The sequence below is a fragment of the Eubalaena glacialis genome, chromosome 2, assembly GCF_028564815.1.
Source record: "Eubalaena glacialis isolate mEubGla1 chromosome 2, mEubGla1.1.hap2.+ XY, whole genome shotgun sequence".
Taxonomy (NCBI): Eukaryota; Metazoa; Chordata; class Mammalia; order Artiodactyla; family Balaenidae; genus Eubalaena; species Eubalaena glacialis.
The window spans coordinates 194,911,733-195,019,951 of record NC_083717.1 but is presented as its reverse complement, the minus strand read 5'-3'; the positions used below and the strand labels follow the sequence as shown (position 1 = coordinate 195,019,951).

Sequence of the window (108,219 nt, the reverse complement as noted above, 5' to 3'; positions counted from 1 at the left end):
ACATGGAAGCAACCTAAGTGTCCATCAACAGATGAATGGATAAAGAAGACGTGGCACATATAGACAATGGAATATTACTCAGCCATAAAAAGAAACGAAATTGAGTTATTTGTAGTGAGGTGGATGGACCTAGAGTCTGTCATACAGAGTGAAGTAAGTCAGAAAGAGAAAAACAAATACCATATGCTAACACATATGTATGGAATCTAAAAAAAAAAAAACAAAGGTTCTGAAGAACCTAGGGGCAGGACAGGAATAAAGATGCAGACGTAGAGAATGGACTTAAGGAGACGGGGAGGAGGAAGGGTAAGCTGGGACGAAGTGAGAGAGTGGCATGGACATATATACACTACCAAATGTAAAATAGATAGCTAGTGGGAAGCAGCCGCATAGCACAGGGAGATCAGCTCGGTGCTTTGTGACCACCTAGAGGGAGGGTGGGAGGGAGATGCAAGAGGGAGGGGATATGGGGATATATGTATATGTATAGCTGATTCACTTTGTTATAAAGCAGAAACTAACACACCGTTGTAAAGCAATTATACTCCAACAAAGATGTTAAAAAAAAAAAAAAGAAATGAATATGCTCAAACTACAATAAAAGATTTAAAATTTTTTTTAAAAAAAAGCAGGCATTCTACCTGAGTTATTTATTTATTTATTAATATTTGTTTATTTATTTATTTAGGCTGCTCTGGGTCTTAGTTGTGGCACGTGGGATCTTTTTTAGTTGCGGCATGCATGTGAGATCTAGTTCCCGGATGACCAGGGATCAAACCCGGGCCCCCTGCTTTGGGAGCCCAGAGTCCTACCCACTGGACCAGCATGAAAGTCCCCTACCTGGGTTTGTTGGTCAGACAAGACAAGTTCATGTTATCTTTGTTAAATAATTTGTCAGCAAGAAAAATAACTGGGTATGATAAAATTTTTCATGAGTGATCTAAATACGACTGTTGAAAACAAATGAATTGAATGGATGTGGATGAGATACAAGTTTGTAGGTAAACCTTTTAAATAGGTTCCTCAGACCTTTTTGGTAACCTGAAACCTTACAGTTTTGCTAAGTTAAATTAAATGATGGGTAGTCATTAAATATCTAGATTATTCCCAAATAAGATAAAATACTGAAACATAACTAAAAATAGTTTCATTCACTTTTGGCTTCCTTTACAAAGGAAATAAAGATATTTGGGTCTATTGGTAAACATGCCACATTGGAAAATTTACTACAAGGATAATATGCTTTTAAGAATTATGAATTGTATTGACAAATTTCTAGTAACAGACCATAATTGTTTAAAACTAGTAGAAATAATAAAAGAAAACAATTCTATACAAGGAAAGTAGGATGTGTGTTTTTGGTAAGAAAAGGTATGAGGAATGGAAATGCACTTTGTTGAGGGAAAGAAAGTACTTTTGTTCTAAAGTGAATCTGATTGTTTCAGAATAGGAAAAAGGAAAGAGGACAGAAGCTGGATGGTAATACTAAGTTGTAGGTTTGTGGAAAAGGAATCTTAAAAAAAGGAAATTTATGTGTGGTCAAGATGGCTAAAATTGTATTGCTATTACAAGGGTTTTAAAAATAAGCTTTAAAAAATAAATAAATAAAATTAAAAAATAAAAAATAGAAATAAGCTTTAAAATCAGTAGTGTACTTATGTAAAACTAAAACCTAAGTTTCATATGCTAACAGGACGAAGTTTTCTTGAATTGTTGCCTGCTTCTGATAAGAGATTGTGAAAGGTTTTTCCTTACCTTTTAGTAATCTGCTTAGAAAACCAAAATTGTGTTTTACCCAGATTATTTCCTGTGTTTCAGGTTGTCTTAATCAGGTATTTGATTACTTAAGAAAACTGAATCTTCTCAATATTAAAAGAGCTACATTTTGCTTACAACTATGTAACTTTTTTATTTATCTTTGAAATCTTTTATCATTACTTTGGTCAAATAGATAATTAAGCATCATTTCTTAATGGTCCATTGTCCTGTTTGAGCAAATGTCCAAAATCTTTTGATATTTTTGACAAACTTTCCAAAAGTTGGGTTCTAAGTGAAGTCTTTCTGACCTTGAAGTAACTCTGGGCTCTTCCAGCAGGCCTTTGGAAAAGCTCAAAGGATTTGTCTCTCACCCGGTAAAATGTTAAACTAATCAGGCTTATTTGATGTTAAATTACATGGGACACTTGTTAAAGAAGAAGGAATACTAAACCTTTTAACTTTACATTTGTATACGTATGTATTAATATAACTATTCCAAAATTGTATGAAATTCCCAAAATTCTGAGATGTCCTGATATAATGTCATCAGTCATAATTTAAAAGTAGATGACATAAATAAGATCTTCGTTGAGCTTGGGGATTTCCCTTGTTGTGTAGTAGAGAAAGGAAAGTTGCCCAAGGAGAGGTGTGGTCTTTGCCCTCGGGTCCTGGGAGGGGATGTCCTGCCAGCTAGTAGTGTTTTGCTGCGGGCCTGGGGCCACACCACATAGTCTAAGATGAGATTTAGGGTGGGGGTGTGGAAGCCCCGCGTGAGCACGGATCCTCCTGCCTCCAGCCCCACACACGGAAGATGTAATCTTTATCTCTGCATCCTTTCGCAGTAATAAACCATGACAATAACAGTTTTCATCTAGTTTTGTGAGTCCTTCTGTGTATCCTATTTAGGACCGCTCCACTAAGAAGTTATTTTTTAAAGAAACCTCCTCTCCTTTCCATTTCTTTTTAATTAATTTATTTATTTTTGTCTGCGTTGGGTCTTCGTTGCTGCGTGCAGGCTTTCTCTAGTTGCGGCGATCGGGGGCTGCTCTTCGTTGTGGTGCGCGGGCTCTCGAGCGTAGGCTCAATAGTTGTGGCGCACGGGCTTAGCTGCTCCGTGGCCGTGGGATCTTCCCGGACCAGGGCACGAACCCGTGTCCCCTGCATTGGCAGGCGGATTCTTAACCACTGAGACACCAGGGAAGTCCCTCGTTTCGACTTTTGTGATTTCATTTCTTACAGGTAAACCTGAAGCCCCTGGAGGGACGAGCAGTCCAGGGAGCACAGGCGCCGGGCTTCCCTCCCCCACCCCGTCCTCTCCCCCTCCCCCACCCCGTCCTCTCCCCCTCCCCCACCCCGTCCTCTCCCCCTCCCCCACCCCGTCCTCTCCCTCTCCCCCACCCCGTCCTCTCCCTCTCCCCCACCCCCACCCCGTCCTCTCCCCCTCCCCCACCCCGTCCTCTCCCCCTCCCCCACCCCGTCCTCTCCCCCTCCCCCACCCCGTCCTCTCCCCCTCCCCCACCCCGTCCTCTCCCCCTCCCCCACCCCGTCCTCTCCGGCCCTACCAGCCCCGCCCTCCGGAGGCCAGCGCAGGCGCACTGGGGCCGCGCGCGGAGACCTGGGAGCCCCGGGGGCGGGGCGGCCGAGGGCGCGGGCCCAACGGCCAACGCGGCCGCGCGGGAACTCGGGCGCCAGGCCCCGCCCGTGGTTTGAACCAGAGGCTCCGCCCCCGCGCCCGGCGAATCAGCGGGCGGGGCGGCCGGCGCCTCGGCGACCCATTGTGGGCGCTGCGCGGCACCGCCCCCGGCGGCCCCTCCCCGGCGGCTCCGCCCCTCCCGGCGGCCCCTCCCTCGGCGGTGGCGCGGGCGGCGCGGACGCGGGCTGCCAGGTGAGCTTCTCGGCGGGGCTCGGGCCTTTGTGCGGCGGCGGGGTTCCCGGGAGGGCTCGGGCGTGGGCGGGGGCCCGGGGAGCCTGTGGGGTCCTTGGGGGGCGGCCTGGGGCGGGGGACCCGGAAGGCTGAGGACAGCCTGGGGAGTTGGGGGTGGCTGGGGGTAGTCCGGGGGAGGGGGCGGCCTGGGGGTCCGGGGGCGCGTCGGAGGAGGGGGCGCAGTCGCAATGACCGGCGCCCCCCGCCAGCTCGACGAGTGACCGGCCTCCTGGGATTCCCCTTCTGCTGCCGCAGACTAAACTTTGGCTGTTCCGCACCATTTCAAGTCAAAAGTAATATATAGCCTTGCCTTTAACCTAATTGGGGGCTCTTTTTAAGAGGAGAAACAGTTACGATGGGTCTGTTCGGCTCCTCCGCAGGGAAGTCCCTACATTGTCTTCTTACCTTTGACTTGGAAGGGGTCAGTGCAGGCCCTCCTGCTCCTCCTGGTTCCCACGAAGACCCTCCTGGGAGACCTGTAGGGACCCTGGGGAGCCACTTGTCTGGCCGACTTGGATTTACAGCTCTGACCACAGTGCCACCAAGTTGCCGCTCCTCTGTCACTCATCCATCCCTCATTCTACGCCTCCTTCCACCCACCGGTCGATCCTTCCATCCATCATCCACCCATCTACCCACCCGTCCACCAATCCATCATCCATTCGTCCATCCTTTTATCCACCCATCTGTCCATGTTTCTAGGTTTCCTTCCTAATCTGCATTCCTTGTAGAGCGAGGAGTGGGTGGTGAGTGTTAGCGATGGAACACTTGAATTTCATTCTAGGTCCTTTTAGCAGAACTGGGATTTGCAATACTATACTGCCTTCCAGAAATGGCCCGGCCAGGGGCACCTTTCTCTGGAACCCCGGAGGGCAGGGCTGCCTCCCTGTAGTAGGCTGCATGCCTGTGAGTGTTCAGTTTGGGTTCTTTTCCTTTGTGTCTCAGTTTTAATTGCTTTGAAAAGGAATGTTAAGGATATTTTGCAATAGCTTCCCTCCCCCATACTGTAGGAGACCCAGCTTCTCTCTAAGCTGGTCAAGGGGGTATCAGGGAGCAAGGAATGCCAGCCTTGGGTGGCCTGAAGCTGGCGTTCTGTCTGCTTCCCCTGCAGGCTGGCCTAAGCTGCCCAGTCCAGTGGAGACAGACATCAGGGAGGGGAGCAGGATGTGGGGGGAGGAGGACTCCCAGACCCTGGCTGCTAAGGGAGCTGTCTTCAGTGGGCTCCTTGTTCCGCCACATCCTGCTGCAGTCAGAGGACTAGGAAAAGTACCAGGCACTCACTTCCACAAGTCAGAGGCAAGCGCAGCTCTACATTTTCAAAAGCTTATTGTCCCCAAAGCAGGATTCCCAGGAAAAGCATCCACCAGGTAACTGTTTGCTGGGAGAAGCTGTGGTCCAAGTAGAGGGTTTCCCTCTGCTGGAAATCGCCGTGTTTCCTCTTGTGGGGCCCTGTGTTGCTTACACAGAACAGCCAGACTGAGTTTACTGTTATGTTAAAATGAGCCAAAGAAGATACTGTCCGCTTACAAAATTAAGTTAAGTATTGTATGAACTTCCTACATACAATTGCTCTTTATTTTCAAGTTTCACCATGTTTTATAATTAAAGTAGAAATTCAGAATAAAAAAACCAGTTACGACCTTTTTTTTTTTTCTTTTTTTTTGGAGAGAGAGAATGACAGGTTTTATCTTGGAAGGAGGGCTGGAAGTTTTCCTCAACTTGCTAGGAGAACATATTCCCAGGCAGAGAAGGTTTGTGTATTTTATTCCAAGTAACAAAAGTACTTGAGGGAATTCCCTGGAGGTCCAGTGGTTAGGACTCTGCGCTTTCACTGCTGTGCGCTCGGGTTCAGTCCCTGGTCGGGGAACTAAGATCCCACAAGCTGCACGGCACAGCCAAAAAAAAAAAGTACTTGAAAGCAACTTTTTAGTGCTAGCTTATGAAAGCTGCAGACAGGCGATAGTGGAGGGGTGACCGCCACACAACTCAGAGGCAGCCTTCTCAAAATTTTGCTTTGCCTGCTCTGCCTTCAGTTTTCTTTGATGAGTATTTCAAAGCCAATCTGATAGTGAGACAGAAACTGAGAGTGTTCATGTTGATTTGCCTTAAAAACCTGAAACTCGCGAGAGTGCTTGGCCGTGGCTGAAGGTCATGGTGACTGAGTCTATCCCCAGCGCCCCCAGCCCTGCTGCTCTGGATCTGGGGATCTGCATTTTCCACCGGCTCTTGGGATGGTGGCCACGTGGCGTGAGAGCTGCTCAGGAACGGGGACCTGGCTGTGACTGGGGTCCCCTCTGCTGGGAGTGCTCGGGGTGGGCGGGTGCAGTGCCCCCCCTGGCTTCACTGCCACGTGGAACTCCTGACCTGTCTGTCCGTCTTCGTGTTCCTCTGTCCGGCCTGCGCCTGGTCTGGAGGAGGCCTGAGGGCGGTGCTGTGCGGCCACGGGGGTCAACCCTGGCGGGCCGGCTGTCCGGGGATGTTGGAGGGTTTTGTGTGGCACATGCTAACTGTGAGGACTCGGTGGGCCTTGGGTGTTTAACCAGCTACGTGGCGAGACGACTGTGGAGGTGATGGAGGTGGGTAATGCCTAACATTTTTTTGTTCAGCACTCAGCGGTGAGTCAGGCTCTGCGGTTAGGACAGCCTCGGAGGCGTAGGGCCTTGTGTCACCCCGTGTTGGAAGGGTTCAGTGCCCTCCGGCCACAGTCACTGCTGGGCAGGGAGCTGTGCTCCACCAGGCCAGCCTAGGGGTTCTGGGTCCCCACCTCTGCCCTGAGCATCTCTCAGGGTCCCTTCGGAACCATGCCCTGTTCTGACTTTGTCCCAGACACAGATGTCTGAGGAGGGGGAACCCTCGCAGGCCACCTTCTGGGATCATCGTGACCCCACCCACTCACGCAGCCTCTGGGTGGTGGGCACTGTCCACGGGCTGCCCCCTTCCGTAGATGTAAGTCGGCCAGCATCTTCTTTGTGGAGTGTGGCACAAATTAACAGTCGCTTGGGCTTTGGAACGTTTGTGGGGAGTAGTTTGGGCTGACTTGGAGCCTGCATGTGTTCTGGCCTGCCCATCGGGGCTCCGGGGTGGGGGGGCAGTATCTAAAGTGTTTAGATTTAATGTGGTAGCCACCCCCATCACATTGGTTATTGATGCATTTTTGTTTATTATGAAGGTATAATTTGATGCAATGAAACGAACAGATGTTAGTTGTGCAGTTCAGTGAATTCTGACAAATGCATCCTCTCGTGTGACCCAGGCGCCCATCTGGAGGGGCTGTATTCCCACCGTCCCAGGGAGTTCCCGCCAGTCGTGACTCATCAGTGGCAACAACTTGGGTTAGCTTTGCCTGTTCAGTGAGTTCATATACATAGCAGTACGGTCCCTGTGTTCCTGTTCTTGCTTTGTTACTCATATTCACGTGGTGTTTTGAGATCCATCGTGGCGTGTCCTTGCGTCTCATGGTGGGTGTTGTTTGCCAAGTGATGTCCCGTTGTCAGATACACCACACTTCACCCATTCAACTGGCTGATTTTCAGTCTTAAGTAATGTTACGTCGGGTGGTGAAACCGGCTGGTGGAGGGGCCCGAGCAGGCAGAAGTGCTGTGTGGGGTGGGAAGGGTAGGGATGTGGTAGGGGAGGGTCTAGCTGGGGCTGGGACCGTCGGTGAAGCGCAGGGGGAGCTCACCAGCAGCTGTGACACATCAGTGCAGGAGAAATGGCGGAGGGAGCATTGGTTCTTCCTTCCTTGAAGGCAGCTTGGTAAAGTCGCGCTGCCCCTCGCCCTGCAGATGCACTGAGGAGTCAGTGCTGGAGCTGTGAGGGCCGCCTCCACCCGCCTGGAAGGCTGGGAGGGCAGAGCCCTGGGTAAGCCATCAGTATGATCAGGGCGTTGTATGTGGGGACAGACTCGCGGCTGTCAGAAGTGGTGGTAAAGTTCTGAGTAACAGGGAAGGTGTGGTGAGCAAGGAAAGCAGGACTTGCCGAGACTCAAACACGCAGAGGAGAACGTGCTCGGGAAGCGCCGGGAGCCGGCGTGATGACTGCTTCCCGAGTGTCTTTGTCTTGTGCTTTCTGCTTCTTTCCCGATTATCTGCAGTGACTGTGGAGGTGAACGAAGGCTGCCTCGCGAGGAGAGCAGAGGCTGTTTATTCCAAGCTGCTGCGGCCAGGGAGCCGCCGCCACCACTACCACCACCGGGCTGAGCAGGGACTCGGGCAGCAGGGGAGAGGGGGCTCGGGGGTCCTGATGGGGGCTGCGGGGCTGGGGAAGCTGGATGGCCAGCGAGACCCGGGCGCCACTGTGATGGCTGGGGCACGTCCGGTTTTCTCTGGTTGGTCCTCAGTCGGAAGCGAGGACAAAGACCGTGGAAGCCGTGGGTTATTGATCAAGCCAGGCCATTGGGGGGGATGTCACAGAGCAATTGTAGGGCTTCCTGGGCTGTCGCTAGAGATGGAGGTCTGACTTCTTGCAGGTCTGGCACGGAGGGAGCAGGCTGCTTCCTGGGCTGGTTCCTGTGATGGTGGCTGGGTGTCCCAGGCGGATCGGGTGTCATCGCTGTGTCCGTTCCGTCTCTCAGAGCAAATAGCCGTAAGCCTGCCCTCTGCCCTTCTTTCCTGGCAGTGCTGCCCCAGGTGTTGACAACACCGAGCTGCAGCCGGCCCTGAGCTCAGCCCCCGGGGCTCCCCCTGGGCTGACCACTCGTGAATTCGTGGGCTGGGCGTTCTGAGGACCCCTCGAGGAAAGGGAGGTGGGGTCCCAGGGTTTCCTGGCTGTGGGTCAGCTGTGGTCTCCGGCCCGACCCCGCCAGCCTGAGTGGCCGCTGACCTGAGCTGCATGGGGCCCGTGGAGGGTGGCTCGACTTCCTCTGTCGGTAAACTCAGGCTTAATTGTGTTATTCGAGGGAGTTTGGTTTGGGCCTTAAATAATCTTTTTTTTTTTTTTTTTTGGCCACGCTGCAGGGCTTATGGGATCTTAGTTCCCTGACCAGGGATGGAACCTGGGCCCTCGGCGGTGAAAGCGCGGAGTCTTAACCACTGGACCACCAGGGAAGTCCCTGGGCCCTAAATTAAATTGGTCGCTGTGCAGAGTCAGGATTTTAGGTTTGGTCGAAAAGATGCTAAAAGCCAGAGGTGATTAACTTGCCACAGAGGAACCCTTGAAACTTAATTTTTTTCACCCCAACCCAGGGTGTCTCTTTATAGACATAATTCATATGAATTATAAATTAATTATAGTTAATTATAAATTAATTTATATTATAAATAAATTATGTCTTTATTGACATAATTTATAGTAATTCTCAATATGCTTAGAAAATTTAAGCCAGTGACTTTTACACAAGTAACTGGGGGGAAAAAGACTGTAAAATTTGAATTTGTAGCCAAGACAAAAAACTTGAATCCCTTATTACTAGAAGTCACTGAAATATTTTTCCTGTATTTTGGTGGTAAGCTGCTGCTTTTGTAAACGCAGGTTCGTGTGCCGGATGCACAGTGAGGCCAAGCAAACTGAAAGACCAGAGTCTGGAGCAAAGTAAGGTTTATTGCAGGCCCTGCACGGAGTCGAGGTGGCTCCTGCCCTGAAAAGCCTCGAGCTCCCCGAAGGGTTTCGGCAAAGCATTTTTAAAGGCCGGGCGAGGGAAGTTGGGAGCGGGGTGTCGCAGGGTACGCGATCAGGTCGTGCACAATTTTCTGATTGGCTGATGCTAAGGGAACAGGGCGGTGTCACAGGGGTTCGCAAGACCAGTCCTTAGGCTCCGGGAGGCCGGGAGGCCTGGGGCTACTCGCTCGCTCATGGTCATCAAGTAGTTAACATCTTCCATTTGGTGGGGGAGGTTTTCACATCTGCAAAACAACTTCAGGAAATGTGCATCAATTACTATCATCTGGGTACTTCAGAGAGGAGCTAAAGCAGAGGCTGTGGGGGAAGGCCTGTACGGGGAAGGCCCCCATGGTGTCCTGCCCGGTTACACTGTCATTCACTTAAAGACAGTTAATAAGCGGGTGTGTGCAAGTGTTATGATTGGCTGTGGCCTCGGGGTTATGTTGATAAGTTAGACCTGTTTGCTGTCCTGGGGAAATTAGTCTTGAGGGGAATGAGCTATAGTCACTTAGTTTTTAAACTTTTTGTTTTGAAATATCAATAGCTATGGGTCCAGGGGCAGTTGTAAAGAGGCGTCCTGGAGGTACATCCTTGCCCTGCCGCCCAGTGTGCGCGTCTGCGTGAGATGCCCAGACACGCATCCCCACCAGGAAACTGGCTTCCGAGCAGCCACGGAGCTGATTCGTGTGTGTGTGCGCGCGTGCGCGCTTGTGTGCGGTTCTGTGCAGTCGGAGCTCACGTAGCACTTCCTGGACCCCCCACCGTGGTCCCCACACGGAGCCATGTCCTCACCCCAGAGAGCCCCTTGGGCTCACTCTTGGCCGCGCACCCATCTGTCGTGTTAGGGTCCTTACAGAGGTGGAGACTGCCCTGGGCAGCCTTCTGAGATTGGCTTTCTCGCTCTGCATGACCCCCTTGAGACCCATCCGAGTCCCCCAGCCACTGGTCACTCCTCCGTGCTGTGTGCTGGCACCTGAGTGGCAGCCTCTCCCCGCTTGAAGGGCTTGGTTTCCAGTATGGGGCTCTTACGAGTGGAGCTGCTGTGAACATTCTTGTACATATTTTTGTACAAACATTGGTTTTCATTTGGATAAATGCCCAAGAAGTCACTTTTAAAAAGTTTTTTAAATGTTAAATACACAGGAGGTGAGAGCTACGACCTTGAAAGGAGATTCAGACGACAGGGGACCTTTTTCTGTCTGTTTAAGGCTGCGGCTGGCGGGGCTGGGGGCAGGTGGGGGCAGGGCCGCTTCTTCCTTCACCACAGAGCTTCCCATCAGCCGGTCAGCACAGGCGCTGCCACCCGGTCCCAGAGCCCCTGGCCACAGCGCAGTCATAGGCCAGCAGCAGCCACAGGGGGCCACGGGATTGTTTTGTTTTTTTTTTTAAAGAAGGAAATCCAAAAATTAGCATATTTAAAAGATTCTAACCCTCTTGGGACTTCCCTGGTGGCACAGTGGTTAGGAATCCGCCTGCCAACGCAGGGGACACGGGTTCAAGCCCTGGTCCGGGAAGATCCCACATGCCACGGAGCAACTAAGCCCATGCGCCACAACTACTGAGCCTGCGCTCTAGAGCCCGCGAGCCACAACTACTAAGCCTGCGTGCCACATCTACTGAAGCCCGCGCGCCTAGAGCCCGTGCTCCGCAGCAAGAGAAGCCACCGCGATGAGAAGCCCGCGCACTGCAATAAAGAGTAGCCCCCGCTCGCCGCAACTAGAGAAAAGCCCGTACCCAGCAACGAAGACCCAATGCAGCCATAAATAAATAAATTTATTAAAAAAAAAAAATTCTAACCCTCTTGATGAATAACTCAAATGGATTATCTGAAATAAAAATGTTTATCTACTTTATGAACTTGAAAAGAGAGACAGTTCATGTGTTATAGCTTAACTTTGTGCTTGGAAGGACAGACCTCGCCAGGGTGCTTGTGGGGGGAATGCTGGGGCCCTTTCTTGCTCCGCTTTTTAATTCCCCAAAGGTCTCCCAACTTAGAGTCTGTTCAGAGGGACAGCTTCCTTGTATTTTTGTCTCTGGGAGCAGAGGTGCAGCGAGCCGGCTGCGTCCGGTTGGCATCGGTCCGGGTGAGGCCCAGGAACCAGCCAGCATCTTCACGCCGTGGTGCTGGTACGGAGTCCACTCTGAGTGATGCCGCCTGGGTGGCCGTAGGCTGCCCGAAGCCCTGGTGAGGACCCCGCCCCTGGGCCTGGGCCTTCCAGACACGGAGGGAGGGGGGGAGTTGGAAGGGGGGCGGGTGGCCTAGCCGAGCAGGCAGAGCCCAGCCTGGCGGAGCCTGCCCTTGGCAGGAGAGCGCTCGTACCGGCTTGCTCTGCCGGTGCCCCGGGGGCTCCCTGCAGGTCCGGAATCTCCCCTGAAACTTCTGGGGCACAGCTTTTCAGGGGGGCTGTGTGGCATGCGTGGGGGCCCCCTGCTGGTGAAAGGACTGAGGAGCCTGCGCCTGCGTGCAGGAACGGCTGTTGGTGGCCAGGACCCCTCAGTCAGCCGGCTGCGCGTCACTCAGCCCGCCAGCGACCAGCGAGCGCGAGGCCCCCGTCCTGCCCGCGGCCCCTGTGCTGTGCCCAAACTCCTCCCTCCCAGGCGCCAACACTCGGAAAGTCGGTGTTCCCGTTCAGCCGAGCTCTTTAAAATGCATTTATCCTATTTTTGGTCCATTTATTATTTTTTTAAATTTATTTTATTTATTTTTGGTTGCGTTGCGTCTTTGTTGCTGAGCGCGGGTTTTCTCTAGTTGCGGTGAGCAGGGCCTACTCTTCATTGCGGTGCGCAGGCTTCATTGCGGTGGCTTCTCTTGTTGCGGAGCACGGGCTCTAGGGCCCGCGGGCTTTAGTAGCTGTGGCTCGCAGGCTCTAGAGCGCAGGCTCAGTAGTTGTGGCGCACGGGCTTAGTTGCTCCGTGGCATGTGGGATCTTCCCGGACCAGGGCTCGAACCCTTGTCTCCTGCACTGGCAGGCAGATTCTTAACCGCTGCGCCACAAGGGAAGCCCCATTTATCTTTTCTGATGGAGACGGTTGCGCTGCGGTTTAGAGGTGGCGTCTAGAACAACCTTCACAGGGTCTCTGTGGCTGGGCTTGAGCTAGAGGCACGCAGGGGCTGCAGCCGCCTGGAGTTGCCCCTCAGCCCTGTCCCGCGCCCCTGTCTGCGTGGGTCACCCCTGACGTTGAGACTGAACCTGGGGCAGAGTCTGCGGGGACCTTGAAGTGGGCTCAACGGCATCTTTCTCGGTTTCCGCAGGGCACGATGTTTGCGCGAGGGCTGAAGAGGAAGTGCGTGGAGGACGAGGAGGCTGCGCCCGCGTACAGTCTGCAGCGCCAGTCGCTCCTGGACATGTCGCTGGTCAAGCTCCAGCTGTGCCACATGCTGGTGGAGCCCAACCTGTGCCGTTCGGTCCTCATCGCCAACACGGTCCGGCAGATCCAAGAGGAGATGACCCAGGACGGGAGCTGGTGCGTGCCGGTGCCCCAGACCGCGGGGCGGGCGTCACGCGACCGCCTGGTGTCCACGGAGATCCTGTGCCGCTCGGCGCGGGAGGGGGCGCGCCCGGCCCCTGACCCCGGAGACCCGGCCTCTGAGCTCCAAGTGGTCCCAGCAGCACAGGCTCCCGGGGCCCCTCCCGGTGGCGTTTGGGACGGGGACGGTCCTCGAGAAAACAGAGGAAGCTTTCACAAGTCGCTCGATCAGATATTTGAGACACTGGAGAGTCAAAGCCCCGGTGCGGTGCAGGAGCTGTTTTCCGACGTGGACGGCTCCTACTACGACCTGGACGCCGTGCTGACCGGCATGGTGGGCGGTGCCAAGTCGGGCCAGGACGGGCTGGAGGCCTTCGCCGCCACGGCCGCCCCGCCTCCCAGCGCCGGCTGCAAGTCGGACCTGGGCGAGCTGGACCACGTGGTGGAGATCCTGGTGGAGACCTGAGCCGCGGCCGCGGCACACAGCAGATGTGTTTGCGAGGCCCACGAAAGCAGCCGGCGCGCTGGGGGTGTGGGTGCCCGCTGCCCTGCAGCCGGGGCTGGCCTCTGGTTTGTCTGCGATTAGGAGACCGACCCAGAACAGCATCCGGTCCGCCCGCTCCCCCCCTCTCTCCCTCCCTCCCAGGGCTGGGCTGCTTTCCTGCAGGCCGGTCATCGCGGCTGCCCTGGGCCCTCGTCTGTGTCCTGCTACAGCCCCGCTGGAGGATGCCAGCCCCCTTCCGCATCCAGCCTCATCCAACTTTAGTTAGGTGAATTTTCTAAAATTAAGTTTTATATGTTTTGGGCAATATTTTGTCTTAAGATATATTTTTAAACTTTTAATACTTTTATCACTTTAGATTTTTTTAGCTATTTTCTTAAAAATATATTTTTTCTATAAACATCCTCTGCTGCTACATTAGAAACTTTTATAACCTAAACAGTTGCAGTTGGTGTATTTCATTTTTTTTAAGGTTTAACACACACTGTTCTTTTTCCAACAAGCGTCACTGCCGTGAGTCTGCAGTGTCCACACATGGTGATCTCCACTTTAGACTCGGGTGTGCGCCTTGCCCATACCCACTGCTGCGGTCAGAGCGAGGTCAGAGTTGAAGGCCTTGCACGGTGGTGCCTTTACCAGATCTGCTGTGCGAGCCACGTCTCTGTTAGACTTCAGTGTAGATTTTGGAGGGTTTTATTTATGCCTATTTATGTATAAGTGTCTTCAGAGCCGACGGTCAGGTACGGTCTACCTGGAGATCATGCGCGCCCTGAGGTGTCTTGGGCGGTGCTTCCAGAGGGTCTGTGACTCGGGGCCCCTCCTGCGCGGGTTCCCAGCACAGCTGACCTTCCTCCCGAAGATGCTGCCCTCCGCGTGCCCCTGCCTGGCCGGGCTGCTGGACCCGCGTCAGCAGGGCCAGTGTGCCAGTGTGTTTGGGGAAGGCGTGTGTCCGTGCGCCACTGGATTGGAGAATGGTGGCATAAATTTAAGTCTAGGGTTAAAGAAGTCTGTACACATGTCATCTGTGGGCCCTCGATCTTGAGGGTCGTTGACGGTCGGGTTGGCTGGGTGGTGTGTGTGCCCTGTGACCCTGCCCCAGGCACCGAGACCGCGCGCGACTTTTAGATCTTTTTCACTTGTTTGCAAGTGAGACTGTACTCTCTCTGCACACCCACCCCACGTTTCCCGTTTCTCGTGCCTTTTCTTCCTTCTCCAGCCCTTAGCCAAAAAGGGTTGTTTTCTTTTGCGCATATGCCATTCTTAGTGTCAGTGGTGTGCACCTCATTTTATTAAAAAATTATCCAACAAAGTGGAAATGTGTTGTCAATTATCTACCATGTCGTAGTCCTCAAGTGGGTCTTTTTACCCTAGTTGAGCTCAGCCAGATTATCTAAGGGAGACTGTGGGGCTGCGAAGGGATTCCACGTAGGTTGTTGACAGGCAGGCTGTGGGACGACTTCATCACCTGACCTCGCAGGGCTCTGAGGCAACTCTCCCTCTCCCCACCCCAGCTCTTGTGGCAGAAGACAGGTGAGGGACAGCGCCCTTGGATTTGGGCCGATGGTGGGAGCCTAGCCCGGTCAGGAAGCTGTGGGTGAGAGGCAGGCTGTGGCTCTCAACATCCAAGGGTTGCTTCCTTCAGAGTTTGAAAGTATTTCCTTGTGGAAAGTAGCTTAAGTGTATGTTTTATAAGCAACAAACCTAAAGCGGTATTTTGTGTCTTTATGGCATTTCTATCTTTTTAAAACATTTGCTCAGTTTCAGGGTAGCTACAGTGTCTTATCTGGCAGCCTTCCGTAGTATGACACAGGCAGGGCTCAAGGTGGGGAGCGGGCAGCGCCTATAGCCAGGCTTCGGCTTTAGGGTTCCCATCCCCTGAGAGGCTGAGACCCCAGCCTCCTTTCTGCCCCTGCTAGTGACCCCTCCTTCCTCCCTTTGCTCTTCGGGTTCTTTCCAGCCACCCACTCATTTCGGCAGCTCCCTTGAGGTGCTGATGGCCTAGACGTCCCGGGCAGGGCGAGGTGGGGCCCTGCTGGACACCGATTCCTCTGGAAGCATCAGAGTTTCTCCAGAGAGGGGCAGAGGCAGGTGGCCAGTTGCTGACGATGGATTTGAATTGAATATGGAAGTGCGGGGCGGGGTGGGGCTTTGAACTCCCGTGTGCGTGTGGTCACGTGTTTGTAAACTTTGGAAAAGGAAGGCTGCTGCCTTCACCCCACCACCTCTCCTGGGCTGGTCCTGGGCTCCGGGTAAGGAAGCTGGGTTTGTGGGGAGCGAGTCATGGTGTGTGTTTGCAGTTGCTTCTGAGCACAGCTGAGCTCCGGCCAGCTCCTCCCCCGGAAGGACTTGGAATTCGCTTGCTGCTGTCCGCAGCGCCCGATGTCCCGGGAGCACGTGGAGGGAGGGGAAGTGGGGTTTCGTGGATGGAGGCAGCAGCCAGCCCTCGAAAGGAAAGACTCCGGAGGGGTTCCCAGCCCTGAGGACAGTTCAAGGTACAAGCCTTGGCCAGTGGCAGGTCCTCACACTGAAACTTCTGAACCGTCGCTAATAAACATACATTGAGTTATCTTTATGGACAGTAAGTGATATGAGACTATCATCACACGAGGAGGTGATTAAAAAGCTCGTAGGCAATGCAGGTTGAAGTACTGAGATGTGTCAGGCAGTGATTAATCCCAGTTCTGTTACTTTTCTGGAGTTTGTGAATTCCACTCTAAGCACTGCTTGCGTTGCTTCCCTCCATATTTTGATGTTGTATTTTCCTCGTCATTCATTTTTAGAATAAACGTTGTCACGTGTCCTCCTGGCTGTCTGTTGCTCCCATGTGGCTGGTTCCTGGGCTGGCAGACTCCAACACTGGGTCCCTGGGCATCTCTCGGCTTCCGTCTGTGTGGTCACTCAGGACTCCTTCTCTAGCGTGGAGGCATCCAGGAAGCCAGGCTCCTTTTTACACAATGGCCAAGGTCTCTCCAGGCCTGTGTCTCTGAGCCCAGCTCTGTGACGCTGATTGAGACTTGGTGGCAGAAACCCCAGAGTGCCCGCCAGAGGGGCTTTCTCTCGGCGCTCCGACCCCTACTTCTGAGAGAGCTGCCTCCTGCTCTGGGGGGGGGGGATTTCTTGCAGCTCTCGCCCTCACGCCCGGGCTGGAGGATGGGTCCAGACCTGCCCGCCGCTGGGACTGCTCAGGACTGGACTCTGCCGGCCCCGCGTGGAGCTGAAAGTCTCCTCGCTCGCCGCTGGGGTGATGAGAGCGGCTGTGGGCCTCTTCTGTTGCCTAATTTCAGTAGGTACTTTAGACTTCTTTGCCGTCTTAACCGTGTTTATTTTAAACCACGGTTTGGTAGCTGGTTGATGGGGCTTGTTCTGCTCGGGCTGGGGGTGACCGCCTCGCGCACCCCGTACATCGGAGTCAGGTGACCAGTCAGCACTTGACCGTGTGCCAGCCTGTCTCTCCCAATTCAAGAAGCCCCCTCCTCAAGCAGATGGGCTGGACATGAGGACACAGAATCAGAGGCAGACTTGACGTCTGATTAGTCGGGGAGTGAGGGGGAGGGGAGCAGTGGTTTCTGGCTTGAGGAGCTGGGTGGGTGGCGGAAGAGCAGAGCGGGGTGGGGGAAGAGTTCGGACTTGGGGCCTGTGGAGTCTGGGACTCCTGTGAGGAGCAGCTGGACGCTGGGCCAGTGAGGGGAGGGGAGAGCTCGGCTTACAGCCAGGGGGCAGGGAGGGCAGCTGTGAGGACAGTAAAATGACAGCATCTGAGTTTGAATCTCGGGGGGGGGGGGGGGAGGCAGAATGGCATATTTTGGCTTGTCACGTCTAACTTTAACCAAAGGCTGGGAAATGATGGCACGGCCCAGGTGATCTCTGCTGGTGGGGTCCTGGGAGACCCCAGAGTGGATGCTCCCCTTTGACGGAAGCAGCATGGCAGAAAGCAGTTTCCAAATTCCCACCTCTTTCTGGCTGAAAATGGAAATTAGGCAGATTTCCCGAACATACAGCCCCCCAAAATCTGTTACCTCTTAACAAAGGCTCAGATCCACAGGTGGTCTGTGGAGTGGCCGAGGGTGCTGGGGTGCAGGTGACAGCCAGCCGCCTCCTTCTCCCATGTGACAGGTGACATCTGCTAGTCACTGTGACCCCACTTGGCCTCTGTCTGGGTCTGACACCTCCATCGATGGAGCTGGCGTCTGAGGCTGCCCCCAGCTGTGGTCTCCCAGACTCGACAGTGGCCTTGGAGGGACAGTGACGCCGCGGTCCTGCTGTGCGTGTGCCGGGCGGGCCCCGCCAGCCTTCAATCCCCAGGCCTCCCTGAGGCACTGGAAGGGCTGCCTGCCAGGGTTTCCAGCACCAGTCCCCACAGAGCTGGTGATTCAGCAAGAACACAGCTTGTCCAGGCTGTTGTTATTTAATAAAATTTTACAAAAGTCAGTGCCAACTGCTGGGCTCTGCGGTCATAAGAGGTTCCCTCAGCTGAATCCTGCCGGCAGGCAGACATCACCACTGGGTAGGCATCCAGGCACCGGGCAGGCGAGCACACTTGCTTTGCGGAAACAGCACCTACCCCTGTGAGTGCCCTGCCACGTGGACACCCAGGCCAGGGGCCAGTGTGGCAGCAACGCACGCAGGGCCTACCGGGTCCCTGAATGGCTGCTCCCAGTGACAGACAGTTCCAGCCACATGCGAAGCCACCCTGGGGTCCCAGGCAGCATGGCTCAGGCAGCCAGGCCTGGGGTCCCTCACAGGTGCCCCCAGCGGCTGGCAACACCTTCCCAGGGGAGGGTCCCTGGAGCCAGGCTGGGGTGGGGCTCCTGGGGACCCGGGTGCCCCCTTCCTGGTGACTGGCTCTGCCGAGGGACACACCCCCCATCAAAGCGTCAGCCCTGATATGGACCACCCCTCCACGAAATAGCTCTGGTTTCCAGTACCAAACCAAACCAGTAAGAAACCGTAAAATCCCTCATCAAGACACAAAGTCCTCCCGCTTTAGCAAACGTCACTGTTAAACAATGTCATTTTTAGGTTACGAGGAGTGAAAATCTTCTTTTTCCTTGGAATTGTGATGTATTGCCCATTTCCGTGTATGGGGGTCTTGAGGAAGAGGCTGTATGTGATCAGGCTGCCCTGTCTGCCGCCCGGCGTCCCTGAGAGCTGGCAAGAGAGGAGGGACAGGTCGGGGAGAGCACGCGCGCCCCCAGAGACGCCCGCGCCTGCCCTGGGCCCCCGGCCGGTCTCTGGCGGCGTCTCCTTCCCCTCATCTTGCGGCCCTCCCCACGCGCTGCCACCACAGAGGCGCGCGGGGACAGAAGCCACAGCTTCTCCCGGAGCAAACGGGACTGCGCCGTGAGCAGGGCCCGCTCTGCCCCGGGGCCGTGTCGGCCTCCTGTCCTCCTCCCACCCGGCCGGTGGCCCCAGGGACATTCCCAACGAACGGCTGCCGTGGCCGCGGTCCCCGCAGGGGCTTCCCCGGGGTGGGGTGGGGGGCTTGCTGGGGACGTTTCTGTCTTGCTGCTCTAAGACAGCCCCAGCCACGTGCCTCTAGAAGGTTCCACCTCCTGCCCCGCGGTTTCGCAGAGCAGAGGGGTGGCCCCTGTGCCCGTCTCCAGCCAGCCGGGCGGCGCCAACTCACACCGGAGCCCGCTCCCGCCGAGAGCCCCGCCTCCGCGCGTCCGCCCCCTCCACGCCCTCCTGCCGCCCCAGCTCCTGATCAGGCCCTTGGCCTCAGCGCCCCCTGCGTGGCACCCCGCACTCCACGCTGTGCCGTCCCGCCTTCTCCCTGGGGGAGGGGGGCGCGCAGAGCCAGCTCCACATCCGGGCAGCACGGGGTCCTGGGGTGCGGGGGTGGGGACGCGCCCCGCGGGAGCTGGGCTGCTTACGGCGCACCCCTCCCAACACGTGGTCCCAGGGTGGGCGGGAGACCCCGTTCCCGGAAGAGGCTTTTCCTCCAGAGGGGCTGCAGGACGGAGGCCGCCTGCCTTCCTCCCGCCTGCCGCCCCTCTGACTCTCACGAGCCCATGAGAGTTAAAGGATCGAAGCGACTGGAACCCGAGACCCAGGCCCCAGGCGTCCCGGGCGCTCACCTTGGTCTGGATCAGGGCTGTGCAGTGGTGCAGGCGGAAGCCGAGCTCTTCGGGCTCGTGGAGGCCAGGGTCTCTCAGAGTGCGGCCCGGGCCCTCCGAAAGGCTCTGAGGAAGTAAACCAGTGTCAGCAGAGGGAAGGAAGATTAAAAGGTCGTTTTCTCCCGTTTTCCCTTTTTCACCTGGGCCCTCCGGCACGTCTCCCTGTAAAATGGCAACGTGGCCCCGACTCGGGCTCCGCTGGGGGCTGCCAGCCGCCCACCCCGGCTCACGCGGCCCTCTGGCCAAGGACCGCGGTGCCCTTCTCAACCGAGGTCCTCGCCGCCTCTCCTCCCCCGTCCCCCCACCGCTTCCCTCCCGCAGAGACTCACCAGCCGGGTCGCTGTCCAGCCCCGCAGGCCCCCTCCAGGCCAGTGTGGCCACGGCCACCATTCCTGTGCCCCCGTGTTCACCGGGGCCTGCCTGCCAGCCCCTTCTGTGTTTTCCACTTTTGAAAATTTCCATAATACTTAAAAAATGGAAAAAGATCTTTGCCAACTTGGTGCCTGAAAGACGACCATCCTTACAATTTGCGTTTCTTTGATGACTCATGAGCCCTATGGCGTGTAAGTGGCTGTGAGTTGGGTCTCAGTGAGACATGTGGCCTCTGGCCGTGGCCTTCCCGAGCGCGTCCCCGGCCACCGCTCTGCTCCGGCTTGGCTGGCGGCGGACCCCACACCTCCCCTGCACCCCCCGCCCGCGGCCCTCACAGTGAGCCGGCCCCGCCGGCCCCCCGGCCCCCAAGCCCACCGCCTCCAGTAGCACCTGTGGCGTGGCTGCGCCCTGCGGCCCCCAGCGGAGTGCGCCGCTACATCACCGTGCTGCCAGGGCACCTCCTTCACCAGGCGCCGAGGGCAGGGCTGCGCCTGACAGCCCGTCGAGGAGCTGCCGGAGCCAGACGAGGGCGCCCTGGCTCGCCCTTCCCGCCTTCTGAGACGGCAGCGTCCCATCTGCAGGTGCGCGCCCGACCCCCGCCCCGTCCAGGAGCGGCGCACAGCGTGGCTGGCAGAGATGCTCAAGGTCCAGCCGGCCCCCAGGAGCCCACCTCCACCCAGGTCATTTCACCTTCTGAGCAGCATCTATTCCGAGAACAAGAAGGAAGTTTTCCCGGCAACGGGACTCGCTCCAGAGGCATCGGGAAGTCATCACAGTCCTGGTGTTCTGAAGAGCTCTCCAGAGTTTTCTGGATTCAGAACTGGAAAAGAGCGGCATTAATTACAAACTAACCCAGAAGGCCTTCAGAAGGGAGGCAAAGAGGGCACCTGACCCTTCAGAACTCTGACAACAGAGCCCCGGCTTCTCACCACTTTGCTCGTTTACTCAAGCATCTACTGTCCTGCAAGTGCCCAGCACTGCCCCCTCCTCCCGGCTTTATTTCTCTCCACAGAGCACAGCCCTGGCCTGAATGACCAATTTCACCATCACGTGTCTCCTCCGAGGGCAGAAGCTCTGGGAGGCCAGATATTCCGCAGTCTTGTTCCCTGATGATCTCAGGTGCCTAGAACCACGCCAGGTACCACAGAGATGTCCAGAAACTGAGAGGAGCAGATGCCCAGAGGGATAAACACGAGTGTGAGCCGCAGCCCCGCCTTGCTGCTCAGCCTGGCCTCCAGGAGAGGAGGCGTGGCAGGTGCGCAAATGGCTACAGGGGGACAGACTCGCCAAGTGCCGAGTCGCTTCCAGACCACCCCAGAGTAACCCTGACCCTCTGTGTCACCACAGCGTCCAGCCCGGCCCGGTCCCGACACTCAGGACCACCTGTGCCTGCGGGTGCCCCAGGATCACACGGCCCGCCTTCTGCCCTGGACCACGACCTGGGGAAGCAGCCTGCCCAGAGGGCACACCAGCCACCTGGGCTGTCCTGGTCATCCAGGCTCTGGCTTCTGTCCTCAGGCCTCTACTGGGGTGGGGGGAGAGTGCTCTGGGCAGGCGCTGGCTGGGACCCCAGCTCGGACCTCCGCCAGAGCCTAGGAGAGCCCACCTGCAGAGCTGTCTGACAAAGTCTCCGCCTGCCCGCCTGCCTGGCAGCGCACAGGGACCAGGGAAGTCAGGCCCCCCACACCTCCACCTCCTCCCTCTGGGGCCTGGGTCCAGCAGGTCCCAGGCTGCTCAGCCGCTATTTTATCCATTCAAGCTAAACTGGTTTTTCGCTCAGTGCTCAGTGAAAGGGTGTCTTAGAAAATGGCCATCCACAAACAAGTGCCTTTGTGATCTCCCTTAGGGACCTTGCCCTGGGAGTGTCAGCCTTGCTGGCAGCCCCAGGAGCAGCGGTGGGCTGACCCTGTGGTGGGCCTAGAATGTCTCCAGGGCGCTGGGGTGTCTCCAGGGTACTAGGGGGTCACTCGGTCCAGTCCCCCAGGAGCCCCTGTGCCTGCCACCCAAGCCCACTGGTCCCTCCCTCACCCCCAGCACTCTCACCAAGACCCGAGGAGCTGGCACTCCCTGGCCCACTTTGCTCCGGGTGAGCTGGTGGGGGGCGAGGGGGGGGCTGGACATGGCTCCAAAAGGAGGAGCCACTGCACCTGTGCCACCCGGTCCTTCAACCCTTGGACCACAGGTGGCGGAACCTCGGGAGGGACAAAGCTCTCTATAGAGGTAAAAACGGAAGACCCCATGCGTCCACCATATCAACCAAAGGTATAAATGCGGAGCTGCCAGAAGAAATGTGAGTACCAATTCAAGTTCATTACCGCAGTTTATGCACAGATTCAAGGCCAAGTTTTTCTTCATTGCTTGTTTCTAAGAAATGGTCTAAGGTGGAAACAACTTCAGTTGCCTGTGGGACTGGTACTTCTTGAAAAGCGAAGCTAAAAATCTTCTCATAGCTGACAATAGGCTGAAAAAGAAGAAAAACATACCAAAATTAGGAGAAATACACACATCATGTCACCTTATTCCAAATTTATAATTTTGGTACAAATGAAATTTGTAAATGATTATATACCGTTCTGCTACTAAAACATGACATGTTTGTTCTTAAAAATCACTGCACTGTGCATCGTGCAGTGGAAACCAGTGTGTGTGGAAAAGTGTGATTAGGGGACAATAGTCATAAACTTCATCAGTGGCACATGGAAAAAAGATATGCACACAATAAAAATGTGAGCACTGTTTCCCACGTGTTAACTGGTTGAGAAATCCATTCCTATTACAATAAACATGGCCCTTCCCGGAAAAGAGGTTTGCAGGTTGTGAATTAGTGTGAAGTGCTGGAAGGTGGGTTGTCTGATGTCAGGGTGGGTGTTGGTAGACCGAGGTGGCTGGGAGAGGTGGGCGTGTGCGTGGTGTATATTCACATGGGCCTCAGTTCAGCAGGTGTGGTTTTCTGCATTCACCTGGGGTTTCCTGCAAAGTTCACATTATGCTTCAATTGTTCCCGATACAATAATCACACTGGAAGACAGTCCTGTCTTCAAAACAAGCATTAAAGCAGAGCTAACTGTACGAAGACTGGATCTTGTCAGAGGTCCTGGATTAGAAAACAAACGGTCCATCCTTAGAACCAGCAAATCGTTTCCTCCCTTCTCTGTTTCACTTTTGGTGTTTGGGGTAAACCATTTGGGAAGAGAAGGCAGAGAAAGAGGAGGATGAGAGGCAGCCACACTAAAGGGAAACCCTGGAGGTCAGGGCAGGAAGGGTGGACGGAGCAAGGGGGCGAGTCCTGGGCTCTCCAGGCCACCTCCAGTGCCCGGTCAGTGCATGCACACTGAAATGTGACTCTTGGTGAGGTTTTCTAAATAAGTAGATTGACAACTCAGACGAAATGCTCTTTCACCACGTGCCCTAAACTGGGGCCAGGAAAACACAGCCTGGTTGATGGAGAGTGGGCAGACGCTCCCCTCAGGAAGGTGGAGGGAAAGGAAGGCGGGGGTGGGATGAAGGCCCGGAGAGAAGCAGACCCCCTCCCTGGCCAGCCCACCAAAACATAGGAAACACTTCCTGTGCAACATGGCAAAGACAAGTACTTTAGAAGTACCTCAGAAGGTGTGATGGCGCTGGTTCCTGTCACCCCAGGTCCACCCTGGTGAGATTGGCGAGAACCACGCTCCTCCTGGGCAGAAATGGTTCTCGGCGGCTGAGGTTCTGTGGGCCTCTCCGGGAGCTCAAAGGACTGAGAGAATTGTTCAGACCTGGCTGAGGATTCCCGAAAGCCTTCAAACTCCCCCCAGGCACCGCTGTGTTCCCCTAGGTCTGGACCACTGGCGGAGGCAGACAAGCCCTCTCCGCTGCGCCCAGAGATCCTGGCTTCCCCATCCCCATCCGGCGGGGGAAGGAGGGAGCGGGGACTTGCCCACTCCACAGCGTCACCGCTCTGTCTCCCAGGTGCCGAGCCTGCACCGCTGTCTTTAGAAAGCCGGCAGAAGGAAACCCCGCCTGCTTGCTCTGCGAGGTCACTCAGAAACGCGCAGAGAGGGGGCATGTGGCCAGGTGCTTCCCCCAGCTCCCGCTGGCCTTGCATGTTGGTGCCGCCAAGCCCGCATAGACGCGATGGGAAGATGCTCAGGAGACATCCACACTGCTGTGCGGGAGCTGCCCGGGGCTGGACAGGGCCCGAGGGGGTTGCCTGCTCGCCCACTGCCCAGCAGCTGCCGGCGGCTCCCTCGGGAGTACGGATGGCCTGGTGTGGGTCCACTGTCGCTGTGGAACGGACACAGACCGCATACACAGCCTGGTCACCCAGGGAAAAGTGACCGGAGCCGCTGCCCGGCTTCTTCCTCCACGCGTCTGGGCGAACGGTCCAGCACAGGGGCGTGTCCTAGAGACCAACCAGGTGCTGGGGGTCAGCACTGCCTGGGAGGGTGGACGAACTGCGGGGTCCTGCCTCGGCCGCGGTGGGCAGGGGTCTGCGAGGCCCAGTCTGGCAGAGCCGGGGAGAGTCCGGGCGCCCGCGGGAGGGCGGCGCCCGGGGGTCCCCGAGAGTTGGGTCGGGGGCGCGGGTAGTCCCCTCGCGGAGCGGGCGGGGGTCCGAGGCGGCCGCTGAGGACCACGATCGGGCCTGGCCTACGGCTCCCGAGGGGCTGACTTGGGGCGCGCTGGGGCCCCGGCGTCCGGCTCGGGCCCGCACCCACCTCGGCCACGTCTCCGCCTCCGCCCGCGGGCGCAGCAGGCTGCCGGGGGTCTCCTCGGCCTGCGCCGGACAGTTGCCCGGCAACGACGCGCGACTGTCCAGCTTCCGTCGTCTGCCGCCCTGGCGTCAATGCGCCGGCGCCGCGCGGGGCGTGGCAGCGCCAGGCCCCGCCCCCGCGCCGGCGAAGCTCTGTGCGCAGAGGGAACGGACTAGCCTGCTGGGACCCGTCACCACCGCGCCTCTCAGCCGCCGCGCGAAGAGGCTCTGGTTAATTAGACGACTCCTCGTGCTGCCACCCAACGTGGAGCGGGCGCCCTACACTCCCCGCGGCCGGGAGTGAGCAGGCGCGTGCTGCCGCCAACGTCCTTCCCCCCTCACCCCGGCGGCCAGCTGCAGCCCTCCGACCCGGGCCGCCCTGGATGCCCTCTCGTGCCCCTGCCCCGCCGCAGTGGGGATGTCTGTAGCTGTGCCATCTGTCTTGCCAAATCCTGAATCCCCAGAAGCTAGTACTTCCAAGCGTGGGCCTCCTGGCAGGCAGGAGCGGGGGCGCGACCCCCTCCCTCTCGGGTCCCATGTAGTGCCCTGATTCTCGGCCTGGTCACCAGCCAGCCCCAAGGCAGAGCAGGGCCAGTCTGGGCCATGGACCACCAGCCCCTCCTGCTGCCACCTGCCCCAGGGCAAGGGGCACCTGCCCCAGGGCAAGGGGCACTCATGGGCTAGCCCTGCCCTCCTGCTAGCTCCCTTCCCAGGCACTCCAGGCCTTTCCCCATCTGCCTAAATCAGCCCTCCACAGATGCGGCCATCAGGCCCCAGCTGAAGCCCTGATCCATACGCGGTCTCCCAGTCTACCTCCATGCTCAGATTTCTCCACCCTGGGACCTCCTGGGGATCTCCCTGGGCCCTGTCCGGTTTGCATGAATCACCTGCTCTCTTAATGGTCCTTCACAGCTAAGCTACCGAAAATTTCAATTTTAAAAATTACCAGATGAGATCGTTCTCTGAACCCCGGACCTTAGCCATCTGCCCCGTCCCCTGCTTCCCGAGGGGCACAACGGCCAGCAATGCAGGGTTGGAGCAATGCAGTCAGACTGCCCAGTGCTGGGCAGACACCGGGGTGACCCTGCAGGAAGGTGACCAGACACCGGCTCTCACCTGCCTCGACGTCACCCAGGGAGAGCGGTCCCGTGCTGTCCACCCACTGCTCGGACCCCCTCATCCACTGTCCTTGCCATCCTTACAGTCCAGGGGCTGGAAAGGGGTAGGAGGGGTGTTGTCCTCGTGTCCTGGTGAGGAAACTGACGCCCAGGCACGAAGGCCTGAGTAAGAAGTGTTGCTGGGGCTGGTGCCGGCTATCCAGACCCTCGGCAACTCCCCACGCGCTGTCTGGACCTCAGTGAAGAGTGAGGATGGCACTGTGACCCTCAGGGGACAGAGTGAGGTGACCCAACAAGACACAGGCCTGCGGGTGGGTTGCTCTGCGTTATGTGGTGTGGTAGCTGAATAAAGCCTCCTGCAGGAGCCCCTACTGATCCCCAGAACCTGTGAATTTGACGTCTTACAAGGCAGAAGGGACTCTACAGACATGATCAAGTTACGCCTCTCACGATGGGAAGAGGGTCCCGGGTTACGCCGTTGAATTCGATGTAATCCCAAGGGTCCTTACAAGAGGGAGGAGGGAGGGTCAGAGTCTGAGAGAGAAGATGGCGGGACGGAAGCAGAGGTCAGAGTGATGCAGGGCCACCAACCAAGGAGCGCAGGTGGCCTCGGAAGCTGAAGAAGGCCAGGACATGGATCTGCCCTGAAACAGATCCCCAGGAGGAATGCAGCCCTGCCGACACCTGGAACTGTAAGGGAATAAATGAGAGTTGGTTTAAGCCACTGCCTCTGTGTGTGTGTGTGTGTGTGTGTGTGAGTGTGGTTACCCCTGGCTACCCCTCTAAGGAGGTGCTGCCTTGGGGGAGCCAAGACTCAGAGGAGGCAGCAGAGATGACCCCGACATTGGGTGCCGTGCCCTGGACGCAGGAGTGGGTGGGGGAAGCCCAAGGAGCTGACAGGTGGCCCCTGGCTCCTCAGGCCGGCATCTGGGGGCTCTGGGCATGATGTAGGCAGAAGCTGAGGGCCAGGCCTCCAGGCGGGTGGGCAGGGCAGGCAGCTGTTGAAGTTTAAAAGGCTTCACGTGCTGGGGGAGACTGGCCAGAGGGGGCAGGTCCCCATTAAAGTGGGGGCGCAGGGGACACAAGCCACGACTCCCCGAGGTGCTGTGCAGGGTGGGCACAGTGTGGTCAGGAGAAAGAGCCCATGTGGCCCTCCCAGGCTGCTCCTCTCTTGACACCTCGGTCCAGCCCTGAGCCCCAGCCCTGCTGAACGGCGGTGGGGGCAGCTTCTCCTCTGCCGTTGCCCAGCCAAGCCTCCCCTGACACAGCCTCAGGAAGAAGGGGCCGGCTGCCACTCCGCCTGGAGCCCCGCAGTATCCTAGCAACTGTGCACATCGCCTGGTGAGCCATGGGGAGGGGTCACCCACTCCAGGACGCACCTAGCTTTCCGCTCCTCAGCCCCGAGTCCTTGGGGTGAGTCCCCAGGCCTGGAGTGGGCACTCAGCTTGGGGGAGAGTGAGGCAGTTAGAGGCCGGGGGCCAGCAGACGTGGAGCCCTTCCCCCTGCCTCTGTGCAGAGGACTGGGTGCGAGGGCAGATGGCAGTGGAGGACGTCCCAGGTGCCCCCACCACCCTGGTGTGCCCCTCCAGCTGGGCTGGGCTGGGCTAGGGCAGGGACAGTGGCAGAGCTATTTTTGCTTATGCTGCCGTGGCTGCTGCAAGGAGGCATCAATCATTGATGCTCTGGGCATCCCTGCCTGCCCGGAGTGGCACGGAGAGCAGCCAGCCAGGCGGGTGGGGCAGGCCTGGGGCTCTGCTGAGGAGCTGGGGCCTAAGGAGCTACGGCCGGCCGGCAGCCCTGGCTCCTCACCCTGTCCCCACCAGTGCACTGCACCGCCAGCCCCAGCACCTGGGTACCCAGTCTGAGACCCGCGACCAGCGGGCCGGGCCAGGGCTGGGGTGTGGCGCCAGCCTCCCTGGCACGGTGGTCCTAGGGAGGAGGTTGAGCAAGTGCGGGCCAGCAGGAGAGAGCGCGGGCCGCTCACAGCCCCTACAGGCCGCCCCCTGCAGGGGTGACCCTCAGAAATGGTGCGGGGCCTTGTGTGTGCCAAGGGTGGCTGTGAGTCAGCCCGCGTCTCCATGCTTCTTGAGGGGCAGCTATTCCTGAGCCATGCCAGCTGCTGTGGCCTCCGCCAGCGGGGCGTCTGTCCCCAGAGGGGGACCTCAGGACGGGGCTGGAGCGGAGTGTGACGGCAGGAGCTCCTGGCTGAGCAGGGCTCTGCGGCAGGCGCCTGGCCAGGCTTCGGCTGGGTGGTAGGGAGGGCAGGGGTCAGGCACAGATGGGCCTCACAGGTCCTACCCGGGCAGCCTTCTCCCCATCAGGCGCTGTGACCCCGGGGCCGGGCTGGGGTTCCAAGGCCCCCACGGGTGGGAGGAGGGATTGGTAGGAGGAGGCAGGGCCCAGCGTGGCTGGCCTGGGGGCGGACTCATGGGCAGCCTCCCTCTACACAGCTGCAGTCCGCCGTCTGTGGCTATACTGCCTGAGGGACCACACCCTTCCAGAGACGCAATGGGCCTACAGGGCCCCAGGTGGTACATGGGGGTGCGCACCGTGGGTGAGGCCAGCCCTCTGCCTCAGGGGAGACAGGAGAGGGGAAGGGGCAACCCCTTGGCTGGGGGTGGGGGGCGGTCCCTGCCTACCCTCATCCTGAATCTGGGGCCCTGAGCCAGTGCTGAGTCAACTCCCTGGCTGCAGAGCGAGCTCGGCCCCAGCAGGAAAACGGAAGCCCACCCAACCCTCACCAAGCCCAAAGGCAGCAGTGGCCCCAGGGAGGGTCCCTGCCTCAGCCTCCCCCAGGCCCTGGCTGGCCAGGATTCCCAGGGAGCCCCCAATTGCCCAGGGACTGTCCCCAGAGGGGCCAGCGGTGCCCGTCGCCACTCTCCCTCAGTGGCCACGTGAGACCCCCTCCTCCTGGCCTCTGTTTAGGTGGTGCAGCCCCCTGGCCTCCCCACCCAAGGCTCCATCCTCCCCCTCCCCACAGAGCTGACAGGAGCCACCACAGCCCTGTGTGCACCATGCTGGACAATCAGGATATGTCACAGAGGGTGAGGCCACTTCAGCTGAACGGGGGCCCAGGATCCACACGACTTATCCAAGTTCCCATGCCTAATAGGGCAGGGGGACAGAGAGCTTGTGCTGACTGCACAGCCTGCCCCTTGTTCCCAGGCCCGCAAGGCCAGAGTCACACACACAGAGGACAGGCAGGCTGAGCCCCCCGACAGGCCCGAGCAGATGCCAGACACACCCAGGGACACATACAGCTGTCTCCCTGTGCCCACAAGTAACTGATTCCCATCCGAACAGAGCAGGCCAGGGTCTCGGGCCCCAGGGCAATGCTGCCTGGCCCGAGAGAAGACACCAGGGCAGGAGGGGTGAGACCCAAGCCCCAGTGTCCCCACCTAAAGGACAGGGCTGTGCCCCGTCATGCCATGGGCTCGAGAGACGGGAGGCTGCCAGGGCCTCTTCCCGGCAGTGATGTGTGTGTCCGTCTGACCGTCTGCTGGAAGGCCGCCCGGCTGCAGCCCAGCTAACGGGAACTGCCGGGCATGAGTCGTCCCGCTGGGCAGGCTCACCTGGGCCCTGCTGGCTGTGCGTATCCCTGAGTGAGCCCAGGAATAAGTGGTGTGCTCTGTGTGTGCACCTGTGTGTGTCTGCATCCTGTTGTGCACATCCTGGCACGTGGGCCTGAGTGGGTGCATGTGTATGAGCGTGTTCCCAAGCATTTGTGTGTGTGTGTGCGCACGTGTGTGTGCCTGTCTCTGAGTGCATGCGGACATATCCAAGTAGACCTGTGTCTGTGTATTGGTGTCAGTGTGTGACATCTCATCTACAAGCGTTTGTGTGTCTGTGTCATGTGTGTGTCTATGTGTGTTTCTGTGTCTGTGTCAAGTCTGTGTGTCTGTGTGGTCCTCCTGTTTCAGCCTGGCCCCTTTCTGCCCCAGGAAAAGTTGTTTGTGTGTGTTTCATCTGTCCCAGCACCACCGGCACCATTCCAGGGCAGCCCCCAGGAATGTTCTGGCCCCGGCTCCTCACCCCCAACCCCAGCAGGACCCACACTCCCCAAGGGGCCCTTCCTCAGGTCTACACCAGGCTGGGCCTCAGGTAACCCCCTACTTTCTCAGAAACAGAACTCTACCAGGCACCCCCACTCCCTGCCCACACCCCCAGACGTGCCACCCGCTGAACGACACCCAAGCTGCAGCCCAGGGTGGCCCCTAAACCTCCCCAGTGGTCTTCCAAGTTCCCTCTGCCAGCTTCCAGAACATCCAGGACCCTTCTCCCTCATCACAACCCCGCCCTGGTCCAGCCCCCACCCTCTTGCGGGGCTCCTGACCTCCAGCACTGCGCCCCTAGGGACATCCCCCAGCCACCTGGTAGTCAGTCCTGCTGCCCCCTGCCCCCAACCCCACTGAGCCTAACTTTCAGCGGCGTGAACCAGCTTCGGCTCTCTTACTCCGTCAGTCCTCTGCACACACACTACTGCGTTGCTTCGGTCCAGAAGGCTGTTCCCTACTCCTGAAGTCCGAGCTTAGACTGTCCGCCCGGAGCCTTCCAGGACCCCTCCCCACCCACCCCCACCGTGGCACCATGCTACCCCGCTGCGCACACCTCCAGACCAGGAGCCCCCAGGGCCGGGCTAGTGGGGGTCAGATCACATGCCGTGGCCTCCCTGGGCTCCCGCTGCCCCTACGCCCTCGCCCAGGGTGCCCCGCTCCCCAGCTTGTGATTGAAATGTCCTGTCTCCGGACTGGGAGGCAAGACCGCGGCGCGCAGGTCAAGTCCGGGAGTCTTGGGGCGGCGTCCGGGGGCCCCTCCCTGGCAGGCGTCCAAAGTCAATCCTCCGGACTCCGTTGGGGCGCGGGGCGGGGCCAATCTAGCGGCGGGGCGGGCCTGCCGCGGAGCCTGTGCCGGGGATCGGACTGGAGGTGGGACGTTGGCTGGGTCGGGACTGAGAGGCGGGGCCTTAGGGGGCAGGGCCTGGGTCACGCCGGTTCCCGGCTGGACAGGGGCGTGGCGTGGCCACTAAGGGCGGGGCCTGGCGGGCAGCAGCCAATGGGCTGAATGAGGCCGGCGGCGCCGCCCGCGCTCGCTCCGCAGTGGCTGGGTTCGGGCTGGGCTGGCCGGGGCGGGGTCCTGGCGGCGGCGGGGTTGGGGGCGCGGGCTCCGCCCGCAGTCCGCGGCCTGCAGCCAGCGGCATCGCAGGGCTGCGGAGGCAGAACGCTGCGCTCGCCAGCCCCCCTGGCCGCCCGCGCGGCTGAGCCGGGATCTGCGACTGTACGCGACGGGCCGCCGCCGGCCAGCACCGCCCGGCCGCCAAGATGTGCGACTGCTTCCACATGGTGCTGCCCACCTGGCCCGGAGCCCCCGGCAGCGGTGCGCCTCCTCCCCGCCTGCAGCCCGCTCCCCTCGGGGCGGGTGGGCTCCGCGCGGGGCGCGCGCCGGGCGGTCCTGGGGCGCGCAGTGCGGGTGGGCTGCGGCGCCGGCCGGGGTGGGGGTGCCTCCGGGACCGGCCCGCGGTCTCGAGCGCGTTTCTGCGCCTCGGGGGCTGCTCGGGTCTGTGCCTCCCTCCTCCTGCGTCTCGCCTCTTACCTGTCCCTGTCGCTCGGCCTCCCACCCCTCTCCATCCCTGCCGCCCACTTTGTTTCTCTGGGTCGCTGACTCGTCTCTACCACTCTGTCACTCCTCGCCTCTCTCTCTGTCACTCACTGTCCTATCTCTCCCTCTCTGTCAACTGTACCCCTGCTGTAGCCCTCTGGGACGTGTGCTGTCCCTAGAGGCAGCCGCCTTGGGAGAGCCGCACGTGTAAGTGGGGCATGACTGCCGTGGGTCACCAGGCGGTGGGAACCTGCCGCCAGGACTGCCCTCTGATCTGCTTTTGGGGAGAGCAGCCTGGCTGGACCAGGAGTTAGGGTTGTTGGCTTTGGTCCAGGACTGCTAGGCTGGGCTGGGCTGGGTCCAGCGTGTGGCTGCTGTGTGCTGGCTCCCTGGCTAGGTGGTGGCTGAGGTCTGGGGTTTGGTGAGGGGCCTGAGTGGGGTCAGAGCTCAGGCCACAGGGTCCCCCAGTTCTGAGCAAGGGTAGGTGGGGGTTGCCCATGGGGCAGGGCCCCCTCCCTCTGCACCTCTGGCCGCAGAATGAGAACCAGGTGCTCTGTCTGTCTGTCATCTGTCTGTCCCTGCACTGGGCCTGGCTCCAGGGCCTGGGTGTCTCAGCATCGTGGAGGGCAGGGACAGTCTTTCCAGCCCAGGGTCAGTAATGCCGCAGCCTGGCCACACCCAGGACACCTGGCCAGCTGCCAGCAAGGGGGGCTGGGGCCACATTGCATTAGCACAGGCGGAACCCCACTCCCTGGGGAAAGCAGAGATCGATGATGATGGCACTGCTGATGCAGAGGGGGTGGGGCTCCCCTTCAGCTGCAGCAGGAGCCCCCATGGTCCCTCCTGTTGCCCATTCATCTGGTTAGCACTGAATCCCAGCTGACGTCCTGTTTCGGCCTCCCTTGCCCAGGTGGGAACCCAAGGCACCCCGATTCTCCCTGGACAGCCAACGGGAGAATAATGGGTCCCCAGCCCCCTCCTCCTGACTGTGGCGGGCCTGGCCCACATCCCTGGGAATCTGCCGCGTCACAGGGAGAGGAGCGGGGCCCAAAGGACTTGGGGCCGTTGCTCTGCCTCGCATCCCACAATGGCCTTCTCCTCACTCAGCGGCCGCCTGGAGACTCCCAAGCTGCAGGGTCTCGGGCCATCTTATCCACCCTCCTGCCTTGCAGAGGCCTGTGCTGGGAGCACCTCCCCAGCTGAGGCCCTCATTCTTACTCTGACGTGTGGTTCTCTGGCCTCTGGGGCAGTTCCTCCTTGTGTCCAGCCTGCAAAACCATCCCCTCTTAGGGAACAAGATCAGTGGCTTTCACGGGGCGTTGGCAGGAGACCTGGCCCTGGGGGTTGTGTCCAACATGCAGATTCCCAGGCCCTCCCCATCCTTCTGAGGAGGCCAGGGAACATGCATTCCTAATAAAGAGCCATGGGGATTCAGTCCAGGCATTTTCCAGCTGCAATTCCCTCCTAGCAGGCCAGAGGTGGGCAGGCCCTCCCCGTCCCTCGTGTTTCTGCCCAGCCCACACCTGCCCTCCTGGACCAGCCCCTCCAGGTCCTCTGAAGACCCCTCCCACATCCTGTCGGTGCCCCAGACAGGGGCCCGGGGGAGGGAGCCAGGTCTGGTCCAACCTGCACTCGGAGGCTGCCCCCTGGTGGCTGTGCTGGGAACACACCAGCACAGGACCCGCCTAGCCTCCCTGTGCCTGGCCAGTCTGAGTGGCACCCGCTCACCCCCACCCCACTACTGCCTTCCCAGGCGACCTCCCCCCGTTCCCGCAGGGGAAGGGAGCTCCGTCTGGGTGCACCGCCCTCATGCAGGCACCAACCACTCCACCTGGAATGGGCCCCCCTCTTCCTATCCCAGGGGCAGCTGGTTCCTTCCCGAGGCAGAGCTGGGTCCTAGGCAGCTAGACTACTGATAGGGAGCCCCCAACTCCCCGGCTGGGCCTCTGCCCTGCACCTTCAAGCCCCTGGCTTGGCCTGAGGCCCCTCCCACACCCACCCTGAGAAGCCCCCACAAGGGTCAGAGAGCCCCAGGTGCAGATGACACCACGAGGGGTATCTGGGTGGTCTCTCCCTGGCAGGGGGCCGCGGCAACACTGGGGCCTTTCCCGAAAGCAATGCAATGTCGGGCATCCCCTGTGGTGGCCTCACCCTTCTGAACAGGGCCGGTGGCCTCTGCACAGGCCTGGACTCTGGGCTATGGGCTGGATCTCGAATCTATGAACAGGAGTGACCATGGCTGCTCACGGCCCAGGCGGGGCAGAGAGGTAGAGCTGTGTAGCCAGGGAGGCCAAGGGGTGGCTCCAGTGAGCTGTCCAAACTGGTGGCTTTGCCTGGGTTGTCCACACTGGTGGAGGGCTGTGTCCCCATTTTGCAGACAGGGACACTGAGTTTCAGAGCAGTGAGGCAGAGCCCCGAACCAAAGTGGAGCCTCTCTGGCCTCCACAGGGGCCAGAGCAGCCATGCCACATGCTCTGATGCTGCCCTGCCCCACCAGGCAGGGGGCCCACAGGGGCGGGCACGGAGAAGGAGGCCTCAGAGGCCATCCTGGGCAGGAGTACCGACCCTCCTGACACTTTAATGAGGACGATTCTGAAAGCCACCGCTGGTGATAGCTTATGTGTTCCTGACAACACCCCCACTTCTTCTCTTTGTGGAGAAACACTGGATAGCCTAGCTCCAGCCTCAGGAAGCAGGGTGGAGCCCAGGAGTGGATAGGAGGGTCCAGTGCCCCAAACCACCTGCCTCCCCCTGTGTGCCCACTCCACCTGGGGCTCATCAAGGCCTTGCCCTTGTGAAGGCCACGGCCTTCTCTCCCTCTGGCCAATCTCTTCCATCCTGGGTCCAGCCAGGAGCTGCCTCTTCCTGGAAGCCCCCTGGATTGTTCTCCTTCAGACTCCGACCCTCTCTGTATCTTCTCTTGTGACTGCCTTTGCTGAAAGGCTGTGTTTCGGGTTCAGCCTGGGGCTGCTTTGCCTGGGGTTGGGGAAGGGGAGGTGCCAGCGAGGAGAACCCCAGGGAGGTTGGGTGGGGCATGGGCCATCTGGGGGCCCCCGCCACCCATTTCAGGGGTGAAAAGCCCAGATTTCCCCAGCTTGGCCCTCTGCCTGGACAGGGGCAGGAGGAGGCAGACCCTACGCTTAGGGCTGATGCGAAGCGGGGTTGCCTGTCCACCCACCCATCCATCTGTGCATCCCAGGGGCCCTGGACCTTAGATGTTCACAAATTGGGGAGCAGGGATTCACCAGTGTTCATTCATCAAAGGTGAGACAGGTAGGGCTTCTGCCATCAGTGCCACCTTGGTGCACAGGGAAGTCAGGGAGTGCTTCCAGGAGGAAGGGCTGCCTGATGCGGCATCGTGTGCAAGAGGCCTGGAGAGAATGTTGACTGGGGAGCAGCAAGTAGCTTAACAGGGAGGGTCTGGGGCTGGAGGTGGGGGTTAAGGGTGGAGAGGGGTGGGGACCATGCTGTTAGGAGGGAGGGCTGTGTTCCAAGGGCACCGGGGAGCCTCAGAGGGCTTCAGGGCAGGTCCCATGGGAAGGGATAAGGCCCAGTCGGGCGGAGGAGGGGGAACCAGAGGAGCTGAGGCTGAGAGCCGGGAGGGCGGACGGGGAGCCTCACGAGAGCTGGGCACACACGAGAGCTGGCCACGCTTCCCTGAGCCCCCTCCCCATTCTAAGGGCAGCTGCCCCTTTTGACCGGGGTCTGGTCACACTGGGTGCCTTCAGGGGCATCTCTAGACCCTGCCTGCCCGCCCTGCCTCTTCCTCCAGGTTTCCCTTTGTTCTTCTTTTTTTGGAGGCACAGGCGGCTGGGAGCTAAAGGTCCACCTCGCTGGGATAAATATTTAATAGTCAGAAGCACTTTCTAAAATGGAAAGATGGAGCTGGGCCCCGGAGGCCTGAGGGGCTGGGGCGGGGCGGGAGATGGCGTCCCACTGTGCCCACTGCTTGCCTGGCTCCTGCCCTGCGGGGAGCCGGAGGACCCAGTGTGTGTACCTGAGGGCGAGGGGCGGCGACGTTGGGCCCTCCCCAGAGAGCTTGGTGGCAGAGACTCGCCCGCGCGTCGCGCCCAGGGCTGCTGGTGGAGCGGTGGGCAGAGCTGTGGCTCCCAGCCGCCAGCAGAGGCGGGCTTTCCACCTTCTTAGCTGGTTGAACGCCAGGAGTCCCGGGAAGGTCCAAGAAGGGCTCCTGCCTGGACACAGCACCGGATGTGGGTGTCCATTGCCGAGAGGATGGCCGAGGCTCAGAAAGGAGCGGCCCAGGATACCTGGGGGGGGTTCTTATTTGGGCCTCCCTGTCACAACAGTGGGGTGACAGGCTCGCTCAGCCCCGTTGTCCACTGGAGGGTCCACCCAGGTGCCAGTGTCTGCGTGGGCTGGAGGCCCCGGAGGTGAGGCCCCGCTGGGCCAGGTCAAGGCTACTTTGTTTGGGGCTCAAGCCTCTGGCTGGCTGCCCACCCCAGGGTGGGGGTCAGACCGTGGGCGGCCCACATTGGGCTGTGGGTGCCCCGCCCCTCCTACACCTCCCCCGACCCTGGCTGATGCCCTTGTTTCCCAAGAGCTGCCAGCGCTACCAGACCCTTCCAGGCTGGAAGAGGATGGCCCCCCGCCAGGCACCTGACTGCGGGACCCCTCCAGGCGGCTCCCCCCGCACCCCCGCCCCGGCAGGCCTTGCTCCTGGGTGGCAGAAGCACCTGCGGGCTCCTCGTGACACATCCCCTGAGAATGCCACGCTTGCCCCACCTCCTCGCCAGCTGATTCACTATCAGCTGCCCCTGGCCCCGCCCCGCCCTTTCCCACAGTGACTCCAAGGAAGGGCCCGGAGTCCAGGCGGCTCTGAGCTACGGCTGCCTGTGCAGCGGGGTTCGGCGGACACGTGCCGGGCAGCCTGCATCCAGGCCTGGAGGCGTGGCAGCTCAGCAGCTGCCCTGCCCACCGTCCCTTCAGCTGGCCCAGCACCTGCCTGGAGCCAGGGGACCGGCCGGTGTGGTCCCCGGGAGCCAAGGTGGGCGGACAGGGCCTCCTCACCCAGAGCCCTTATCTGCTGGGGAGCCAGGTACCCCCCTGCGGGACTGACGCCAGCCCAGGGGTGGGGTGGGGAGTGGCCCCCTGACTCTCGCCGCTACCGGATCACAGTGGTCCCGACCCAGAGCCCCGTGCCAGCAGCTGACTCCTTCCCTTCCCAGCCACTTCCCATCGCCCTGGAGCTGCCCGCGCACAGCACTGCAAGGGCTGCTGGCGCTGGGCTCCTGAGGGAGCAAGTCCAGGGTCTCAGCCGGGGCGGGGGGGTGTTGGAGTCTGGAGAGGGCTTGTGGGGGGCGGGGTCAGAGCACAGGGTGTCGGGGAGAGTGTGGCTGAGGCCTCCTCCAGCCAGTGGGCGGGGGGTGTCTGGCCGCAGGAGGTGGGAGCCCGGCGGAGGCTGTCACAATGGTCCAGGGCCCGGTGGGTGGCCGCAGGGGAGGTCGTAGGGTTCAGGAGGATGGGGGGCGGCTTGATTGGGATGGAGCGTCCAGGCTCAGGAGGGGATGAGGCGGGTGACCCTGCTCCGTGCCAGCATCTACCCCGCGCCTCACAGCTGAGTCAGCCGCCCAGCCCTGCCCGGGGGCGGGGGATTTGGGGGTGTCGGTAATAGTCTGGTGGGGAGTCAGGCAGTAAACAAAGAATTCCCAGGTGAGAACTGTGTGGGCCGGTGGAGTAGGTGAGGTCACTGGCCAGCAGGCCTCGCCGGTTTTCCTGTCTCAGTGTGACTAGAGTCTTTTATGACCGTTAGGTTTTCAGGGGGGACAGGCCGGGAGGGCCCTGGGTGCTTTTCCTCCTTCAGGCCTCTCACCCAGTTTTCCCAGCAGTGCCGGCTGCCTCGAGCTGGTGGAGCCCTCTGAGCGGCCAGGGGCCTTCCCCTGCTGTCACCCCACCTCAGGCCGCTCCGGGCTTCCCCTGTCCCGGTGGGGGCCCAGCCTCCCGGCAGCTGCTTTCGGTGCCTGTTGCCCTCAGTTACGCAAGGAGCCCTCAGCTCTGCGGCCACCGTTGCAGGCCTGGTGTGTCTGGTGGGGGTGTAGGTGTAGGTTCGGGCTGACCCGCCGCCGCCCTTGAACCCCAGCCTGGGCCCCTCAGCTGTGCCGGCCTGTTCCGACCTGCTCGGGGGATGCAGGTGCCCGCAGCCAGCTGGGCCCCACCCCGCGGGGCTGTGAGGTGCAGGGCGGGGCAGCCCCGGGACCAGCAGCAGATCTGCAGATAGGCCAGCCCGTGGTCCTGCCTGGGCCTGCCGGGCCTGCCGGGCCTGCCCGGGCTCCTGGAGCTGGGAGGGGCCTTGGAGCCAGAATCTGCGTTCTCCTGCCCCGCTCAGGGGTCCCCCAGGGCAGGGGCTGGGAGTCCTGGGGGGCAGAAGGGTGAGCTGACAGGAGGGGGCAGGCTAGGCAGGTGGCGTCTGGGGAGCGGGGGAGTTGGGGGGTCTTCGGCACGTGTTCCTCAGCTGCCACTTACATCCAACAGCTGGGGAGGGGGTGGTTAAAGCTGCTGGTTCCGGGGACCCACCGCACTCAGCTCATCAGATGCCCTGGAACTTTGAGGGGTGAGTTTTGGCTGAGAGGGCTAGAGCGTGGCCGGGGTCAGGCTGCCCTCGAGGGGCATGGGCAGGGGGGCAGTGGCCAAGGCCACCTTCCCCAAGGTCACTGGCCCAGGCCATGGGTGGGCTTGGTCTGGCCCTGCTCTGGCCTTTGTGGCCTTGGCTGTGGAAGGGGCTGGCTGTGCCCTGGGCAGTGGTCTCAGCAGAGCCTGAGGGGCCGTGCAGCCCTGAGGTTCCAGAGGGAGCAGTAGCCTGTGCCCATCCTGGGTCCCTCCTGGAAGGGCCTCCGTCCCTGCCTTGGGCTATGCCTCCACATCCCTCCCCTGCACCCCCAGCCCGACAGCCCTCAGCCTCTGTCCCAGGCTCGTGCACAGCTTGCCAGGACGGTCCTGTGTGACATCTGAGTCTGTCCACACAGCAGGACTGGACTGGACCGGGCCGGGCGGGGCGGTGGCAGTGACTCACACATCCCCGAGCTGGGCGGTGTTTCCTCCCCCAGTCAGCTGCTCGGCCTGGCGGGGGCACTCTGGGGGAGCGGCGGGGGCCTGGCCCCCCTGTGGAGGCCTGTAAGGGGACCCGCCCAGTCCCTCTGGTAGGGCGAAGGGGGCTTGGCGGGCTCTGGGCCCCGCGGAGAAGGGGGCCTGTGGGCGGGGCAGTGGAGGGAGGGGCCGTGGAGGGGAGGAGTGGGGAGGACGGCCAGAGGGAGCTGCAAACCTGGGATCTTCACTTCGGGGCAAGTTGGGAGGACGTCGGGTTCGGTAAGCGGCTGCGCTGTCTTCTGTACCCACCCTCTGCCCCCTGTCCCCTGCCTTCTTCCTGGGTTTAGCCCTGGGGCACCTGATCACCTCACCACCCAGCAGGTGGAGGGTGGGGGCACAGGGGTGGGGGGTGGCAGAGCTGGGCCGGGCATCTCCCTGACTCTGCCCTGCTTCAGCTCCAGCCGATGTTGGAGGGTGCCCAAGGGCACCAGCATGGCCATTTCAGTCCCAGGACAGGCAGATCCCCAAGGCTGGACCGTGTGGCCTGCAGGGGGTCCTCAGAAGATGGCCGTTTGGCGCACTGGGAACCCTGGGGGTTGGCGGGAGGGCGCTTGAGACACGCTTACGGGCAGGTGCCAGGTGGGCGGTGGGGGCCCGTGGTGGTGGGCCGCCCTGTCACAGGGTCACACCGTGCTGGGCATCTAGGTGCTGGCCTTTGAGCCCAGAGAGAAAGAGACTCGGGCCCGCTGGTCCTGTTGGGGTGGGCAGGAGGTGGGGACGCCCCTTTCGGCTGCCGGGCCCATGGAGGTGGGGGACTGGTGTGCCTGCTTCAGGTCTCGGTGTCTCCAGGTGCAGGAGGAGAAGCGCCGGGCCCACCTGCTGGCCCTCCCAGCCCTCGAGACCCTGCTGCACCCTCAGGCTGGGCGGGACTCACCTTCCCTTCCTCTGCCCACCTATGCCCAGCACTAGCATGCACCGACTGGGTGCCGGGCTCTGAGCGTTTGTGAGAATGTTCTAGGGACCAGGGACCAGGCAGTGGCCAGAGATGATGACAGGGTGGCCAAGCTGGACCGTGAGATGGTGGAGGAAATTGCATGTGGAAAGGGCAGAGGTCGGGGGAGAGCCTGCTCTGCAGCTCAGCTCCGAAGGTCTGGGGCCCAGGCAGCAGCGGTGCAGACTGGGGAGGCTGCCGATGATGGCGGGCCAGGCAGACCGACAGGCCGGAGAGGGCGATGGGAAAACCTCCTGGCTGCAGCTGTGGCTGCAGTGGCAGCGGCTGCAGGGTGGGTGAGGAGTCCTGGTCCCCAGGCCCGGGCGGGCCGAGGCTGCTTCCTGGGCCTTCCCGAAGCCTTGGAGGCAGAGCAGGAGCCTGGGATGCCTCCCTGGGCAGCAGGCTTATCTTGAGAAATGCTGGGGAGGCGGGGCGGGCCCTCGGCTGCCTGTGGGTGTTGCTTCAGAAAGTCTGCCGGTCTCGTGACTAGTCAGCGGAGCTCGGCACTTTCCTCGTGGGGTTCCAGGATGGGGTGAGGCCAAGCGTCCCGTGTGCTGTGGGCACCGGGCTCCAAGCCCGAGGGCAGCATCCCCCGAGGAGGGAGCCTACATCCGGGGCTCCCACCCCCTCGGCTCCCTGGGCCGGCCGGGGGCCTCGGCTGAGGCTGTGCACATTCACACACACACACGGCACAAGCACGAACACCCCGTGAGCAGAGGCCCTCGTGCTCGTAAACACACACACGCATGCGCGGGCGCGCACGCAAGGCTGGACACTCAGGCCGCTACCTAGGGCCCTCCTTCGTTCGCAGCTCTCCTCCCCACCGCTCTCACAGCCCCCCAGTCCCACCGCGGCCCTCGTGACACACCAACTTGCGCCCACACCCGGCCCCACTTGGAGGCTGGAGCTGGGCCCCGGCAGCGACTAGTTTGGATGCAAACTTGGGTTCTGTTTAAGCAAAACTGCCACACCCACGAGTGGCCCTGCTCTGGGCCCCCTAAGAAGCCGCACTTGGCTGTGGGCTGGCGGGAGAGGCCCCAACTCAGTCCGGGGCCCAAAGGGCAAGGTAAGTATGGGGAAGTCATCCAGGCAAATGCCCCCTTTCTGCATCCCCCTCCACCTGGTGCCCCTCAGCCAGCATCGCACATCTCGGCTCTGCCCCCTCCGTAGACTCACTTCCTGGAGGTCCCACCCCGGAATATTACAATTCCCGGGAGTGAAGCTTTTCAGCTGACGTGGTGCCAACTCCCCTCCCCCAAGTGCCCCGGTAGGTAGTGTTTGAGGCCATGAAAGAGTTAGGGTGAGGTGCTGGGGCCACAGCAGGGCCTTGAGCCTCGAGGAGGAGGGGGAAGGGCATTTGGCAAAGTACCAGGTGCCAGCAGCGGGACCTGCTGGGCCTGGCTCAGCATGTCACCTCCACATCCTTCTCTGTAAAGTGGGGCTTTGGTGACCTTATTTTATTAGTCATTATTCGAGGTGACTGCTGGGTCTGGGCTATCTGCAGGGCCAAGGCCAGGCCAGGCAGGCTGTTGGGACACCTCCCATGCACTCGGGGTGGGGCCCCAGGACATGGGGACTCGCAGGCCAGTGCTCTGGGGGGTATTTGAGTGCCTCCTTTTCCCTCCCCAGGGGCATGTCTGAGGCTGGCAGGGCTGCTGGCGGCCTTGCCCCGTGGCAGGCAGGATTTCCTCCTTCCTGTTTGTGCATCTCTGGGCCAGGCTCCAGCGAGCCTGGGGTTCTGCCCTAAGGGCGCAGAGGGCCCCTCAGCTTAAAACCACAGCCGGGTTTGAACTTGGTCTTCCCAGCGGTCTGAACTTGGAAGAGGCCTATCCCCGCCTCCCTGAGCCCCGCTTTTTGTTCCTACCTTGGGTGTAGGGCTCTTGCACACAAGGGGGTGGCTGGGAGGGCAGGACTGGGCCGGGTGGGGGCCCAGAGACAGGGGCAGTGGTCCAGCTGGAGCAGGGCTGGCTGAGGCTCCCTCGCCCCCAGGTTCCCGGCTGTTAACACCTTTCCTCACCCCTGCCCTGGAGCAGATCTGGGGGTACGGCTTCTCAGGGCCCGGGGGTCCTCGCCCGAATTCGGGGCCTTCCACCGCATCCCCCCTGGCACACAGCGCCCGGCCCAAGGCCCCGCTGGCTGGCCCGACCGCACACCCGCTCGGGGTCCCCTCCTCCAGCAGCCGCGGTCCAGAGCCTTCCCAGGTGTGGGCGGACCGCCGCGCTCGCCCCCAGGGACACGCCTGCCTGCCCCGCGCGGAGGGCGGTCCGGGCCTTGTTTTGCTGTGACTCAGAGAAGGCTGCGGGGCTCAGGGGGGGCCGGGCTGCCTTTCTGGGCGCGTCCGCGCAGCTCCGCAGACCTCCCCGCCCCTCTGCTGCTGCCCCAGCCCCGAGCCCAGGCCGGTGGGGACCCTCCGACGCCCCCAGCCGGGCACAGGGCGGGAGAGGCAGCCCCGCCATGACCGGTCCCGGGCTGGCCGGGGTGGGAGCGCGGCCACCCTGGACTCCGCCCGCCGCGTCTAGCCCCCGCGCCGCCCCGCGGGCTGAGCCACCTCGGGCCAGTGGCTTCCCCTCCCCCAGCCTCAGATTCCTCGTTGCTCACCCACAGCGCGCCCACTTTGGGGATGGGGGTGAGGGTCTCGGCAGAACTGGAAGGGTAACTGCGGCCGGAGAGAGCGGGGTCAGCTGCCCTTGCCCTTGGCTTCCGCGCAGGGCAGCGGGCTCGGTGGGGAACAGGCTCTGATCTCCACCGCTCCCGCGGGCGGGGCCTGAATCAGCCTGGGACTCGCTCCCCCCTCCCCGCCGCGCTCCCCCCCCCCCACCCCGCCTCCTCCACAACCTCCTCTCCGCGCCGCCCCCCCACTCCCCGCGGTCCCTCTGGGCTTCCGGGTGGGCAGAGTAGCCCTCTGACATCCATGGGGAAATCAAGGCTCAGAGAAGGGACAGGCTTGCTCAGGGTCACACAGCAAATTGGCCAGAGAGTAGCAGCCAAACCTGCACTCCCGCCAGGACTGGGCTTCCCCCGTGTGCTGCACGGGGACAGGGACATGCCTGGTGCCCATGCCGGCTGCCCGGCCTGTGGGACAGGGATTCCCTCCCGGCTCTGAGCCCTGCTGGCTGCGGTGGGTTGGGAGTGGGCACCCGTGTCCCCTCCTCACCAGCAATGCAGTCGCAGCCACAGAGGGTGTGGCTGAGCCCAGGGCCAGACCTAGTGTGAGATCCTGGGCTGCTTCTCCTGGAATACTGAGTACAATTCTGGGGGCGCTGGGCCCGGAGTTGCTGGTGGACCGGTTTTAAGGAAGGGCTTTGGTTGTTGAACCGTCACAGGACTGTTTACGTAGCCTGTTTCTCCTTGTGCGGTGCTCGCAGCGTTGTTTCTCTAGGAATATGTCCAATTCCTCTACATTTTCAGATTTTTTGGCATAAAGTTTATAATTTCCTCATTTCAATTTTATGTAGAATTTAAACATTTTGGGGGAAAGGTACAAATCATATGTGTGTAGCTGGATGCATTTTCCCAAAGTGGACACACTGGTGGAACCAGTACCCCTTACCCCCACCAGAGGCCTCTCCCCTGCTGGTCTGCCCCCTCCCAAAGGGCTTCCAACACCAGTGCACCTGTGAACTGCGTTTGAGCTCTTTATGTCTAGCTTTATTGCAGCACTAAGTTTGTGAAATTCACCCACACTGTCTGTGGATGCAGTTCACACTGTCTGTGGACGCAGTTCATCGGACAGAGACTCCCAAGTTTTTTTCATTCTACTGGTTTTTTTGGCCGTGCTGCACATCATGCGGGATCTTACTTCCCGACCAGGGGTTGAACCTGTGTCCCCTGCATAGGCAGACGGATTCTTAACCACTGCGCCACCAGGGAAGTCCCTAATTTAATAATTTTAACAAATAATCAGTTGTTTCCTTTAGGGCTAGTGCTGTCTGTGTCCTGGTTAAGAATTGTTTCCCTATCCCCAGTGTCATTTCTGTTTATCTTCTGGAAACTGTATCGTTAAACTTTGGATCTGCAATCCACATGAAATTAATACTTCCTGGGGCTGACCTAGGGGTCCAGATCAATATTATTCCTTGTGTATTTCCAGTGGACCCCACACTGCTCACTGAAAAGATCATTACTTTCCCACAGCGCTATATCTGTATGAGTCTGGTTCCGGGATCTTTGTTTTGTGCCATTGGTTTTATTAATAATTTGCATTTCCCTGACGACTAAAGAAGTTGACTATCTTTTCCGTGCTTACTGGAACATCTTCTTTTGTGAAGTGTCTGTTTAAATCTTTTGCCCACTTTTAATTGAGGTTTTTTTAATTTTTTGTCTTTTTCTATTGATTTGCAGAAATTTTTCTGGATGCAAGTTCTTTGTCAGATATACTGAATTGCCTTTTCATTTTCTAAAGAATGTCTTTCAAGACTAGAAGTATTTAATTATGATGAAATATGATTGATCAGATTTTCTTTTATGATTCACACCTTTTGTATCCTGCCTAAGAAAACACTGCCTCCCCCAAGGTGGTGAAGAATTTCTCCTCTGTTTCCTTCTAGAAGTTTTATAGTTTTAAGTTTTACATTTAGCTCTATGATTCATTTTGAGTTAATTTTTACATGTGCTATGTTGTAAGGGTCTAGGGTTTTTTTCCCCAAATAAATATCCACTTGTCCCAGCACCATTGTTGAAAAGACTATTATTTTTCTATTGAAATAATTTGGCTGCTTTGTCAAAAATTAATTGATCTTACAAAGTGTGGGACTATTCTGGACTTTCTATTCGTTTTCACTGATATTTGTGGTTATACCGTACTGTCTTGATTCCGTTGAGAGTCAGAGAAAATACATAGTTGATTTGAAACGGTCTTAATTATTTTAAATTTACTGAGACATTTAAATGAGCCAGCATATGATCTATCTTGGTGAATGTCCCATGTGCACTTAAGACGAATGTGTACTCTGCTCTTGTCAGGAGGAGTGATCTGCGCTGTGGTCTCATTGGTTGATGGGTGGATCACTGTTCTTACCTATTCTGTTTTGTAAGGTTATCGATTACTGAGAGGAATGTTACAATCTCTATTGTAATTATGGATTTGCCTTATTTGTCCTTTCATTTTTGCCAGCTTTCACCTCAGTGCTTTTAGCCTCTGTTATTAGGTATATACAGACTTAGGTTTGTTATTTTTTTTAATGAATTGTGCCCTTTATTATTATGAAATGATTAGTTTTTGCACTGTATGTATTTTTTCTTTCCTTTTCTTTTAAATTCTTTATATTTATAGTCCATTTCTCCTAGATAGCATGTAGTCAGGGTTTGCTTTTTAAATTTAATCTGATAATCTCTACCTTTTTGATTGGAATTTTAAGTCCTTTTATATTTAATGTATTGTCAAAATGGCTGGTTTAAATCCTACCATCTTGCTAATTGCTTTCTATTTTATTCCATCCATCCTTTGCTCCTCTTTCCCTGGTTCCTTATCTTGTTTTAGAATTAATTAAATATATACACAGGTATATAATTACTTAATAACATACATTACATATATAAATATAAATTTTGTATTTATAAACTAATATAGATGTATACATTATAATTAATTATATATTAAATTTATATATTAATGTAAATTATTTATATACATTATATATATGTATAAAAACAATGTGTATTTTTAGTATTGCATTTTATTTCCACTATTGGCTTATTAGCTACACATCTTTTTCATCTTTTTTTAAAAATAAATTTATTTATTTTATTTATTTATTTTTGGCCACGTAGGGTCTTCATTGCTGCTCAGGGGCTTTCTCTAGTTGCAGCGAGTGGGGGCTACTCTCTTCATTGTCGTGCGTGGGCTTCTCATTGCAGTGGCTTCTCTTGTCATGGAGCACGGGGTCTAGGCACGCGGGCTTCAGTAGTTGTGGCACGTGAGCTCTAGAGTGCAGGCTCAGTAGTTGTAGCACATGGGCTTAGTTGCTCTGTGGCATGTGGGATCTTCCTGGGCCAGGGCTTGAACCTGTGTCCCCTGCATTGGCAGGCAGATTCTTAACCACTGTGCCACCAGGGAAGTCCCTATTTTGCCTTTATTTTTGAAGGACAGTTCGCTAGATATAGAATTCATGGTTAACAAAGTTTTTCTTTCAGCAATTTGAATATATTGTTCCACTTTTTTCTAGCTTCCGTGGTGTCGACTAGTAATTGTATTGCTGTACTATTAAATGTGATGGGCCACTTCTCTCTTGTTGCTTTCAAAATTTTCTCTTTCCCTTGAACATTTTGATGTGATTGTCTAAGTCTGGATCCCTTTGTGTTTATCCTACTGGGGTTTGTTGAGCTTCTGAGATCCGTAGATTGTTTTTAGCCATTATTCTTTCAAACATTTTTTCTGCCTCCCTCTCTCTCTCTCTCTCTCTCTCTTTTCCTTCTGAGACTTCAACTACACATATATTGGTGTTCTTAATGTCATCTCACAGATCTCTGAGGCTTTATTCATTTTCCTTCAATCCTTTTCCCCTTGTTCTTCAAATTGGTCAATTTCTATCAATCTACAAGTTTTTTGTTTTGTTGGGTCTTTTTTTTTTTTTTTTTCTGGCGCACTGTGTGTCTTGAGGGATCTTAGTTCCCCAACCAGGGATTGAACCTGCACCCTGGCAGTGAAAGTGCCGAGTCCTAACCACTGGACCACCAGGGAATTCCCCTAATCTACAAGTTTTTTGCTTCCTTCCACTGGCATCTCAGCCCTGCTATTGAGTCCCTCTAGTAAACTTTCAACTTCAGAGTTTCCATTTGGCTTTTTTTTTTTTCTTAATATAATTTCTGTTTCTTTATGACATTCTTTCTTCATTGGGCCCTTGTCATCATATTTTTCATTAATTCTTTAAACATGGTCTCCTTCACTTTTTTGAATAAATTTATGAATGTTGCTTTGGAGTCTGTGCCAAATCCAACAGCTGTGGACATTCAAATATTGTTTCCATTAACTGCTCTGTTCCTCAGTGTGGATCATACTTTCTTGTTTCTTTGCATGTCATGTAGTTTTCTGTTGAATGCTGGACATTATACTTTATATATTATAGTAACTCTGGATTCTGACTCCCCGTCAGGGTTGTAGTTATTGTTTTATTTGTGTGTTTGTTTAGTAACTTTCTTTGACTAAATCTGTGAAGTCATCTACTTTGTTTGAGCCCGCCCCCCCCCCGCCCCCCGATCCTGACTCACTGCCATCACACCTGATCTCACAACCTCCCCGGCTCAGTGGCTGTGGGTCCTCCCCCGACCCCTGCATGTGCTCCCAGACCCAGTGTCCAGGGTTACACCACCTCTGTGGTATACAGCCTCTCCTGGGCCCCTACCCCCAGCTCCACCCTCTGCTCTGCCCACCTGCAAGGCTCCACTGACTCATCCTTTCCCTTTGCAGTGTCTAGCCGACAGTTGCAGCCTGAGGAGCCAGATGCAGAAACCAAGGAGGACCACTCTGTAAGTGAGGTCCAGGGAGGATGTGTGCCCCACTCGTAGCCCCCACCCCCCTCCTTTCCTGGACTTGAGCAGAGCCCGAGTGGCTGAGGGTGACCTGATTCTCTCCTCCTACCAGGTGACTGAAGGGTCTGTGGATGAGATCATTCGGCCCCGGCCACAGGGGTCCTCGCCTATCTACGAGTACGTGACTGAGGGTGCCAGCTTCGGACTCCCGGTAAGCCTGCTCTACAGACACCCACAGGCTTAGGGAAGGCTCAGGTGTGCGGCCACAGGTGACCACGCCTCCTGCATCCCCCTGTGTGGGCAACTCACGCACGCACCTGTGCAGCCACACTGCCCTGCCACAGCGATGTCCACTCGGCTATCTTCTCTGACTCCTCGGTCCTTCGCTGGAGCCCTCCCATCAGCTGGCCAGGACACACTTGAGATGGCACATGTGTGTGTGCATGGGGAACAGACCTTGTGCTCCTGTGTGCGACGGGGCACAGGATATGTGCACACACGTGCCCTCTCTGACGAGGAGACACAGACAGGGTCCCGCGGCCACCTCTGGAGACACCTGGGGGAAGGCATGGACCAGGCGTGTTTACTAAAGGCCTCATTCTTTTTTCAGAATTGTTTACGTACTTACTTCTTTTGGCCGTGCTGTACGGCATGTGGGACCTTAGTTCCCTGACCAGGGATCGAACCCGCGCCCCCTGCAGTGGAAGCACGGAGTCCTAACCACTGGACCGCCAGGGAAGTCCCAAAGGCCTCATTCTTGTACTGTTTCTTTTTTGCCCCCTCTACTTGCGGACACAGGGGCTGGGCCCTGTGGGAATCACCAAGGCCCAGAGTCACCTTCCCCCTGGAGGAACTCAGCTCCCCCTGCACACAGCGCACTCTGGGGGATATAGCCCCTGAGCTGGGGCCTCCCCGAATCCCTCCCGTCCCCTGGGCTGGGGCAGGTTGGTGACCCGCTGTCTGTCGCTGCTGCAGGAAGACACGCCAAGGAGGCGGAGGTCCTGGTGGAAGCGGGATTCGGGGGCTTCGCAGACGCATTCCAGGATGAGCCGTCTGGAGGTGGGTGTGCCGGGAGCTGATGTGAGGGGGCGGCCCGTCCACACGGGCTCCGGCGGGGGAAGCCAGGGCCAGAACGAGAAGGCGAGGAGCCGGAAAGCTGGCAGCGTGCCCCTGTGCCCTGGGGAAGGGCGTGCCACCTCCCTCATCAGGCCCGGGGGTGGGTGGGGGCTCCAGAACACTGGCCCAGGCCTCCCCCAGACCCCTCTACTCTCATGGTGAAGGGCCCAGACTGCTGACCAGATGGACCCGGATGCACGGACCTCAGTGTTCTCAGCTGTACAGTGGGTACGGATGCTGCCTGCTGCATCCAAGGCCACGGAAGGGGCTGGGTTCTGTAGGCTCCCAGCCAGGAGGGTGCGCTGCCTGCTGTCATTGGCGGCCCCAGCAATTCTAACGCTCTCCCAGACCCAGAGGAACTGTCGTGTCCGAGGTCAGGCTGGCCCTGCCGTTTCCGGTATTTTCCTCAGCATCTATGACCCTCCTTGGTCCGAGCGCCAGCTACCTTGTATGTGACTGGTGCTTGGAGTGAGTGTGGTGGTGAACCAGGAGCTGATACAGGAACGCTTTGGCCACGTGCAAGCAGAAGACTCTCCCCTCTGCTTGCCAAGCCCCGCCGGGCCCGGATGGCCAGGGCCGGGCTGCTCCTGAGTCCTTGCAGGTGGGGACGGGGACAAGGGAGGCTGCTCCCAACTGAGGCGGCTGCAGCTGGCTTCCCCCAGAGCCTGGACCCTGCGCCCGGGCTCAGCTGCCCAATGATGGGAGGACTCTGGGGTCCCTGGCCTCAAGGGAGGCAGCCTCCCAGCACCCACGTCCACTGTGGGATAGGCGTATGCTCACTAAGGCCTGATGTGCTTCCGCCCTAGTCCACGCAGGAGGCAACGGGTGGGACACTGAAGACCAAGGTGGAGGCCGGAGCCAGTGGCTACATTGTCACGCGCGGCGGGGACCAGGGGATCTTTGTCAAGCAAGTGCTGAAGGAGTCCTCAGCCGCCAAGCTCTTCAGCCTGAGAGAAGGTGCCATGGCCCCATCCCCATGTCCCCGTGGTCCCATCAGGATGGGGGGGGGGCCTGAGGGGGACGAGCCACAGTGGACTCAGCATGGCCCCATCCCCATGTCCCCGTGGTGCCATCAGGATGCGGGGGCCGGAGAGTGATGGGCCGCAGTAGACTCAGGATGGCCCCATCCCCATGTCCCCGTGCTGCCATCAGGATGGGGGGGCCTGTAGAGGGATGGGCCACAGTGGACTCAGGATGGCCCCATCCCCATGTCCCCGTGGTCCCATCAGGTTAGGGGGGCCTGGAGGGGGACAGGCCACAGTGGACTCAGATGAGCCCCTAGAGACTGCTTAGCTGTGTCCAGGCTGGGGCCACTCGCTCTGACAGGTTTTCTGCTTGGAAATGGGGGCTCCTCCCCACCCGGGGCTCAAGAGAAGGAAGGGGCCGGGCAGCCCGAGCGGGGCCGCCTTCTCGGTCATGCACCCCTGTGGACCCCTCCCGTGAGGCCGACGAGGTCCGGGACACTAAGCGGCGGGGACCGCTCTGTCTTTGTCTAGGGGATCAGCTGCTCAGCACAACCATCTTCTTTGACGACATTAAATATGAAGATGCTCTGAAAATCCTTCAGTACTCAGAGCCTTACAAGGTTCAGTTCACAATCAAACGGGAACTTCCTGCCAGGGAGGACGAGGAGGGAGCTTCTGGCGGCGCTCAGCGTGGCTCAAGGGGCAGCAAGGAGCAGGTGAGTTTGCGTAGCCAGCAAAGCTGGGCCCCGGTTGGGCTCCTGGTGCCCAGGCTGAGGCTGGGATGGGACCCCCACTGTCCCCTCCCGTCCCCCGAGCCCCTGCCTCCGACTCCCTGTACGGGGGGCCAAAAGGTTCTCTCTCCCTGTTTCAGGACCAGGATATCGCCGACGGGTGCACGGAGACCCCCACGAAGACGCTGCAGGAGGATGGAGACCAGGAGAGGCTCATCTCCAAGCCCAGGGAGGGCAGAGGCAGGCAACCCCAGAGGGAGCGGCTCTCCTGGCCCAAATTCCAAGCTCTGAAGAGCAAGCGTGGGCCAGGGCCCCGGAGGTCACACAGCTCTTCGGAGGCCTACGAGCGAGGGGACGTGCCTGACCTGCCCCCCACGAGCACAGACACGGAGGCCCAGCTCCCGGAAGAGGAGCAGGTGCCAGAAGCAGGGCCGGGCAGCCAGCGGAAGAGAAGTTTCCCGAACCTGAGATTCCGGGTGGGCTCAGGGAAGGGGCTGTCGGGCAGGGGAGCCCACGGTGGGACAGTCCAGGCTGGGGTCCTGGTGGAGACGGGGCCCTGGGATTCCGGGCGCGAGGCTGTCAGGGCTGCCGCACATGGCGGAAGAGAGGACAGGACGGCAGGGGTGCCAGAGGAGGCCGAGCCCCCCACGGAGCCTGGCCTCCCCAGTGAGGGAGCCCCGGGGGAAGGGGCCGGCCCAGCCCCAATACAGAGCAGGGAGGGGGCCAGGGAAGGCACGCACGCGCTGGAGATCGGCATTGCCAGACTGTCTCTGCAAGACTCAGCAGACCGAGGCAGCCACCAAAACCACCAGCCAGAATTCCACATCCGCATACCCACTTTAAAGCCACCCAAGTTTGGACTTTACAAAGAAGAAGTGCTCGAGAAAGAAGGGGCCACGACAGCTCTCCAGGGGGGACCATGGCAGAGAAGGGTCTCTGGTGAGGACACGGAGGCCAAGGGGGAGGACGCAGGTGAAGCAGAAACACACAGGACCAGACAACCCCCAGTCCATCAGGATGCTCTGCCAGCACAAGAGGGAGGAGAAACGGAGGAAGATGCAGCCCGGAAGGGAGAAGAGGACAGCGAGGGAGGGGACCAGCACACGGAGGAGAAGGAGGGAAAGATGGAAATGCTAAAGTTCAAGCTGCCCTCCTTTGGGTGGTCACCAGCGAAGGAGGCAAAAGGAGACAAAGTGACACAACTCCAGGAAACGGAGAAGGAAAAGGAAAGCAGCATCACAGTAGTAACATCAGAGACAGACATAAAAGACAAAGATGGACTAGAGACAGACAGCAAGTTCAAAATGCCCAAGTTCAAGATGCCGTCCTTTGGGGTGTCAGTGCCCAGAAAGTCTGTCGAGGCCGCCGTGGAGGTGTCCAAGGCCCAGGCCGAGGTGACCCTACCCTCGGTGCAGGCCAACGTCAAGACCAGTGACCTCAGTATCGAGCTGCCCTCTGCCGAGCTGGAGGTCAAGGCCGCCGAGGTGGGCATGAAGCTCCCAGAGGGCCACATTCACGAAGCGGAGCCCAAGGAAGCAGCTGCGGGAATCGGACTCAAGGGCCACCTGCCGAAGGTGCAGGTACCCAGCATCAAGGTGCCCAAGGGGGACATCAAGGTGCCCAAGGGGGACATCAAGGCACCCCAGGTGGACATCAAGGGGCCCAAACTGGATTTGAAGGACACCAAGGGCGAGGTGATGGCCCCCGATTTGGAGGTGTCACTGCCCAGCGTGGAGGTGGACACCCAGTCCGCGGGCACCAAGCCGGCGGACGACGTGTCCCTTGGGGACAAGGAGGTGGCCGCCAGAGACAGCAAGTTCAAAATGCCCAAGTTCAAGATGCCGTCCTTCGGGGTGTCGGTGCCCAGCAAGTCAGTCAAGGCCACCGTGGAGGTGTCCGTGCCCAAGGCCCAGGCCGAGGTGACCCTGCCCTCGGTGCAGGCCGGCGGCAAGACCAGTGACCTCAACATCGAGCTGCCCTCCGCCGAGCTGGAGGTCAAGGCCACCGAGGAGGGCGTGAAGCTCCCAGAGGGCCACATTGCAGAAGCAGAACCCAAGGAAGTGGCAGCGGGAATTGGACTCAAGGGCCACCTGCCCAGCGTGCAGATGCCCAGCATCAAGGTGCCCAAGGTGGACATCAAGGGGCCCAAACTGGACCTGAAGGAGGCCAAAGGCGAGGTGACGGCCCCCGACGTGGAGTTGTCACTGCCCAGTGTGGAGGTGGACACCCAGGCCACAGGCATCATGCTGGAGGGCGACGTGTCCCTTGGGGAAAAGGAGGTGGCCGCCAGAGACAGCAAGTTCAAAATGCCCAAGTTCAAGATGCCGTCCTTTGGGGTGTCAGCGCCCAGCAAGTCCGTCGAGGCCGCCGTGGAGGTGTCCGTGCCCAAGGCCCAGGCCGATGTGACCCTGCCCTCTCTGCAGGCTGACGTGAAGACCAGTGACCTCAGCATCGAGCAGCCCTCCGCCGAGCTGGACGTCAAGGCTGCCGAGGTGGGCGTGAAGCTCCCGGAGGACCATCTTCCCGAAGCGGAGCCCAAGGAAGTGGCAGCGGGAATTGGACTCAAGGGCCACCTGCCCAAGGTGCAGATGCCCAGCATCAAGGTGCCCAAGGTGGACATCAAGGCCCCCCAGGTGGACATCAAGGGGCCCAAACTGGATTTGAAGGACACCAAGGGCGAGGTGATGGCCCCCGATGTGGAGGTGTCACTGCCCAGCGTGGAGGTGGACAACCAGTCCGCGGGCACCAAGCCGGCGGACGACGTGTCCCTTGGGGACAAGGAGGTGGCCGCCAGAGACAGCAAGTTCAAAATGCCCAAGTTCAAGATGCCGTCCTTCGGGGTGTCGGCGCCCAGCAAGTCAGTCAAGGCCACCGTGGAGGTGTCCGTGCCCAAGGCCCAGGCCGAGGTGACCCTGCCCTCGGTGCAGGCCGACGGCAAGACCAGTGACCTCAACATCGAGCTGCCCTCCGCCGAGCTGGAGGTCAAGGCCGCCGAGGAGGGCGTGAAGCTCCCAGAGGGCCACATTGCCGAGGCAGGGCCCAAGGAAGTGGCAGCGGGAATTGGACTCAAGGGACACCTTCCCAAGGTGCAGATACCCAGCATCAAGGTGCCCAAGGTGGACATCAAGGGGCCCAAACTAGACCTGAAGGAGGCCAAAGGCGAGATGACGACCCCCGACGTGGAGGTGTCACTGCCCAGCGTGGAGGTGGACACCCAGGCCGCGGGCAGCAAGCTGGAGGGCGACGTGTCCCTGGGGGACAAGGAGGTAGCCGCCAGAGACAGCAAGTTCAAAATGCCCAAGTTCAAGGTGCCGTCCTTCGGGGTGTCGGCACCCAGCAAGTCTGTCGAGGCCACTGTGGAGGTGTCCGTGCCCAAGGCCCAGGCCGATGTGACCCTGCCCTCGGTGCAGGCCGACCTGAAGACCAATGACCTCAGCATCGAGCTGCCCTCCGCCGAGCTGGAGGTCAAGGCTGCTGAGGTGGGCGTGAAACTCCCTGAGGGCCACCTTCCCGAAGCGGAGCCCAAGGAAGCGGCAGCGGGAATTGGACTCAAGGGCCACCTGCCCAAGGTGCAGATGCCCAGCATCAAGGTGCCCAAGGTGGACATCAAGGGGCCCAAACTGGACCTGCAGGACGACAAGGGCGAGGTGACGACCCCCGACATGGAGGTGTCACCGCCCAGCGTGAAGGTGGACACCCAGGCCACGGGCATCATGCTGGAGGGCGACGTGTCCCTTGGGGACAAGGATGTGGCCGCCAGAGACAGCAAGTTCAAGATGCCCAAGTTCAAGATGCCGTCCTTAGGGGTGTTGGCGCCCAGGAAGTCCGTCGAGGCCGCTGTGGAGGTGTCCGTGCCCAAAGCCCAGGCCGAGGTGACTCTGCCCTCGGTGCAGGCCGACGTCAAGACCAGTGACCTCAGCATTGAGCTGCCCTCTGCTGAGCTGGAGGTCAAGGTCCCCGAGGTGGGCGTGAAGCTCCCGGAGGGCCACCTTCCCGAAGCGGAGCCCAAGGAAGCGGCAGCGGGAATCGGACTCAAAGGCCACCTGCCCAAGGTGCAGATGCCTAGCATCAAGGTGCCCAAGGTGGACATCAAGGGGCCCAAACTGGACCTGAAGGACGCCAAGGGTGAGGTGACGGCCCCTGAAGTGGAGATGGCGCTGCCCAGCGTGGAGGTGGACACCCAGGCCGCGGGCACCAAGCTGGAGGGTGACGTGTCCTTGGGGGACAAGGAGGTGGCCGCCAGAGACAGCAAGTTCAAAATGCCCAAGTTCAAGATGCCGTCCTTCGGGGTGTCGGCGCCCAGCAAGTCAGTCAAGGCCACCGTGGAGGTGTCCGTGCCCAAGGCCCAGGCCGAGGTGACCCTGCCCTCGGTGCAGGCCGACGGCAAGACCAGTGACCTCAACATCGAGCTGCCCTCTGCCGAGCTGGAGGTCAAGGCCGCCGAGGAGGGCGTGAAGCTCCCAGAGGGCCACATTGCCGAGGCAGGGCCCAAGGAAGTGGCAGCGGGAATTGGACTCAAGGGACACCTTCCCAAGGTGCAGATACCCAGCATCAAGGTGCCCAAGGTGGACATCAAGGGGCCCAAACTAGACCTGAAGGAGGCCAAAGGCGAGATGACGACCCCCGACGTGGAGGTGTCACTGCCCAGCGTGGAGGTGGACACCCAGGCCGCGGGCAGCAAGCTGGAGGGCGACGTGTCCCTGGGGGACAAGGAGGTAGCCGCCAGAGACAGCAAGTTCAAAATGCCCAAGTTCAAGGTGCCGTCCTTCGGGGTGTCGGCACCCAGCAAGTCTGTCGAGGCCACTGTGGAGGTGTCCGTGCCCAAGGCCCAGGCCGATGTGACCCTGCCCTCGGTGCAGGCCGACCTGAAGACCAATGACCTCAGCATCGAGCTGCCCTCCGCCGAGCTGGAGGTCAAGGCTGCTGAGGTGGGCGTGAAACTCCCTGAGGGCCACCTTCCCGAAGCGGAGCCCAAGGAAGCGGCAGCGGGAATTGGACTCAAGGGCCACCTGCCCAAGGTGCAGATGCCCAGCATCAAGGTGCCCAAGGTGGACATCAAGGGGCCCAAACTGGACCTGCAGGACGACAAGGGCGAGGTGACGACCCCCGACATGGAGGTGTCACCGCCCAGCGTGAAGGTGGACACCCAGGCCACGGGCATCATGCTGGAGGGCGACGTGTCCCTTGGGGACAAGGATGTGGCCGCCAGAGACAGCAAGTTCAAGATGCCCAAGTTCAAGATGCCGTCCTTAGGGGTGTTGGCGCCCAGGAAGTCCGTCGAGGCCGCTGTGGAGGTGTCCGTGCCCAAAGCCCAGGCCGAGGTGACTCTGCCCTCGGTGCAGGCCGACGTCAAGACCAGTGACCTCAGCATTGAGCTGCCCTCTGCTGAGCTGGAGGTCAAGGTCCCCGAGGTGGGCGTGAAGCTCCCGGAGGGCCACCTTCCCGAAGCGGAGCCCAAGGAAGCGGCAGCGGGAATCGGACTCAAAGGCCACCTGCCCAAGGTGCAGATGCCTAGCATCAAGGTGCCCAAGGTGGACATCAAGGGGCCCAAACTGGACCTGAAGGACGCCAAGGGTGAGGTGACGGCCCCTGAAGTGGAGATGGCGCTGCCCAGCGTGGAGGTGGACACCCAGGCCGCGGGCACCAAGCTGGAGGGTGACGTGTCCTTGGGGGACAAGGAGGTGGCCGCCAGAGACAGCAAGTTCAAAATGCCCAAGTTCAAGATGCCGTCCTTCGGGGTGTTGGCGCCCAGCAAGTCAGTCAAGGCCACCGTGGAGGTGTCCGTGCCCAAGGCCCAGGCCGAGGTGACCCTGCCCTCGCTGCAGGCTGACGGCAAGATCAGTGACCTTAGCATCGAGCTGCCCTCTGCCGAGCTGGAGGTCAAGGCTGCCGAGGTGGGCGTGAAGCTCCCGGAGGGCCATCTTCCTGAAGCGGAGCCCAAGGAAGCAGTGGCGGGAATCGGGCTTAAGGGCCACCTGCCCAAGGTGCCTGGACCCAGCATCAAGCTGCCCGAGGTGTACATCAAGGCCCCCCAGGTGGACATCAAGGGGCCCAAACTGGACCTGAAGGATGCCAAGGTCGAGGTGACGGCCTCCAACATGGAGGTGTCACTGCCCAGCGTGGAGGTGGACACCCAGGTAGCGGGCTCCAAGCTGGCGGGTGACGTGTCCCTGGGGGACAAGGAGGTGACCACCAGAGACAGCAAGTTCAAAACGCGCAAGTTCTCGATGCCGTCCTTTGGGGTGTCAGTGCCCAGCAAGTCCGACGAGGCCGCTGTGGAGGTGTCCGTGCCCAAGGCCCAGGCCGAGGTAACCCTGCCCTCAGTGCAGGCCAACGTCAAGACCAGTGACTTCAGCATTGAGCTGCCCTCTGCTGGGCTGGAGGTCAAGGCCGCCGAGGTGGGCGTGAAGCTCCCAGAGGGCCACATTGCCAAAGCAGAGCCCAAGGAAGTGGCAGCGGGAATTGGACTCAAGGGCCACCTGCCCAGCGTGCAGATGCCCAGCATCAAGGTGCCCAAGGTGGACATCAAGGCCCCCCAGGTGGACATCAAGGGGCCCAAAGTGGAACAGAAGGACGACAAGGGCGAGGTGATGGCCCCCAACGTGGAGGTGTCACTGCCCAGCATGGAGGTGGACACCCAGGCTGCGCGCAGCAAGCTGGAGGGCGACGTGTCCCTGGGGGACAAGGAGGTGGCCGTCAGAGACAGCAAGTTCAAAATGCCCAAGTTCAAGATGCCATCCTTCGGGGTGTCGGCTCCCAGCAAGTCCATTGAAGCCGCCTTGGAAGAGTCCGTGCCCAAGGCCCAGGCCCAGGTGACCCTGCCCTCAGTGCAGGCCGACCTGAAGACCAGTGACCTCAGCATCGAGCTGCCCTCCGCCGAGCTGGGGGTCAAGGCCGCTGAGGTGGGCGTGAAGCTCCCAGAGGGCCAACTTCCCAGAACAGAGCCCGAGGAAGTGGCGGTGGGAAGTGGACTCAAAGGCCACCTGCCCAGGGTGCAGATGCCCAGCATCAAGGTGCCCAAGGTGGACATCAAGGCCCCCCAGGTGGACATCAAGGGGCCCAAAGTGGACCTGAAGGACGACAAGGGCAAGGTGATGGCCCCCAACGTGGAGGTGTCACTGCCCAGCATGGAGGTGGACACCCAGGCCGCGGGCAGCAAGCTGGCAGGTGACGTGTCCCTTGGGGACAAGGAGGTGGCCGCCAGAGACAGCAAGTTCAAAATGCTCAAGATCAAGATGCCGTCCTTTGGGGTGTCGGCGCCCAGCAAGTCCGTCAAGGCCACTGTGGAGGTGTCCGTGCCCAAGGCCCAGGCCGAAGTGACCCTGCCCTCGGTGCAGGCCGACGGCAAGACCAGTGACCTCAGCATCGAGCTGCCCTCCGCCGAGCTGGACGTCAAGGCCACCGAGGTGGGCATGAAGCTCCCAGAGGGCCACCTTCCCGAAGCGGAGCCCAAGGAAGTGGCAGCGGGAATTGGACTCAAGGGCCACCTGCCCAAGGTGCAGATGCCCAGCATCAAGGTGCCCAAAGTGGACATCAAGTCCCCCCAGGTGGACATCAAGGGGCCCAAACTGGACCTGAAGGACGACAAGGGCGAGGTGATGGCCCCCGGCGTGGAGGTGTCACTGCCCAGCGTAGAGGTGGACACCCTGGCCGCGGGCAGCAAGCTGGAGGGCGACGTGTCCCTGAGGGACAAGGAGGTGGCCGTCAGAGACAGCAAGTTCAAAATGCCCAAGTTCAAGATGCCATCCTTCAGGGGGGTGTCGGTGCCCAGCAAGTCCGTGGAAGCCGCCTTGGAGGGGTCCGTGCCCAAGGCCCAGGCCGAGGTGACCCTGCCCTCGGTGCAGGCCGACGGCAAGACCAGTGACCTCAGCATCGAGCAGCCCTCCGCCGAGCTGGACGTCAAGGCCACCGAGGTGGGCGTGAGGCTCCCGGAGGGCCACCTTGCCGAAGCGGAGCCCAAGGAAGTGGCAGCGGGAATTGGACTCAAGGGTCACCTGCCCAAGGTGCAGATGCCCAGCATCAAGGTGCCCAAGGTGGACATCAAGGCCCCCCATGTGGACATCAAAGGGCCCAAACTGGACCTGAAGGACGCCAAGGGCGAGGTGACGGTCCCCGATGTGGAGGTGTCACTGCCCAGCGTGGAGGTGGACACCCAGGCCGCAGGCAGCAAGCTGGAGGGCGACGTGTCCCTTGGAGACAAGGAGGTGGCCCCCAGAGTTAGAAACATTAAAATGGAAGGCGGAGGTAATATCCAAATCAAGAAATCACATTTTAAAGTTCCCAAATTCTTCTCTTCATCTGACAAATCCTTCAAAAGTTCTTCACCAGTAGGTGTTAATTTTGGGGTTTCTCTGCCCCCAAGTACCTCTGTCACGTTCTCAGAATTTAGTGGTGGTGGATCTTTGACGCAGGATTTGGCCACCAGGGAGCCGTCCGTGCCTCTTGCCTGGTTGGGTTGGCCTGGTTTTTCTGGCAGCCTTGATCTCAGTGGTACCCATGCCGAGCCTGCCTCTCTGTCTCCTGCCGAGGGCATCATACTCACAAAATACCAGGTGACTCTCCCTGGAGCCGCCGTCCCCCCGGAGCTCCCTCTGGAAGCAGCCCCTTGTTCCCAGAACGATGCCCATCTTCCCAGCACAGAAAGCTCTGCCCGTCTCCCAACCCAGGAGAGAGTTGCAGTGTCCCAGACTGACTGTCCCGCAGGCCCTGTGGACCCCATGTTTCTTGCATCGTATGGTCGGGTGAGTTTTCCTAAGTTTCATCCACCAAAGTTCGGGTTTTCTGTCCCAGAAGTAGCCGATGCAGAGGTGGAGGCCGGTGCCGGGGATTGTGCCCCCTCTCTATCCACTACTGGCCCTGCCCGGGGCCTGGACTCCACAGCTGTGCCGCGCAGCGCGGGGCCGTCGGCAGTGGCTGCAGGTGAGACCCCAGCTAAAGATACTGAACGTGGAGGGAAAGACAGTCCCTTAAAAATGCCGTGGATCAAGCTTCCGTCATTCATGTGGTCCCCAAAGAAGGGGACGGTGCCCCCAGGGGATCCCGAACGCAGCCTGGACGCCGCAGAGCTCGGCTTGGCTGTGGACACGGGTCCCAAGGGCGTGCCCCCTGGGTGTCCTGTGTCTGCAGCGGAGGTGGCAGTGCACGCGCTGCCGGACAAGGACGGAGAGGGGAGAGGCGTGAAGTCGCCTGGCTGCGCCGTGCTGGAACACGCGCCTCCCACAGCGCCCGCTCCAGGGGGAGGGCCCGGCCTGCCACGGGGAGACCCTGCTGCCCCACGCTCTAGGCCCCCGGCGGGCGGTGGCGCTCGTGCCACGGAGAGGGCTGGTGGTGCGGCTGGTGCTGGGGGCACCGGCACGGTGGTCGGCCCAGAAGGAGCGGGCGCGGACCTCCGTCTGCCACAAGCCCACGCTCCCCTTTTGGACTTTGCCAGACCCGACCTCAGACCCAGCAAGGCCAAGGTGGGGGTGAGCTCGTCTGCTGGTGGCCCTCCGTCTCTGGGACACAGCAGCCAAGGGCACGGGCTTCAGGACGGCTCGGCAAGCCAGCCTCTCGGCGAGGCGACGGCCCCCTCAGTAGGAGACCCCCAGCAGCCGTCCTGCAGCCCAGCAAATGTGGACGTTCCTGCGGTGGAGACCGCGGCCTCGCCTGGGGGCTGGTTCAGGATGCCCGCGCTCCGCCTGCCCAGCATCCGGCGCCCCGCCAAGGAGAGGGGGGCGGCTGGGGCTCAGGGGGCGCCAGTGCCCGCGCCTGCCGCCAGCGCACTGAGGGAAGGAGAAAGGCCAGCTCTAGTCAAGGGTCAGGGGGTTCCTGGGTCAGAGGTGGAAGAAGCTATGTCCCTGCAGCCCCCAGAGGCAGGGGCAGACGAGGCAGCTGCGGAGCTCGCGTCCTACGCAGACGCAGACATTCTAAAGAGAAACCTTGAGGAAAAAGGCTCAGAGCCGCACCTCTCTGCTGCAGGGGTGCCCGCTGCGGACCTTTCCCCTTCCGAGGTCAGGGTCCGTCCAGGCGAAGGCTCCCTGCCTCTTCAGATGCCCAGCGGCAGACTTTCAGGAACCCAGGTTCCACTGGGAGAAATGGGCACGGCTCCTCCTGGGCCTGCGGGACTGGACCTTGCTGCGGGGGAGGGGAGGGCAGAGGAATGGTCCTCCCAGCCTGAAGGCCCCATTAAACTGAAGGCGTCCAGGACCGACGGGCCGTCCCAGGTTTCTGTCGTTAACATGGGTCAGCCCTGGGAAGGCTCCGTGGTAACTGTCAAACTGCCCAGGTTAAGCGTGCCAAGGTTCGCCTTTCCTGACCCCAGCTCCGAGGCTGACATCTTTATCCCCGCCGTGACAGAAGTGCGGTGCCCAGGGAGCAGCCTTGCCCACGCCCTGCACGAGGAAAGCCCGGGAGTCTGGGGTGCCAGCATCCTGAAGGCAGGTGCTGGGACCCCCGGGGAGCAGCCCATGACCCTTGACTTCTCCCCGGAAGCTTCCCCCATTTCCAAGGTCAGAATGCACACTCAGCGCGCTCAGGGAGAGAGCCCCGAGGTCGCCGTCCACAGCAGGGTGACGGCAGAGTTGGCTGACCTCTCAGGACCCGAGGCTATTTCCACCCAGGTCGTGCGGCAACTGGAGATCCCCGCCTCCGAGATCCAAACGGCTTCTTGTGGATTCTCGTTGCGCACGGTGAAGATGCCGGAGCCCCGCACACAGGTGAGTGTCCGAGGCTCCCGGCTGAGGGAGGGCCTGCAGGAGGCTTCCAAACAAGCCACCCCGGGAGCAGACCCCGCTTCTGGAGATCTGCAGCCGGACACCGGAGAACCGTTTGAAGTGATCTCGTCCAGTGTCGATGTGCCTGGACGGCCGACATTCACGCCCAAAGTGCACTCTGGCCACCAGGGTGCCGACAGCTGCTCCGACGACGAGGAGGCTGCAGAAATTCTCGAATTTCCCCCGGAAGAAGACAGCCGGGAGGCAGCCACCTCCCTGGCAGAGGAAGACAGGGCTCCAAAAGAGAAACCAGAAGGTAAAAGATCTTCTGGGCTGTTCAGGTTTTGGCTTCCGAGCATTGGGTTTTCTTCCTCTGCCGAAGAGACACGCGCTCATTCCAAAGATGAAGCCCGCTTGTCGGCTCCTGTCCAGACACAGCCTGGGGCACGGCCCGAGGCAGAGCCACCTAAGAAGCCCGAGACGGCGGGCTGGTTTCGGTTTCCCAAATTAGGGTTCTCCTCCTCTCACACCGAGAAAAGCAAAAGCTCTGAAGACGAGGCACCTCTGGCAGAGCAAAAACTCCAAGAACAAGCGGTCACGTTCTTCGATGCCCCAGAAAGCTTCTCTCCAGAGGACAAGGGGGCCGGGGAGCCGGCGGAAACTGCGGGCGCCAGGCCAGGCGCCAGAGCGATGACCACGTCCACAGCAAGGACGGAGCTGGTCCTGCTGGAGCAGGACCCAGAGGGCGGGATGAACCTGCACCCGGGCCCACCACCAAGTGAGGACAGACGGACAGACGAAAGGAGGCCCTGCGAAGCTGCCACCGTGAGGGCGTGTGTGTCCACCTTGATTCACAGCACCGAGAGCGAAGCAGAGATGCCCGAGCGCGGCGGGGCCCCACCCTCACACAGCCCTCCCAAAGTGGGGCCCCAAACGTGCCGGCGCCCCAGAGCCTCGGCAGCAGAGGCGGCATCCGGACTCCCCACGAGGCCCTGTGCTCCTGAGGATCCTCATTAGACACATGTTCCTCGAGATCCCGGCCCACGAGGCCCTTGCGAACACAGCTGCTGCTTGGAGAAGGGGCTGTGACGGCTGTGGGTGCAGAAGTCATTTGGGGTTCAGCTCCTGTCCTGCTGCAGCTTCCTGGTGAAGGTAGTTTCCCTGTTTCCGACAGAGTCCGGCATATTCCAGGAAACCCCCTTCCCTGCTCGCTTAGAACCAGCTCACTCCGCTGTTGGGTGTCTCGCCGCCAGCACGGCAAGCTTTGGGATGCGTTGTGTGACGATGCACGCGCCCTGGGCTGGGGGCGGGCGAGCCAGCAGAGGCCATTCAGACGGCCGTGAGTTCCCACGAGACGTCTGTGGGCGTCCGCTTGCCCGCCGGCACCCCCCCCCGCGTGCCCGGCCCCTCAGTGTACCCGCCGCAGCCAGGCTGCAGACGGGACCTACTTGGCTGCTCCCTGGACCCTGGACGGGCAATAAAGGAAGTGCTGCTTCCCCAGTGATGACTGCGAGGTGTTTTGTTCTGGGTTGGAATTCAGCCCTGCTCTCCCCCCACGTGCTCTGTCCTAAACGCTCCTAGGTTGCTCTGGAAAGCAGAGTCAAGGGCGGCTCACTCATCCGTTTGTCTGTCCAGACCCTCCTCTGAGCCAGCGGCTGCGAGAGACCCAGAGGAAGAAGGCGAGGGCCCAGGAGTCCACAGTGTGGCCGGGGACACAGACACACACCCCCACCCCCAGCTGGGAGGCAGCGCAAGGCGTGGGTGGTGGGCAGAGCAAGGACAGCACACAGAGGGGCCCTTGGCCTCGGGGGCGGGGGATGGGTAGCTGGGTCCTGGGCCACGATGGGGGCCCCTCTCAGAGGCTTCCTTTGCCGAGGTGGCCCTCCTCCCCAAGCAGCCCACGGGAAGCAGATTTAGAACAAGGTTGAAGGAGTTTCCTACAAACTTCCAGGGGTCAGATCTCCTCCCGGCTGCCTTCAGACGCCCCTCAGGGGCCCGTGGGCATGAGGCGCTCGGAGGGGGAGCTGGAGCCTGGCTCACCTCCCTTCTGCTCGGAGAGGAGGGGCTGCCCTCATGGCTGAGGCTACAGGAAGAAGAGCAGGGCGGGGGCGGCGGCGGGGCGGGGGGACACTGGGCCCAGAGGGCATCTTGCTGCTGCCAAGGCTGCTCCCCCCAACCCCCCTCCTCGTGCTGCCCTGAGAGAGCCTGGGAGGCTGGGTCCTTCCCCCTGGCCACCGTGGGAAGTCCCATCTCCCGTGGCCGGCTGGGAAGGTCCCCCAAGGTGGGGGATGTGGAACCCTCTGGAAGGTGGGGCGGGGGGAGGGAAAGCTCAGTGGGGACTGGGTCCCGCAGTCAAGGAGGCTGCAGCAGCCTCTCCCAGCCCCAGCCTCGCCCTGCCCATCAGACCGACGTGGGGAGCACAGTCCCCTGGGAACACTGTGGTGGGGGTCTGCCTGGCTCCGTGGGTTTCATTCCTCTCCGAACCCAGAGTCAAGGCATGAGATATCGTAGCCTCGGTGCTGGAGGCCGGGCAGGCAGCTGTCAGCCCGTGGGGAGCCACTGACAGCACAGGCCCTTCCCCCTTCCGTGTGGCCTCTGCTCTGTGTGACAACGTGCGTGAGCCACCTGCACTGTGCCAACATCACCGCAAATGAGTGGCTTGAAACAACACACATTTATGATCCCCCAGGCTCTGTGGGTCAGGAGTCCAAGCACAGCTTAGCCGGGTCCTATGAGGCCGCCATCAAGGCACTGGCCAGGCTGCCGTCTCATCTCCAGACTCAACGGGGGAAGGAACCACTTCCCAAACTCACAAGGCTGCTGGGTGCAGGCTGGGTGCATCCTGGGGCCCTGTTTCTTGCTGGCTGGAGGCTGGAGGCCGCTCCTGGGGCCCTGCCCTGCGGGCCTCTCCATAGGACAGCTCACGGGAGTTTCCTTCATCAAACCAGCAAGGGTCGGCCCCCCGCAAGATGCTGTTACCACCTCATGTCACATAACCACCTCTGTGCATTCTACCTGTCACAGGCAAGGTAGCTGGTGCCCTCCCTCGAGGGAGGGGTCACACAAGGGCCTGGGTTCCAGGGTCCCAGGAGGCAGGGTCTGTTCCCCACACCCCAGAAGGGGTCCCCGGGGCCTCTCATGCCTCATCAAGCTGAGCCTCCTGTGATGGAGGTCTGCTTTGGAGGCCTTTGAGGCTGCCACTGAGGTGTGGCCACCAGACCCACAGTGTGTGAAGTGGGCCTTGCACTGGCTGCGGCCTTTCGCCCTGTTGCCCCACCATAGCCTGGCACACAGAGCCCTCCTGGACCACAGCTGATCAGCCTAGGCAGTAGAGGGCCTGGGGTCTGCTGCTCCTGGGGCGCTGCCCTGCAGCACAGTTGCGGTGGGAGCGGGGTGCCGCCAGGGGCAGCTCATGCACAGACCAGCTCCCAGAGGCCCTGGGCGCCTCTCAGGCCGCGTGGAGCCGTGGCACTCTCTCCAGATCCCCGCGGGTCTGGGCAGCGAGACAGGCTGGGTTTGGGGATCTTGCTCGCAGACGAGGACACTCACGTCAAAGGCGTCCAACAGCAACCCAGCCAGGTCTCTCTGGGGCCAGGATGACGTGGGGGCGGGGGAGCAGCGGCCTGGGATGGGCCTGGGGTCCACTCGCTCAGCTCCCTCAGCGGCCAGGGTCTCTTGGACATTGAGCCAGCCCCCAGCTCTAGCCTCGGGTGCCCTGGGGGCCTCTGCGAGGGCAGGTGGGCTCTGAAGCCGAGGTCAGAAACCAGGAGGTGGCGAGGCCAGGGCTGAGACAGGCTTCTGACCCAGCATTCCTAGCAGAACCGAGTTGTCAGACCAGGATTCAGTTCCTGCCTCTGCAGGGCAGGTGCTGGGTGAGGCCCAAGAGAGGGTGAGCTCCAATGGGGCTGCATCCAAACCCCATCCTGGCTGGTGTCACCCTCCCCCCAGCTCAAACCCAGGTCCTCTCCACTCTACAACTCTACCGCCCGGTTCCTGGCCCCTTATACACCAGGACTGGGTGCCACGAGCAGGTTGGCCTCTACAGGCCTGGGCCCGCCACCCCAGGCGCCAGCCCTGCCCCCATAAGGCCTCCCCCCTCCACCCCACGCCCCCATGCCCTGCCCAGGCACCAGCCCCGCCCCCATCAGACCTGGGCCCACCCCAGGCACCAGCTCCGCCCCCTGCTTTGTCCCTGGGTTCCTGTGGGCGGGAGGCTGGACACTGGCGAGAGTCAGGGTCTCGCATGGCGGAAGCCCAGCCCCGCCTCAATGTGGCCTCGTGGACACAGGCGCCTCGCAAGTGGGTGGAGGCTGAACTCCAACCTGGGGCTGAGAAGGTGGGACGCAGCCTGACCCAGGACTCACAGGAGAAACAGGGAGGCACACAGTATTGTAAAGGCTCCGTGTGTGGGCAGGAATTGCGGCTCTGTGGGAGCCAGGGAGGGCATACTGGAGGGCTCCCTGGAGGAGGTGGGGCTTTAAGAGGGGCTAGATTTGGAGAGCAAACAGTTTGCGCCTGCCCTACATTGGGCAGTCCTGCCCCTGACCAGCGCTTGTGCGGATGGAGCTGCTCGGGGTCCAGACTGCGGGCCAGGCAGGGAGGCCTGGTCGGGGGCAGTGGGGCTCCGTGGCCAGGAAGGGCTGGACGTCAGCCCTGCCAAACACAGTCCTGGCCCTGGGCCTGTCCGTCCAGGCCTACAGCGTAGCGGGAACTCCAGTCTCGCTCAAAGAGTTGCCGCAGCTGCTCCTGCACGGTGGTCACCCCTGGCTGGGTGCTGGAGGCCCTCTGGCTGACCACCAGGCCCACACCCGAGGTGCTGCTGAAGTAATCTTCAGACCAGTTGGAAGTGCCTGTGGGCGGAGACGCTGGGTTACTGGGCCACACGGGGGGTCCTCTGCTGCCTGGCCCAGCCCGATGGCCCCAGCGGCCACTCTGCCGTGGTCCGACTCCAGCCCTGCAGCCTCTCTGGCGCCGAGTGCAGCCCACTCTTCACGTGAGGGACTGCACCCCAGCAGCCCACGGACTCAGTGCTCGGGGGGGCTTGGTGCCAGGGGTCCCCACCTGCCTCCATGGGGGAGGGCCTGAGCCCTTCAGCAGGTCCCCGCCCAGGGTCCACGCTGGACGGAGGACAGCGCCCCCTTCAGCACCCTGGCCTGGCCACCGTCCGGGCGACACGATCCCTTCTGCGGGCCTGTGTGCCCTCTGCTGGTGTCCGCTCGCTCCGCAGCCCACAAGGACTCAGGGGTCCTGAGCCCCTGCCCGCAGCCCTCACCCCTGCTCACCTACGTAGGCCGCCTTCTCCGTGACCATGAACTTGCTGTGGTTCACCCTGCTGAAGGGGATGTTGGAGTGGTTCCTCACGGGCACAATGAAGACTTTCTTGGGGGAACAGAGAGGGCGTGTCAGCCAACAGGGAGGCTGCTTCCCGGCCCAGCCAGGGGGTGGGTCCTCACCACGTCCACGGACACGTTGGCCGCGGGGTTGCTGAGGGCTTGCAGGGACCGCAGGTAGGGGAACATGCTGGGGTCCGTGTTGCGCCAGCAGCTGACCAGCAAGCGCACGCGCACGCCCCCGCCGACGGCCGCCGCCCGCAGCGCCGTGTCCAGCGCCGGCCAGTACCTGGGGAGGGGTGCGGGGCAGGCTCGGGGTCCTCAGGTCAACCGGGCCTGCCCACACGCCCCCAGTGGGCAGGGGTCCTGGCGGGCGAGCAGACAGGCCAGGAGCTGCCCATGCGCAGAGGGGCCTCCCCCGTCCGGGGCTGCCCGGCTCCCGCCCGGCCTACCTGGCGGGGTGGGTGAAGCGTGTGGTGGGGAAATACTCCATCACCGAGGCATAGATGAACTCCCGGGCGCCCCCCATCACCGCCAGCAGCGCGTCCAGGTCCCGGGTGCGGCCGTGGGGGCAGAGTGCGGGCGGCGATGCCTGTGCGGGCAGAGAGGTCCCTGAGGGCACTGCCCACCCGGTTCTGAGCCACTGGGTTCTTGGACCCGTGACGCCACGGTGCACCCACCCTCCAGCACTGGGAACCAGGAGGAAGACAAGACGTCGGGTCTAAACAGGGGCCCCGGGCTGGCCTGACTCCGGAGGAAGCTCCCCGCGCGGCTCAGCCTGGGTCCCCATGTCTGGGGAAGCGTCCCTGCCTCTGAGGCAGGGTCTCCACTGTAGCCCAGCACTGGGGTAGCTGCCGTGTACCCTGAGGGAGGGTCGTGGTTGGTGGGCATGACCACCCGCCCCTCAGTCCCCCTCTCCTCCCCGCAGAGTGACAGAATTGCCTGATGCACGGGTCCTCCCCCCACCCTCCCTGGTCCTGAGTCAGACCCCATCCAACAGTGTGCTTGGAGGCCCCCAGGGCCACAGGACGACCCCCACAAGCACTCAGGTTGCCTGTCTCCCGTGGATGACGATGACCGCGTCCTCTCCTGGGGCCGGGCCTGCCCCTCACCCTGGGGCCGCAGTGCCGTCCACGGTGCTGGCTCCCAGAGCCGTGGCCCCGAGGGCCTAGCAGACTCTGGGGTGTCTGCAGACCAGGCCCAGGGTGGGCGGGGCTCCCTGTGCCTCTGGCCAGCCAGGAGAGCAGGGGCTCCAGTCGGCCCCCCTGACCACTCTTACCGAGAAGTAGGCAGTGGTGGGCACCCCATCAAAGTAGTCCCGGAGGGGCTGGAAGCAGTTGATGTGGGAGGAGAAGTTCCGAGGCCAGGGTTTGGGGAGGACAGCCTTCGGCACCCCCAACACCCAGTAGGTCTGGAAGGTCTTCTCCAGGTCCTGGGCCAGGCGGCTGCAGTTGTAGATGATGGCGCCGAGCTCCTTCACCTGCAGGGACCGGGGCAGCGCTGCGGGAGGGGCCCCTTTGGGGCCGTGTGGACCCCCTGGGCCAGGGGTGCCGGGCAGGTGCAGCCTCCGGCTCGGCAGCCGGTCCACAGCAGCATCCATCACCCGCGAGAATCCGTAGTAGATGGTGCGCTGGGGGAAGCCATGGGGTGGGGTGCCCTGCGGGTCCCTGTTTTCCTTGAACATTGTATTCCAAGGGCAATACATGTTTGTTACCAAAAGACAATAGAGAACGCACAAATGCCCAGAGAAGAAAGAAAAAAAAATCCTTCCCCACTGCTAGATGACAGCTGCCGTCACCGTTTTGACTCATGGTCAAAGCGCTGCTTTCCCTAGAAGGGATCATGCTTTGTCTGCATGATTTCCCGGATAAGATGACCTGAGCATCTTTCCGGGCGGTTAAATGGCCTTCCGCAGCAGGAGTTCAGTGCCGTTTGAATCCGGTAACCAGTCTCCGGGTGTTTCTACCACAGCGATGTTACAGACATGGCCACTTCCCCCAGGGTGACTGCCCGCATGGGGACATGGGGTCTCCCCGCTCGGGGCTCGGGGACTCACCTGTGTCAGTGACCGCCAGTCCATGTTGGCACTGCCCACATAGACGTGCCGCCCATCCACGACCCAGAACTTGGAGTGCAAAACGCCGCCGGTGAGCCTTCCCATGGGCACATGTCGCACCTGGGCGCCTGACGAGGGTGCAGGACAGTGCGGTGAACCCGCTGCGTGCTGAGCCAGATTCTCAGCTCTTTCTTTGCAGGTGGGTGGATTCCTTTCTCCTCACAGCAGTCCTACTCAGTTGATGTTGTTATTCCCATTTTACAGGTGGGAAAACTGAGGCATTGACCAGCCGGGGGTCCCTCCAGGCAGCCCGGCTCTGTGAGGAGGGTCCCTGCTGCCTCTGGCTCCAGGCCAAGCCGCCACCCACAGGCTGAAGCGGCTGGGCTCAGCAAGGCCTGTGCTCTGCCCCCTGGGAAATGACACGTCCGGCTCCCTGGAACTGGCCCCCGGGAAGCCCACTTGAAGGCGCTTGCAGCCCTGGGCTCCCGGCCTCCCCCTCCTGGGCAGCCCCACTGCTCTCGCCCGTCCCCAGGCCCAGGACGGCAGGAACCTACCTCGGGCCGCCAGGAGCTGCAGGTCGGTGGAGTTCCGGACCAGTGTCGGGGCGCTGGTGGCCACAGCCAGGGAAACGTTTCTGTCCAGCAGCTGCCGCAGCTTCTGCAGAAGGGCCTCTCCCTGCGAGGGCAGGCCAGCGGTGAGAGGCCGCCCCCACCCCACCCGGAAGGGCCCAGACTTCCCCAGGAGGCCGCCTCTCACTGCCCACAGCTCGGTCAGACAGATGCGCCGCCCGCCAGGCTTGCTGTGTGCCTGGCCCCTGGACGGCCCGCAGCCTCCGGGTCGGGGGAGGGGTGGCGCACCAGCTGGGAAGACGAGTCATTGACCCCAGTGTCGGACCCCGTGAGGGACCAGTAGAAGGAGGCCACATGGACACTCTCGCGGGCGGCGTCCAGCAGCTGCAGCCAGGCCTGGGCCAGGGGCTGGGCAGACGGGCTGCCTGCTGCAGGCGGCAGGTCCTGGGGGATGCTTTCCACGAGGACAAGCCTGCGGAGGGAGGTGCCAGGTGTGAGTGCAGGAGCCACCAGCCAGCCTCGCATCACCTGCTCCATCCCATCCAGCCAAGCGGGAGGGCTGAGCCCAGGCCGAGGGTGCAGGGAGGGTGCCGCAGGCCAGACTGGGCAGGGCAGGGCTGACACCCAGGAGCGCCCCGGGGAGGGGCCTGAGTGGGGGGCCTGAGAGCAGGGCAGATGGGGCCCAGGCCCCCCCCAAGCCCAGGCGCTGTCTGCTCGGGGCTGTCGCTTGCGGAGCCCGGCAGAGGTGTTGGGTCTGGGCTCCTGCAGCTGTGGAGGCCCTTGGAGACGCCCAGGCTGACCCAGAAGGGAAGGCTGAGCCAGTGGGGGTTGGGGGTAGGCTGGGGGTGTGCTGGGATTCCAGGACCCCACAGCGGGGCGGGAGGGGTGGGCGCTGCGACTCCACCCCAGGTGGAAGGGCTGTGATGGTGCCACCTCGGCCCAGGTAGGACCGGGGCTCGCGGCCTTGTCGGAGTCCCTGGCTGGCCGCCTGCGTTTGCTGCAAAGAGCGCCCCAAGTCGTCCCCGTCCCCCGCCCCCACTCCGGCCCATACAGTTCGGGGCTTCTCCCCCTCCCCCGACCACGCCCCCTGCCTCACAGCCCACCCTCCCCGGAACCTGCCTCTTCCAACAGGAGGTGGCAGAGGGCGATGCTGGTCCCGCTGGGGAGCCCCAGGGGGAAGGCAGGCGGCGGCCTGGAGCAGGACGCGCCGGCCACCCTGCAGACCTCGCGGGCTCACTCACCGGCAGGAGTCGTTCTGCTGACGCCGCCAGGCCTCCCCTGCCAGGGGCGCCCAGGCCAGGCTGGAGCCAAGGCCCCAAGACGCGGTGGGCCCTTCCTCGGGGCGCACGTGGCGCCAGGTGGAGGAACAGAGCACTTGCCACAGCACGTAGGTGAGGGTCACAGCGCTCAGGCACAGCAGGGCCAGAGTCCCCCGCACCTGCAACCGGAGGAGGGCGTCACCACGGGGTCCCCGGGGCGTGACCGTGCTCTTCCGGGTGGGCCTGATGGCCTCTCCAGTGCTGAGACAGACCGTCCCTGCTGCCAGGGAGGCCAGGCCTGCAGCTAGGCGGGGCTGGCGAGGATGGGGCCACGCAGGCCCGAGCCCACCGCCGGGGGGCCGCATGGTCACTGGCCATCTTCCCAGGTCCCCCAAGACAGGGCGTGTGGCAGGTGCCGAGCAGCCCACCCGTCAGGGTACCCCGGTTCCCCCGTGGCTAGTTCTGTCCTTGCCACTCTGGCCCAGGGGTCCTGTGAGGCTGCCCCCAAGTCCTGCTGTGTGGGCCTCTCTGTCCCGTGGGCTGCGGGGTGGCGTGGATCGGGGCCACGCAGGGGCCACCGATGCGCTCTGCAGAGGCCTCCGCACCTGCTTGGGATGACCTGGCATCACCCACAGCTCCAGGCCCGGCTGCAGTGGCCCCACGGTGCCTGGGCAGCTGGGCACCGGGGCCACCACCTCGTGGGGACCCCTACAGCCACCCAGTCCTGCCCACGGTCGCACCCTCACCACAGCCTGGTCTGAAGCTGGCGAGTCCCTTGCCCATCACTGGTGCGTGTGCATGTGTGCGTGCATGTGTGTGTGTGCGCCCCGGTCTGTTCCCGGGACACACGTCACCCGCTGTTCTCCCTCTTGGACCCCCTCTCGGCGGGCACGGGGGTGTCTGAATCTCAGTTCCTTGTTTCAGTCACAACCTCAACGAGTCTGATGCCATTTCTGCTCTCCAGCTTGGCCCTCGCAAGGCCGGCCTATAAATAGCTGCTTCCCTTCCCGGGCTGGGCCCCCCCGTCCTGGCCCCTTGCAGCCCCTCCTGGGCGCCGGGCAGCAGCCCTTGTCCTGGCTGGGGAGACCTGGCACTGACAGAGTGTTGCTGTTCAGGGGGCTGGGGGCTGAGTCGGGACCCCTTGATGCTGGCAGCGGGGCTCTCCCTGTGCAGCAGGACTCTGCAGCCAGCTGGGGACGGAGGATGCGTCTTGTCCCCTCAGAGTGGTCACTCCCACGAGGAGCTGGAAGCCAGGCCGGCTGGGCCCCGGCTGGAGTTGGGCCCCTCCCCAAAGCAGCCTCAAATGCCGCCATGAGTGGGATGCTCCCGAGCTCAGCGCGCCCGCCCCGGAGCGCAGGGAGGGGCCCACGCGCAGCGACAGGGATCCCTCCCCCCCCCCCGCCCCACCCGGCCAGCCAACCTCCGAGGCATCCGTGAGGGGTGGGTGCAGCCCTCCCTCCTGGCCTTGGTGGGGAAGTGGCCCCTGCAGCCTGGGGCCTGGGGCCTGGGCTGCGCTGCCTGCCTGCGAGTGCAGCTTGGCCAGGCACTGGGGCCCAGGGAGCAGGTGTCCTTCCACAGGACCCGCTGGCCCGCCTCAGTGTGGGGAAGGGGCGGCCATAGGAGCTGGGCCCGGGGGCTGCGTCTGCCCTGAGCCAGAACCATTACCGGGTGGCGGGGGCCCCAGAAAGCAGAGTGAGAGAGGGGGACTCAGGCAGAGTGCCCGAGGCCCAGCACCCCTCCCTGCCAGGAGCCCCCATAGAGCGGAGTCAGGGTGCTTCCCCACCTGCACGCCGCAGAGGAGCGCTCGGGAGCCTGCCACTCCCCTCCCTGCCCGGGGAGGGCTCGGGGCCGCATCAGGCCTTCACAGTGAACAGGTCCCAGGCCTCTTCACTGACCCTCAGGAGAGGCAATCGGGGTGCAGTCCTGGGCGGGGCCCCAGGGCCATCCTTGGACAGACGCTGCCCCTGCTGCACCGCCCGGGGCCCCAGGCAGACCAGTTGGAGCGCAGCAACCCTGCCCCCACGGCCCCCATCTGGGACTCGGAGCACGGCCGAGGCACCTGCCGGGCCACCCATCCCCTTGGGAACTACAGGGGCCTGGGGAGGCCAGCCATCCAGGGGGGCTCTGGGCAGCTGCAGCCCTGGGGACCCTGTATGTCCAGGGGTGGGGCTGGCTGTTGGGCGAGGATGACCCACTAGCGCTGGCATCTCAGGGCCGTGACGGGCTGGGAGACTCCCATGGGACAGCTCTGAGCTCCCCCCCAGCCCTGTGTTAGGCAGCCGTGGGACCCTGCAGGCATCGGAGGTCATGGGTGAAGGGGTGAGACTTCCTGCTGTGCAGGGTATGTGGCGCAGCTGCCCGGCCCAGGCTGGGGCGGAGGGAGGGCCTGCTCTGAACTCTCTAGGAGACCCCGAGGCCCTGGTGGTCCTGGCTGCACAAGCTGGAGGAGGAATGGGTGCCCTGCAGGCCCAGCTGGAGACTTTATGACCCTCTGGGCCCAGGGCTGCTGGCAGCACAGGGCCAGGGGGCAGTGGACCAAAGTCCCCGTCTCAGGGCCTTTGGCCTGACTCTCCCATCTGGCCTCACTGGCACTTACCTCTGGGGGTCCTGCCTTGGCGTTCATCTTGGCTTTGCCACAGACGCAGGCCCTCAGCTCACCAGCGAGCGCCCGATCAGGTCCCACCTGCCTCCTCTCTGCAGCCTGCTGCTTCCCCTTCTGGCCACTTCCTTTTCTTCCTGAGTACCTCCCTCCGCACCCTTGACAGACATCTGGAGCTGGGTGGGCCAGCCAGGGGGTGGGGCTGAAAACTTTCACATCCAGAGAAAATCCCTCTCCACCCCCCAACCCCAAGTCACAGGCTTATGCATCTGAGTTAGTTTTGGTGCAAGCCACCGAGACTCTTGACTTGAGGAACCAGGGCTTGAACATTGTTTTTCTCCATCACACTGACCAGATTCTGGGGCTGGCAGCCTAGGGATGGTATTGGTTCCACAGCCATCAGGAGCCAGGTCCCTCCAGCTCTCAGCTCCCAATCCCTAGGGTTGACTGGCAGCCTCATGGCCCCATAATTGCTGCTGGAGCTCAGCCATCACCTCATGTTCCTAGCAGAGCATAAGGGATATCCCAGAGGAGACATCCTGGAAGTCCCACAGGGCACTTCCATTTATGTCTCATGATTCAGAACTTAGTCACATGGCTGCATCTAGCTGCAAGGGAGGCTGGGAAATGGAGGCAGCTAGGACCCCCATCCTGGAGAATGCAGGTGGGCAGCTTACTGGGCTGCCTGAAAAGGCAGGCCTGGCTATAGTTTGCTGGTGCTCAGCCTGGGTCCCCAGCAAGGATTTCTGCCTCCGCCTGCCCCATCCCACCACCACCCCCCCGACCAGGACTCTCTGAATACAGGACCCTTTCAGCCCCAGCCCCACCCCATGCCCCCTGCCCCGCCGCAGACAGTGGCCTTTAGAATAGCCCTTCTCTTTGTTTTTTGTTTTGGATTTGGCTTTCTTTTCCTCCCTTCGGCTGCTCTCTTCATTCCTTCCTTTTTTTTTTTTTTTTAAATAAATTTATTTATTTTTTTTATTTTTGGCTGTGTTGTGTCTTCATTGCTACCCACGGACTTTCCCTAGTTGTGGCAAGCAGGGGCCTACTCTTCATTGCGGAGCATGGGCTCTAGGCCCACGGGCTTCAGTAGTTGTGGCGTGTGGGCTCAGTAGTTGTGGCTCACGGGCTTAGTTGCTCCGCAGCATGTGGGAACTTCCCAGACCAGGGCTCGAACCCGTGTCCCCTGCATTGGCAGGCGGATTCTTCACCACTGAACCACCAGGGAAGCCCTCTGGATTTTTTTTCTTGTTCCATTTTCTCCTATTCCCTGAATTCTAGGCTTTGGGGGGTGATGCTTTGTGATGGAAACTCACACAGACCACTCGGACGCAGGGGAGGATTCTTTGCCCTGGCCATCCTGTGGTCCGGCAGGTCACCAAACAGGTCCTGACCGATGCATTGTGAGTGAAGGGGCGTTATGTCAGTTCTCTTCTGAAGCCTTTAATCTTGGGTGTAGGAAGTACCACTCTTCCCTCCTGTCTGTTCTGGGCTCTGACAATGCAGCCCCGATGGGAGAGCTCCTCGGGCTTGATCCGCAGCAGACTTTCCATCAGCAGTAACTATTCTTCGGTTGTGTTGATCCACTGACGTTAGGAGGTGGTGTGTTTCCACACTACTCAGCTTATCTTTAAAATTTTGCCCCACAGACATAAGAAGGTATATACATAATAAACATCCTTCCCTCTTCCTGAATAATGTGAGGGCGTTTGAATACTTCAACTCCAGTGATCTCCCCCTTATATTCTGCCGTTGTCATTTTAAAAAAAAATTCCAGCTTGTAATACTATTATTATTATTATTTTAAAACCCCAAAGGGAGTTCCCTGGTGGCCTACTGGTTAGGATTCCGGGCTTTCACTGCCATGGCCCGGGTTCAATCCACGGTCAGGGAACTGAGATCCCACAAGCCGTGTGGCACAGCCAAAAAAAAAAAAAAAAAAGAACCCCCCCCCACAAATTATGCATCTTATAATTATTTTATCCACTCAGGGTGTGTTTAAGAATTACTTACTTTTATGGATTTATCTACTCATCATTCCTTCTTTTATTTCAGAGCTTCCCTCTGTGGTCACCGTCCTTCTTCCTGAAATAATCTTTTAGAATGGACTTGATATAAAATTGATATTTTAAGCAGGACAAGAAAAAATTAAATGTAAAGTTCTCTCTCTGTGTTTGTTTGGGCCTCCTCCCTCCCTAGTGTGCCAGGTGCATCTACGTCACACCTTAGCCAGAGCTCCTCACAGGTGGGCGTGCCTGCCCCCCCACCCCAGGAAGATGGGTTTTTCCTTTCTTCTGACGCAAGAATAACGTTCCTTCCCAGCTCCGTAGGGGTCACGGTGACCCGCTGCCCACTTTGTACGTGCTTCCCTGGGCTGTGCCTCCTTGGTGACCTTTATGTAAAATACCGCATGTCATTTTGATGTACGATCCTTTGTCTCAAAAATGTGCCTGGCTGTGTCTTCCACTCCGAGCAGGCAGAACCGTCCTCAGAGCTTCTGAGAATCTGCTTCCCCAGTTAGAATCCTCAGTTGGCTTGAATAAAGTTCCCTTGTTTTCTTCTTAACTTGATAGTTTATTGAATTTTCGTCAGCAGACTTCACTAATCGTTCAGCTGGGGATAAAATTCTCAGTTGCCAATTATTTTCCATGAACTGGGAGCGTGTTGACAAATGCTCAGTTTTTAGTAACATGAAAATGTCTCTAATTCTCCTTCATTACTGAAAGAACTTTTCTAGGTACAGAATTCTTAATTGACAGTCATTTTCTCTGGAACCCCAAAATCTTCAGGGTTCCATCATTGTTGGGAGACCTGCTGTCACGCCTTTGTAAGGACTCCTTTGCTCTGCTTGTTTTTAACAGATTCTCACTGTCGATGTCTGTGTCTATCCTTTAGTGTTACCATGATGTAACCAGGTGTAGTTTTCTTTTCTTCCTTTTATCCTGGCATAGGTTATGCTTCCTGTAGCGGTGGATACATGTCGTATTAGTTTGCTAGGGCTGTTGTAGCAAAGTATCACAGACTGGGCAGCTTAAACAACAGAAATTGACCGTCTCCCAGTTCTGAAGTCTAGGAGACCCAAATCAGCATGTCGGCAGGGTTGGTTCCTTCCGAGGCCAGGAGGGAGAGTCTGGTCCAGGCTCTCCCCTAATTTCTGGTGGCCCCTGGGGTTCCCTGGCCTGTCTCTGGCGTTCTCCCTGTGTCTTCACATCATCTTCCCTCTGCACACATCTGTCTCTGTGTCCACATTTCCCTTTTTCTAAGGACACCAGTCATATTGGATTAGGGTCCATCACAATGACCTCATCTTAATTTGATCATCTGTAAAGACCCCATTTCCAAATAAGGTCACATTCGCAGGTCCTGGGTGTTAGGACTTTAACATCGTTTTGGTGGACACAATTCAACCCACAGCACACGTCTTTCCCAGTTCTGGAAAATTCCTCTCTGTTCTCTCTGTGAATACGTCCTCTCCCCTGTTCTTCCTTTTCCCTTGTCAGGAACGCCAAGTAGATATGTTCCACTTTGTCACTCAGTGCTCTCTGCCATCAACCCATCTCATAGCTTCTACTTCCACGTTCCTGTGCATTGCATTTGGATAACTTCCTCTTGTCTTTCTCATCACTGACTTATTCTTTTCTTTTCTTATAAGTTTATTTATTTATTTTTGGCTGTATTGGGTCTTCTTTGCTGCACGCGGGCTTTCTCTAGTTGCAGCGAGCGGGGGCTACTCTTCATTGCAGTGCACGGGCTTCTCATTGTGGTGGCTTCTCTTGTTGCGGAACACAGGCTCTAGGCGCACGGGCTTCAGTAGTTGTGGCATGCAGGCTCAGTAGTTGTGGCGCGCAGGCTTAGTTGTTCCGCGGTATGTGGGATCTTCCCGGACCAGGACTTGAACCCATGTCCCCTGCATTAGCAGGCGGATTCTTAACCACTGCACCACCAGGGAAGTCCCCACTGACTTATCCTTATTTTAGCTGTGTCTAACCTGTTATTTAATTCTCTTATTGAGGTTTTTACAAAGCTTTCTTTTGAGTCATTATCATTCTCAGTGTGATGCTTTTCCAACTCTGGCTATAGTTTATAATCTTTTGCTCTTTTCTAATCTTTTTTTGGTTTTTTTTGGCCACTCTGCATGGCATGTGGGATCTTAGTTCCCCTACCAGGGATGAGACCCGTGCCCCCTGCATTGGAAGTACGGAGTCTTAACCACTGGACGGCCAGGGATGTTCCAATACAATTTTATTTGTTATTTCATGCTGATGTCGCTCATGGTGTGTTTTATGACCTTTGACCAGGAATTTGTCCTGGGCTAGATGTACTGTGGGGCAGTGGAGGGCCCTGGGCTGAAGAGGCCTTTCTCCAGACATGATTTGCATTTGCTTCTGTGGGAACCTAGGATCGCGATCACCCTAGAACCACTTTGAATACATCACTCGTCCTGGAGGCTCTTCACCCATCTGGGGTTGTATATATAAATTTGAGCCCCAGGCCCACATGACACAAAGGAAACTGAGAAGAGACACGCGTGGGTGGCCCTCACAGCTCTTCTTTCTTTCTGTAGGTTTGGAAGATGCTGGCGCAACAGTTCCAAGTTAGATTAACGAAAGAACAAGCTGACATCGAGTCCTGGACCCAGAAACTCTTAATACGTCTGTTACCCAGCCAGGAGGCCCTGCGGTGGGAGCTCCCAGATGGTGTCTGCCCCCTCTCCCACTGAGGGCATAGATATCTTCAGGGATGTGGTCTGTCTCCCTGTTTTTATTCCGTTGAGGTGTAGTTGACTTACAATGTTACATTAATTTTAGGTGTACAACATAGTGATTCAATATCTGTATAGATTACACTCCATATAAAGTTATTATAATTCCCTGTGCTGTACATCACATTTTTGTAACTTTTTCATTTTATACCTGGTAGTTTGCACCTATGCTCCCAGCTCCATGGGGAGAGGACAGCTTGCCCCACGGGGCACCCAGGGCAGTGCTGGGCCGGTCACAAGGCAGGGGGCGAACTGTGCGGAAGTGCCTTCGTTGCGGTTTCTGCGGGAAGCGGGGGTGAGGCAGGGCAGGCAGGCTTAGGATGGGCCAGTTATGTTTGAAGGGCGCCCCACCCCAGAAGCTGGCGTTCACCGTGAGTGTGCCGAGCGTATAGTCTGAAGCTGTGTGAGGACTCCAGGTACCCTAGGCGAGTCTTCATTTGCTTAGCGATGGCTAATAGGCCCTCAGGTGGATGATAAAGCATCAACTTACAGATAGTAAAGTGTGGCTAACACCCTCCCTGATGCCTTTTTCTAGCGCATCCGGCCCGACCCGCCTGAGCTTGCCTCTGCGAGTCTGTGGGGACCTACAGGACGCGGTGCTGTGTTCCGCCTTCACGTGTGTGTTTAACCCATTTTCCACTATGTTCCACGTATACCAGGCAGGGCCTAAGGCTTTCTGTTCGGCTTCCTTTACACAAGAGAGTTTTGGGGCGTTTTTTGTTGGTTTTTTTTTTTTTTTTCATCCAAAGCTGGGGCAGAGACAGACAGGTTTCTTCAAGTTTGAAGGCAGGTGGAGTTTTGCCTTTCTATCCTGACACAGAGAGTGTAGGCCCTACAGATGTCCCAGATTTGTGTAGCACCCCCAGCTTGGGTGGACCTGTGGCCTGGGCCGGAGGTCATCAAACTACAGCCTTGGGCCAAACCCAGCTGAGTATGATCCTTGGCGTTCATCTCATCACAGCAAACCTCCCCTAAAAACAAACTCAGTGGAGGTCTTTTGGAAAATGATCAAGGAGGGAAACATGGAAATCCAGGAGGCAAAGTAGACCACCAAAGGTACATGCAGGGAAAGGGCAAATGGACTTTAAAACTGACAGCTGACTCTGGGGTTTACAATGTGTGCGAGGACAGAGCTCTGTGGGGACAGAGCAGGGGAGGGGACAGAGCAGGCGTGGGGAGAAGGGGAGGGGACAGAGGTGTGGGGACAGGAGAGGGGACAGAGGAGGGGACAGAGCAGGCATGGGGACAGAGCAGGCATGGGGACACAGCAGGCTTGGGGACAGAGCAGGCGTGGGGACAGAGGTCTGGGGACAGAGCAGGAGAGGGGCAGAGCAGAAAAGGGAACAGAGCAGGCCTGCGGACAGAGCAGTCGAGTGGACAGAGCAGGCTTGGGGACAGAGCAGGCCTGGGGACAGCACAGTCGTTGGGACAGGGCAGGCAAGGGGACAGAGCTGGCGTGGGGACAGAGCTGGCGTGGGGACCTGCTTGGACACAAGTGACTCCTGCGCAGCTGGCCAAGTGACCTGCGAGCAGGCTCCAGGGTGGCTTTGCCTCGAGGATGCTTGCTCCTGCTGCCTTGTCCCTCTTGCTTCTGGGTCCTCCCTGTAGCAGGAGATGGGGGACAATATCGCCCCTGGGCTGGAGGGACTGAGTGGTGTGACGTCACCCCAGAGCAGGTGAGGCCTCAGACCCCTCTGAAGCCATAAAAAGGGAGAAGGAATTGGGAGCAGCTGGGCCCCAGCACACAGGGCCTGCGCCCCTACTGTGCTACGTCTGCACGGGATGGCCTACTTTACAGGGTGCTCTTGGACGCCGTGTCACTGAACGGCTTGAATAAAATAACTTTCCTCTCTTTGAGGAGCAAACCTCCGGAAAGTTCCCTGCTTTGCTTTCTTGCCTAGGTCTCCCCCTGGTGGCAGCACGTCTGCATCGCACCGTCCCTGGTCTTGGGGGTCAAATAGGATTTTCCAGCCCAGGAAAGGAGACCCCTGGGCTGAGCGCCCGGGGGTGGCAGGGAGCCCCCTCCCCACCCCAAACACCACCACTGGAGAAATGAGGCCAAGGCGACAAACGCCGGCATGTTGCCACATGATAGAAGAATGATTTATTAGAACAAATTCCATGACAAATCATATAAAATAACCATTTTCTGAAAGACATCCATAAGACCACCTGAGGACAAAATGCACAGAGGTGCCTCCAAGAAGCCAGACAAATAAGTTACCAATCCCAAGGCGAAGGCTGGAGGGGGTAGGAGCATGAATTTGTGAATAAAAAAACTGTACGGCGATCACCGCGGGGGGTGCGGATGGAAGTGTGGTGGACGGATGGCCACTGCTCGTTTCCGGGGGACAGGCTGTGGGCAGCTGTGCGGAGCATGCGGGGCGGGGCACCAGGACTAGCACCTCCTCCGTGTGCACACAGCAGGCTCGCGGATGGGGCCGGCCGCGGACCCCACTGCCACTCACACACGTACACATCGGGGAGGGGGCGCAGGGCCCGGGCACGGGGCCCCACGTCAGCTAAATGTAAACATGGACACACGCGTCACCCACCACGCCCGCTGGCCTCTGGTCCAGCCTCGGTGACCCCGCCCCTCGCAGTCGGCCCTGTCCCGCAATCAACATCAGCGCAGGTGCCAGGCAGGGTGTGGGGCACCCCAGCCCCACCTGCCGCAGCCAGTGGGCTCTTTGGCTTCGAGGCTGCGGAAACATCAGCCCCCAGGAGGGGGCTGGGCTCTACTCGCCTGGCACGTTCCCAGCTGAAAGAATCCTGAGAAAAAAAAACTGTTCCTGGGGGGCTGTCCCTACCCCCCCCCCCACAGGACCTGGAGCACAGAGGCCCGTGAGGCACCCAATTAATGCCCACAGAGTCCGCAGGACAGCGGGGAGGGGAGCAGGGGGAGGGCACGTTGTCCAGGGAGCTTCTGAAGCCCAGTTTTTGGCCGCTTTGGTTAATCGCTCCCCTCCATCTGGCCCAGAACCATCGGAAGCCAGGTGCCGGGCTCGTGTCGGGGGCTGAGTCTGGGCTCGTGTGAGCGCAGGCGTGCCTGGCGTGTGCGTGTGCCTGTGTGCACAGCGCCTGGCCCACGTGCTCAGTGAGTTTGGCAGTTGTGTTGGCACCAAAGGCTCAAAGTGGTGGGGTTCCTGCCACAAATGTTTCCACGGGCTGCGTCCCCGCCCCGGGCCACCGGACTCTGGGGCGGCTGGGAGCTGCCATCGCCCTGCCCAGCCCGCACTCTGCCGCTTCAAGTCCCGGGGCGTCACGAGGCGTCCCCCCACCGCCCTGCTCTGTGTTTGGCACTGAAAGACCGCATCGCCCAGTCTGCTCCCCCCACCTGGTCCCAGCCAGCACAGAGGGGCAGGGCGGGTACGCACGTGTCCCCCAGACCACGAGGCAGAGCGGGACCCTCCAGGCCGGGGAGGCTGCTGCATGGCATAAACTACTCCTTCCTTGAAAGCTAACGACAAAATAACAGCGATGGAGAGGAGGCTGGGCACACGCCCGGACACTGGCCCGTGGCATCGGCCACAGCGGGAGCTGGGCCAGGAGGCCAGCGGGGCGGGGGGCGGCGCTGGGAGCTGAGGAGGGGACCTGGGCACCCACGGGGTTATGGCACACGTGGGAGTCTTTGTGGTGAACCGTCCAGGCCCACGGTGTGGGGAGGCCGCCCGGCCCCCACACCTAGATCAGGAACCGCTCTGTGTCGGGGAGGAAGGAGGGAAGGAAGGAGGGGTCCGGGAGGGCGGGGGTCCCGCAGTTTGCCCGCTGCGGGAAGCTCCTCGCTGGCAGGGCCGAGGTGGGGGAGGACGGACTCTGGGAGGCCGGCCGGCCTCTCCCGAGCTGGGCCGAGCCCGCAGAACCCCGGTTTCCGGTCAGCAGGTCCAGGTTCCCACTGGGGTCCACAATGGCGTTGATGACTGGGGGGGTGGGGAGAGTCAGGCCGGCCGGAGGGTCCTGCCTTGCCTCCCGTGCCCACCCGGGGGCCTCCCGGCTGGTTAGCTGTGGGTGTGAGCCAGGCTCCACCAAGGCCCCCGCCAGCCCTCCCACCACCTGCACCCCACGCCCCCGCACGGCCAGAGGCACCAGTGCAGCCCCCCCGGGTCTTGGCCACACCCACCTTCCAGCTGCTTCTGCACTCGCCTCAGTTCCTTCAGGATGGAGCTGATTTCCTGGAGGCAGACGGGGAGGAGGCCGATGGAGCGGGACCACCCAGCGCTCGCCTCTCCCTGGGGTTCCGGGGGCAGGAGTCGGGGTCCCGGGCTCGGGCAGCTCCCCCGAGTCTCCCTGCCGCCGGGGCAGAGGGGCCCCTCACCTTGTTGGACGTCTTCAGGATGGGCACCTCGTTCTCCGCGTTGATCCTGGCCTCCAGGTCCTCCCAGGCTCGCCCTGTGTTCTGAAAGAGGATCCTGTGCCCCGAGAGGCGGGGGTGGGAACAGGCAGAGGACAGTCACCAAGAGACCCAGGCACGGCGCCCTCCCAAGCCAGCCTGCCAGCCACGGGGAGGTCCATGCCACCCCCTCCTGGGCACAAGGGCAAACTGAGGCCTGGAGCAGGACCTGGGCAGGCCGGTACCAGTGTCCTGTCTCCGGGCCTAATGTGGGGAGGGCTGGGAGGAAGGAGGGGTCAGGGAGGGAGGAGCGGGTCATCCTGGGGGCTCTGGCCCTCCCAGGCCCAGGGTCTGGTTGCCAAACCGCGCGCGTGTGTGTGTGTGTGCGCGTGCACACGTGGCACAGTCCTGGCGCACAGGCACGTCTGTACCCGTGTCAGGGCCTCGGGCTGGGTGTCTGCTAAGCAGCGGTGGCTCCCGTCCCGTCCCCCAGGGGCTCTCACTGGCCAGCGGGCACGCGGCCGACTCACTTCATCTTCTCAGCGAGGTGCTCTGTGTTCTCGCGGATGGCCTGGGACAGCTGGGACACGGGGTTCAGCATCAGGTTATCGAAGATCACCTGCGAGGACCTGGCATCAGCCCGGCGCCTGGATGCCCCAGGAAGCCCTGTGCCCTCCACGCCCTGACGCGGCCCAGAGCCTGGAGCGAGCTCTCCGAGGGGAGGGGCGCCTGCCTCCTCACGGTTCCGAGGCCGCATCTTGCCGGCCAGGGGGTCCTCGCAGCGGTCATTCATGTTCTGGTCCAGGTCCTGAGAGCGCAGGGAGCCGGGCGGCACCTTCTGGAAGTTGAGGCTGGCCTCGGGGATGCGCTGCACCAGCTGCAGAGGTGGGGGAGCAGGGGCGTGGCCCGTGGGACGGGGCGCCCGCCAGGCGGTGGACAGAGCAGACGCCGCCTGGCCGCTCGGGGTCCCTGGGCGCCCCGCCCTCGTGGAGCAGGTGCCGGGCCCGCGCTCTCAGGGTGGCTGGTGGGGGCGGTGCTGGGCACGGGGTGCGGCCCCGGGGAGGGCTCACAGCCACGGCCCCCCACCTGGGCGTGCAAGGGGCTGCCGAGGGCAGGCTCACCTCCTCGCGGGCGGAGATGGTGGAGGCGGGGGTGCCGGGCTCACTGGCGCGAGAGGGGCTGTGGGCAGGCCCCGGGCAGCCCGGCGAGTCGCCGTCCCCGGCCACATCGTGGATCTCGCGGGCCAGGGTGGCCACGTCCTTCACCAGTGTCTGGCTCAGCCTGCAGCGGCAGGAGAGAAGGCAGGTCCTGCGGGGTCCTCCTGGGCCCGGCCTCAGTGCAGGGAAGTGTGGGGACAGGAGCCAGACGGGACACCACGTCATCCCCCCACAGGCAGAACCCCCCCCCCGCCCCGCCCAGGTGGGGTGGGAGTCCCTCCCAGGAGGCAGCCACTGGGTCAGGGGCAGGGCCAGGGGTACACAGCCTCCAGCCGGGCCCAAACTACACCCAAACAGCCACCAGCAGTGCCAGAGGGACTCCCAATGGGCGCCTCAGCGCCCGACCCCCTGAAGGTGGGGGGGGGGGCTGGGGCGGGGCCCTGGGAGGAAGGGTGGGCAGAGACACCCACAGGCTCCTGGCCACACCCACTGCTCCTCTGGCCACCAGGGCCACATGAGCCCCGCTCCACAGGCAGGGAGACGAAGGCAGAGTCACTGCCAAGGGTCAGAGCCAGGCAGGCCCGGAGGCCAGGGACTCTCCACAGGGCAGGGAGGCTAAGCCTGCAGCCCCAGAGACAGCCTAGACCTCCGTCCCCTCCGCCCTCTCCGCCCTGACGACGGTAACACACGCTTCCCTGAGAGGCTCCCGGGCCACCCAGGAAAGGACACAGGCCAGCTGGGGACCAGCTCCCTGTCCCCGACTGCCCGTGAAGCCCCAGGGCTGGAGCCAAAAGCCTCCGTTGCCCGCCCTCGGAGCACCTCAGCCCCACAGCCGGTGCGCTCTGCACTACTCCAGCCCTTGGCCAGGCTCGGGGCGGGGGGACGGGCTCCGGCCTCTGGCTCCCTCGGCCCTCCAACGCCTGCAGTCACTCCAGGGACGGGACCCCAGGACCCACCAAGGACCAAGGACCAGGTCTCCGCACGCAGCTGTCCCAGCTCTGCTCAGGGCGCCCCCCAGCCGGCCCTCGTGCCCGTCCACTCTCGGCGGCAACTACAGCCCCTCCCGACAGGTGCTGGGCACAGCTGGAGAAATTCCCCTGGCTGGCCTCTGCCTCCTACCAAGGGCTGCCCCAGGCCCCCTCAAGATAGGGGTCCCCGACTTGCTCCCACCCTTCCGACATCAAAAAACACAGAAGGACCCCCTTCGAACTGCTGGTGACCCGTGCCCCTGCCCCCCCGTGCCTGCCCCCAGCCAGCCCCGCCCTCCGCTCCCTCTGTCCTCCGCACCCTGCTCGCTGGTGTGTTCAAGCTCGCCCACTCGGGAAGCCCCCGGGGGCCCCCACTTCCCCGTCCTCTCTCCTTCCACCTCCACCCCCTTCCCCTCACCCAGGTGCGGCGCCCCCCTCCAGAACCCCACACCCTGTCTCCTTGGCCGACCCCTCGGCCCCCTCGCAAGCATCACTCTGCACAGGCAACTTCCCTCCATCCACCCCCCAGGTGTCCCGAGAGCTCTGTCCCCAGCCCTCTTCTCTTCATGCTCTCCACGTCCTCACACGGCCCACAGCCTCGGTCACCGTCTTCATGTTGATGACGCCCACACCTCCATCCCCGACGTGGGCCACTGTCCTAGGAGCCACCTGCCCCCGCTCACCTCCCTCCAGGTGCCTCACCGGCTCAAGCTCAGCATCCTTGGCACCAAAACTCACCACTCACCAGCCCCAGCCGTTCACCTCCTGCCCTCTCCACAAGCCCTGCAGGGCCAAGCCATCACAGCATCGACCACTGCTCAGCGAAAGACACTCTCCTTCCCTGCCACCTCTGCACCATCCTTTGCAGTGCCTGACCTGGAGGCGAACCTTCCACTAAATGACTGCATGAAGGAACTCATCTTTAATAAAAATCTTGGTGAAGACCTTCCTGTACCAGAGGTTCCCCCACCCTTCTGGGCAGATCTGCATCCATCCATCCAACCACCCACTACCCACGCAACTGCCCACCCATCCACCCATTCATCACGCACTCAACCATCCATCATCCATCCACCCAACTGTCCATCATCCATCCACCCAACCATCCATCATCCATCCATCCAACCACCCACTGCCCATCCAACTGCCCATCCACCCATTCATCACGCACTCAACCATCCATCATCCATCCACCCAACTGTCCATCATCCATCCACCCAACCATCCATCATCCATCCATCCAACCACTCACTGCCCATCCAACTGCCCATCCATCCATTCATCACGCACTCAACCATCCATCATCCATCCACCCAACTGTCCATCATCCATCCACCCAACCACCCACTGCCCATCCAACTACCCATCCACTCAACCGTCCAGCATCTATCTATCCACCCATCATCCATCCATCCATCCACCCATCCACCCATCTATCCATCCCCCTGACAAGCATTTCCCAAGCCCTTTTAGGAACTAAACCCCCAGCCCAGTCCCAAGGAGAAGCGCCCTGTGGATCAACAGCTTGTGCTGTCAACTGGCACCACTCACCTGGCAATCTCGGCAATCTCGGCTGTCTGCACGATGAAACCATAAGGGTCGGGCTCTTCTTCCTCGTCATCTGTGTCCCGGAGGCCAGGGGCCCGGGGTCGGGCCCGGCCAGAGCTGCCAGCCCGTGGGGTCTGCGTGGCTGTTGAGGCATGGGGGCGTGCGTGTTTGGGGGAGCTGTGGTGGGAGCCATACTCCTCCTCGGATGTGGACGTGCAATCCGAGCCCTGCTGCCGGCGACGCACGTCTCGGGTGAGTGAATTGGTTCCAGAAGCAAGAACAGAACAGAGCAGCCCTCAGCACCTGCAGCAGCCCTGGGCCCCTCCAGGCAAGGGTCCGGTGCTGCAGGGCGAGCTGTGTTGCGGCTGGCACCCCCGCACCCAGACGCCCTTTGGCTGAAGCACCAGCAGCTGCTGGGCTCTGGGGACTGCAAGGCCACCGCCAGCCCAGAAGCACGTGCACAGACGGGCAGCCTGGCGTGTCCATGGGCCCTTGTGGAGCAGCCCAGGGTCGTGGCTGGTTGGCAGTGGCAGGGGCCACGTTCTGGGGGAGGGGTCTCTGCCCATCAGGCGGGAACCAGCACCCTTGGTTAGGGTTAGGGAACTGGGAATTGGTGCCTGCAGACACCCCGGGTGGAGGTAAACCCCTCCACGTGGATCAGCCATGGCCCTGGGCTGGACCGTACATGTGGCCGCACACAGCCCGTGGTCAGAACCCAGCTCAGCCACCGCAGCCCCTCCCTGTACCTGCCCGGCCTCAGCCCCGACTCCTCGCCCACCCCTGCGCTGAGCCCCTGTGGCGGCCGCAATCGTGCACAGTACAAGGAAGGGTGGGGCAGCGGGTTCCCACCAAGCAGGTGTGGCCCTCACCCCTCGGCCATGGGGCAGATGCCACCTTGGCCCCCTGCAGACCTGGCGGGCAGGGAGGGGCCCAAACTCCAAGGCCGTGGGTGCGGGAGGGGTTGGGGGAGGTGTGGAAGCAGCAGCACGGGGCTGGACCAGCAGTGCTGACACCTTAAACCAATTCATTCAGAGGATGGGTCAGTCCCCCCGCAGGGCGAGCCTGGCTGCAGGGACGCCCACATGCACCCCGGCAGGAGCTGGCTCCGGTGCCACGGCAGCCGTCCCTCCCTGCTGCACACGTGGGGTCTGCTACTCCAGGAAGGAGCAGGCCCAGCCCTCCGCCTGCAGTCACCCAGGCCTGCTTGCGAGTCAGAGGCAGTCCCTCCAGGCTGGAGATGGTCGGGGTTTTCTGCGTTCACACCAGGACCGCCTGGGGGCTGCAGGAGGCCCGCCACCCGTGCACACCTGGGTGCACGTGTGTGTGTGTGTGTGTGTGGTGGGGAGAGAAACACCCGCCGATGGGAAAAGGGGCTCCTCCAGGGCCAGGACCGGGGGCCCCGTAGCTGGTGCGAGGCCCACACACAGGAATCTGCAGACACACTGCCCGTGCCGACCGGACCCGGGGCCGCCCTCCCGCTCCCAGCACTCACTGGGTGAGGAGTATCGGGCGCTGCCCGGGCGGGCCCTGCTGAAGGGCTGGCGGGGGACCGCGGTGGTGTTGGTGGCCTTCCTGGCGGTGGCCCGAGCCTCGGCCACGGCGGGCTTGCGACCGGCGCAGTACAACTCCACGCTGCGGCCGGAGAAGCCGGCGCGGGTGGGGGCCACCTCCGAGTCGCTGCGCCCCGTGAAGGAGCCGGCCCGCTTCCGGGGCATCGCCAGGATGTCCAGGCGCGACAGCTTCTTGGCCTGCTCGGCAGCCGGCTGCCCCGCCGGCTCGGGGCTGGCCGCGGGCCCCCGTTCGCCGTCCGCGGCCTCCGTGTCCGAGGCGTCCCCCAGCCGGGCCCGCCTCAGCCGGGAGGCCCGCGTGGGCCGTGGGGCGGACAGGCTGTTGGAGCGGGTCAGCGCCTGCTGCACCTTCTGGGCGCCGGCTGAGCCGCGGCTCCGTTCCTCCCGGGCGGCAGGGGACGGCGGTGGGGCCGTGGGTTTCCAGCGAGGCCCCCGCCGCCCTGCCCCCGTGGCCCCGGAGGTCTCGTGGTCAGAAGTGACCGTGTCCACACCGGGCAGGTGGGCAAGGCTGGAGCCTCGTTCCTCATCGGGCCAGTCCAGGGACCCTCGGGGCCCGTGGCCACGCCGTGCGGCCAGGTGCCTTGCCGGCTCTCCGCGGCCCCCGTCCGCTGGGCCCAGCGGGCGACGCTGCTTCTCTGAGAGGCGCTCGCGGGCGCTGCTCAGGCCGACACCCCCCAGGTCCTGCGCTGCCGGCGGGGATGGCAGCTTCTCCTTCTGCAGCCCCGTGGGCTGCGGGCTGGACCCGTTCTTACCGCTGAGCAGACTGACGGTGCTGGCCGTGTCCACGTCGGAGTCCCCGGACAGGGAGTCCTCTGGCGGCCCAGGGGCGCCGCCCAGCTCACCCTCTGGCTCCTCCACGGACTTGGAGAGCAGTCTGGCCTCCAGGGCGGCCAGCGCCGTCTCCGTCTCCTTCAGAATCAGGTGGGTGTCCTGAGTGCACAGGTCCATGCGTGAGGCCCGGGCCGCGGCCAGGTCCTGCAGGAGGGGGTGGCTGCTGATGTACGGCAGCTGGCCAGGAGCTGCGGGGCCGCTGGCCGGCTCCTTGGTGAAGCTCTCCTGCCGGACGAAAGCCGGGGCCTCCTTGGGGGGGGGCCGGGGCGGGGCCCTCAGGCTCCGGGGACCGCCCTGTCCGCAGCTGGATGACCATCCTCCCGCTGGTGCTGACGTACACGCTGTCCCGTGTCAGGGGGCTGCGCTGGGCTGCCCGCCCTGGGCCCTCCACCTGCCCTGGAGCCACAGTCGCTTTCCTGGGGAAGACCGCCTCCCCGTTCTGGTCCCCAACGAAGAAAGAGGTGGGGGCCGGCTCCCCAGGGGCCCTCGGTGAGCGCCGGCCCCTCGTCCACGCCAGTCCCTCCTGGGGGCTCCCGCGTCTTTCTTCCTGCAGGCCCCCGCCTGGCTCAGGGCCCCGCCCTCCGTCCGACCCACTGGCATCACTGAGGCTGTCGGGCTCCAGGTCTTCCTGTCCCAAGAGGAGGCCGGCCTGCTCGCCGCCCAGCTCCGGCGGCCCCGGCCCGCTCCTCCTGGTGGCCTCGGGGCCGGCGGGGCTGTCCGCCCTGTCGCTGGGCAGCTGTGGGAGCAGTCGTCGCTGGCGCACAGGCAAGGCCCCCTCCAGCTCTCTGGCTCTGCGCCCGGGGCCGTCGTCTGGAACACACGGGGGCTGGTTAGAGGGAGCGCTGCCCGCGGGCCCACACGAGGAGCTGGCCCTCCCCCGGGCACGGTGACATGCGCGCGCATCTGCCTAGTTGGTGGCCTCAGGCTACCCCCTCCCTGCTGCGGCACTGGAGCCACTTACCTGACAAGCCTGGGTCCGAGTAGCTGTCGGCCAGACTGGCCCAGCGGGACACCCACTTCTGACCCCCGGGGGAGCCCGGTACTGGGAGGCCCTACGGAGAGGAGGGCAGGAGCGTGTCCGTGGCAGGGAGAGACAGGAGCCCCACGGGGAGGTGCTGGGGGCAGGAGGGGGCGAGGCAGCCCACCCCAACACCTGGCCCCCACACCATCCCCGTGCCTGCCACCTGCCCCCCAAGAGAAGCGGCCAGAGGGCCCCCGTGGCCTCAACTGGCTTGTAGGACCCTGACATAACTACCCACATCTCAGCCCGGCTCGGTGGCTTGGAGATCAGCGGTCCCCACCCCCCAGACTCAGCCAAGCCCCGCCCATGGGCACATATACCCGGGTACCCTTGACCCCTCTGCACAGGTGAGCACCAGGGCCCGGAGCTCACAGCTCGGGCATGACCAGAGCCTCCGAGTGCATGCAGGACACAGTGACCGGGGCCCTGGCCCAGATGCTGTCCTCTCCCTGCCCAGTCCCTCCCCAGGGAGGTGTCTGGGCTCAGTCCCACACACCTGGAGCTCCACCTGGGGGGTCCCGCCCACTGGCCGGGAGACAAACTCCTGCAGCAAGGCCATCCGCTGGGCCACTCCGTCACCAGACTCGTCTCTGTCTCCTCTGATAACTGGACGGAAGGTGGCCGAGGACGCTCTGGAGAGTTCAGGGGACTCCCGTACCCCAAAGACCTGCCAGGAGGGACAGCCGGGCAGCAGGTCAGAGCCCATGCCCGAGGCCGGACTCCCAGGCCTCCTGCGCCAACACGGGTACCTGGTCAATCATCTTGCGGGCCTCCTCCACCTCCTGGTCCTGCGCCTCCGTCTCGATGGTGTAGGTCCCTGCGTCACTGAGGCTGTCGTCCTCCTCCTGTTTGCGTGCCTTCGTCACTTGGGGGTCAGCAGGGGGTGGCGGTGGGGGCGAGGGGGCCACAGGGCTGGCCCCGCGGGGTAGCGGGGGGGTGGGCAGCGTCGGGGGGGTCTTCTCGGGGCCTGACCGGGCAGCCGGGGAGCCATCCCGCAGGCACTGGGCCATGAAGTCCTGGGCCAGGCGGGAGCGGCGCCCCACGCTGCCGAAAGGGCGAGCAGGGGCCCGGGCGGCGGGCGAGGGGCTGCCCAGCCGCTCCTCCGTCTTCTCCCGCTTGAGCGAGCCGGCCCGCTGCGGCCCCGAGCTGCTGCCCGCCCCCCGGGCCGAGGATGGGGCAGGGGCGGCTGGGCGGTCCCTGTCGGCTGGCCCAGGGCCGCGGCGCCTGTCGGGCCTGGGGTCCCCGGGTGGCGTGTGCGTGAAGGACTGAGAGCGCTTCTTGCGCGGCGTGTCCTCATCGAAGAACTCGATGACGAAGGCCTGCTGGCTGTGCAGCAGCTCCTGGGGGTCCCGCTTGAGCTGCCTCTGTAGCCGCACCTGCTCCCCGCCAGCCTCCGAGGGGACCCCAGCTGCCCCGGCCGCCTTGGCCACGGGGTCCTCCGAGTCGCTCTGCGTGCCGTCCTCGTGCTTGTGGCCTGGAGGGGGCGGGAGCCCAACTCATGAGGCCGAGGGAAAGGAAACGTCCGGGGGTCGACACACAACCACCGCTGTCGCGTGGTCGGGGACACACTGCCCGGCCGTGAACCCAGCACACATGGCCCAGAGGAGGAACAGGACCACACTGGACGGCCCCCGACGGGGCAGGCGGCTCTCGGGCAATGTAAACGGACCAGGGGGACGAGGCCGCTGAGGCGAGGGCAGGCAGCCGCGCACTCACCCTTCAGGGTGCGTGCGTGCACCGGCAGGTCGCTCTTGGTGCTGTGCCGGTCGTCAGCGGGGCCGGCCCGGTGCAGCAGGCTGGGGTCGTTCTGCACCAGCCAGTCGGCCACCTTGGTCTCCGCAGAGACCACCTCGATGGGTGTGGGCTCCTTGCCAGGGGGCCGGCGCTGGCGCAGGGAGAACTTGGTGACGTGGTCCTTGATCTTCACCTTGCCGGGGCTGCAGTCGTCAAACTCGATGGTGAAGCAGGCGTGGCTCTGCACCACGGGGGCCACCCCGCCCCCGCCCGCCTCCGCATCCCTGGTGGGCGCCTCGTGCGCCGGCACCTCTGGGGCCCGCGGCGGGGGGGCCTCCTTGGTGGGGATCTCGAAGTAGCTGGGCTCCCGGCGGAACGGGTAGCCCTGCAGCTCCGCGGGGGCCCGGAAGGCGGCCGGCGTCCCCACGAGGTCACTGTCCTGCTGAGCCAGCTCCTTGGGCCGCTCTGTGGGGGAACACGTGCTCAGGCCAGGCACGTGCTCACGGGTGGCACCCTCACCCCACCCCCCTCTGCGAGGACCATCAGCTCCGTCTCTCCCGCCCACGGCCCCGCCGAGAGGGCACCTCCAGAGCAGGCTGCCTTCCAGGACTTACCCGTGTCTGGCTCGTCCTGGCGCCGTTCCTCGGGCGGGCTGCTACCATCGTCCTCACCCCACCAGGAGGGCTGCCCGTACAGGGGTGTGCGGTAGGCCGCCGCCTCTGCAGAGGGAGAGTTTGACCCTGGGTCCCTGTGGCCCCAACACAGACAGAGGCGGAGACCCGGAACTGGGGAAGATGCTGGGGTCTGCAGGGGGCCCCGGCACCACCTCCCAGCTCGGATCTGCAGCTGCCCAGAACCTTGGCCAGCCACCCTGAGCCCCATTTCTGCAACCCTGGCGGGTGACAACGGCAGTGACAACCTCCCCATGGGGTGGCTGTTCCAGGGGAGGCTCGTCCCTGGGGTTGCACTGTCCAGAGCATTCCGGTCCTGGGGCAGGCAATCCCTTGAGCCCGGCGTGGGCCCTCCGCCCCTAGGGCCTGCCCGACAGAGGGGCGGGAGGACAGCAGCGAGCCCCACCCAGGGCTGGCCTCTGCCCCAGGGCCTGTAAATGGTTCCGGCCACTAATAGGTGACCTGAGGGCTGAGAGCCACTGCAGTCTGACTGAACCACATGGGGCAGGGATGCGGGAGTGCACGGTGAGTGTGGCTACAGGGGTGCAGGAATGCAGGCACACATGCTGGGGGGCTGTGCGGGGAGGGGAATGTGTGTATGTCGGGGTGCGGGGGTGAAAGGTCAGCTCCTGGATGAGGTGGATCAAGGCCTGTGTGCACCCCCCTGCCCCTCCCGCACCCCCCTGCACACCATCCTACCTGGCCCCGGCCTCCGGTCCCCCCTCTCTGGTCTGGGGCTCGCGGCCTCGCAGTAAGGCGCCTGCTCGGGCACAGCCTCGCCCCTCTTGGGTGCCGGGCTCGTGACGCTCACCTGCAGCTGGCTGGTGTACTTCTCGTGCTGTGGGCAGCGGCCGGGGTGAGGGGCGGGGGCTGCCTCGGGAGGACGCCCCCGCCCAGGACACCTGCCTGGCCTCTCCTCGGCCCCACAGTGGCATGAGGTCTCCCTCACAACCCCCGCGGAGCAGACAGTCCAAGACCTGCCCGTGTCACGAGGCTCGAAGCTGGGGTTCTGCACCCAAGGCTGGGGGCATCCTCAGGTCCACAAGCTTCCAGGAGGGAGTGGACAGCAGCCGTCGGAGGGGAGACTGCCACCCACAGGCCCCTCCAGAGCGAGGGCTGGGATAGCCCTCAGTAGCAGTGGGAGGCGGGGAGCAGCAGCCTGTCCGTGCGCGCGTGTGTGCGCGTGTGTGCACGCACATGTGCGTGCGTGCACGCCGGGCCCCAGCTGGCTGAGCTCGGCGGTCATCGGCGCCGGGCTCACACCGGCCCTGCCCCTCACTGGCCATGTGACTCCAGGCAGGCCACCCACGCTCCCTGTGCTGCCCACGGTTACTTTGGAAAATGGGACTAAGCCTTCCCCCCAACCCCCCGCCATGGGGCTCCTGGGTGAGGCTCTGGGCAGGGTCCCCTGAGTCTGCTCCATGACTCCTGCACAACTGAGCAAGGGGGAAGGAGAGGCTCCACCTGCCGTGAGCCGACACTGGGACCTTCGAGCCCCAGCTGAAGGAAGGGTGCTCGAGGGTGCCCCTCGCCCAGGACCTCCATGAGGCCGTCCCCTAAGCTGCCCCCCTGCTCGCCTCCGGCCTGCTCCTGGCCACCCCCACCCATGGTACCCAAGATGCCGGGTGGGGTGGGCCCTCCCTCCCCCCCCCCAACCACCCCCTCCCCCCCCAACCACCCCCTCTCCCCCCAACCACCCCCTCCCCCCAACCACCCCCTCCCGCTGGGCAAAGCAGCCTCCTCTGGGGCTCCAGCCACGCCCATCGTCCGTGACTGCATCAGCGGGGGTGGGGCAGGGGGGGGGGGCATGACTATCTTCCCCACCTGCCAGACTGGGCCATCCGGCAGGGCAGGCCAAACCAGGCTGACTCAGGGCACCACATCGGGCCAGGGCGGCCCAGAGGCCTGGGGGAGATGGGCAGTGGGAAGTGGAGGGCTGTGGGGCCACAGGGGTGCAGGGGCCCCAGGCCAAGCACCAGCACTGACCCTGAGCGCCTCCTCAGGGACGCGGTGCTGCACGCGCTCCAGCACGTACATGTTGGAATGTGACAGCGCGTTAAGGAGAACAGGGAGCAGGAAGAGGGCGGGGCCCTCGGACGGCGTCCTGTCCTCTGCTCCCAGGCGTGGCGGGCGAAGAGGGAACGCGGGGTGGGGGCAGGGCTGGTGCAGATGCCTGCAAGCTTGCCCCCCGACGCGTGTGCACTGGCCACGCGGCCACACCGCAGGGACAGCCTGCAGGCCGTGCTGTCCCCGGTCAGGGGACAGGACAGAGGCTGCTCCAGGTCACCGCACACACGTGCCCTAGGTCCGCGGGGATGCTCTCCACCCCGCTTTCAGCCCAGGAGCCCAGCGGGGCGCCAGAGGCCATGCCACATGCGTCCAGCTCCAGCTCCCATCCCAGACCACCCCTCAGCCCTGGGCCTCCTGAGGCTTCAGGGGTGGGGAGGGCCTCAGCCAGCCGCTGGGTCCACACCCGCCAGCGGGTGTGCCCAGGTGAATGCGGACACGGAGGAAAGGATGCATTCCTGCCACATGTACCGGTCCCCGGCTGCCCAGGGCGGAGGCACGGCCCCCACTCACCCACGCCCTGAGCACAGAAAGCCATGCCTGGGTGGCCCCCAGAAACACCAGGACTCCAGGTCCCGGGAAAGTTCTCCCGTTCCCCGGGCCCTGTGTGAGCTCAGCCCAGAGGGCAGGCAGAAGGTGTCCGTGGCTGGGGCCTTGGCTGGGGGGCAGGTGGCAGGGGCTGGAGTTCAGGCCGGAGCCTGGCCCGGGCTTCACCCTCCTGCCTCTAACCCCCTGAGGCCCCCACCCATTTCCAGCATAACAGGGCGACTGAGGCCCTGGGGACAGAGGGAGAGGCCAGGAGGGGTGAGTGCCCCCGGAAGGATATCGTAGCCAAATCGGATGACATCGTTGAGCTTCAGTGTGACGTATTTCTGGTCCGGGATGCGCACGTCGTTCACGAATGTCTGCGGAGTAGGCAGGTGGCAGAGGTGAGCCGGGGCAGGCGGGCCGACGACTCTGGAGTCCCCAGAAGCGGATCACCAGGCCCTCCTGTGCCGCCGTCCTCCCAGCAGGGGCGCACCAGCCTCACAGCCCAACAGGAGCACAGGACAGATGGCCGCAGGAGGACCGGCCGAGGGGGCCGAGGCACCAGACCCCACCCAGCACCCAGGGACCCTGACACAGCCCCTCAAGCACAGAGCCCGTGGACACCCCTGTGAGACAGCCCCTTCTCTCATCCACACAGAGCCTCGTGCCGGCCCCAGCCCGCAAAGCCCTCGGGAGCGCCGAGGCACACCCACAGGGTGGCCCCGGGGCAAGGCCGGTCAGACTGTGCGGCCCATTCAGGCAGGGATGCTTCATCCGATGGGGTGCCGAGGGAGGAGGGGCTCAGGGGGCAGATCCCAGCAGAGCCTGAGACCCTCGGCAGGGGGCACTCTGAGGGGGACTGGGGGGTGGCACCCAGCACTTGCTGGAGTGCTCACATGGCAGAGGCAGGGCCAGCCTGAGGCTGCTGTGGGACCCCCAACTCAGGATGCAGGGGGCCAGACTTCACAGGCTGGGAGGGAGGGGGGGAGGGCCCTCCTCAGCTGGTATACGGGGGTGGAGGCTGGTGGTTTGTTTTCTTACTGAAACAACCTCGCAGGGCTGGAGACCAAACACAGAAAGAACAAGGCACCCAGACAGATGTTGGACCTTGGAGAGAGCCCCTCCCTGTCCCTCCCGCTCTGTCTCCACCTGAACCCCTCTCTGCTCCTGCAGCCAGGGACTTCCTCTTGGTCACCTCCTTGTCCCTGTTGCCCCCAACTCACAAAAAAGCTCACATATACCCCTTAGGACAGGATACCCCAGCACAGCCCTATCCATCACAGGAGCCCCATTTCCCAGCCTGCAGGAGGTCCCAATGCCTCCCCTGCCCACCGGAAGGCCCACTTTCCTCCTCACCCAGCAGGCAGCCCCACCTCCCAGAGGCCCTACCCAGTGGGAGCCCTCCCAAGGAGGCCACCAGGGCAGGAGGTCCTGGTGGGAGCCAGGTGGGGACAAAGCAGAGGGGTGGGGCCATGATGAGGGGGCAGAGCCAGGGTGAGGATGGAGCTGGGGTGGTGCCAGCACTGAGGGAGGGGTCATGAATGGGGGTGGGGTCATCACAGGGGGAGAGTCATGGAGGGGATGTGGCCATGGGGGGCCCAGCTGGAGTGGGGAACCAATGCAGAGGGGTGTGGCCATGAGGGGGTGGTGCCAGCACGGTGGGAGGGGTCATGGAGGGGTGGGGCCAGCACAGGGGGCGGGTCCTGGAGAGGGGCAGGGGGCGGGGCCACGATGAGGGGTGGAGCCAGGGTGTGGGCGGAACCTGGCTGGGAAGAGGGGCGGGGCCAGCACAAAGGCCCTGCACTCACCCCATTGAGGCTGCCCAGGTCCTTGACCCAGTGTTCGTCCCTGTCGTGGTCGTAGTTGATGACAGCATGTTGCTTGTCCACACTGCGGGACTGGGGAGACACAGAAACCCTCAGGCGGCCGTCCGGGCCAGGCGGCCCAGGAGGTGGAGGCACCCCGCAGGAGGCCCCGCTCCCCACTCTCCAACCCTCCCCCACCCGACCACAATACCACCACCAGGCCCCTGGCCACGCAGCCCACGAGGTCCCACCCACGCCTCCACACCTCAAGCGTGTGTGCCCCAGAAAGCCCACCCAGGCCTGACCCAGCCAGCCGTCCTGGCCACGGAGCAGGCCGCGGGGTTCCTCCTGCCCCAGCCTGCCACCCGGGCCCCTCCCGTTGTGATCAGCCCTCCACGGCACCAGGAGGCCAGTGCCCCCTGCCATCCCAGCCACTGCTTCCGGGTCAGCGTGGGAGGGCCTGAGAATGCTCGGAAGATCTGGGACACGCTGTTCGCTCCCAAGGGCAGGGCAGGCTGGCCGGGGGCGGCAGGATCAAAGGGCTATGGATGCTCAGGGGAGCCCTCCCCCGCCCAGCCTGGCCCACAGCGCACACCTCTCGGAGTGACGGACACGCGCGCACACGCATGACGTGCCTCAGACCCCACTGCCTTCTGCTGGCGTGCACAGGGCTCACACATCCTGAGCACACCCCGCCACCCAGATGCCGCAAGCACGTGAACACATGCAGGTAGCTCCGCCCCGCGCACTTCCAGCTCTGCCCTGGCCACCAGCCGACCCAGGACCCCTCCCCAAGGACTGCCACCCAGCTCCCTCACACAGTCAAGCTGGAGGGACACAGCCCCTCCACTCCAGGGACACAGAGGCAGGGACAGGGCCACAGGGTCACATTCTGCTGGATCAGGCACCGCCAGCACGAGCTGCCTTGCCCAGCCAGGGGGCCGGCGGTCTTGACACAGCGCATCACCACCGCCCAGCCCGCTGCCCACACCTCACTGCTGGAGGTCCCGTGTGTCTGGGTGGCAGCTGCATCCCTCCCCCACCACCTGAGGAGCCCAGGCCTGGGGCAGCCCCAGGAAACACCGGCAGGACCAGCCAACCGTGGGGTGCTGGGGCCCAGCCCTGGGCAGATGACAGTACCTGCCCGGCAGGGCTCCCACGAGACACCCAGGACCCCCACTTCCAGAGTATGTCACGGGAATGACGAGACCCACACACTCACTCCCCACCGCCTGGGACAGGACGGCCCGGCCCTTGGGAGGGTGCCCCAGCACCTGAGTCCCTGCATCACCACCCTCCAGGCTTCTCAGTTCTCACAGGTGAGTGCCCAGACCCCTTCCCCCAGCCAGCGGCCACCTCCACGGAGCCACTTTCTCTCTGATTCTCTCCACCTACCCAGCCCCTCCGGCACCATCCAGAAATGGCCAGTTTCGGCGAGGGGGCCCAACACCCTCCCCCGAGGACTGGAGCTCCCAGGGCTGGGCCTCCCTCACCCAGACACAGGAGCGCACAGCAGGGTGGGGTGGGGTGGACGTGGGCTCTGGCCCAGCCCCGCCCCCACCCAAGGTCACGCCGCTTGGCCGAGGTGCCAGGGCAGGACCTGGCAAGGAGACTGCAGCAGGCAGGGCTGTGAGGCTCCAGCCTCTCCTGGGCTCAGAGGCCTGAGGTGGCTGGCTTAATGCACAATGATGCTGCTGTAGCCCACACCTCAGGCTGCCACGGACCCTGGGTCCTCCAGAAGGGAGCAGGGGTGCAGGGGAGGTTTCAAGGGGGGTGCAGAGTCTGCGGGGCCAGCCGGGGCCTCCTGGACACAGAAGCCAGCCCGGAGCCGCCTGCCCGAGCACCATCCCCGTGGGCCAGGGGAAGCACGGGCCTCCCTCCCCGGGAAGCTCCCAGGGCTGATCCTGGCGAGGCTCCAGTGCCAACTCACCTGCCTCCCAAAGCAACGGGTCTCTGGCGAGGAGAGTCTGACCTTGAGACCCCCTGCCCCGCGCCCCCGGCCTCATCTCTTCCCCCGTCCCGAATTCCTCAAAGTCGGCACCCACAGCTAGACAGCTCTGGGCCACCCTGGCCGCAGCCTGTGCCCCGGACGTGGGCACCACCTCCTCCACTGGACTCCCCCACTGGTCTCCGAGGCAGCCCCTCCCACTGGCCTGGCCCAGGCAGGGGTGGGGGCAGGGCACTCTGGGGGGCCCCGCACGCCCTTCTCTGGGCCTCGGTCTCCCGGCTGCAGGTGCTGGCAGAGCTTCCCCAGGACCCAGTCCCCGGGCGGCCTAGACAAGGACCAGCAGCTGTCCCAGGGGCCTGCGTGCTTGGGCTCGCCCCACCTCAGGCCAGGGAGCTGCCCCGCTGGGTGGCCCCGTGGGTCAGGCATTCCTTAGAGTCCAGCCTGGCAGCTGGGAGGCCTGGGGCTCACTGAGGGGCTGGGGGCTCCCCTCCTCCTGCGCCCCCTCCGTGCCCAGCCACCTGCCCACCTCAGCCCTGCCCAACACCTGGATGCCACTGGGGCCGGACTCTGCCCTCCACATGGCCGGGTATCAGGCTCCCGGGGACCGCGGGCCTGAGAGGGGCTGCTGGTGGCTGCACACCGGGATGTGGCAGGACGGGGGCTCTGCTCGGCCTGAGGCAGACGTGGTGGACGACAGCAGGAGGGCACTCTGTGCCTCAGGCTTGGCCACTACCTTTGCTGAGGTGTAGCCCCCTAGAGGGGCTTCTGGGCTGACCTTTCCGGCCTGAACACCTCCCCCCCCCTCCAAGCTTCAGGCCCCCAACTCAAGCCCAGCCTAGCCAAACCCAATTCCTCCTCCCTGCCCACCTGGCCCTTCAGCCTCCCCGAGGAAGGCCGCCAACCAAGCGCCCACCCGGCTGCTCCGGCCACACCCCCTCAGCCCCAGGCAGCGACCCCGCTGGCCTTCCCGGTCAGCACCCCTCAATCTGCCCCCCGCCTGCATCCCCGCAGCCCTCCCTAGACCTCCCTCTCGCTGCTCTGCCCCCGCCTGCCTGCTGGCCAGACGCTTTGCCTCTGCAGGTGCCACGCCCTCTCCTGGGCCACGCTCTCCCGGTGCCCACCTTCCCTTTCCCAGCAAGACGCCCCACCCTGCCCCACCCCCGCTCGGCCCCGGGCTCCCCGACGCTTGTACCCAGAGCCTGGGCTGCCCCACCCCCTCCCCAGACTGCGGGGAGCGCCAGGACCCCTGGGCACAGGCAGGGAGGGTCCCGCATCCAGAGACCTCCCTCCCTCCCGGCCCGAGGCAGACCCCATCCCCGCCCCAAGCCCAGGTGCCCACAGGCTGGAAGCCCACGCCAGAGGGGGAGGTGGCCCCTCGGCCCAGGTAGGACTCAAGACTTAAAAGGACACAAAGCAGGCCACATGGCAAGTGAAGCGAATGGGGCACAGACGCGTAAAATAGCCTTAAGAGGCTCCAAATACACGGAGTTTTGGAAAAGGACCTAATTGTTTGTAGTCACTTTAAAATAGAATAAAGATGTGCTTCCAAAATTTGGGTCTGACGCCCTCCATGGGTGAAAGCCCCGCCCAGGATCTGGCAGCGGCCCAAACCCCAGGCTCTGGGCACACCCTCCTGCCAGCTCACACCCAGCGCCACCCCAGCGGGGCCACAGCGCCCATGGCCTGTGTGTGTGCAGGGGGATCCCGAGCTGGGTCTCTCGGGCCGTGGTTTCCGGGTAAGGATGCGTGCAGATGAATCCCAGCTGTCACCCCTCCCACGTGGCAAACCAGGCGAAGGCAGAGAAGACACCTTGCCACAAACACGCACAGGCTCTCTCTCACACACACACACACAGAGACATGTACAACATCCACACACGTGTGCACACATGCACGCCCTGCACCAGAGCCCTGCACCAGAGCCCAGGGACAGAGGAGCAGGAGCCACAGCAGGCAGCCTGGGCTCGGGCACCAGGCAGACCTGGGCCCGTGTCCCCGCTCACGTCCTCACTGGCCCAGCTTGTGCCAGGCTCGCCCTGGGGGCCAGGACCCGTGGCGAGTGGGTGGCCCGGCTGGAGACCGTGGCGGCACGAGGCCAGGCTGGCGACTCTGCTGCTGGGACACAGCGCCCCTGCCCCCACCCCTCCGAGGTCCACACGTGGGCACTCCTGCCTGGGTTGTGGTACAGCCTCCTGGACGGCCCCTGTTCCCCAGCCTCGTCTCCACCCGCCACGCTGCCTCCCCCTCCCCGCCGGACAGAGGGCCCCCCCACCCGCCTCCGCCAGCCCCCTCTGCCAGCACCGTCCCCCATGCTCCCACTCCTCAGCTCTCAGTACAACATCGCCGTGTCCAGTCGGCCCCCTAGCCCCCTGTCCCAAACCCAGTGCCGCCTTTGGGTTTGTCTCCTGGGGGGGTCACCTGGCTCCGGCTTATGTGTTTGTGGGCGGCCCAGCCCTGGAGTGGAGACCCCAGGCTCCAGCGTGGGGTCAGTAACCATCGAGTGACAAATGTGGGAATGGACCCGAGGACACACAGAGGGCAGGCCCGGGTGCTCCGGGAGCACGTGGCCTGGAGAGGGTGAGGATGGGGCGGGCGTGGAGGATCCCGGAAAGCCAAGCAGGTGGGGAGAGGCTGCGGCCCCGAGGTGGCCTAGCGGCCGGGGGTACCTGTGCCTGCACCCGGGTGGGGGTGGGAGCAGTACTCGGGGGTGCCTGAGGCACGAGGGGGGGAGAGGGAAGGTCGGGGTTTGCCCCTGGACACCCGGCGGGGTCGGAGGAGAAGGGGTTTGTTCAGCAGCACCAGGCTCGGGCTGCCTCCGAGATGCCCAGGAGCTGATGACGCAGGAGACTGGGGACAGCACGGTGACAGACACCATTTGCATCACGTGAGCAGAGGTGGAAACCGAGGCTGTGGGTGTGGACAGGACCTCCAGGGAGGGGTCTCGTACACCCAGAGCCCAGGCCAAGGGGGAAAGCCGCAGGGGCCGCCAGGCAGGAGCCAAGAGGCCCGGGAGCCTGGAGCTGCCATCCTAGGGAGAAGCTGTCGTGGGGGACGGCGTGTGCAGTGGCCATCTGGGCGGTGGCGTGGGGACTGAGGCCGTGGTGTGCAGGAGGAACTCCCTAGCAGGGGCTCCACAGAAGAGTACAGGGTGAAGGGGGCTGGCAGGACAGCACAGCAAGAGGATGGGCGTCCTGAGCAAGGGGCAGGTGGGCTGGAGGGGGGAGGCGTTGGGAGGGGGCGGCATTCCCATACCTACTCTACAGCTACGTGACCTCCCTGAGCCTCAGTTTCCCCGTGTGATGGAGACACGGCCACGCTGCCCAGGACAGCCTGGGGCAGAAACGCAGGTGCACCCAGGCCAGGGCCAGCCCAGCGTGGAGGGCTGAGGATCCCCCCTCCCTCCACCCTGCTCAGGGCTCCACACTGATCGGCCCAGAAACTAGGAATTGGACCCCAAACTCACGCTGAGCACCCTGCCGACCCCCTGTCCCGGCAGCCTCTCCCCCAACCCCTGGGAAGAGAAGCAGGCAGAGTGAGGGCCTGGTGCAGGGCACAGAGCCGGTGGGCGGGAGGCGGGAGGCGCAAGCGTGCTGGGCCCCCAGCACTCACAGGCTCCCATCAAGTGCCACCTCCTACGAGAGGCCCTCCCAGCCACCCCGGTGGAGGGGCAGGGCCATCGACAAGCCACACAGTCACAGCAGGGAACACACAACTCCCTGCCAGGGATCAGGGCCAAATGTGGTGACCCCTGCGGATCTCTCGCCAATGGACAGACAACAGAGGTCATGTCACGTGACACCATCAGGGAGCCACCGGCCACATCAAGACCTCCGCATCGGCCACCCCAGGAGGCCGGGGGGGCGACCTACGGCCTCTGCTTGCTTTACGTGGCCTGAGAACAGTCTTTACACTTACACTTTACACTTACATGACTCTTTCACGACAGGTGAAAATGATATGAAATTGACATATCAACATGCACAAAGTTTGACTGGCGCCTGTTTGTCTTTGCAACAATAGCAAAGCTGAGTGGCTGTGCAAGGCCTCAAATGTATACCCAGCCCTTTACAGAAAACATTCACCCAGCCCTGCACGGACCCACCAACTTCCAAAGGCAAGAAGCAAAGAGAAAAAGAGAGAGACTGCTCTAGATCAAAGATACTGAAAAGACCGAACAAGCAAGGGCAGGTCCTCCTGGGTCTGGAGTCAGGCAAATTAGAGGACGTTTGGGGAGAAGTCAGGGTGTCTGGACATGGACAGGCCTTGCATTTGCTGCCCGAGTGGACATGCACATGGTTGGGACCCCCGGCTACAGCCCAAGCCCCATGCATCCCAGGGAGTGAGTGGGCAGCAGCAGCCAGGGCTGCACATGGAACAGGGGAGGGGGTCTCACCCTGCACCCAAGTGGGCCACATGGTTGGACCGGGCAGTGCAGCCCACCTAGGACACCTCCTGAGAGTCCCATAGTGGGAGTGTGGAGCTTGGAGGGCTTGGGGACAGGGACCCAGGTGCCACGCTGGGGAGGGGTCAGGGCTGCAGGGAACCCGACTCAATCACCCCATGAGGATGGGTAAACTCTGTGGACCCTACAGGGTCAAGTCCCCCGCCCCCTCCCCTCCTCATTCCTAGGAGCCGGACACGTGCACCCCATGGAAGCCAAGGTTGGCTCAACTCAAACTCAGGGACGGAGAAATTCCCGATTGCCGAGTGCCTGGTGTCCTGGCTCTTAGTGCCCTGCCAGCCTCTCGAGCCTGAGAAAGGCCCCCACCCCCCACCCCAGGGCACTAGCCTTCCACTGGACAGCTCTGATGGTCAGAGCTGACCCTGTGGCCCCCTGATTCACGGCCCTATGGGGGCCCCCGGACAACAAGGATGTGGACAGATCTGCTTTCAGGCACCCTCCCAAGGTGGGCCCCGACACCTTCAGAATCCGATAGCACCTTCCCATCAGAAACGGTCCAATACGCAGAGGCAGGGACCCTCACCCACGAGTGCACACAGCCACCCGAGGCCCCCGAGCCCAGGTGGAAACGCCGGGCCTCCCCCCCAGGGGTCCCGCAGCAAGTGGGGTGGCGCCCTCCTGCCCAGCGCCCCGCCCCGGCCCAGGCGCCCTCACTCACCTGCAGCACGAGCTCACACTCGTCGCGCCCCACGAAGATGAGCTCTCGGGGGAGCCGGTGGCGAGTGCCGCAGCTGCTCACCAGGAACCAGGAGGTGACGCTCATCTTGGCACCAGCGAGGCCTGTCCGGCCCTGGGGGGGAGGCGTCGTCAGAGCAGGGCTCCCCTGCCCGGGCCCGGGCCCCCGGACACCCCAAAGGCCAGCACAGATCCTGCCCCGGTGAGGTTCAAGCACCTCCACGGCACCACCGCAGTGGCCGCTTCCAGAAACGCTGGGCTCCGGGCCAGCCCCTCACCGAGCGTGCCTGTCCCCTGTGGACCCCTCCCAGGCTAAGGTCGCCCGGTCCTCCCTTACACTCTAGGTCCACACATAGCCTCTTCTCTCTCTCTGGGTGCCAGAGACTGGGTGCATGGGGCGCTAGCCACACTGCGTGTGGACCCACACGTGTCCCTGTGACCTGCACGAGCTGCTCCCAGGTGGGACTCAGTGTGGCCCTTCAGGGTCCCCACAAGGCTAGGTCCACACCCAGGACAGAGTCTGAACCGGAGGCTCTGCCTCCCCCTGCTGGACACTCTGGGGTGGGCCCAGGCAGGGGGCTGGGAGGAGATGGCTGGAGACAAGAGCCCTGAGCCATCAATACGCCTGCCACTGAGAGGGGGTTGAACATCCCTTGGCGGCCACCGTGGCCGCCCTGCAGACGCCCCCAGGCCAGGACAGTACCGGGTGGTCAGGGCAGCAGTGTCCAGGAGGGAGGTGCTGCTTTGGGGGCTGATATGGTCAGGATGGACAGGGGAGTATCATGGTGCCTTGAGGGGCACAGTGGGGGCAGCCTGAGTGACGACAAGGGCCAATGTCACCCGAGACCAGGCCCTGGGGCAGCCTGAGGCCCCACGCAGCCAGTGTGCACGTGCTCTCACACAGATGCCGGGTGCCCAGAGCCATGTCACAGGGGCACAGGTACCAGAATGTGCAGACACACCTGCACCCCACACACGTGCACACAGCTTCCACACACACCCGGAGCACCGCCTACAAGTGCCCTGGCCACTCTCCCGTGGAAGCTCACACACGCGCACGCGCACACACACACAGACACACCGGGTAAAACGTGTCCCGAGCACTGCCATGCGCCAGGTGGTGTCCTGGGCTCTGAGAGACACACACTGTCCCCGCATCACGGGGCTTCCCTCCAGCCAGGAAGGGGGTCAGCAAGAAGGGAAACAGCTTGTGAGAAGGTGCGAGTGACACAGAGAAATAGGGGTGGGGACAGCAGCACAGCCGCGAGGGGTCCATCTAAGGAGGGTGGTCAGGGAAGGCTCACTGGGAGCGGGCGGAAGCAGGCATGTGAACATGTGGGGGCCGTGCTCCAGGCAGAGGGAACAGGCAGGGCCGAGACGCTGGGCCGCGTGCTCCCAGGAGTGCTGTGGCTTGTCCGGGAGCGAGGGGGGAGGCCCTGGAGGGCCCAGGACATGCTGCATCCCTAAGTGCAGACTGCAAATGCAGTAGGCCTGTTCCAAAATTATGAAGGATTTCAAAACAGCGAGAGCAGAGTGCTAAACCCAGCGCAGGGTCTGAGTGCGGGGCCCATGCAAGAGCGTGTGTCACACACCCGTGAGGCCAGCCCTGGAGGTCCTGGGTCCAGGATCTGACCCACAGTGTGCAGAACAGATGGCAGGTCAAGCAGGAGACTAGTTAAGACGTGAGACAATAACCAGGGAGAGAGAAGATGGTGCTGGCACCTGGCGGGAGCACAGGACGTAGGGAGTATCCCCAGGCCCTGTCCCTGCAAAGCCCACACCCAGAGCCTCAGCCTGAGGCTCCTAAGAGCCAGGTCTCAACACCAGGCCCCACCCATCGGTGAAGGCCCAAGTGACCACGTAACCCAGGGCAAACCCTCATGTCACCTCGGGCAAGCAAGTGGGAAGATGTCGAAAAATCCACCCAGAAGACAGCCCCAGCCGGCTAGAGCCCCTCATCCTGGGACCCCTGCCCTTCCTCAGGGTCCAGCCAGCGGGGCAAGCTCTGAAAGCCGAAGGGGCGGGGACTTCCAAGCCCCTGCAGCCTCCGGAGGCCTCATCAGCACAGCCGGAGATGACAGTGCTCTCTCTAGGAGAGTCCCCACCCAGCCCCCAGCCCAGCCCAGCTCCCACACTCTGCCATCACCTGCCACCAGGTCGTGATGGGCAGTTGGGAAGGGGACCCCGCCCAGAGGAGGCCACAGCCTCTGCTTATGGCAAAGGGAGGCCAACCCCCCAGAGCCGGGTTATGCGGCTGTGGCGGGCAGGCCGCCCCTGCCGCTGCCAGCCCATCTCGAAAAGGCCCAGGCCTGGAGTCGTGGACGCTCCCTAACAGCCTGCGGCCGGTTCAGGGCTAGGCTAGCCATCGTTGCTAGGAGGGAGAATACTAAACACCCCAAACTTGTCCCCCCATAAGGGCCACCCGCCTGGAGGGGAGGGGAGGAGGTGGAGTCGCCCAGGGGCAGGGGCAGGGGCCGGGAGGGGTAGAGAGCGGCGGCGGGCGGCTGGAAAGCGCAGACTGAACGGAGGCCGGGACAGCGGAGAGGCGGCGGCGGCGAAGGGAAATGAGGAGAGAGGGAGGTGGAGGAAGACGGAGGGAGGGACCGCGGGAGGGGAGACCAGGCCCGGAGGAGGCCGGGCGGGAGCGCCGGGCCCGGAGAAGGAGGGAGCGACGCCTTCTCCTGAATCAGCGCTCGCCGGGGGCGGCCAGGGCCCAACCGGTGCCTGGGCGGGGACCCCGGCGCCCGGGCCAGCGCCCCCCTCTCCAGGCCGCGTAGACGCGCGCCCGGCGGTCCCTCCCGGCCTGACGCAGACCTGGGCCGCCTCCGCGGCGGCGGGGACCGACCTGGCCAGGTGCGCCGGCAGCCCCCACCCCCGCGCCTTTGTCCGGCCCACCGGGCTCCGCTCCCCCGCCCCCTGCCCGCTGCCGCGCGGCCCCGTCGGCGCGCAGGTGCGGGAGCAGGGAGGCCCGGCCGCCGCGGGCGCAGAGCGGCGCGTCTTACCTGCGGCTCGGTCCCGACTCGGCCCCGGCTCGGCCCCGGCCCTCCCGCCCGGCCGGCCGAGCGCTGGGCGGGGCCGCCGCCTAGGACATGCCCGGCGCGGCCCGCACGCTCGCGGCAGCCCGGCGAGCCCACGGGCAGAGCGGCGGCCGGGCCTCGCGCGGCGGGTCCCTGACGTCTGCGGGCGCCCCGCCCCGCCCCGGCCAAGCCCCGCCCCCGCCCCGCCCCCCGGAAATCCAGGTTAGGGCGGGCCCGGAGCGCCAGGTGAGCGCGGCTCCCGCCCCCGGCCGCTCAGCGGGCCCCGCCCCCGCGCCCACCCCCCCAACCCCCGCCGCCCGGGCCCAGCCCCCTCCCCCACTCGCCCCCACCGGTTGGTCCCCAGACCCCTCCCCTCACGGTCTGCGTACCGCCTCGGCTTGGGGACCCGCCCCTGCGTGCCGGGCGTAACCTGGTGCCCGCAGCAGCCCCGCGTCTTGGCTCTGAGCCCGCGGTTAACGCTTAACCAAGCTCCGGGAGCCCGAAACTCGAACCTTTGGCCCCGCCCGCCCAAATGAGGGGTGGAGGGCGAAGGAGGTGTGGTGAGCCCCAGAGGCCCGCCCCGCCCTCTCGTGCTCCACGCGCCCCAACCCGGGATTTCGGCCGGGCTGGGTGAGGTGGGTCGTGGGCGTCGACGCAGTCCTACCCGCTGCTGACTGCGGGCCGGGCCCCGCCCAGGGGCGGGACGTGGGTCCTGGAGTGAGTTCTCACGCGCCGCTCGCTCCGCGCTGGGCGCTGCAATAGAGGTGTCCAGTGTCCCGATAGCGAGAGGGGGAAAGGGATTAACGCTGCGGGCGGGGGCGCTGTGGGAGACGCCTTGGTGGGGGTTTGCCCTGCAGGCATTCCTGCTTTACTGGTGGGGACTGACCTTGACCGAGGGAGGAGGTGCGCAGCGAAGCCAGGGAAGTCCTGGGAGCTGGGGTTGAGGAGGCGTGTGCCGGCGAGTCTGGGCTTCGTGGCCTGGGCGGCTGGCGCCTCTGAGCGTTCACGGGCCCCCTGCCCTGCACCGGGAGCACCGCCCCATGGTCACCAGCCCCCGACAGAGCCAGGCCTGGGGGTTGGAGTGCGGAGGGGGTCCCGCACCCTCGAGTACAGAGGGGAGCCCCATACCCACTACGCAGGTGGAAACCCACCTGCAGAGGGAAGAGCTATGAGGGTGCAGGGAGTGTGCCGGACGGTGGGCGGCGCCACCTGTGCGGGACTCACCGGAAGAACCTGAGTTGGGAGCGCGGACTGCTAGGGGTTGGGGTGGTGGGGGGAGGGGCAGGCCAGGGGAGGGACCTGTAGCCAGGTGATCGAGGAGCTTGGACTTCGTCCCAAGGACAACGTGGCGCCCAAGGAGCGTTTGCTGCTGGCTGAGACCTGCTCAGATGAGGCTTTCAGAGAGCTCCGGGTGCCAAAGGGCATGGAAGGAAGAAGAACAGGACTGGGGGGTGGGGAATGGTCAGGTGTCCAATCCTAGTCCTGGAGTGGAAGAGGTGGGGGCAGAGAAGTGGCCTGGGCGTTCCCGGTTTGCCCCCAGACCCACCTCCCTCCCTCCCCATGGCCTGCCCTCTGGGCCGCATCGGTGGCCCCATCCCCCACTCTCCCCTGGCTTCCGGGTGAGTTTGGAAGCCAGCCCAGAGGTTGGGGAATTTCCCCAGCTCCCTCCCGGCTGGGCACAGACCTCTCCTCTCCCTGAGGTCCTCTCCCTGAGGCCCCAGTCCCTTCCCTGAGGCCCTTTCTACCCTCTTAGGGCTCTGAGACCAGCCCCCACCCAGGTCTTTGCCACCCTGTTAGTTTCGCCTACCCCTTGCCTGCACCTTGGTAAATGGACCTTTGTAAAAGTCCTCTTCTCTCTTTGCATCTTTCTCCTGCCAGGACCCTGACTTCCTCCAAGGTGAGGAAGAGAGAAGGCAAAGACGGAGCCCAGTGGTCACCTGGACCCCCTACTGTCACTGGGAAACAGGTGAACAGGCCAGGAGAGCAGGTGAGCAGGGGTCAGCTGTTGAGAGTTTGATGCAGAAGGATGGAGAGACCTGGGGACACTCAGGTGAGCTGTTCGGGACAGAGCTAGGGGCAGCTGGAGGCCTCATCACGTGTGGGTGATACTTGGAGCCGGAGGGAGGGGGTAGGAAGAACAAGGTAGACTAGCCAGGAATCCACAGTGAGGACTGGAAAGGAAACCCAAGGAGGGGTGAGGCCACAGTCTCCCCAAGGTTGCATTGAATGCAAGTTGCATTCAATGTAACTTGTAAGAGTAGCTGCAGGATTTGTTTTTTTTTTATAACTATGTGAACCTATCTTGAAATCCATGAGGAAAATAAAGGTGCAAGAATAATTAGCCTGCAAGTACTTGAACAAACATGTCTCCAAAGAAGATAACCAAATGGTCAACAAGAACATGGAAAGATGCTCAACATCATTAGTCATTAAAGAGATGCAAATCCAAACCACAATGAGATACCACTTCACACCTGTTAGCATGACTACTATAAAAAAATAATAATAATAATAATCAGTGTTCGTGAGAATGTCTGTGGAGAATTGAACCCTATGCATTGTTGGTGGGAATGTAAAATGGTGCAGCCTCTATGGCAAACAGTATGGCAGTTCCTCAAAAAATTAAAAATAGAACTACCATACAATCCAGCTATTCCACTTCTGAATATATGCCCAAAAGAATTGAAAGCAGGGACTCGAATAGATATTTGTATACCTGTGTTCATAGCAACGTTTTTTACAGTAGCCAAAAGGCGGCTGCACCCCAAATGTCCTTCAGTGGATAAATGGATAAGCGAAATGTGGTCCATCCTTACAATGGAATATTATTCAGCCTTAAAAAGGAAAGAACATGGATGAGCCTTTAGGACATTGTGCCAAGTGAATTAAGCCAGTCGCAAAAAAGCAAATTCTTTATGATTCCACTTCTACGAGGTCCCTAGAGTAATGAAATTCTTAGAGACAGAAAGGATGTTGGTTGCCAGGGGCTGGGGGATGGGGATGGGGAGTGAGTGTTTAATGGAGACATAGTTTCAGATTTAGGAAGATGAAAAAAAGTTCACGGGACTTCCCTGGTGGCGCAGTGGTTAAGAATCCACCTGCCAATGCAGGGGACATGGGTTCGAGCCCTGG

The 108,219-nt window shown here is 61.8% G+C and overlaps 5 protein-coding genes across 12 annotated transcripts; 2 read left to right on the top strand and 3 right to left on the bottom strand.

Moving 5' to 3' along the window:
- Nucleotides 1-3,602: 3,602 nt before the first annotated feature.
- Nucleotides 3,603-16,050, top strand: CDCA4 (cell division cycle associated 4). Of its 8 annotated transcripts, XM_061181374.1 has the most exons (6): nt 3,624-3,643; nt 8,151-8,266; nt 8,638-8,808; nt 9,152-9,211; nt 11,324-11,465; nt 12,534-16,050. In XM_061181374.1, the coding sequence occupies exon 6, from the start codon at nt 12,540-12,542 to the stop codon at nt 13,212-13,214; it is 675 nt and encodes a 224-aa protein (XP_061037357.1). In that variant the 5' UTR covers nt 3,624-3,643; nt 8,151-8,266; nt 8,638-8,808; nt 9,152-9,211; nt 11,324-11,465; nt 12,534-12,539; the 3' UTR covers nt 13,215-16,050. The 8 variants fall into 8 exon arrangements, 6 of the variants coding, with proteins under 6 accessions (XP_061037361.1, XP_061037363.1, XP_061037357.1 ...); XR_009699456.1 differs by lacking the exons at nt 11,324-11,465; nt 12,534-16,050 and adding an exon at nt 9,825-10,484 and having other exon boundaries at nt 3,616-3,643; XM_061181376.1 differs by lacking the exon at nt 8,638-8,808.
- Nucleotides 16,051-17,647: 1,597 nt separating this feature from the next.
- On the bottom strand, nt 17,648-24,504 carry CLBA1 (clathrin binding box of aftiphilin containing 1). The gene is given in 7 exon segments (XM_061182927.1): nt 17,648-18,398; nt 19,328-19,432; nt 20,429-20,558; nt 22,054-22,199; nt 23,340-23,834; nt 23,836-24,001; nt 24,433-24,504. Coding segments are annotated over 6 exon segments (1,080 nt in total). The 5' UTR covers nt 23,875-24,001; nt 24,433-24,504; the 3' UTR covers nt 17,648-18,233.
- Nucleotides 24,505-37,805: 13,301 nt separating this feature from the next.
- AHNAK2 (AHNAK nucleoprotein 2) lies at nt 37,806-61,619 on the top strand. Its single transcript, XM_061181508.1, has 9 exons — nt 37,806-37,864; nt 38,164-38,334; nt 38,379-38,500; nt 46,618-46,676; nt 46,792-46,890; nt 47,655-47,738; nt 48,602-48,752; nt 49,292-49,476; nt 49,632-61,619. The coding sequence occupies exons 1-9, from the start codon at nt 37,806-37,808 to the stop codon at nt 61,197-61,199; spliced, it is 12,498 nt and encodes a 4,165-aa protein (XP_061037491.1). The 3' UTR covers nt 61,200-61,619.
- Nucleotides 61,620-64,645: 3,026 nt separating this feature from the next.
- Nucleotides 64,646-72,083, bottom strand: PLD4 (phospholipase D family member 4). The gene is made up of 10 exons (XM_061182926.1): nt 71,993-72,083; nt 69,379-69,575; nt 68,426-68,609; nt 68,123-68,243; nt 67,569-67,696; nt 66,792-66,992; nt 65,965-66,104; nt 65,636-65,801; nt 65,465-65,561; nt 64,646-65,032 (listed from the first exon to the last, which is right to left on the bottom strand). The coding sequence occupies exons 1-10, from the start codon at nt 72,017-72,019 to the stop codon at nt 64,830-64,832; spliced, it is 1,464 nt and encodes a 487-aa protein (XP_061038909.1). The 5' UTR covers nt 72,020-72,083; the 3' UTR covers nt 64,646-64,829.
- Nucleotides 72,084-78,845: 6,762 nt separating this feature from the next.
- Nucleotides 78,846-105,499, bottom strand: CEP170B (centrosomal protein 170B). Its single transcript, XM_061181373.1, is given in 20 exon segments — nt 78,846-80,677; nt 80,878-80,929; nt 81,073-81,166; nt 81,618-81,706; nt 81,821-81,964; nt 82,209-82,368; nt 84,764-85,007; nt 86,253-87,426; nt 87,428-87,969; nt 88,121-88,211; nt 88,677-88,847; nt 88,930-89,654; nt 89,897-90,379; nt 90,529-90,633; nt 91,285-91,423; nt 92,572-92,630; nt 93,479-93,557; nt 94,989-95,078; nt 102,054-102,185; nt 105,477-105,499. Coding segments are annotated over 19 exon segments (4,782 nt in total). The 5' UTR covers nt 102,159-102,185; nt 105,477-105,499; the 3' UTR covers nt 78,846-80,441.
- Nucleotides 105,500-108,219: the final 2,720 nt, after the last annotated feature.

Coding starts and splice junctions, on each gene's coding strand:
- CDCA4 (XM_061181378.1), top strand. CDS start 12,540: ATGTTTGCGCGAGGGCTGAAGAGGAAGTGCGTGGAGGACGAGGAGGCT.
- AHNAK2 (XM_061181508.1), top strand. CDS start 37,806: ATGGGCAGGGGGGCAGTGGCCAAGGCCACCTTCCCCAAGGTCACTGGC. Junction 48,753..49,291: donor GCTCTTCAGCCTGAGAGAAG/GTGCCATGGCCC, acceptor GTCTTTGTCTAG/GGGATCAGCTGCTCAGCACA. Junction 49,477..49,631: donor CAAGGGGCAGCAAGGAGCAG/GTGAGTTTGCGT, acceptor TCCCTGTTTCAG/GACCAGGATATCGCCGACGG.
- PLD4 (XM_061182926.1), bottom strand. CDS start 72,019: ATGAACGCCAAGGCAGGACCCCCAGAG. Junction 69,576..71,992: donor CCAAGGCAGGACCCCCAGAG/GTAAGTGCCAGT, acceptor CTCCGGTTGCAG/GTGCGGGGGACTCTGGCCCT. Junction 65,562..65,635: donor CCAACGTGTCCGTGGACGTG/GTGAGGACCCAC, acceptor TGTTCCCCCAAG/AAAGTCTTCATTGTGCCCGT.